The sequence below is a fragment of the Molossus molossus genome, unplaced genomic scaffold (assembly GCF_014108415.1).
Source record: "Molossus molossus isolate mMolMol1 unplaced genomic scaffold, mMolMol1.p scaffold_m16_p_5, whole genome shotgun sequence".
Taxonomy (NCBI): domain Eukaryota; kingdom Metazoa; phylum Chordata; class Mammalia; order Chiroptera; family Molossidae; genus Molossus; species Molossus molossus.
This window is the reverse complement of record NW_023425388.1, coordinates 93139760-93283938: the sequence shown is the minus strand read 5'-3', so window position 1 is coordinate 93283938 and position 144179 is coordinate 93139760. Positions and strand designations below refer to the sequence as shown.

The following is a 144179-nucleotide window of genomic DNA, read 5'->3' as shown; positions in this document are numbered from 1 at the left end:
CACACACACACACACACACAACTGCACACACACACACACACAGATTGACCATTTCTTTTTTGTGTTAGTTGATTTGACTAAGATTTAAGTGGATTCCAGTGGATCTGGGACCTTAGTAAGGTGTGTGTGTGTGTGTGTGTGTGTGTGTGTGTGAGAGAGAGAGAGAGAGATTGTGTATTTCATTTTGCAGGTGTTAAGGACTGAATTAGGGGGAAAAAGATCTCTTTAGTGCAGCACACTTTTGAACTTTAAGATGGAGGAAGAAAGGAAGGGTAATTCTTTTGTGTGTGTGTGTGTTTAGAACTTTGGTTATCTGAGCAATATTCTTATTTTCCTATATTATTTACTTTTTAATTTTATTTTTTTATGAATTAATTTTTGTTACAGATGTTTCTCCTTTTTCTCCCACTGATTCCCCCCTCCTCCTCCCTCCCTGTCCTTTCCCCAGTTTGTTGTCCATGTACACTGTTCATGCATACATGCCTATAAGTTCTGTGGTTTATCTCTCCCCCACCACCCCCTCTTCTGGGGATTTCAGTCTGTACCCCACTTCCACGTATCTGGGACTACCCCATTCCTCAGATTGTTATGTTCATTATATTCCACAAATAAGTGAGATCATATGAAACTTGGCTTTCTATGTTTGGCTTGTTTCACTTAGGATGATACTTTCCAGGTCCTTCCAAGTAGTCTCAAAGGATAAGAGGTCTTTCTTTCTTACAGCTGCATAGTATTCCATTGTGTATATGTACCACTGATTTTTTATCCATTCGTCTACTGATGGACACTTGGGCTGTTTCCAGATCTTAGCTATTGTAAATAGGGCTGCTACAAACATGGGGGTACATATATTCTTTCTGATTGGTGTTTCAGGCTTCTTAGGGTATATTCCTAGAAGTGGGATCACTGGGTCAAATGGAAGTTCACATTTTAATTTTTTGAGGTAACACCATATTGTTTGCCATAGTGGCTGCACCAATCTGCATTCCCACCAGCAGTGTACTAGAGTCCCCTTTTCTCCACACCCTCGCCAACACTTGTTGTGTGGTGATTTGTTGATGGCGGCCATTCTGACAGGTGTGAGGTCATACCTCATTGTTGTTTTAATATGCATTTCTCTGATGATTAGTGATGATGAGCATTTCTTCATATGTTTCTTAGCCATTTGTATTACTTGTTTGGAGAGGTGTCTATTCAGTTCCTCTGCCCATTTTTAAATTGGATTCTTTGTCTTCCTTTTGTGGAGTTGTATGAGCACTCTATATGTATTGGAAACTAACCCCTTGTCTGATATATCATTGGCAATTATGCTCTCCCATAGAGTGGGTAGCCTTTCTGTTTTGATGATTGTATCTTTCGCTGTGCAGAAGCTTTTGAGTTGAATGTAGTCCCATGTGTTCATTTTCTCCTTTGTTTCTATTGCCGTAGATGATGTATCAGTGAAAATTCTGCTCCGTATGATGTCTGAAATTTTGTTGCCTACAGTTTCTTCTATGATTTTTATGGATTCATGAGTCACATTTAAGTCTTTTATCCATTTTGAGTTTATTTTCATGTAGGGTGTAAGTTGATGGTCTAGTTTCATTTTTCTGCAAGTAGCTGTCCAATTTTCCCAGCACCATTTATTAAAGAGGCTGTCCTTACTCCACTGTATGCTCTTGCCACCTTTGTCAAATATTAATTGAGCATATTGCCTTGGGTCCATTTCTGGTTTCTCTGTTCTGTTCCACTGGTCTATATGCCTGTTCTTGTGCCAGTACCAGGCTGTTTTGATTACAGTGGCTTTGTAGTATAACCTGAAATCTGGTATTGTGATTCCTCCAACTTTGTTCTTCCTTTTCAAGATTTCTGTGGCTATTCGAGGCCTTTTTTTGGTTCCTTATGAACTGTTGAAATAATTGTTCTAATTCTGTGAAGTATGCCGTTGGTATTTTGATGGGGATTGCGTTGAATCTATAGATTGCTTTGAGTAATATGGACATTTTAATGATGTTAATTCTCCCAATCCATGAACAGGGTATGTGCTTCCACTTTTTTATATCTTCCCGTATTTCTTTTTTCAATGACCTGTAGTTTTCTTCGAATAGGTCCTTTATTTATTTGGTTAAGTTTATTCTTAGGTATCTTAATTTTTGTGCCACAGTGGTAAATGGGATTGTTTTCTTAGTTTCTCTTTCTGTGAGATCATCATTGGTGTATAAGAATGCGATCAATTTCTTGACGTTAATTTTGTATCCTGCTACTTTGCCAAATTCATTTATTACGTCTAGTAAACTTTTGATGGAGTCTTTGGGATTTTCTATGTATAGTATCAGGTCATCTGCAAATAATGACAATTTCACTTCCTCCTTTTTAATTTGAATCCCTTTTAGTTTTTCTTCTTGTCTGATTGCTGGGGCTAAGACTTCCAGTACTATGTTAAATAAGAGTGGCGAAAGTGAGCATCCTTGCCTTGTTCCTGTTCTTAAGGGAAATGCTTTTAGTTTTTGCCCATTGAGTATGATGTTGGCTGTAGGTCTTTCATATATGGCCTTTATTATGTCTAGATATGATCCCTCTCTTCCCACACTGCTGAGCGTTTTTATCAGAAATGGATGCTGGATTTTGTCGAAGGCTTTTTCGGCATCTATTGATAAAATCATGTGGTTTTTATTTTTCATTTTATTTATGTGGTGTATCACATTTATTGATTTGTGAATATTGTACCAGCCTTGCATCCCTGGGATGAATCCCACTTGGTCATGGTGGATCATTTTTTTGGTGTATTGCTGGATCTGATTTGCTAGTATTTTGTTCAGGATTTTGGCATCTATGTTCATCAGGGATATTGGCCTGTAGTGTTCTTTCTTTGTTGTGTCTTTTTCTGGTTTTGGAATTAGAATTATGCTGGTTTCATAAAACGAGTTTGGAAGTCTGAAGAAGGGTAATTCTTTAATAGGAAGAAGGAGGAGTAATTCAAAGCTCAGATCTTTAAAACTGTGAAGAAGAATTACCTGAGATCCTGGTTACAAAGGCGGTTCCAAAGATTCTTAGTCTCTATATCCAGTGTGGATCCCAAGAATCTGAGCATTCAGCAAGATTTTTAGTTTTCTGTGGTTTTTTTTTTTTGGTTAATTCTTACTGGAGGATATTTTTCAATCTTCTTAATACAGAGTGGAAGGGGGTGAGGGAAGCACTGGTGTAAGAGAGATACATTGATTGCTGCCTCCTGCATGACCCTAACTTGGGCCAGATTTCAAACCTGCAACCCAGGTACATGCCCTGATTGGGAATTGAACTCAAGACCCTTTGGTCCGTGGGCCAACTCTATAATTGCTGAGCCTAACTGGCTAGGGCAAGGTTCTCAATTTTCTTTCTTTTTTTAAAAAAAATTTAATTATTTTTAGAGAGAGAGAAAGGGAGAAAGAAACAGAAACATCCATGTGAGAGAGAAACATTGACTGGCTGCCTCTTGCATGCCCCCTACCGGAAATTGAGCCTGAAACCTAGGCATGTACCCTGACCAGGAGTTGAACCAGGACCTCTCAGTCCCAATCCACTGAGCCACACCAGCAGGGCAGTTCTCAGTTGTTGTTTTTTTTATCCTCACCCAAGGACATTTTTTTATTTTTTGTTCAGATAGACCTGGAGGGAGAGAGAGGAAGAGAGAGAGAGAAACATTGACGTAAAAGGGACACATCGAGTGGCTTCCACCCGCACAACCCACCAGGGACAGGGACAAATTGCAACTGCGGTACATGCCCTTAGCGAGAACCAATCCCAGGTCTCTCTGGACCACAGGCCTACGCTCTAACCGCTGAGCCAAACTAGTTCTCAGTTTTCTAATGAAGGTGGAGCTTAGAACTTTTCTAGAGACCACAGAAAGCCCCTAGCTAGCTAGTTAAGTCTTTTGTGGGACACAGTTTCAGCAACTAAAAATGAAATTTCACCACCATTTCACTAGTGGAATCTTGTTCAGAATCTAGAAAACTACTTTCTACTACATGAAAAGTGCCTAATGCAAAATTGAACAGAAGTAAAAATCACATCAACATTGATGAAAGAATTGTAAACATTCAGGAAGGAAAAAACTATTAAAATCTATTCTCAATCCGCATATTATTTAACTTTTGCTAGGGCAAAGAATAAATGCTGTTCATCCCGTAGGAAGCTGCAATTTCGAGTAGAGAGCCCTAGGTTTGGAATCAGAAAAGGCCAAATGAGAGTCCTGATTCTACTAATCAATTACTTAATGCTGAACAAGTTTTATCTATTCTGCTTTCTTCTGATTAGAGTTCAAAGATTAAGGAGATAAAGTGATATGAAGCAAATACTCTTGAAAAACACTAAAAAACTACCAAACATAAATTATCATTATTATTGTTATTATTCTCTGTGGTAGGTCTGGAATGAGTTAGTGTGAGCTTGAAATAGAACCTCGTGTTCTGCATCATGCACTGCCTGTTTCTGAGTCTGAAGAGAATCAAGTTGTTAATGGCCTCCTGTTTCTGGCTGTCTCTGTCAATTCTGTCCTGGGTGAGCAGTAACTCCCAACAACCTTATTCACAGCTACAGAAATGCCACCCTGCTGGTTACTCATCAGTCTCTTCCCTTGCTCTAAGCTTCCATCCCTATGCAGTGCAACACTTCTACACTATTAAAATCATAACTGCAATTATTTCAGCATTAATTTATTCTATCAAAATATTCAGAAGTGCCCTGGCCAGTTTGGTTCAGTGGTTAGAGCATCAGCCCACGGACCAGAGAGTCTTGGGTTTGGTTCCTGCTAAGGGCACGTACCTCCAGGAAAAGAACTAAGCGAAATGGAGATAAGCAACCTAACAGATGCTGAGTTCAAAATACTGCTTATAAGGATGCTCAATGAACTTAATGAGGGCCTCAAGAGCATAAAAAATCACCAGTCAGAAATGAAGGGGGCACTAACTAAAATAAAGAATAATTTACACAGATTCAATAGCAGAGGAGGTAAAGCCAAGAAGCAAACCATTGATTTGGAATATAAGGTAGTAAAAAACACCCAATCAGAACAACAAAAAGAGAAAAGAATCCCAAAAAATGAGGATAGTGTAAGGAGCCTCTGGGACAACTTCAAGCATATCAACATTCACATCTTGGGGGTGCCAGAAGGAGAAGAGAAAGAACAAGAAATCGAAAACCTATTTGAAACAATAATGGCAGAAACTTCCCTAACTTGGAGAAGGAAACAGACATACAAGTCCAGGAAGCACAGAGAGTCCCAAATAAGATGAACCCCAAGAGGCCCACACCAAGACACATCATCATCAAAATGCAAAAGGTTCAAGACAAAGAGAGAATCTTAAAAGCAGCTAGAGAAAAACAGTTAGTTACCTACAAGGGAGTTCCCATTAGACTGTCAGCTGATTTCTCAAAAGAAACTTTGCAGGCCAGAAGGGAGTGGCAAGAAATATTCAGAGTGATGAAAAGCAAGAACCTACAACCAAGATTACTCTATCTTGCAAAGCTGTCACTTAGAATCGATGGCCATATAAAGAGTTTCCCAAACAAGAAAAAGTTAAAGGAGTTCATCACCACCAAACCGTTAGTATATGACATGATGAAGGGTCTTTCTGAAGAAAAAGATAAAATATATGAACAAACAAAATGACAATGAATACATATCTATTGACAATGGAATCTACAAACAAAATGAACAGGCAGAACAGAAACATTCTCATAGATACAGAGAACATTTTGTTAGTTGCCAGATGGGAGGGGAGTTGGGGGAACGGATGAAAAAGGTGAAGAGATTAAGAAGTACAAATTGATTGTTAGACTGACAAACCTCAAAGGGAAGGGGGTTGGGAGGTGGGAAGAAATAAACCATAGAACTTACATGCATAACCAATGGATACAGACAACAGTGTGGGACAAGGCGGGAGGGAGGCGGGAGTGGGGAGAAGGGGATCAATGGGGGGGAAAATGAGGAACATCTGCAGTACATTCAACAATAAAGTTTAAAAAAATAAAAATAATAATGTGAAATACTCAAAGAACACAAGTTTATTTATTTACATTTCTTCCATACCTATCCTAAATAGGATAGGTCCATTTTACTATGTCCTAGTAACTTAAATATAGCTATAGTTGATTTATCTTTATTCCTAAATTTAATAAAAAGAAATATACCTGAATTATAATCAGAAAGGAAACTGAGCCTGGCTGGAAGGGCTCAATTGGTTAAGCATCATCCTATGAACTGAAGGTTGCCAGTTTGATTCCCAGTCAGGACACATACCTGGCTAGTGGGTTCAGTCCCCGGTAGGGGCACATACGGAAGGCAACCTATTATTGTTTCTTTCTCACATCAATGTTTTTCTCTCCCTTCCTCTCCCCCTAAAATCAATAAAAAATAAATTAAAAAAAAGACTTTTCAACAAAGAAAGGAAACTGAAAACTAATGTTTTGCTAAAAATAGGAAAGTAAAAAAGACATAAAAACCATAAAAAAGGCCCGGCCCAGGTGATTCCATGGATTGAGCATCATCCCATGGACTGAGAGGTCTCAGTTTGATTCCCAATCAGGGCACATGCCTGGGTTTCAGGCTCTATCCCTGGTAGGGGGCACACAGGAGGTAGCCGATTGATATTTCTCTCTTACATCTCTCTAAAAAATCAATAGAAACATCTATTTTTTAAAAAAAACATAAAAAAGAACCAGTCAAAAATGAAGGATACACAAACTAAAATAAATAATAATTTACAGGGAATAAATTACAGGGAATTCAACAGTAAACTTGAATAAGGTGAGAATCAAATCAGCAATTTGGATATGAGGAGACAAAACAAAACAAAAACACCCAATTATAACAGCAAAAAGAAAAAAGAATCCAAAAAAAATGAGGATAGTGTAAAGGGCCCCTAGGATAAGTTCAATTGTACCAACATTTGCATCACGGGGATACTGGCAGGAGAAGAGAGAGAGCAAGAAATTAAAACCCAATTTGAAAAAATAATGACAGAAAACTTCCCTAACTTGGTGAAGGAAACAGACATACAAGTCCAAGAAGCACAAAGAATCCCAAACAAGGGAGCCAAGAGAGCATGCCCGCTGCATCAAGACTCTCAAGAGAATCAAGAGCCAAGAGCAACAAGAGGGCAACTTTCTTTGTTCAGAGGATTGAATGTCTCAAATCTTCCTGCACTTGCAGTGGCCATGCCCATTCTGGTCAATGACCTGTTCCCAGTTATGACTGACAGCAAGCACTTTGTCTAGTCCTCCCCCACCACTCCCCAACTTTACTGGGCATGCATCTATCTCCCTTCTGTCCCTTTCTCCCTTGATCTGCAGGGAATAGACTGGTGGCTCCCTGGGGAATGTACAGCTATAGCTTCTTGGTGAAGCTGCCTAAATATTTGGCATTCCCTTTGTTTCTTTCTTGTTATTAATAAATTGTTAATCACACAGCATCAAAACTAATATATTATAGCCCTGGCCGGTTTGGCTCAGCGGTTGGAGCGTCGGCCTGCGGTCCTGAGAGACCCGGGTTCGGTTCTCACTAAGGGCATGTACCTCGATTGCGGTTTGTCCCCGGCCCTGGTTGGTTGTGCGGGTGGCAGCCACTCGATGTGTTCCTTTCACATCGATATTTCTCTCTCTCTTTCTGTTCCTCTCTCTCCCTCCCACTCTACCTGAACAAAAAAGTGGAAAAATGTCCTCGGGTGAGGATAAAAAAAAAAACAAAAAACTAATATATTATATGTCAACTTTAACTGAAAATAAAAATGATTTTTTTAAATGTATAAAAAACAAACTAGTCCTTATTTTTCCATGATTAAGGAATATCTTACTGGCAATGAAATTTATAGAATATTAACTTTTTTGAAAAATCTATGCATAATGATAAATCTCAATAATCTGTTTGTAGTTAGACATTATAAATCATCTATGCACTATGTAAAAATGCTTTAAATTATCTACTTCTAAAGACTATGTTTTTACACATTTCTTTTTTGTAATAGATTTTTATAGATTTATTTTCTTTAGAGAGAGAGAAAGGGAGAAGGAGAGACATAGAAACAACAATAAGAGAACATTCATCGGCTGCCTCCTGCATGCCCCCCACTAGGGGGTGAGCCCGAAACCTGGGCATGTGACTTGACTGGGAATCAACCCAGTGACCTCTTGGTGCACAGAATGATGTTCAATCCACTGAGCATACCGGCAGGGCTAAAGACAGTACAGTATTTTTTTTTTTGTATGTGCCCCTAGAGGGAACCAAATCCGGGACTCTCTGGTCTGCAGGCCGACGCTCAACCGCTGAGCCAAACTGGCCAGGGCAACAGTATTTTGATTACATTCTAAAATAGATCTAAATAAATATACTTGGTCATATTAAAATTCAGCTATTGATTTCAGCTCACCTGTTGTGAAATCACTCCTTTTCATACACTCTTCCTGCCCATCTCCCTCTGTTCCACAATCTGTATATGGATGAAAAAAGGATAGCATTTTTGAGTAGGAAATATCTTTGCAGTGAAGTAGAAAGTGCAGTATGTCTCTCAGCTCAAAAGGAACAGTTCTTAATTTCTAAGGAACTCTAGAAATATTTTTAATAGCTGATAAAACAGCATTTCTTAACACTTGCACTCAACTCAAACATATGAAAAGAGGTAGTAAGTAATTGGAGCCCACACCTACCTCATCACCCTATATAATTTTGGCTCAAACACTCTCAGGCTAACCAAACATAGAAACATCTACTCTTTGAAGCTGCCCAACACTATAGCAAGCACCTGAGAATCACTCTAATGTTGAGGAACACAGCATATGGGTTCTGACTACCATACAGAACTTGTTTTCCAGAGAACCTGCCCGTCATGGTTGTCCCTTCATCCACAAACTCGGGTTCTAATTACATAATCCTTTAAAGAGGGAATAAAAGGTCAATTTTTTTAATCTTCACCTGAGGATGTGCTGATTGATTTTAAAAGAGAAGAGAGAGAGAGAAACATCGATGTGAGAGAGAACGTCAATAGGTTGCCTTCTGTGTGTGCTGCCACCTATGTATGTGCTTTGACTAGGAATCAAACCCCAAATCTTTCAGTATATGGGACTCCAAGCAACTGAGCCACACTGGCCAGGGCTAAAAGGTAAATTTTATCTCACATTTTCATTTATGCTGGTTTCAAAATATAAACCTGAATTCAGAGATGATTTTTGTATTAAGCTTGATTTTCTTTTCTATTATATATTTCTATTAATCTAAAAGTTTAAGTACTCTATATTCTACTGGCCATACTTATGCAAAAGTAACTAATTATAAGTAGGTGCATGCATTAAAAATTTTCTGCCCTTTTCCCCATTCTCATAGCATGTCATAAGCAAAACATCTGGAGGCTTAGGTTGGATAATCGACTTCTTATGTTTGCATTTTCCACTGAAAAAAGGCTGAAATAGAGTTATATATGTACACTATTAAACCTGAGCCAAAACTTTAAGTGTATTTTTTCTCAAAATCTTCCCAGTGATAGTAGTTATAGTAGTTATCTTTAGTTTTTAAAGACAAATAAAACCACTTGTGTTTATTTAAACAGTTTTAACAGCAATTGCCCAAATTTCAGAAAGTGTGTAAACATAAAGTTTATTATTTTTTAAATTTTTAATTAATTTATCTTTGTTACAGATGTTTCTCCTTTTTTTCCCCATTTACACCCTCATTCCGATCCCCCACGCCCCTGCCCCCCCCTGTCCCTAGTATTGTTGTCTATGTCCATGGTTACGCATATATGCATGTAAGTTCTGTGGTTTATTTTTTTTCCTCCCCCCATACCCCCTCTTCTGAGGGTTGTCAGTTTGTACCCTACTTCAATGTCATTGGGTCTATTTTTAAACATAAATTTTAATAGCTTATGAAATATAAAAATCTACTCAATTTGTTTCTATTAAATAAATGTATGCTGGAATTTGATGTTCCTTAGCCCCAAAACATAGTAAAATGTGAAATAAACCCTATTTTTCATATAATGAGTATTGACTTTAACTTACTGATTCAAAATATTCTGTACAGTCTATTAAAATAACTACAAAATAAGAAAAAATACTGCAGACATGCATGTTACGTGTCCAAGTATTTTTCCATAGTGTTTGTGGAAGCCTGAGCTACAAAATTAGTCTCTCTTATTTGCCCATATAACCCACAATACTTCAGTTCTTGTCCTTCACCTCACTTCATTCAAAGAATTTACATTCTTACTTTTAAAACTCTAGTTAGAGCAAAGACAATTCCTTTTATTTTCATGAATGAAAAACATAATCAGTAAACATTAGTTGCTGAAATGCTGTTACTAAATAACATTCAAGTGTAAATGAAAAGACAGTGGGAGTTTTCTTCATCCCTACAATATATTTTATTCTGAGTTCCAATCTTTTAAGAACAGTTTTGGGTGTTACATCCTGAAAAACGACTTCTTTCAACTTTTCCCTCTCAACATAACTCTTGATAAAGACGAATTGAAAGAAGCAGTTGCATTTTAAGAGGACGAGAAGAAAAGATGCCGGTTAAATAAAGGTTTGCGCATATTCCATAGAGAATGATATATTGTCATTATTTATTAAGGAAACTATGTTAGAAGAAAACAATAGAAAGAGGCGGGGAACAAACAAACAAGCAAAACATTTGCACCTATTCTTAAATATTTCTGAATGGATAGTTGTACCTAGAAAGATGTGAATTTGGTTTTATTTGGTTCTTTGTTCCTCCTTCTCCTCCTTCTCTCTCTCCGTCCTCCCCCTTCTTTTGATTTTAGTATCAATTTTAGTATACACAACTGTGATTAGATAGTGCAGCTTTGGGCGTTACAGCGACTTGATTGCTGAGGTGCTCAAATGAGATCTGCAGCCAGACGTCTGTCCTCCCGCCGCAGAGAAGGCCCGCAAGACAGCCGCCCCCTGGCGTTAGCTCTGGGCTTGGCCTCATTCAAGAGGACGGTGGCTTGGCGTGCGGAGCATGCGCAATCACAGGAGCCTGGCGGGTTCCTGAGTCCGCTGCTCCGTGTGCTTGGCATCAGCGACAGGGTTCACGCAGAACTCACGTGACTGGCTGTACAATGACCGCGGTGTTTATATGCTACTTCTCAGCTTGAGGTAACTACTTGCCACACAATGGGTTTCTTTGTTGAGTCTTCATAGCAAACTGTATCTTGCACTTTGTCAGTTTAACTCAGCTGAATTGGACCTCGTGATACCCGCGCAATTGGAGTGCCACGTTTGCCCGATTTACATGCGCAGATCGCGTGTTGACACTGGTCTTAAGAGATCTTTAAACTGTCAAGAAGCATTCCAATTGACAAACAAACAAACAAAGCCTTATTCAGGAATACGATTTACAGTATGGGTTTAGCTCTTTTCCGAGTATTTGGGGAAAGAATAAAACATAGCATTTCTTAGTGACATGGCAGGAAATGAGATTTGGATACATTTCTTCCCCTGAAAAACTGCCATAGAACTTTTAAGAATTTGTTTTTGTTTTCCTTTTTTAAAATATATTTTATTTTTATTTCTTTCTTCTTTAAATGATCTGCAGTTAAACTATGGTGAATCTTAAGTTGGAATTTTTTTCCTTAGAGTTCACAAATTCCAAAAAAACTCCTCAATCAGCATCTTCAAATATAACCCCTGCTCCATTCCCCCTCACCCCATCTCTTCCCCTCTCCTCTCCTATAATTCCAATTAGATATATGTTAGCCTTTCTATTCTGGCCTTCAGGTCTCTTTCATGTTTTTTTATTTTGGGGGGTCTCTGGATTTCAATTACAGACAATTTGATGTACACCATCCACTCAGTTTTAAATTTCTATTAATTTTTATATTTCTGGAAGTGTTGGTTTTTCACATATCTATTTATTCCTTACTCGTGATTTTATGCCTTTTTATATTTTGAAATATTTTAAACAAACATTTTTATTTTTTCTGTCCGACAATTCCTGTATCCAAAGACTTTTGAGCCTTTGTGTTGTTTTTGCTTGTTCTTATTCATGATGCCTTATCTCGCTGTGTGTTGATTGGTGTTCTTTTCCTCTACTTTGCACTCTCATTTTCATTTGAATTTTTATCAGTGGAAATTCTTTGAGGCTGGAGATGAAGTAATTTCTTCATGGGAGAATTGGCTCTGTGGACATTATCAATGCTATATTAATTTATACTAAATTATTGACTTAAGGTTTGTGCTTCATAATAAGGGGATGAGTATTTAGGATACAAACTTAAATGGAAGCCAGATTGTGGTTATGAATTTTCAAGAGAAATCCTTTTCTACCTCCAATTACAATCAAGGTTCAATGTTCAAATTTCAAGACGAGCAATTTCCTTTGTTTGTTTCTTTTTTTTTCCCTTCAGTTTCAGATTGGTGTTGGGTGTTTTTCTATTTTGTTCTTAAACCAAGAATATAATGCTTTAGGGACCAGTTTTATTTAGAAGGGGTCACCTGATATAATGCCTAACTTGAGCAGGGTATGAGCTTTGTCTCCCATCCTTGAAACCTTAAAAAAATAATGCTTGAGATCATCTAAGCTCAGCAGTGCCATTAAGGTAAGAAGCCAACCTCAGTGCTTTCCTTACCTCTCAGAGTTCCTGCCTTTAACTAACTTTAGTCCTAAGTAGTATTCACCTTTTTTTTGTATATTTGTATGCATTTAAGATTGTTCAAATATTTTTGCTTAGCAGTTTTAGTTGTTCTCAGCAACAGAATCAGTTCGGGTACTTGGTTCACCAGGTTGCCAGTAATGGAAGTAAAATTGCTTTAAATCTGCTTTTTCTTCTGCATTTGTTACAATTATCTCAAGCCTTTACTTTATTTTATTATAATTTAGTGTTCCCCTTGCTCTCTCTGATATTACAATTTCTTTGTTAGATCTACAATTATGGGTCAGCTCTCAGATTGTTTTCTTATCTCTGAAATTTTCTTATAACATTTTAATTCTAATCCTCTTGGTTTTTAGCTTGTTTATTGGATTATTTATTTTACTAGTATATTATTACATAGCATAAAACACTCATGGGAACTCTGCCTCTGTAGTTTGAGTTACACTTACTTGCAAACTTTTTAATGTTATGAACGATAATATCTCTCTACCTTTTTCCTGGTTTCCTTCCTTCTATTCTTTCTTCCTTCTGCTTCTTTTTTACACTACTATAGTTTCATAATTATCACGTGCTTTATTTTTACCTGGATCACATTTATCATCAGGTGTTACTACCCAGTTCAGCAGTATTGATTCACTTGCCACCTGATCTGTAGCCAGCAGGTCTTTCCTTCAAATGTGTGAGCAAACAGGGATGGCAGAGGTGGTGATTGAGCATGCTGGTGGGCACAAGTGCGGCAGGAGGAGTTACCCTTGCTGGAGATCTGGCATCTGAATTCTTTTCTATATTCTGTCATAAGTAGATTCCTGGATTGGCTGTCATTCCTACGTTGCACAGTTCCATTAAAGACAGTAGGCCTATTGCCCCGCCTTATCGCAGATGAATTCTCAAGTTAGGGTTGCATTATTGTGGGTCTCACCTTCATTTTTCTCAGGGCTACCTACTTAACTCCTCAGTCCACATATTTTCAAATTAGATTATATTAGTGAGAATTTTCAGGATATTCCAATATTTTCCAATAATTCTTCTGGAAGGTAAAGGCAGTGCAGTTAAGGAGATATAATACAATGGAACAGTATTTTCTTTGTTCTGATTTGACCTCATTTCTTTTTTTTAAAATATGTTTTCATTGATTTTTGTAGAGGGTGAGGAAGAGAGAGAGAGAGATAGAAAGCATTGATGTGAGATAAAAACATTGATAAGCTGCCTCCTGCAACCCCAAACCCACACTGGGGATTGAGCCTGAAACTCAGGCATGTGCCCTGATCAGGAATCGAACCGGGACCTCTCAGTCCATGGGATGAGGCTCAGTCCACTGAGCCACACTGGCCGGGCTTAACCTCATTTCTTTATGGTATTGGTTTATTACCCTTTATTTATTTTGTTGCTACTGGTAAAGTTTGCCCTCCCCCTGGGAACTTTTGTAGGTTTTATATTATTTATTTGATCATTGACTTAGTTATTGAGGAATCTTACTTCATGTCACCATCCTTAGCCAAGTAAATCTTACTTTAAAGATACCATTCTGTACCCTGACCAGGTAGCTCAATTGATTAGAGCATTGTTCAACATGCCAAAGTTTTGGGTTCAATCTCTGGTCAGGGCACATATAAGAATCAACCAATGAATGCATAAATAAATGGAACAACAAATTGATGTTTCTCTCTCTCTAACAACAACAAAAAAATCAATAAAAAATTACTATCCTGCAATAAAAATTATTCTTTTTATGAATAACTTTATTTTAGGTAATTAGGTTTCAATAATATATATCTTTGAAGGATAATATGCATATAACAAGATTAGTTACTCTGTATAAATTATGGCTACCCATAGGAAAAAACACAAATCGAATGAAATATGAGATAATTATTTTTGTTGGAGGGAATATAATTCTGGGTGCCAGACATATGTGATAGCCCACTGGGAGAGTTCCTGGTATCTAGAGGCAGTGAGTGAACAGATCTTGGTTGTCTGGAGGACAACTACAAGTACCACAGGAATAAAGTGCTACCAAAAATAAATTTGACTACTTTTTTTTTATTAATAACAAGCTTAGCACTTATTTTTTTTTTAAAGTAGCCACAAAAATCTTCATGTCAAGAAAATCTTTAATGTGAGCTAAAGTTCATGCTTTATTCATAATCAGCTGCTACTACTAGCCTGAGGTTTTGCACTGCTATTTGCTGCCCTCTGCCGGCTAACTTAAAACTCACAGAAAATATTGGAATTCTGGAAAAAAATAAATATACACCCTGTATTCTACTAAAATTTATGAAAGACCTAACCTAGTCAGGAATTGGGAGGGCGTTCTGAGGAACTCTCACACTCTATATCAGTTGCAAAAGCCCTATAGGGGGAACTCTACATTTACAATGAGCTCTATGATTGAAACAGCCCCTCCCCTAACTCCCCCTTCCAGTCTATAAAAGGGGCTCCTTTTTTCTTCTTGGCCCTTTTTCATGCACGTGGCTTGCCATATCTGCATGGACTATATTGCGTTTGCAATTCTTTTCTTTTCTGTAAAAAGTTATTTTTAATCACAGAATACCTACTCACAGAATACATCTATATTGGAAAATTACAGTATAGATGTATATTAGTGAACTTGAAACAAGAATGCTCATCAAATCTCAAAGTGTTTTCATTTGTGTTGCATATATCCCATATGACTGTGAATATGTTGTCAGATGATTGAGAAATGGAGACCTCTTTTGAGGAGGTTAACATTAAAAGGAAATAAATATATCTTTGAGGTAGAAGTTATATGTTGGTTTGGTTGTGATTTTTAAATAATAGTGTAGTTGAACATATGGGTCAATATGTGAAACATTACTTGATACTTTTCCCCCTTCATTTTCTTTATTAGTTGAGCCTCCCTCATTTGAGGAAATTTCTCTGAAATAAATGCTAAATATTGGCCTTCAATTTCAGAAGTCTTGATGCAAATATATAACATAGAAGAAATTTTAAAATATATTTGTCTACCATGTTTTGACTTATTCAGTTTCTCCAGCAAGTAAGTTGCAAAATATCTGGGTGGATAACAGAAAACCCAGAATGTATTGAGAGAACTCTGAAAATGGATTCTGAGTTTTCTTTTCTTCTGGGACCCTGATCTAACAGTTCCCACAAAATTTTTTATTCCAGAAAAGTGTAGTAGCAGTATTTTAAATATAGTTGCATAAGATGCAGAGCTGAAATAAGACTGATGCAGCCCCACGGAGCATCCTATGGCCTTTGCTGACATGGAAATGCTCCCAAAAGATAGCAAACACGATGCAGAAGTTAGAGGAAAGAAAGGAGGGAGGGAAGGAAGGGAAGGGAAGGGAAAGGGACTGAAAAAGAGAGAACCAGATGCCCTGCAGGGGCCCTTAGGAGTTCAAGAAGACACACAGCCAATCACATCTTGATGTTGATTGTCAGCAAGGAAAGAGAACACACGAGTGCGTGTAAAAATGATTTACAGCTCAAAGATTACAACACAGCATTGAGACAGAGCAAACAAGAGAAGCAGATGTATTTTCAAGAAACGGTGTTGAGAGCAGATTCTGAATTTGAAACAACGTGAAATACTTAGAAATCCCTGAAACAAGAGCTTATTAGAAATTATTAAGCTTTATCCTTTAGACAGTATAGGGTCTTAAGACAGATATTTCATCCAGATATATGAAAAACAAAGTTATATTTTTCACACCAGCATTTGTGGTTAGTAAAAAATAAAAATAAGAAACAGTGAAAGATTTAAGACAACTTTCTGAAGAAAAATCACCAGAGCTAGAACTTGGCATTTGTCCGTCTTAACTAGCATCTTATTCTCTGTTCATGCTTGGTGTTCGGAATTTCTTCTGTTTTATCTGTAGCTCTTCTTTTAGTGTGGATAACGTTCCCCAACTTAAAAAAAATAGCAGCAGGAGGACAGATATTGTATTAGTTTCATCATTTGTCTCCAATACCTAGTACGGCTTCTGACTTATGTTACATGCTCAATAAATATTCATTAAAATGAAATAAATGTTTTAGCCCAGCCAGTATGGCTCAGTGGTTGAGCATCGACCCATGCACCAACAGGTCGCTAGTGCAATTCCTGGTCAGGGCACATGCCCAGGTTGTGGGACAAATCCCCAGTGGAGGGCATGCAGGAGGCAGCCAATCGATGTTCTCTCTCATCGATGTTTCTCCTCCTCCTTTTCTCTCTCTCTCTCTCAAATCAATAAAGGAAAAAATAATAATGAAATAAGATAAAATAAAATAATTTTTTTTAAAGACTAGATGACTAAAGCTCAGATGAGAAACCTGTATTTTGTGAGAAATGTAGAATTATGACAAGATACTGCTTTGACAGTTCCTTCTCATTAATGCACTGTGAATAATTTCTGTGTATATACTTAATTAGTTGCAGTTCTAGGACCCAACTTGGAAATTATAAGAGACTCACCACTTGTCAACACAAAGGACTGGCAAATATTATTGGTTTCTTAGAATTGTATTTTAAATATTATAATTTACTCTTTTCTCTTTTGGATGTCCCTCCCATCTTCAGTTCCTTTAGCTTAGCATCACTGAGACGAGTCAGAGATGTATTCATTAAACCAAAGAAAGGACAAGTTCACTAAGGTACTAACTTAGTGTTTCAAACAACCGTTGTTGTTTGCTGCCCCTTGCTGGTAAGATAATAAAATTGCTAAGTCACTTTTTTAAAGTATAGTTCTTGGCACTGAAATCCTGTTTTATAGGAAATAGTTTCTCGACCACAAAAGGTATATAAGTTACACAAGTGTGTTGTCTCAAATACTGAGAATAGCATATGGGTAGAGTCACTTTGTTGAAGGCAGTTGTTTTCTGGCTTTCAATTTGGATAAGTGAGAGGTTAAGTAGAAAAAAATAAAATAAACAACTCCATATGTATAAGATGCTCTCCCTTGCTTGAAAACTTGAAAGTTATCATTGGCAACAAATACTGTCAGTTGAGTTTCTAGAAGTGACAAGCTTATTTCCTTAATTTTGGAGAAAATATCTGCCAAACGCCCACACCTGAATGACCATGGTTTGTCTACCAGTCACTCTTCCAAGGAAACATTGTATTTCATGGAAAGCAGCCACTCCTGCATGTTGCAGTGAAACTAGAACCCAAGTGCTTTTCTCGACAATCATCCCAATACTTCATAATTCAGCAAAAGTGCTCCTCGTGTACATCACACGAAACACCACAAAGGAACAGGCCTGAACTGCGGGGAGAATGCTTTGTCAGGTGCTTTAGAACAAAGCACAGAATTCTGAGAGCTCCCAGAGCTGTGGGGGTTGGGCCTCTGAATGCAGAGCCTGCAGCTCCACCCTGGTCTCTGTTAATGGTTAATGAGCCCAGGGATTCCAGGTATTAGACTAATGTTCTTCTACCTCTAGTGCCAGGCTGGCTGGCCATGGAGGATTTTAATTTGGACATGAAATGGCCATGGTTTTACCAAGGAGGTGTTCCAGAGCCATAGGTTAACAACCTAATGTGTGCTTCCCACTGCTATATCTTCAGTAAACAACCTAGATCCTGGGGCTATGTTGAGATAAACAGCACAAGGCAGCGTACAGAAAGGATCTAATTATTGGTAAACAAGCAGACAAGGTGACGGATAAGCAAATAATGCTGAAAATCTAATCTAAAAGGCAAGGCAAAGTTGAAAATGGAAAGTGAACAGTGAAGTCAGAAGTTAGGTTGGGGGAGAACAGGCAGAAGGAGGAAGCAATTGAAGAATCAATGTACATAAAAGCTGCAGAAATAAAAGCCTCCAACAGCATAATCTGGCAATCCCCTGTAAGTGGCACCTGGCTTGTGACAGGGGACTTGGATACGGCTCTTTAAAGGAACTATACAGCCCTGGCCGGTTTGGCTCAGCAGTTAGAGCGTCGGCCTGCGGTCCGGAGAGACCAGGGTTCGGTTCCCGCTAAGGGCACGTACTTCGGTTGCAGTTTGTCCCCGGCCCTGGTTGGTCATGCGGGTGGCAGCCACTCGATGTGTCCCTTCACGTCGATGTTTCTCTCTCTCTCTCCCTTCTTCTCTCTCCCTCCCACTCTATCTGTACAAAAAATGGAAAAGTATCCTCGGGTGAGGATAAAAAATAAATAAAATAAAAAAATAATAAAGGAACTATACATAGCAATGAAGACAGCTAGGCAGGAAAAAAGTTATCTGAAGCCAAAGGAAACAGGATCAGAAAAAGGAAACAGGCTGACAGGTGGTCATTTCAAGCAAAGACTTAGAAAATCCTGTCTTGTTTCAGTTAGGCATAGTGTCCTGCCCTGCTCAAGAGACAGACATGTCACTGTCTCTCCTCTTCCCTTTACAGTCAACTGCTGGGAAGAATAACTGTCTCCTGATTCACTGCAGCCGGTGCACTCAACTTCATCCCCCACATTCCATTTCCCAATGGAAAATTCCTTATTTTAATCCTCACTTTGCTACTTAATTTTCCCCAAGCCTCTTCTCAAAAGTCTCCTGCTCAGAGAGACCTTTCTAATCCCCCTAGTACAGCAGTGCTTATTATTACATTGTCACTGTCCCTGATGTTATCCTCTTTTTAAACTTTTTTAATGTTTTTATTGACATTTTAGAGAAAGAGGGAGAGAGGAATAGAAACATCAGCATGAGAGAGAAATATCAGTTGGCTGCCTTCTGCACACCCCTCACTAGGGATCAAGCCTACAACCCGGGCATGTGCCCTGACCAGGGATCAAACTGAGACCTCTCAGTCCATGGGACGACGTTCAATCCACTGAGCCACACCGGCCATGCCGTTATTTATTATGTTATTTATGAAATTTAATAAATTTTACTAAATTTATTAAATTAATTAATAAGATTAAAAATGGTATCCTCTTTTTAATTTTATCATAGAAAATTTCAGTATAGGAAAGTAGGCTGAATAGCTTCTGCAGTTATTAAACTCATGTGCAACATTGTTTTATCTAGATCCATACCCATTATGTATATCTCTGTAAGATAAGGACTTACTTGGTTAAACAACCATTGTCACAACTCAAAACAAGATAGTAATTCTTGGTATATATGTACAATGGAATATTATTCATCCATAAAAAAAAGAAATCTTATCATTTGCAACAACATGGATGAACCTTGAGGCATTATGCTAAGTGAAATAAGTCAGATAGAGAAAGCATATACTGTATTATCTAGAATAAAAACAAGCAAAATAAATCAGAAAAAAGGGGTTAAACTTGTGGTTACCAGAGGCAGGAGATAAAGGAAGGGGAAATTGGAGAAAGGTGGTCAAAAGATACAAATTTCCAAATATAACATAAGTTAGTACTAGGGATGCAATGTGCAATATAATGACGATACCTAACACTGCTGTGTAATATATAGGAAAGTTATTAAGAGAATGAATCCTAAGAGTTCTCATCACAAGGAGAAATTTTTTCTTTTCTTATTTTTAATTGTATCTATGAGATGAACATTAGCTGAACCACTTGTGACTAAAACGCAAACTCTTCTAGAGTGCTTGCCTTTCAAAGCGCTTCAAGGTTCAGACTGGAGGCATTAGTGATGTCATCCCCCTGCTTCTGTTCCAGCTTTCCACACTTGTGTCAGTTCAAATTCTTATATAAACCTGTTTATTCCAATAACCGTTGCTGTGGCTCTTTTGTTTGAATCTGGGCTGATAAAGAGTTCCTTTAAGTTGGCTCCTGAGTCATTTTGATCTAATAGTGTGCAGTCCTGGACAAGATCGGGCGCATTTGGGGTGGTATGGCCGTAGACTGTGCAGTCTTTGATAACTTACTTTCTGGTATATAAGAAGGTAATCTAAGGTTATTTTGTACTATTACTGCTCAAGATCTGGAATCCACCATTTCTTCAGGGACATTCTTTTTGTTTTATTTTGTTTTGCTTGTCACTTGGAATACTTCCTCTCTGAGATCATAATTTATTAATAATAGCTCCTATCACTGTCAGACATTAAATCGTATATTTGTTTGCTCATTGTCTGCCTCCTCCATTGGAATATAGGTCCAGTGTGAGCAACAACTTTGCTTTGTTTCCTACTGTAGCCCTAGTACACTTTCAGCTACTAACATTCTTTATTTTCTAATTCTTATCTAGGAATTTCTTAAGTTTCTGTTTAATTACTAATATGTTGGGCCCCTTTAATGCAGTATTAACTCCTTCACCAGAAATATTCTCTTTTTTAAAATTTATCTTTAGTGTTGAATGTGTTACAGATGTTCCTCATTTTTTCCCTATTGATCCCCCTCCTCCCCACCCCACCCCACTCCTGCCTTTCCCAACACTGTTGTCTGTGTCCATTGGTTATGCATATATACATATAAGTTCTTTGGTTTATCTCTTCCCACCTCCCACCCCCGCTTCCCTTTGAGGTTTGTCAGTCTAACAACCAATTTGTACTTCTTAATCCTTTCACCAATTCCCCCAAACCCCCTCCCATCTGGCAACCAACAAAATGTTCTCTGTATCTATGAGAATTCTCTGTTCTGCCTTTTCATTTTGTTTGTAGATTCAATTGTCGATAGATATGTATTCATTGCCATTTTATTTGTTCATATTTTTTATCTTTTTCTTCAAAAAGACCCTTCAACATTTCATATAATAATGGTTTGGTGGTGATGAACTTCTTGAGCTTTTCCTAGTCTAGAAAACTCTTTATATGGCCATTGATTCTAAGTGACAGCTTTGCAGGATAGAGTAATCTTGGTTGTAGGTTCTTGCTTTTCATCACTCTGAATATTTCTTGCCACTCCCTTCTGGCCTGCAAAGTTTCTTTTGAGAAATCAGCTGACAGCCTAATGGGAACTCCCTTGTAGGTAACTAGCTGCCTTTCTCTTGCTGCTTTTAAGATTCTCTCTTTGTCTTGAACCTTTTGCATTTTGATGATGATGTGTCTTGGTGTGGGCCTCTTGGGGTTCATCTTATTTGGGACTCTCTGTGCTTCCTGGACTTGTATGTCTGTTTCCTTCTCCAAGTTAGGGAATTTTTCAGCCATTATTGTTTCAAATAGGTTTTCGATTTCTTGTTCTCTCAATTCTCCTTCTGGCACCCCCAAGATGTGAATGTTGATATGCTTGAAGTTGTCCCAGAGGCTCCTTACACTATCCTCATTTTTTTGGATTCTTTTCTCTTTTTGCTGTTCTGATTGGGTGTTTTTTGCTTCCTTAGATTCCAAATCCATGGTTTGCTTCTTGGCTTTACCTACTCTCCTATTGAATCTGTGTAAATTATTCTTTATTTCAGTTAGTGCCTCCTTCATTTCTGACTGTGCATCCTTCATTTCTGACTGGTCCTTTTTTATGCTCTTGAGGCCCTCACTTAGTTCATTGAGGTTCTCACTAAGTTCATTGAGCATCTTTATAAGGAGTATTTTGAATTCTGCATCTGTTAGGTTGCTTATCTCCATTTCACTTAGTTCTTTTTCTGGAGTTTTGTTCTGTTCTTTCATTTGGGACCTGTTTCTTTGTCTCCTCATTTTGGATGCCTCCTGTGTTTGTTTCTACATATTACTTAACGAGAGGTATGGGGCTAGCTGAGACCAGATGCTGCTTGTTGGAAAGAATTTAGGAAAACCTGAAGCAGGATCCAAGACAGGCCAATCCTATGGTAATGCAACTGGCAATAGCTTGAGTGGGCCTGAAAGTTCAGTGGGGCAGGGCCTCAGGGAATCATTAGGGCGGGGCAATCAGTGTGAGCCAGGTTGCTGGAGTCCCAGATATGGTGGCTGTCTGATGCCCCAGGGAAGGGCTCACCAAAGAAACAAAGGCCTCTGACAGCATGTCTGTCCAGGAGAAAACTGCCTCTTTAGCCTTCACTCCAATGCCAAACAGCTCAGTTCTTCCCCATGTGTCTCTGCTGCCTCTCAAGCTGCCTCCCCCACACTGGAGCCTGGAGGGTGCGAGTCCAAGTAAGTCTGTGTGTGGGCCCTTTAAGAGGAGCTTCCTGGGGCTCCCTCAGCCTCAGCCTCCCTCAGCCTCAGTTCTCGCTGGTTTTTACAGCCAGAAGTTATGGGAACTTCTCTTCCTGGCACTGGAACCCTGAGCTGGACACCTGGTATGGGACAGGGATCCCTCAGTCCTCAGGAAGGACCTTCCCAGCCAAGGTATTTTCCTGATTTTTATCCGCCACATGTGGGTGTAGGACCAGCCCATCCGCCTCCGCCCCTCCTACCAGTCTCGATGTGGCTGCTGCTTTAATTCTGTAGTTGTAGGACTTCCATTCAGCTTGATTTCAGGCAGTTTTGAATGATGGTTGTTCTGTGGTTTAGTTGTAACTTTGATGTGGTTGTGGGAGGACGCGATACCGCGTTTACCTACGCTGCCATCTTGACCTGAAGTCCAGAAATATTCTTACTTGTTTGTAAAATATGTAACACAGATCTTTGATATCTTTTGTTTTTTAAAGTTATATGCAATGAAGAAAATGTTAACAAAGTAAATTAAGTTTAAACTTTTTATGTTAAAATTCCTATGCAAGGTGACACTTCCTGGGTTCTTGTTTTTGTCTTTATTATACTGAAATTAAATTAAACATTTGTAATTTTTAAAAAAAGGTGCTTAGAAAAGTGCCTGTGGTGTGCCAGGCATTTTTCTTCCAGGGACAAGACTTGGAATACATATACTAAGAATCTTCTAGATTGGGGCAAAAGTAAGTGTAGCTTTCAACAAAAATTTGCTGCAACTCAGCTGTTATGAAACACCTAGTAGCTTTGTGGTTTCTGTTGACACAAAAGTAAATACCGAACTCAGAAAAGTACCACCACAGTAGTCTACACAATATGAGTGCACCGGTGCCAAACACTTAATGCCAACCACAGAGTGCAAAAGTCAGTATGCAGATTAATACATGATAGAAATTGAAATGTAAATAATCGTAATAACACCACTACAGAGCACATGTTTTTCATAAAATGTCTCTAATTTTCTTATTGGTGGGCTGAGTACCTATAATTGGAGAAAGACTTCAGACTAAAGAAATACAATCTTTTACTATAAACTTTGGTGATTTGAAAGGCCTTCAAGGGGTGGGGGTGCAACAGGGGTAAAGGAGGGGGAATTGGGGAATATCTGTAATACTGTCAAATATAAAAATATATATTTTTTCAAAAAACTTCAGTGATCTGAGTTGATTGAGATAGAGGAATAACTAGAAATATTTTTGTGTTTTAACAAATCCTAATTATCACCGTTAAACTGAAAGAGTATGTGCAGTGAGGTCCTTTATTCAAATTTTACTAAATCAATATGTTTTAATATAAAAAGAAAGATATTGAAATTGTATTTGTAAAAAGTGTTACCAAAATACATCAGGTTTTAAAAATAATTCTTATCTTTATACTTTAAATTTGCATTCTTCAGTCTTCTTTATAAACTTGTTTGTACAAGCTACAAAGATATACTTAATTATTGGTGCTTGAATACTTCAACTTTAGTGTTTTGTAAAGTAGGAACACACTGAAGATGGAAAATGTTAACTCTAAATGAATCAGAAACCACTCACAGATTTCTTAAAGCCAAAAAATGTAAACAGGAACAAACTAATCAGCACTGTCAAACCAATATCCCACTTGTGATTTACTGTGGCTAAATGAGTCTGTTTGGTAAACTATGAATGGGATAATAGTGAGCATTTGTATTCTTTTTATATACTATAAACACAAAATATGTCACATCAAGCCAAGGAAAGCTATAATAAAAAGAATCTGTTGATTTATAATTAAATATATATATTTGATAGCCCTATGTTCATTTTACTGCAAGCCTTGATGGGGTGAAGAATGGGAAAAGCAGAGCATGCTGGGTAACAGTAGTACAACTCCCACTGCAGCCTATGGAAAATATCAGATTGCAGGTCTTCTGAGCTGAGCTTTCCACTTAAATAAGTAACACACACACACACGCACAGATACTCATTTCTTCCTGTAAGTCTGGTCCTTCTGAAAGCAGACACTGAAATGGAGTTAAAAATGCAGAGGTACAGTGGAGGTAACACTTGTGCAAGAGCGGAGGGAGGAAAAGCAGGCAGAGAAAGCTTACTGTGCAAGTTGACACTTGTGAAAGGGAAGCGAAAGGAGGAAAACCTGGGCAGCAAGAGCCTCCGACTCTGGCGCAGCCCTGAAAAAGTCTCAAGCAGGCCAGTGGGAGCACTGATGCAAAGACTGTTCACACAGGAGTTCAGATTGGGAATTCGCCATGCTCTGGTGTCCATGCTGTGCTTGGTGTCTCCAGGGAGCTGCTTAGAGAGAGCTCGGCCTTGATGTGAACACAGAAGCAGATCCTAAAGGCACTGCAGTCAGAGGCTATTGGCTCACTGCATTCCTCATGGCAGCTCTTCTCTGGAGGGCAGAGCTGTGTTATACCTTCATGGCTGCCACATTTCCTGTTCAAGTTATAGTGATCCATAAAGCCTTCTTTCTCTTTAGTGATAAGGTAGATTATTTTTAAATGTCAAGTATAGCCAGGTTGGTGTGGCTCAGTGGCTGAACATCGACCCATGCACCAAGAGGTCGCCGGTTCAATTCCTGGTCAGGGCACATACCTAGGTTGTGGGCCCAATCCCCAGTGGAGGTCATGCAGGAGCCGGCCAATCATTGTTCTCTGTCATCAATGTTTCTATCTCTCTTCCCCTCTCCCTTCCTCTATCTCTAAAAATCAATAAAGAAAAAAATTAAAATGCCAAATATAATATGTACTATGTCATATGGACTACTGGGTCTTTCAGCTATTGTGACAATAAGATGTCTACAAGGGAAAAAATACACTAAAAGGTGTCAGAGAGATGCACCAAGACATCTTGAATTGAACAAGAATTAAAATGACATTGGGCTTCTCAACAGCAACAGCAGAAGCAAAAGGATAAGAGAGTACTCATTTGAAAGTGCTGAAGGGATTGTGAATTGGAATTTTATTTTATTTTATTTTATTTTATTTTTTTTATCCTCACCCGAGGACATTTTTCCTTTTTTTTTTTTTTGTTGTTGTTCAGGTAGAGTGGGAGGGAGAGAGAGGAACAGAGAGAGAGAGAGAAACATCGACGTGAAGGGACACATCGAGTGGCTGCCACCCGCACGACCAAATTGGGCCAGGGACAAACTGCAACCGAGGTACGTGCCCTTAGCGGGAACCAAACCCGGGTCTCTCTGGACCGCAGGCCGACGCTCTAACCGCTGAGCCAAACCAGCCAGGGCTGGAATTTTATATCTAGGTGATCTTTTATTTATTTATTTTGCTTTTTTTTAATTGATTTTAGAGAGAGAGGAAGGAAGAGGGAGAGAGAGAGAGAAACATCTATGAGAAAGAACATTGATTGGCTGCCTCCTGCATGCCCCCTACTGGGCATGTGTCCTGCCGGGAATTGAGGCAGCAATCTCTTGGTGCATGGGTCAATGCTCAGCCACTGAACCACACTGGCTGGGCTCTTGGTGATCTTTTAAATGTGAGAGTAAGGTGGAGAGGTTCTCAAGCATACAAGGTCTTAGAAGTTTTATTATACATAGTCTTTATCAAAAACACTTTTGGAAGAAGCAGTCCAGAAAGATGAGAAATGAGCAATTAATAACATTTACTGTTTCTGATGATAATCATTACCACCCCCCAAAAAATGAGAGAGGAAACAAGAAAAAAGAGGGGGGAAAGGGAAAGGATATATCAGTAAAGATTCTGTTTGGAGGAGGTTACACTGGTAGGAGTTGTGAGAAGGCTAAGATATTGATCTTCTTTGAAAAGACCTTAACAATATTGTTTTAGACTACATTTTCCAAGAATCAGACATTGAGCCAAGGATTTGAGTGCAAGTATTTTATATTGTTGGTGACGCTAAACAATACCAATAGAGAAATGCAGAAGAGAAACAGGGAAGGGAGAGAACCAACACAGAATATGTGAAGGAGTAGGTTATCACTTAGGCAATGAGGGTAAATGCCACTGGGACACTCTGTGAGACTAGAATATGCCTCAAATGTGTCACATTCAAGGAGCAAGAAAACCAGGGTGTTTACCCACCCACTTCTATCCTCATTGGTTAAGGACTGTTAACATTCAAAGTAGCAAGTTCAATCAATGTATATGGTATGATCAGTGGTTCCTGGTCATCTGAATATTCTTATGTCTCCTTTGCTGTAAAGGGATCTGGTGCAACCAACTTGCACAAATTTCTTGATTGATCTTGAGTGACAGTACTGTTTTAGGGTGCAACATCAGGTCTGCTACTGCCAGACCTTATATACACAGCAGCATTAATTGGATTGGCTTTGGTAGGATAAGCAATGCCATGACTAGATTTTTAATGGGTCCATTATGAGCACTAGCATGGCCAAGGACAGAAGCTAACTAACCTCTCTCAGTGAGTTATTTTGTACACTTTGTTGTTTAGTTCCTCTTCATTTTATGCTAATTTCAAACATGCATCCACATGTCTCTTCCTCAGTCTTTCTTGATTCTGTTCTTTCAGCCTTGTACCTCCTAGGTTCCTGGTCCACCAGTCAAGCCACATGGCACTTCTCAAGATGTTATGTATATAGTCTTTTAGACTACTTTTCTGTCCACACAAAGTTGGTGACCTAGCGTGCTGCTTCAAGCTCTGGCTCTGAGAGAATTTCCCTTCATTCTCGATTTTCAGGGCCATACCTAAGTAAGTCCATAGATAATGTAGCATCTGTTTATTTTTAGCTCACTCCAACATATTTAGTCAATTCATCTGTAGAACAAGGCATAAAAGAATGCCTTTAAAAATCCCATGTATGCCCTGGCCAGTTTGGCTCAGCGGTTGGAGCGTCGGCCTGCAGTCCGGAGAGACCCAGGTTCGGTTCCCGCTAAGGGCACGTACTTCGGTTGCAGTTTGTCCCCGGCCCTGGTTGGTCGTGCGGGTGGCAGCCACTCGATGTGTCCCTTCACATCGATGTTTCTCTCTCTCCCTCCTTCCTCTCTCTCCCTCCCACTCTATCTGTACAAAAAAAAAAAAAAAAAGGAAAAATATCCTCGGGTCAGGATAAAAAAAAAAAAATCCCATGTATTTGGAGATTTGAAATAGCATACTACTAAATAACCTGTGCTTAAACAGAAAAAAATGAGGGAAACTTGTGAAACACTTAGAACTAAAAGTCAGTGTACTATATCAAGTCTAAGGAACATTACTAAAACAATGTTTAATGGAAACATTGTAGTTTTTAATATATTTATTAGAAAATGAGAACAATTAAAAACAAATGAGTTGGAAGATCAAGCCAAGAAGATAAGGGACAACAGTGTAAAGCTGGTGAGGAAAAAGGAAGAAAATAATAAAGATAGATGCAGAGTCAATAAAACAGAATGACAATAAATAAAGCAGCCCAGCTTGAGGAGGCAGCCAATCGATATTCTCTCTCATCGATGTTTCTATTTCTTTCTCCCTCTCCCTTCCTCTCTCTAAAATCAATAAAAAAAAAAATATTTTTTAAAATAACGCAAAAGGGAGAGAACAAAACCAAGAGCTTGTTCTTTCGAAAGACAAATTAAATAGACAAATAAATATGCATATAACATGTGACTCAGAAACCCCAGTGCTGGTAATATTCCCAGAGATAACCTTGGGTAGGTCCATAAAGGAACAGATACAAGATAAGTACCTCGGTTGCAGTTTGTCCCTGGCCCAATTTGGTCGTGCGGGTGGCAGCCACTCGATGTGTCCCTTCACGTCGATGTTTCTCTCTCTCTCTCTGTTCCTCTCTCTCCCTCCCACTCTACCTGAACAACAGCAAAATCGTTTCTGATGGCAAGGCAATATTAATATTTGCTGTTACCTTTGTGGGAACACAGTTCAAGCACCCAAGCTGGTCATATTTTGTCATTCTTCCTTTCACTAGAGCCTAGGGTTCTTCAACCAGCAGAGGAATGAGAGAATGAAAGATTGCATGAAAAAGGTTAACATTTGACCTTTAACATTTCACATTCCATTGGCCGGAAAGAACTCCATCACCTGGGAAAGGAGGCAGGGAAACGTATTCTAGCTTTGAGCAGTTTTGGTGAGCAGCTAGCCATTCTGTATCACATCATCTTTTGTTTTTTTGTCATATCTGGGCAGTTTCACATTGTGCCTTCAAGTATTTTGCTCTACCCAAATCTTACGTATGTTATTTTTCATTTAGTGTTTTACACTCATTAGTTTTTTATACTTCAAAATATTTATTTAAAAAACTATCAAGCCCAGCCAGTGTAGCTCAGTGGTTAAGCATCAGCCTGTGTATCAGGAGCTTGCAGGTTTGATTCCAGGTCAGGGCACATGCCCAGGATGTGGGCCAAATCCCCAGTGGGGGCCATGCAGGAGGTGGCCAATCGATGTTCTCTTATCGATGTTTCTATCTCTCTCTCCCTCTCCCTTCCTCTTTCTCTAAAATCAATAAAGAAAAAAAATTAAAAAAAAAAACACTATCAAAACTATAATTGGAAAATCAATGTGAAATATCCATGAATAGAACTTAAATATAAATAAATAAATGTACTAAAAACAATATTATAAATTCTAAGGTGATTTCAATGCTTGCAGAAGCTTCTAAACTGAGGCTGGCTCTGTCGAAAAGGGAGATTAGCAAGGGATAGAAAGAGGCAAAGTGTGTTTTTTATCAATGTCAAGACAGTAATCTTTTCTATTTTATAATTGTGAATTCTACTTGTTCTTGATTGTAATATTGTCAAACTTATTTTGTTTTTTTAGCATTTGATTAATATATTACTTTCAAACTTAGTACAATTTTGTTGGAGATACAGTTCTTTTCAATCATAGTTACTTTTAAACCAATATTTTTTTAATAAAAATCTTTTATATATGATACTGCCACATATATTTGGGCTTACTCTTTCCATTTCATGTTTTGTCTTTTGCTCTACTTTCTTGTTTTATTCCTTTCTTGATTTGTTTAATCAAATTTTTTTTCTAAATTTATTTTTCATTAAAGGAATTAGAAGTGATATAGCCAGTTCCTGTTCTTTCATTTATATACAAATTTATATTTTTAATAATATCTACATTTAATTATAGGAACATCTAAACATTTTAATTTTAGCAATACCTAGGATTAATCTAGCACAGTTTTAGGTTTTAGTTTCTTTGGTTTTGGCCCCTCCCTTCATCCCAATCTCTAAATGTTATCATCAGGAATTTTAGGACCACATTTTTAATTGTGTTTAAGCATCATACATCAACAATATTGAGACTTAACTGTATATCTGTATGCTATTATTTCTTTTGTAGCACATGTTCTGTTTTCTTGTATTCATTTGAAATTTTTTATGTATTCTCACATAATTATTTTAGAGAGGTTCTATGGGTGATAACTCTTGTAGCTTTTGCAGGTCATAATATTTATTTATTTTGATCTCACATTTAAATTTCAGTTTGGATAAATATATAGTGTACTTGCATTTTGGAAGGTATTTCTGGAGTATTTTTCAATACCATCAAGCAATTCTCCAATTTCCAGTAGACACTGATGGGGTGTCCTGTACAGTTAATTCAATTTTGACTGTCTACTTCAGTGGTTCTCAACCTTCCTAATGCCACGACCCTTTAATATAGTTCCTCATGTTGTGGTGACCCCCAACCATAAAATTATTTTTGCTGTTACTTCATAACTGTAATTTTGCTACTGTTATGAATCACCATCGGAAATATGTGTTTTCCAATGGTCTTAGGTGACCCCTGTGAAAGGGTCATTCGACCCCCAAAGGGGTCGCAACCCACAGGTTGAGAACTGCTGGTCTACCTGGAGATGACAATAGATCCTACTGGTTAAGGGCACAGTCCCACAGTACTGACCTCACAGCTGGCACCAATTACAAGTCCAGGTTGTTACTTGTGCTTCTGTGCAAGTGACTATAAATTGGAGGTTCCCAAGACCCTATCCTCTGTTCTGTTAATTTGCTCTAGTGGCTCAAGGAACTCAGAGGAACATTTACTTACATTTATCGTTTTGCTTTTTTTCTATGAAGAATACTGCTGAAGAGCCAGATGAAGAGCTATATACGTGAGGTCTGGAAGGTCCCAGGGGCAGGAGCTTCTGTCCCCAAGGAACTGGGGTGTGTCACCTTCCTGGCATGTGTATGCCTTCATAAATCTGGATGATCATCAGGTCTCCTTGTTAAAGAGTTTTCATAGAGCTTAATCTGTAGCACCCTCATTCCCCTTCCCAGGGGTTCGTGGGTGGGGCTGAACGTTTCTTCTACTTTTTAATCACCATCTTTCCAGTGATCAGCCCCATCATAAGGCTATCAAGGAGCCCCACCCTAAGTTGCCTCATTAGCAATTTTCAAAAGGGCTTGTCATGAATAACAAAAGACACTCCTGTTACTTGGGAAATTGCAAGGGTTTTAGGAGCTTTGTGCTATGAAACATGGATAAAGACCAAACATATTTCTTATTATACCACAGAATTGACTTCTAATAGCCATTCAGCATTAAAACACTACCCAGTTCCTGGAGGCATTTCTGACTTTGGGATACAGTTCAAGGGAATGTCATGTGTGTGGTGCCCCCTAGAGTTTGCAGTGCATCAGTTACTGTATGGATAGCATTTCTTCCTTTTGGGAAGCTTTGAGCAATTTTTCTGAGTCCTAAGAGTTCTGAAATTTCACAAATAATGGCCTAAGGCAAAGATGTTTATTGTCTAAATATTTTGAGCTATTGACCTGAAGCAAATAGACAGCCAGATATTTCTGGAGCAAAATGGGTTTATATATTTGTAAACAAAGAATTGCAATTCAAGGCATCCTGTGTAATGCTGAACTACATGCGCAAGTCCCTCTTTTATAGAGAAGAGGAAGTTGAGAGAGCTATAGGCTGGGTGGGGGCGGGGAGTCTATGTAGAGTGTGAGAGCTTCCCCTTCCGGCCTCCCAACTTTACTTTAAGTGAGGTTTCTGTTTATTCATTTTTGCAGATCACTCTTATAAATCACATTTGTGGTTTTAAGCATTAGGAAAAATATTCTTCAGTTATATGTTTGATTACTTTTCCCCTTTGTTTTCTCTTTTTCTGTGTTCCTGGAACTTTTGATAGACAACATATATGCTGAAATACTTCTCTATGTCTCTTTATTCCCTCAGAGTAAACGATCTCTGTCTTTTGCTCTATGATTGTGAAGTGTTCTATAACTTTATCTTCTAAATCAATCATTTAGTATTGACTTCCATTTATTAAATTTTACTATTTTTAATTTGTGGGAATTGTTTTTTGTTTTTTTTTATCCTCACCTGAGGACACCCTTCCATTCCTTGTTTAGATAGAGTGGGAGGGAGAGAGAGAGAAACATCGACACGAAAGGGACACACTGAGTGGCTGCCACCCGCACGAACAACCAGGGCCGGGACAAACCCCTACCAAGGCACGCACCCCCAGCGGGAACCGAACCTGGGTCTCTCCGGACCGCAGGCTGAAGCTCCAACCGCTGAGCCAAACCGGCCAGGGCTAATTTGTGGAAATTGTTTTTCTCTGATTGCAACCATTTTGTTGCAGCCTGTACTTGTTTTATGGTTACAGTATTCTCTTGTATGATATACCTTCAAAAGATAGTTAATTTAATTCATTTTTAAAATGTTCTCTTTTGGCTCCTCAGATTGGTCATCTTAGTCAATCTTTGGTTTTGTCAAATACTTGGTAAACTTTTTGATTAATACACTAGTTGATGACTTAAGGTGAGATTATGGGTTAAATGTTGTCCTCCAAAGAGATGTGTTGAAGTCCTAACCCCAGTACCTATGAATGTGACTTTATTTGGAAATAGAATCTTTGCAGATGGAATCAAGTCCAATATGACTGGTGTTCGTATAAGAGCGAAACTTGGATATGGGCACATGGGGAGAGTGCCAGACGGGACAGTGGGGGCAGAGATGGAAATGCTGCCGCTGCAGTTCCAAGATTGCCTGCAAGCTGAAGAGGGGGACTGCTTCTCCCCTACAGGTTTCAGGATTTGGGCTTGGCAGACAAGCTGGATTTCAAATGTGTAGCTTCCAGAACTGTGAGAGAATACATTTCTGTTGTTTTGTGAGACTCTATTATAGCAGCCCTAGGAAACTGATACAGGTGGATTTCCTGGGTTCTGTTTGTGGCTGTGTGGGTCTGTTTTCTCACTCTCTTCTCCCTTGAGTGGAGCTATATAAGTGAGGCAATACCTGCAAGCACATGTGGTGAAGGACTAGAGCATTCTCCCTTAGCTGCCAGAAGAAGGAAGACTTTTACTTGGGTGATTAGTCAGAGTTCTGCAGAGAAAGAGAACCAGTAGGATGGAGATATCTATGTGTGTATATATCTATACACATATATATACACACACATTTTACTAATATATATTACATATATAAATGTGAAGAGATTTATTATAAGGAATTGGCTTACACAGTTATGGTGGCTGACAAGTGCCAAGAACTGCAGTCAGCAAACTGGAGACCCAAGACAGCCAATGTTCTAGTTCCAATCTAAATATTGGCAGGCTTGAGACCCAGGGCAAACTGCTGTCCCAGCTCAAGGCAGTCAGGCGCGAGGACATTTTTTCTCACTTCAGGAGTTGTTAGTCTTTTTGTGTTATTCAGGCCTTCAACTGATTGGATGGGAGAGCAATTTGTTTCATTCCATCTACTAACTCAAAAGTTAATCTCCTCAAAAAAAATAAACAAAAAACAAAACAAAACAAAACCTCACAGTCACATCCAGAATAATATTGACTAAATATCTGGGTATTCTGTGGCCCAGTTAAGTTGACGTATAAAACTGACCATCACAAATCCCCTTTTGTCAACTTGACACCCATATACATCTCATTAACCCATGCTTAATTTTAAATAAAGACAAAATTAAGGTCATAATTCCACCTAATATGATACAACTATCCTGTGTACAACAGAAATGTACTAACCCTGTCCCTAGAAGAGGAGATAAAGTCCTTGAGTGAGGTTTATTCCTCTCCTTGATATCCTGTCACTTATTATGATGTAAAATTAACAGTATTTAAATACTATAATATAAAGCCAGTCTTCTTATGTTACATGATAAAGGAATAGAATAAGAATGAAGACAAAAATAGAAATAACAATATATAGATATATAAACATACAAATGTATTCATAACAAAATAAAGTGGAAACGACTCAAGACAGTTACTGTCTTCGTGTCTGTAATTGGTCATGTGCTCATGGCTGGTATTTATAAGTACCTCCTCCTACAACTCTGTGCTCTCTTAGCCTTCAGCAAGCACCTCAGTTGATCATGGTTCCCTATTTGGTGTGGTGACCCAAACTTCATTTCCAAAGGGTCTGGGCCTGCCTGGATCAAGTTGTAGTTTCCCATTGACTTTAAACACAGGGTATGGTGATATTAAGCAATACCCCAAAGGATCTCTATATTCCACACACACTTTTCTTACGTCCACTGTAAAGTAAGTAGTCACTTTTTACTTGGTAGTCAGAATTAATCACCCCAGCCAACAGAGTAACTCCCTTCTTTTTCTCTTGATTTGGAAGCATTGGGAGTCCAAAGTGGTTGGGTAGTAGCCTTAACTTCCAGGTCAATGGAAAATTCATGGTTGTATCTCATAGTGGAAGCATTTCTTCTTTTTGGACTAAGACCGGCCCACAGAATATAAAGTTGGGGAAAAAGAAGCAAAAATCTTGCTAGTGGGTCACTAGGGAAAACAGTTAGTGGTACCACTGCTATTTTTACCACTTAATTCTTATACTGGTTATGTATATTGGACGCTGATTCAGACTATATACCACCTTCTGGAGAACCTAGCCCCAGCCTTGCAAGGACCTGGCTAGCCTTATTATTATTTACATTGATGATTCTTCAGAGACAACACTCCTGTTCTTCATATCTGTTCACTTGGAGCTTGCTACTGTTCTGGATTTGCTCTACATGAGAAAGTGGTTTTATTCAGGATGTGGTTTTCTTCAAAGCATCTGGGCCTCAGTTTTTCTCAGTCTCTCACTTCTTGATCAATCTAATACAATATACTTTCCATAATCCACACAATTAGTTGTCCAATGCAATTAATCTTTCCAATATCCAAAAGTTGTTTAAGATATCTTATCTATTCATGAAAACATTTCCTTTTTTTTCTAATCTTCACCCGAGGACATTTTTCCATTTTTGTTTAGGTAGAGTGAGAAGGAGAGAGAGTTAAAGAGAGAGAGAGAAACATCAATGTGAAAGGGACACATCAAGTGGCTGCCTCCCACACCCGGGGCCGGGGACAAACCGCAACCAAGGTACAAACCCTTAGCGGGATCCAAACCCGGGTCTCTCTGGACCGCAGGCCAATGCTCCAACCGCTGAGGCAAATCAGCCAGGGCGAAACATTTCTTATTTTATAATGCCATTATAAATGGCTTCTAATTTTAAGAAATTTGAGGCATGAAGGGAAGTAAATACACATGTTTGGCCTGTCCTATCTATTCACTCTGGCTTTGAGGTGCAAGTGTAACATATTGTGACCAGAAGTAAAGGATTTCTGGCTAAAAAAGATAAACATAGTTAATTAGCATGTTTTTATCTCCCTTCTCCCATAACGCTTTACTAAAATAAAAATACATCAACTGCCCTGGCTGGTGTAACTCAGTTGGTTGGAGAATCCAAGAACCACTAGGCACTTAAATAATGTTTCCCAGGGAAGAGAGAAACTGAAGCAAGGAATCAGAAGTGGAGGGGCCTAATGGCAACAGACACAATGCAGAGCAAAAGAAAGCTTTCTAAAAATGATAATTAATAGTCACAGAGAAAAGAAAATACTGCACTCATAAACCTAAAATGGGATGCTACGAAAAGGAAATGTTCAGAAAATAATGAAGAGGTCTTAGAAATCAAAAGCAGGATAGACTAAACGGAGAAGAGTAGTCTGTCAGAGAAATAATGTAAATATAATACAAAGTAATATGTATTCCATTTATTTCCCCGGAGAACTTCCTTCCCAGCCTCTTCTTGATCCAATCTAAACTTGTTATTCTTTAGGTCCAAAAACAGTGGTCACCCTGGAATGTCTTTGCTGCTTTTCTGGCAGTATATTATAAATACAATATAAAAATAATATTAAACTACCTTATAAACAGAGGAACAAGATTTTTAAAAGCTCCAGATGTCTTAATAAAACTACTAGTTACTGAAAGATAATGAAGCAATGTCTTCAAACTATCAAAGAAAATTATTTACAACCTCCTTAGCCAAAGTTTTAATGAATTGTGAAGGAATAATGAATTTATTTTTCAGTCAAACAAGATACCAAGAAAATAAAACCTTCCATATATTCTTTCTTAGGAAGCTTTTGGAGGATGTGTTTAAGCCAAGGAATGGATTAAGCAAAGTATAGATCATGGAATACAGGAAAGGAAAGATCTGGGCAGAAAAGCTGCAAAGCAAAGGGACATCTGAGGATGACCACAGTTTTGGACCTAGAGAAAAACCAGTTCAGATTTAAGCAGGATGAAAGAAGGCTGAGAAAAAAGGTCTCTGGGAAAATTATATTGATAGTTTGACATATTTAAGCATTTGAAAGTTATCTGCCATATACAGATACATAGATATTTGCCATACCTCTTGGTGCATTTGAAAAAAAAAACAAGCAAGTTAAAATTGATAAAGTAATTAAAAAGGATAAAACTTACAGAAAAAAAATTATGAGAAAGGAAATAATCAAGGTACACTATTTAGTTCAGTGGTGAACAATCATTTATCTGGTCATGAAAATGAAAACTTTTTCTATTTATTTTTACTACATAAAAGTTCTATGGTGAGAAAAAGTGAAATAATGGTAGCGGAAAAGAACAAACTCTTCATTTTTAAGCATCATATCTAATATTGATGTCAAAAGTGTATAAGCAAATTATTTAGAAACAAAAGTAGAAGCAAACAGGTTAAAGGGTTTAAAGTAGGTGAAGGAAAAACTAAAGAATAGGAAAGGGTGAGAGGGTGAGGCAGAGATTACTGATTATAAATAAACCATTTAGCATTATCTGACTGAAAACTAGTGCAACATATTATTTTTACAAAAATACATTTAAAAATACAGGAGCAGATAAAATTTCAAAATATGCTGAATATAATTTGAAAACATATGTTTAAATATTTCCTTCTTAAATGTAATATATTGATTCTCTCTATATACTTAAGTCAATCCGATATGTATACTATTAACATTGTTGTCTATACCAGTTAACAATCATAAATCAGTGTGGCAGACACAGTAAAAGACAACTTAGTGAGTTTAAGATTAATTGCAGTTAATTGCAGTGGCAAACAATTTTATTGTAAAAGCTGTTTTTGTAGAAATGAGAATTTGGAGTCATGTGCATGGATAACTTGGTTAAGATACTAGATGCAGCTTTCTGGCAATATTTGCAGCTTGAATTACAAAAATCTCCATTTTTGGGGGAATGTCCAAAAATGTGGATTAATAACTACATGGATTATAGACATGAATTTGCTACTTAAAACTGTTATGCTGTCGCTGTGGCTGGGTGGCTCAGGTTGTTGGAGCATTGTTCCATGCACTAAAACGTTTCAGGTTCTTGATCAATATTTCTCTCTCTCTCTCTTTCTCTTCTTTTCTAAAATCAATTTAAAAAATACCCTCAGATGAGGATTAAAAAAAAAAAAATGTGATCCCTTAGTGAATTAATACTATTCTATTCTCTTTTAGCCTAGGTGCAGCACTGAAATTAGAAGAGGGGAAGAGATGAAAAAGCATTTGTGGGGAAAAAAGGAAATCAGTCAGGAAAGAAAGATGGATATGGAGAAAGACTGCAACTTGATTGCTCTATTACTAATACACTGAGTAGTAAAGAAATTATTGTTGTGTCAGTAAGCCAGAAGATGCCAGGCCATGTCCCAGGAGAAAAAGAGTATTCAGAAGACTGTAAGTTCCAAAATAGCAATCTTCATGAAGAGCAAAGCAGTTTTAGATAACAAATAACTACCAGATGTGGAGTTCCAATTCTGATCTAATGCTGGTTTTCTGAAAAAAGGAAATTAAAGTATCATATAGAATTTATAAGTTATAAAGAACTACTTGATATTTATGATATTCATTGTATTCCCATTAACTGACAGATTTCGAAACGTGTCTACAGGGTTTTAGCAGTGATTAAATTTGTGTCTGTTATAAGCATTATTAAAGCACAGGAGAGGAATGTGTACAATTACTGTGAGCAACTAAAATAATTAGGCAGTTTATAGAAGAAAAGTACAAGGGCCCTAGCAGGTTTGGCTCAGCAATAGGGCATCGGCCCATGTACCAATGAGTCTTGGGTTCAATTGCGGCTAAGGGCAGGTACCTGGTTGTGGTTTGTCCCTGGCCCTGGGTGGGGTTCAGCGGGAGGCAGCCAGTCCATGTGTCCCTCTCAAGTTGATGTTTCTCTCTCTCTCCCTTTCTCTCTCTCCCACTCTATCTGAAGATAAACAAAAAAATATCCTCAGGTGAGGATTAAAAGAAAAAAAAAAAAAAGAAAGAGAAGTATAAGGATATTAAAGTAATAGCTTTGCAGTTGACTCCCCATTACATACTTAGTACTGAATAACTTGGGAAAGATGACAGCTTTGTAAATGTGAAACTACATTTTATAAAAGTAAAAGTAAATTTTAAAGAATTAAAAAAGATGCATTTAGAGATATTTGTTCAGCAATTAAAATTCTTTAATATTCTCATTAATAAGGTAGATGAATTCTGTGATATTGCTGTTTTTTACAATTTGAAAATAACTATTGCACAAGCAGGTTTCAATAAAAGGCTACTTCATATTTATGTATGTGACAAAGATAACATGCTTCTTGTAAATTAGTTAATGTATAGGGGTGCATTTAAAAAAAAGGCTAATAGCCTGGCTGGTGTGGATCAGAGGTTTGAGCATTGTCCCATGCACCAAGAGGTCACTAGTTCCATTCCCAGTCAGGGAACAAGCCTGGGTTTCAGGCTCGATCCCCACTAGGGGGAGCATAGGAGGCAGCTGATTGATTCTCTCATCAATGTTTCTCTCTCCCTCTCCCTTTGTTTGTCAAAAATCAATTTAAACAAAAAAATTTTTAAAAAAGGCTAATATTCTCCTCTGCCCCGGTCAGTATCACCACTGTCAGTAATCTTATTTATTTAAAGATTTTTTTCACTGATTTTTACAGAGAGAGAGAGAGAGAGAGGGTGGGGGGAACAAACATCGATATGAGAGCAAAACATTGATTAGCTGCCTCCTGCACGCCCCTGAGATCAAGCCAGCAACCCAGGTATGTGTCCTGATCGGGAATCCAACAGGCAACTCAACCCTTCAGTGCACAGGACGACATCCAGCCAACTGAGCCTCACCAGCCAGGGCAGTATATCTTAACATACAGTGTGTGTTGATTACTTCATACAAATGTAGTGTAATTATATAGCATTCTTTTTTCTCAAAAGTGAGAAAATCGTTTTTTGGTGGGGTTTTTTGTTTGTTGTTTTTATCCTCACCATAGCCCCAGGATATGTTTTTATTTTTAGATTTTTAGAGGGAGAGAGTGAGTGAACAATGTGAGAGAGATACAATCTATTGCCTCTCTTATGCTCCCCAAATGGGGATAGAACCTGCAATCTAGGTATGTGCCCTGACTGGGAATTGAGAATGCAGCCTTTTGGTACACAGGATAATGCTCCAACCAAATGAGCCACCTGGCCAGGGTACACTATGTAATATTTAAAACAAATCTTTTCTGACTCATAGGCTTCATAATATGGATGTGTCATAATTTTGGATAATTCTCCTTTAGCTGGACATTCATAACATTTAATATTACAGTATTACAATAATCTTCCTTTTACATATATATTTACATATTGGCGATTTTATTCTATAGAATATATTCATAAAAGTTGAATTTGCTAGCCCTGGCCAGTTTGGCTCAGTGGTTGGAACGTTGGCCTGCGGACCAGAGAGTCCTGGGTTCAGTTCCTGCTAGGGGCACGTACCAAAAAAAAAAAAAAAAAAGTTGAATTTGCTAGATTAAGAATGATGCATAAAATTATTGCTATTGAATAAGTACTACATGAGCATGCTAAGAAAAAATTCAGAGGAAAAAGGCACATAAAAACAAGTTTTCCATTACATTGTTTTATATTTCCTTCTATGCTTAAACAAACAGAAAAGTTCGGAGAGTCTGTCAGTTAAATGTATTAACAGCTCAGAAGGCTGGATTATGATAATCATTAGTTAATGTATGATTAGGTACTAGACAATATTCAGTAAAACTCGATTTACCATGTGTATTGAATTAAAAATATGTGGTTCTTGTTTTACAGGCATTTAATAGATCAATTCCATTGCTTAATAGACTTTAATCTGGAAATTAGTATTTTATAGATTACATAGACTACAGATTTTCAAAAAATATGTAGATAGTTTAATCTGCAAATTTTCAATTTTAATGTTTTTTTTTTTTTGTTTTTTTTTACAAAATAAGACTGAGAAGCAAGATGAAACCAGTGATAACTATTTGGCTGATAACTAGTCTCATGGGAATGTTTAAGGAGTTGCTTAGAAAAAAAACAATGTGTACCCCTCCCTACATATTATCATAATGAATCATCATTAGAATTAAAGGGATTATTTATTTTCTCTGATGTGTCCCCACTGGCTATAGTAGTATGATAGGGTTTCAATAAATACTAGTTGATTGCATATTATTGAAATTTAACCAAGAACTCCAAGACATGGGCTTTTAAATTATCTGATTCCAACATTTAAATGAGAGCTAAGAAGCATTCACTCTAAATATGCATATAAAAAAATTAAAATCATGTAACATTGGAGAAAAGTCATGCCATACATATCAATTGTATCTTGTCATAAGTTAGTTCTATTCCATTTTTCAGTTTTTAGATTTTACAGGGCTAGGTTAACTTGTCTGATTCTGGGAGCATCTTTGCACCATGACATACCATATTGCAGGTGTATAATACAAGTCAATTTACACAGAAAAAAAAAGGAACTGTTATGAAACCTAAAGGCACATACATTCAGTTGGTTTACATTTAATAAAGATTATCATGAGATTCTTTAGGAAAAATGAAGACAGGTTTCTGATGGTTTGGAGATATTAAACTGCAAGCAGAAGTATTGGCTGATAATACTTAAGGCCCTTTCTACAATTTTGATTCCAGGAAAAATACGTTAATTACTTTATAAATTTCTTAACTTTTTTCAAATGGAAGTATATAGAATTATACAAATACAAGTGAATAGTCCTTAAAACTATGTAACACTACTAAAAGGCAATTTTCAACTCTGATTTGTTTGTTTCTGCATCCAGTATCAAATAAGGACATAACAAATCTTTCAAATACTCAATACAACATGAGATGCAAATTAAGTCCATCTTTGATAATTGGTGCTTCTAAAAATAGAAAATTAAAATGTTTCCATTTAAATGCATTGATTAAGCTTATTTAAATATTACCCATATATTTGGAGAAAAGGACTATATCTATGATGTGATTCTGACTTGACAGAATACATGCTATTATATTAGGCATAAGGACAAATAATTCTACAGATATGTAACAGAAAAATAAAACTCAATTAGTAAAATTCTGTTGATCTTTTGGAATTATGTTATTCACTTACAAAACAAAATGTGTTTTCAAAACTTCTGAAACAAAATTCTCTTTGAAATTTATTTCTAAAAGACAAAACTTTAAAAGGGACATTTGTACTAATACATGCATAAGCAAAAATAAAATAAGCACGGGAATACAAAAATGAACATAGTAAAATTTTAATGAATACAGTATTCTGGATACAAGTGGAATACCACTAGGTAAGACCTCAGAAGTCTATGATAGTATGGATTCAGATAAACCAAAGTTTAAGATAGCCACTTTACTCTTCACATTTTAATCAGTGCTGAACAGATACTAAAGCAATTTATTTTAGGCTAAGATTTTCAATGAAATTAGAGAACACATCTTCTATTTAATAGAGGTGATATGTACTCATTTAAAAGCAGTTGGGGCAAGTCAAACCACGGAGAGCCCTTACAAAGACTAAGCACCAAAGGAATTTTCTGTGGCTTTCATTATGGGCCACCTTAAATTTATTTTGTTTAAATGTATTTTCCATTAACATTCACATACAAATTCTTTCAGGCAAAAGTTTTAACATGGAACTTTCTGCTTAGAGATCTTGCCAGCTGTTACTTACAATAGGTTTTAAGTAATAAATACTTCAGAACAATCCCAAACCAATGCTTAATTGGTTACAATTCCTAGATGCAGAACTTTTTCTTCAAAGTTTTCTGGTCCCTGAAGATTCAGTAGGGCCAAATGCATTAACTGGAAGTAGCATTTGTTTAAAAAAGAAAGTCTAACCCCAAAATGATAATGACTAAAATAAGTATTTAGGCTCTCATACACAATCATTCTCAATTTTCACCCTGTAAGAAATCATTACAATGTTCTTCAATGTTGCTATATGCCCCAAAGAATCAAAAGAAACCAACAAGGAATTTAACATTCAACTAGCTAGGAACTATTTACTGTAAGCATAAAGTGAAATACTGGAAGACACACTACTATACTTCAAGAAAACACTATTAACAGGTAAGCATGGTGTTGAAGGCAGTTTATAAATGAAACATTACAAATCTTATGTTTATGTATACAACTTATAAAATAGAAAACGCTATTTTCCCAAATAGGATAGCATCACACTAACACTATATAGTTAAGACTGAAAGCTTCTGTACACATGTCCACTACACCTCCACAGCAGTATATGCCCCTTAGATATTCTCATTTGTTATCTAACATATACCATGGTTTCACAGATTTGTATGTCTGAGTAGGCTAAAACAATCATTCTGCTTTATCTATTCAACTATGAGACAAAGTTAACCAGATTCAGGGAACGAAAAGTTTTATAGTCAAATAAACACATCAAACCTCCACAAGATGAAAAACGCTTCTTAGGAAGATATAATCCTAGCTGGATGGATTATGCTCCCACATATTGTATATGTGGGAATACTTTGGAGTCTGGTGAAATACATTAAGATATATGAGACCTAAATGATGATCAAATCTGTAATAAATACTAGAAACTCAAATGTGAATTATTGGTGTTTTTCCAGTGGAACGTCATCCAGTTTATGGCTTAGGACTACTCAAAGTTGTTCTGCCACTAAAGGTTTGCTGTCAGTACAAATTAATATCCAAATAGGGAGCAGTCTGAATCAAATGGAATTTTGAATATTAGAATGATTGCATATCTAACCTTATTTTTGTCTTCTGAAAATAGTGCTGTAAGACAGTTATTTTCCCAGCTTCTTAGACTTTCTACCATCATAGATAATTGAAATTAAACATGGTTGCCTGCAAATTCTTTACCAGAGGAAGTAAAAGCAAAGTACACTTTGGTTATGTTTTGCTGCTGGTCTCCTCATGTATGTGCTTTATTGATGAGAGCACTACTCTAGGCATTTATTGTGCTACTTTAATATAACTGAACATGAGGAAATTCGTAGTTGAAATTTTGATAAGTGATTTTTTTTTGATGGCAGGCTTCTTTAAAATTATCCTCCCAACCCCCAAACCAACATCAAATATATCATCAGATGGACACTTTGACAACCTGAACTAGGATATTAAGTCTGTAAAAGAAACTTAGGCATTGAAAGCTATTCCTGAAAAATATAAAATCTAACCTTGTTCTTATTCACTTTGGCTTTTCTTTTTTAAATGAAGATCTGTAGTAAAATAACATTAAAAGATAACTCCCGTTGTAACATAGGGCATAATTTGTCAGTGCTCTGTAACAGAAATATATTTTATAAGTATTTTCATTTAAATGCTTTCAAAGAATTTAAAATTATTTTTAAAGCTCTACTCCAAGTTTTCAGCTGTTTAATTTTTTAAAAATATAATCTGGGTCTCTGATAACCTTAAAGGATAGTGAGGTTCAGACAGAGGTCATTTCCTGAACATGGTTGACCTCTAACAGTACTGATTATTTCCTCACCCATTCATACAGGATATTGCCAGATCTCCACTGCAAAAATCTTGCCAGTATTTTTAGACAACTGTTTACCATCCATTTAAAAACTTTGTACTATCAGAGGCAAAGCACATAAAAGTGAAAGTAATCTTGTTTCTAGTCTACTTATCCTAACTATACTCTTATAAAACCATATGGAAAATTAAATGTATAGAAAGTAATTTCTTATTTTCTGATCTGTCAGCCAAAAAAAAATCACTAATTTTCTATAAAAACAGAAAACTCAGTAATAAAGTGTCTACCTGTTTAAATTAAAATGACAATCCTGAAGTATTTTAATATGAAGACATTTAAAAAAAAGCTTACAGACAAGATGATGCTTGAAATGAAAGCTATGGTTCAAAAATGTGTGTTTACGGTAAGAGACTAAAACTGTGTCACTGCAAAATTCCCTATGGCTTTTGGCACTGACATTAAAAGATTTTAGTCTTTTGGTCACTTGAAGCTGCTACTAAATATAACAAGAAGCTTTTATAAAGGGGGAAAAAGAAAGTGAGGAACTGAAGGACAGTTAACTACATCATATACAAGTAAAGCATAGTTTGAAATAAACAGTCATTTTCTGTTAGGGATCTGAATATACAAGAACAATTTACCACCATCACTTCCATTTTGAGGAGGATCCTCTAATCAGAAAGAATTCCTTTAAGTTACCGAGTGGTGTTGCCTGGCAGCAGCTTCAATTTCCTAGTCTAGTCTTCAATCCAAGTAATTAAGTACTCTCACAAGGAATAATCATACATGGCAATAAGGTAAAAAGCAGGGCAGTTCTTCCATGCACAAACATTTCAGGAGAAAAACCTTCAATTTTAAAGATAACCATCAGGTTTAAGGTATTCTAGCACACTCTAAACCCTAAGTTTTGTTTTACACCATTGGTAACTAAAATTAACAGTAAGTTTTACAGTGAGGTTTATGTTTTTGTTTTTGCCTGCAACTATATACACATTGAAAAACTATTCTGCATCACATGATTTTAAATGAAATAAATATAAAAATGAACCATACAATCAATACATAACTCTAACACTCCACATTATTTATCTTGATCACAATGGTGGTAACCTCCTGGTCAACAATCTTGTGAGTTGAGGAGCTGATTCTCATTCTCATACCCATCAGGCAGATATGCTCTCCTCAGCTGGTCTGACTTAGGTATGGAGCCTCCATTCTTCACATGGCGAGACAGGAAAGCACGGACAGCTGGGTGATCAGCCTTCTCAAGTGGGATGTTGGCTTCCAGGCACATTTTCACAAAGTCCTGGATAACACTGACTTTCTCTGTTTGTGCAGTACTGTTGCACTGAAGGGATGCAGTTAGGGGCCTTTGCTTCTTTCTCACATTCTGCTCTTCAAATTCTGCCTTCCTCTTGGTATGAGTCTTTGACTTGAGGTGGTCACTAATGGCAGACTTGCGAACATGATTCAGAACCACATTGCAAGAAGTGCAGAAGAGTTTTCCTCCATCTTCATGCAGCTCACCTCCAAACTCAGTGACTCGATCCAGGGGAGTCACGTACAAAGCAGTCTTAGACCGGTTTCGAGCAGGTGGTGCTGTCACTACAAATCTTTCCATCGTGACTTTAAATAAAGTTCTTTCAAGACAAGAGACAAGACAAGTTGTTATAACAACAGTTCCTTCAGGAGGTAATTAACAATAAAACTACAAATATTTTTAAAATTAAAGATTTCAGAAAATTTAAATTAGTAGACTGTGTATCCATTACTAGTAACAACTACATCCATTCCTTGAATTTGATGAAATTCAAATACATTAGAACTATGAAAAAAAGAAATGCACTTATCTTAGATGTCACTATCTTTTAGAAAAACCTAATCACAGTTTAAGGTATTATATTAATTTCATCCCATTTAGATATGCATTCAAGTTTAAAAGAGCTTCTTTTCCTTCACACTTCTGGGGCAACTAATTTTAGGAACACAACCAAAATTTGTTCAAACCGGTGGATAGCTAAACTGGCATAATTCTATATGAAAATAAATACAATTTCCACAACTGCTCAGAGAAAAAAAGTAAAAACCACGAAAGTAGACCAAACACAATTAACCTCAAAAACAGTATTATTAAATTTTAAAGCCAAAAACAGAACTCAAAGTCAGTCATTTTTTTTTTTATCCTCACCCGAGGATATTTTTTCCATTTTTTGTTCAGATAGAGTGGGAGGGAGAGAGAGGAAGAGAGAGAGAAACATTGATGTGAAAGGGACACATCGAGTGGCTGCCACCTGCACGACCCAACCAGGGCCGGGGACAAACTGCAACCGAGGTACGTGCCCTTAGCGGAAACCGAACCTGGGTCTCTCTGGACCGCAGGCTAACCGCTGAGCCAAACCGGCCAGGGCAAAGTAAGTCATTTTTTAATGCATATATAAAACTCTACTAAGTTTTCCAAAAGGTGGTGATCAAGATATAGTGTTTTTTCTAATACTTTTTTCCTTTTTTTCATTAAAGACTAATATTTACACTTGTTAATATTTATTTCATTAACAAGTAAGTTAGAACAAATCTAAACTTATTAACATAGTGCCTAGTATATGATAGATGTTCAAGCACAATTTGTTGATGGAATAAATGATTACCTTCACTATTTTTCCAAATATTTAACTCAGAAGCAGCGTAATAATTTCTAAATTTATCCTAATAACTTGTATGATCATTGCCAAAACCATGGGCAATGAAAACTTGAGATATTGAACAAATGTTGAGGCGACCATTTGTTCCATGGGGTCATGTCTTTGGGTTAAGCTTACATTAACCTAGAGATAAGAAATTACTGTGAACTTGATAAAATTCAAGATGGAATTCCATTCTGTATAAATATGATAGAGACAAATTCTTTGTGTGCTCTGAAGAATTATGCTTTGTAAGTGTAATCAGAAACAATGGTGCTAATCCATACTAGTGAGTTCATGGCTGAGAAATATGAAGTCTCTCTCAAAAGAACTTTAAATTGTCAATGTATTAGACACCTATGGACATAAACCGAGAGAACGACTTACTATTTCACTGAAGTTCTGGAAGGTATAATAAAATTTAGGTTTTAATAAGCTTAATTCATTTTTTTTCTATTAAAAAGTGTTTAATATATGGCTTTCATGTACCAAATATTGTGCTTGACCATAGGTTTACAATGGCAAATAAGGCAGATATGAGTCCTGCCTAATAAACAACAAATTAACATTATATGTCTGTACTTTGAGTTAATGATTTTATATTCCTATAGCAAATCAGTCCCAATTATTAATGGCTCTAAACTAGTTATAAACATTACATAATTGTGCCCAGTAATGCCTAAATCTTTTTAAGTGAAAAGTTTTCTGTCTTTAAATAGTTGAATTTCAATCTTTAAAAAACATGTTCTTTATTCTCTGAGGCAAAAAATGCTCAACTGCTCGTGATAATGTTCAAGTCCTATACATTCCTATGTCCTGTAACCTTCAAAAGTCTGTCTGTGTTACTGCAGAGGCAAATTATCTACCCAACAGAGGATGCTGCGTTTACAGACCCCAAGAACAAAAGTGTTTTCAAAACAAGATAAAGATATTTTAAACGCGGAAGTTAAAAACACCAGGAATTAGCCAACAAAAGAGAAGCAGCAAATCACTTACTAGAGCAAAATAAAAGTAATCAGTTTTCAAGTTTAAGTGTTTACCGGATTAATTTCCAGTTTTTTCCGTCTTGATCCTTAGCAGTAGAGGGTCCCCAGCGCAAAACCAGACATGCATAAAATCCGGGCACTCCCGTTTGTTCACACCGGAGACGCTTTCAAATCAGTTTTTCAACAAGTGGTGGTGGGAAAGTAGTTTCTGGGCTTGCATCCTGTTTTCCCTGCGGTGCTGGGAAGTCATGCCTTTACTGTAAGACACGAAAACAAATGGAAAGAAAAAAGGGGGTAGGGAGAAAAAGGATGAAAATGTGAACAAGAACATCAACAACTGCCACCATGCAGTGTCTTTAAAACCGCTCCCTTTAGGAAACTCGACACCACAAATCCAGATCCCAACGTTTACCCCAACACTCCTGAACCCACTCCCATTACAGTTGTCCGCCCCGTTTTTGCACCTCCTCGCGCGCCCCAGGCCCGTGGGTTTCCGAGACCGAGGGAAAGGCGGGGCGCGGGACGTTCTCGCAGCCTGGACTTCCTGCTCCCGCGCCAACCCTAGCAAGGCGACGCCCCACCACCCCGGCCCCACTAGCAGGGCAAGGCCGAGTCCCAGCTGCCGGCCGTGGGCCCGGCAACTCTACAGCCGAGTTGGCGGCAGTCTCAGGGGTGGAGGCGGTAGGCGCCTGACGGGGCGGCCGCTGTCAGGCTTCCCGTCTCCTCCCTCTTCCTCCCGCCAACAACGACGCCCCGGCTCCGCCCCCGGCTCCCGCTTCTGGAAGGAAGGCCCCGGGCCCAAAGCCTGCACCAACGGCCGGGCCCACCCTCGGCCTCCCTAGCTTCTCGTTACCGTAGGATCCGGGCGGCCCCTAGAGGAAGTGGACGAGACCCGGCCGTAAAGGAAAGGAGGAGGAAGAGAAAAAGGAGCAAGGGGGTGAGGGAGGAGCAGGACTCGTCGTCGCTGCGCCGCCGCCGTTGCCCGGTCGAGCCCCGCGGCGGCCGCCGTGTCCCCCACCGCGCCCCGTCCTCCTGCACCGCCTTGGCAAAGCTCGTAGGCGGTTCCCAGCAACCGCCGAGCAGCAGTGACCAATTGACAGCGGGTTTATCGAACAGACGGCTGACTTGACCAATGGTAGTGGGAAGGCGGGAATGTTCATGATTGGCGGTTAGGTTTCTCCAATGAAAGCTGGGGGCGTGGGTGGGCGGAGCCGGAAGTAGAGCCAGACGAGAGGCCCCTGTCGGCCTGGGGCAGGGAGAAGGGGGAGGGAACTAGAGGAGGAGGAGGTTAGCCGAGGCTGCTACGGCGGCGGCGGCGCAGGGGCTGGTACGCGCTGGGCTGCGAGAGCCTCATGGCGGAAGAAGAGAGCGACCAAGAGGCCGAACGCCTCGGAGAAGAGCTCGTGGCCATTGTGGAGTCCCCGCCGGGCCCTGTGGGGCTTAGAGTTGCGGGCGGCCGCAACGACGGCACTGGCGGCAGCAGCTGCGGTGGCGGCGTCGTCGGGATCAGCAGTCGGGATTACTGCCGACGCTTCTGTCAGGTGAGGCGCCTGTCGGCCGCTCGGACTTGTCACCCGGGTTGTGGGCCTCCCTGCGTCTCCTGGCCTTCTCGTCCTCGAATCAGGGCTGTGTCCAGAGCTCACTCCACCAGCCCAACAAGGAGAGTGAGGGTGAAGCTCCCCCTCCACCTATCCGGCTTGGGGTGGGGGGCGGGGGAGCGGAACGGGGATGACCCGTGGGTTTAGGGTTGCTGAGAAAGTGGGAGTTTGTCGCGGGTAGCGGGGCTGGAAAGGAGGGTCAGCTGGCAGGAAAGCTCTGTGGTACTGACATGCCTCCCCTTCCCCAAACAGACCCCTTTCTGCCCGAGGGTCCCGCCTTCTTGTTTGCTACCCCGTTCCTTCTCACTTCATTTGGAATCTCGAGCAACATTTCCTGCCTTCCTTTCTACGCTCCTTGTCCCCCATGGTCTCCCTTTTTTCGGAGATCAGAGGCATGCCTTGTCTCTACCTCTCCCTCTCCTGTCATCTTCACCCCTCCCCCTCTCCTAGGGTCTCCTGTCATCCCCTCACGAGACCCCACTGGGTCAAATCTGTTGATTTAGGCGCTGACAGCGGTGATTAAATTACTTTTTGGGGAGGTGGGGTTGAGATAATGTAATTGTCATCTTTCATTTCTTACATCTTTTCCTCGACCGAACAGTGACAGCAAATTATTTACTTGGTCCACTGTCACTACGATTTGAGGTAGTTGAAAGCATTTGACCATAATCAAATATAGCACCAAAGTATTTGTCTAGGGGTAAGAGTTGTGTAATCTGCATTCACATCTACATATACTTATAAACATGTTGCTTCATTCACAACAATCTTGTTTTGCAACCTGTTTTGGAAAAAAGTTTTACTCTCAAAAATTTGTGTATTATCTTGGATGTATAGAGTTCAAATCTTGGTTCCACCACTTCCTAGTTGTTACCTTGGGCAACTTATTTAACCTCTCTGTCCCTTAGTTTTTTCTTCTGTCAAATAGGGCTAGGAATTAAATGAGTGAATATGTGAAGGGTTTGGATCCTTTACATATTAATGAAAGCTAGCTATTTCATTCTGTTAACAAGTAGGAAATAAAGTTAACAGGAAGGAAGCATCATATTTGATGAAATTTGATTTTTACGCCCTCCCAAAAATTGAAAGGAAAAGGATGGAGTTGAAATTTTTAGGTAAATTTTTAATACTTTAAACTGTCTTTTGATTTTTTTTTTCATTCCTTGCTACCATAAATAAATTGGCTTGAAGGTGGAAATTGTCTTGGTATAAAAGGCATGTATTTTTTCTTTCCTTTGTTTTTTTTTTATCCTCACCAAAGGATATTTTTCCATTTTTTGTGAGATAGAATGGGAGGGAGAGAGAGGGGGAGAGAGAGAAACATTGATGTGAAAGGGACACATCAGGTGGCCACCTCCTGCATGACCCAACCGGGGCCGGGGACAAACTGCAACCCGAGGTACATGCCCTTAGCAGGAACCGAACCCAGGTTTCTTTGGACCTCAGGCGGACGCTCTAACCGCTGAACCAAACAGGCCAGGGCGGCATGTATTTTTTCTTTGGTATTGCTCTCTATTTAGTGACTATTGAAAATACATTTTTGTTTATTTATATATTTATTTTGGTATTGTCAGTCACTGGATTTAGAGGTTCGGTGTCTTTACAGTACTTCTAACCATGTTTTACATCTATAAACCATATTATTGGTAGAAAGTATCTACAGGAATTTTAAACTTCTGAACATTAGGTAATACTTGATTTTTAATATATGTATTCGTAGGCTGAAAGTCATTTTGTTTTTTTTAACTTGTGTTTTACCTTTGATATCATTAATGACCAAGTTGGTTTTAACTTTAATTTACTTGATCAAATAACCCTTAAGTCTTGAAATTGCATTGAAATTTTATTTGAGGGTCAGAATATTTTGGGAGAGCCTTTAACTACTCTTATTCTGTTCCTTGAAGTCAGTTTTAAGAACAGATGAATAAATTTAGCTTATGAAAGATAGTGTCTGAACTGTGACAGTAAATTATTTTAAGAACAAATGAAGTTGACTATTTTCAAAAACTCCACTACCATCTAAATATACAAGGAAATAAAACTAAACAGGAAGAACTGAACAAACTTGCTTTTATACTGCAAAATTATGTATTAAGTTATATTGACATACTTTTATGCTACCAACTTCTACCTGAAACCTCATTACATATTTTTTAAAATAATTTTTCTTTATTGATTTTGGAGAGGAAGGGAGAGGGAGAGAGAGATAGAAACATCGATGAGAGAGAACATCTATTGGCCGTTTCCTGCATGCCTCCTGCTGGGGATTTGGCCCACAACGTGGGCATGTGCCCTGACCAGGAATCGAACTGGCGACCTCTTGGTGCATGGGACCATGCTCAACCACTGAGCTATACTGGCTGGGCTCATTACATATTTTAAAATATTCTAGATTAGCAATAGATCTGTTCTTAGGGCTCCTGTCCTGGTTTCACCCTACAGGTGAGCTTTGTGAAATTCTTTTTTGTATTAAAACTTTTAAGATAGAATAAAAGATGACCTGTATTGAGTTGAGTTTTATGAATTGATGAATAAATTCTAACAGTATAGTAGTTCTGTTATAGTTGCCAGTAAGGGAAGAAGTGGTTATGTAATTTAATTCCCAAAGATTTTTCTTTTTTTTTTCTCTTTAACATGTGGTTTCCTAATATTTACTAAGGGTAAGATAATATTAAATAACTTGCACTGATTAGTAAATGACTTAATTGTGAGTAATCCATAAAATGAATAATACGCTCTTGGGTGGGTGACAGTTAATGAAATATATGACTTATACACACAGTCTTGTGCACTGAAAAGAAAGGCTCCAATTTATCTTTCTCTTTTTAGAGAGAAATCTGAATAAAAATTTCTTGGCAGTTAGTTGTGTGGGTGAAGGGAGAAAGGAGGGTTCTTGAAGAGAGGTTCTGTGTCTTTTGCTACAAGGAAAAATAGAATGAGACAATAGATAATATAAATGATAAATTTTGCATCCATTAAATGCATTTGAGGATATGCTTCTCTATTTGAGAAACTACCAGTAATTATAAAATCTCAATCTAAGGGAATAGTCCGGTAGTCTTAAGCTGATTTTTGTGATGATGAATCCTGGAGATTTTAAGTGCTGATTTCCAAATAGGTACATGGTGTAATGTCCACTAACTGCCCCTGTCACATCCTTCCTTGACTCCTATTAGTGGACTTTCAACATTTGCTGAAATAGAATTGGCTCTTAACTGATATTTAATTTATTTTGAGTATGAAAGGGAAATTAATTGTTATTGCAGTCCTACTAACTTTTAAGGCTTTGAGAAAGGTCCTGTTATACAAGTTTCATAGCTGAAAATGAGGCCTGAACAAATTTACTTGTCTTCATCTCTGGTAGGTGGACCAGCTGGGATTTGAACCCAGACTTCCATTTCCACTGAGAGGAAGATTAAAATTACAAACACATTTTCAAATGATTATAAAATGAATTGTTTATGGCAAGTTGTGAAAAGGAAAAAATAGTTACTGGATGTACTCAGGGAATCATGGATGACAAAATTGAAAAGTACTCTTACATTAGGCCACAGTATTAAAAAATATTTCAAGAAACAGTCTGATTATTATTTTCCTGACTTATTGGTTGCTTTGAACATTTCCTTCATTCCTGAAGATTGTAATAATTCAACTTATTATTTTGCTAGATATATTGAAATGTTTTGATCATAAATTGTAAACTAGGCAAGTTAAGGTACTTTTTAGTTCAGTGCTAGAATAACTGCAGTGAATGATAAGTATTTCTAGAAACACTGTGATATGTTGATTAAAAGACTTTACAATTGTTTCTCACTAAAATGGGGTTAATAGTCATCCCATGAGGATGTCATGAGTATAACATGAGAGAATGACCATGAAGTGTACTATACCTAGTACTATACCTAGCAGGGAGATAGGCTTAAATAGATAGAGGCTATTAATATTTCTCATGTGAATTCCTTTGAAGGTTTAAGAGGGACATTAGAGCTAATCTAATCTGCAGGTCACTTATAGTTTGTTATCCCATAACTTAGAAATGCCACAATTCTAAAATTCTGTTATTTAACTAGAAAAGCTAAATGCTCCTGATAAAGCACTAAATGATATGCAATAGCAACTACATTTTCTCAGAGATTGTTTCCTGCATGGGACATTTGCGTTATCTGGAGATATTTTTGATTGTCCTAATTGGGGTAAGTTGGTACTTGCTTCTAATGGGTAGAGGGTAGAGGGATGCTTGAACATCTAGTCAAACCTTGGTTCTTGTATGTGTCCCATCTAGAACAGTAGGTTTTTGACCAAGTTCACAGAAAAAATGTTTCAGTTGTCAAACAAAACTTTGGCTCTTGATAGACAATGCTTTCATGTTGATACCTTTATGATCAGTAATATTTCTCTGGTGACAAAAGAGAGAATATGCAAATACAAGTCAGTTTATCACTAAACCTCGTTATGTTAAACTTCAGGAAATTGTGCTTTGAATATTTTCATGTTTTTTTGTTTTTGTTGCTGCTTATTATTATTAAATACATGCAGTAAGTAGTAAGTCACCATGGATCCCAAGATTAGTGATAGCAGCAAAATGAAAAGGAAAGTTGTGAAAACAATAATAGAGCTTAAAAAAGAAATAATTGCAAAGTATGATAGAAGTGTTCATGTGTCTGATCTGGCCACCAGGTAATGCATGGCAAAATAGATGATTTTTAAAACATAAAAGGCCATCGAGAGTGCTGATGTTGCTAAGGTGTGAAAGTGCTCATGAAACAATGATCACAGGCACTTGAGAGAGGTTAATATGGAATCATTTGGGGTCTGGAGTGGATTAATTCAATTTACATTATTTCTAATGGGAAAAATGATTCAGTTTTCAAACAAACTGCTTATTGAACAGCCTTCTGGAGTGAATTAAGTTCATTTTAAACAATTCCTGCTATTTGGAACTACGTTAAAATTTACTTTGAATTTTTATAAATGTTTTGTGAATACTTAGTTTAAAAAGTCACATAAAATTTAACATATTAGGAATTGCATTTTGCTGTTAATAGAGGCCTGCTTTAAATAGCTTAAACATGACTTTTTCTCATGTGAAAAGTCTTGAATTGATAGTATAGGGGTGTTATGGTGGCTTTATCATCATTGTACCATAATTTGCTCTTTCTTTCTTATCAGTCATACTTGTCTTCTTATCTCAAGTTTGTCGTGATCCAAAATAGTTGCTGGAGTTCCAGCCATCACATCTGAGTTTTAAGTAGCCGATCAGGGTTTTTTGGGGGCTAAGCCAAAAACATCTTGACCTAAACCTTACTCAGTAACTATTCTCATCCGAAAAGAATATTAGAGAATTAAAAAAATATATATCTTTCCCCCTGATATAAACATGTCAATGATTCTGTTGGAAGGAAGGAAGAAAACAATGGATATTGTAGAGGCAACCAGTGTTTTTTTTTCTATACAGCTTATAATAAAAAATATAACACTGTTCCCTTCCCACATATTCCCCAGAGGCTATTAATTGCAGCTGTTTAGCTCTTAGGATATTCACCTCTATGGTTATAAATAATTTTTTTCCTAGTTGTAGATATGATCAGTTAGCTTAGTTGATGGAGGAGGTGGGGACTGCCTTACTATTTTTCAGTATGTACTCTTTGATTTTAACCCCTGTGTTTTCTGAATCCCCTTTCCTTCCCTTCAACCCTTTCTTTCTCTGCTCCATTATGAGTTCAGCCTCTCCAGAGAATGTTTCCATTGATTTAATAGGGAAGGGGATCTGAGGAAGATGTTCAACAGATCTTTCTGTTTTTAACTCCACTTTTAGAGGTCTGGTGTTTTAGATTCCTGAGATTTTTCTAATGTTCAGCACAAATCAGCTTGTTCCTGAACTCCTTCCCTCCTTTCTAAATAATAGCTACCTAAATGTTATATGTCATCTTTCCTTTTTCATTGTTTTCTTCCTTATGGGTTAGGTCTTTTAAAACAAAAATATTTTTTTACTGTTACTTTAGTAGAGTTTTTGAGTAGGAGCAGAAGTAAATGTGTATTCAATCTGCCACAATTAACTAGAGGTCTCAAATTAGTGTTTTAGCTCAATAAATAATAGTACAATGAAAAATTGAAATTAATAGTGATTTATTTACTTTTGAAAAAAAGAGTATCCTGCTTCCTGATTTACTCTGTAATGAATAGTTTGAGCTAGATATAATTTCATTGCCTGAATTTATGTGTTCCTTTTGGTGAAATTATTTTTATTACTAAATTACAAATTAAAATTTTATTTTCGTAAATTGTTTTCTGAATTTGACACATTTAATGTATTTCCAGTGTTCATAAAAGGTAAATTCCATGGAAAGACATTAACTTACTTGTTATAATTAGTAAAAAAAAAAACAAAATGAAACCTTAGATCTTGATGGCTATATTTGGGGAGAGCTAAATGCTTTCTTCTTGTTTAGTGATTTTTTTTAAGGTTGTCTTTTAGAACTGAATTGCATTAATTATTTATATTGATATTATTTGTAACAGCAAATTATTGAAATAACCTCAATGACCAAAGTTAGGGGAGTTGTTACATTTAATAGAATCCTGTATTCTCCAACTAACAATCATGTTTGTAAACAATATTTATTCATAGGAGAATCTATTTGTGGTATAACTACTGAAAAGACACCAAAAACAGGTAATTTCACTTCTGTAAATAAAGTAGTCTGAAAAGATATATACCAAACTGTTAACAGGAGATAACTTCTTAGTGATATATTTATAGCTAAATTTTTATTTGTCTTTGTACATATTTTTTTATATTTTCTTGATTAAACCTATGACCTTTAAAATCATAGGGAAAATAAAGTACAATAAAAAATACATTTTTTTTTTCTCTCCCTACCTCAGAGATTGCTTATTTTCTGTTAATAAATGTGAGATTGTTTTGAGTATGTTGAAAATTTAACTATACTGTTTCTTAAAAAAATATGAAATGCTTTTTGGTTAAGTGAACTTATGAAGGTCATTTTTAGGTTAACCAGTGAGAAACTTAAATAACTTCTTTATAAACGATCTTGCATTAGATATATGTCCATTATTGTTTTCTAATTACCACCCATGCACTGGCTAAAAAAAAAAAACTGTCTCAATTTTAATTTTGTAGATACAATAGGAGGCAAAAATATTTTTAAATGAAGTTCACTGATTTAAATTTTTTAGTGATACTATCCTTTTGCAGTTCTGCCAACAGAAGTCAGGCACCAGTTGTACTATTATTGCTGGCATTATATCTTTTTGATTTTCTGCCAAAATAATGCTAAAACTTAACAATTTCAGATAAAAGCAAAAATTTAAATACAATTTTAGAAAGCTTTAATAAATATGTATCTCATGAGGTATTTGAAAAAATAAAATATGATCAATAAAATATGGTCAATTGATATTCCATTTTAAATTATATTAATATGTAATGGTAAACATATTAGATCACTTAAAATCTAAGGTAATTTATTTAACTAAACATTAATTTTAGTTATGTTATAAATCAATTATAGTAGGCCCTGGCTGGTTTGACTCAGCAGTTAGAGTGTCGGCCCGCGGACAGAGAGACCTGGGTTCGGTTCCCGCTAAAGTCACGTACTTCAGTCGCAGTTTGTCTCTGGCCCCAGTTGGGGTTTTGTGTGGGTGGCAACCAGTCAATGTGTCTCTCTCACATCAGTGTTTCTCTCTTCCTCCCTTCCTCCTTCTCTCCCTCCCGCTCTATCTGAAGATAAATGCAAAAGTGTCCTCGGGTGAGGCTTAAAAAAAAAAAAAATCAATTATAGTAGTACCTAGTTTAAATTGGAGAGTATTTTTAAATTTTGTAATTTCTAGTAAATCTAAGATAACCTTCAGTTTTCATGTAATATATATTGCATTGATTTCTTGGCTCCCTATTTCTTTGACAGGGCAGTTCATCATTTCACCAGTACGCTCTGTTTAAGTATGGATCTGCTCTCTAGGATGGACCCAGTGAGTGTCATCTGGTTACAGCCATGGTGCAACACTGGTGGGAAAACTAAATATGAGAGGAGGTCGATTTGTACAATGTGTTTCATAGCATCCTAAAGTCCATTACATTAACACTCTGTACCAGACACTCAGTACTCTCAACTCCAGAGCAGCAGTGAATATGAAAATTGCTGTAAGACTCTCATCTAACAGGAGAAAAAGGTGTCCTTGCTGTTAGGGTTGAAGCTTTTTTGTTATACAGTATAAGGCATTGGGCATATAGTTGTTAACAAACAAGCATCATCCCTGATTTTGTATACAGTTATAACTTTGATAAGTTCTATAAAGAAAAGGTATACAGTATAGTAGTCCCCCTAACCCATGGGAGATACATTCCAAGACCAGAGTAGTTGCCTGAAATCATGAATGGTATCAAACTATATATATTGTGTTTTTTTCTTTATGTATATATTACCTCTGATAAAGTCTAAGTTATAAATTAGGCACAGTAAGAGATTCACAACAATAACTAATAATGAAATAGAACAATTATAACAGGATACTATAATAAAAGTTATGTGGTTTATCAAAATATTCTTTTAAAAAATATATATATTTATTGATTTTAGAGAGAGAAGAAGGGAGAGGGAGAGAGAGAGAGACATTGATGAGAGAGAACATCAATTGCCCCCCCCCCCGGATCGGGCCCACAACCTAGCCATGTGCCCCAACTGGGAACCAAACCAGCGACCTCTCGGTGCGTGAGTGGACACTCAACCACTGAGCCACACCAGCTGGGCTCAAAATATTCTTATTGTACTGTACTCAACTTTCTTGTGATGATGTGAGATGATACAATGCCTGTGTGATGAGATGAAGTGAGGTAGATAACACTGCACAAAGGGATGGTCCACATACTGGTGGGAGGCGTGGGACTGCTCAGGTTTTCATCATGATACTTTGAATGGTGTGCAATTTAAAAGTTATGAATTGTTTATTTCTGGAATTTTCCATTTAATATTTTTGGACCATAGTTGACTGTGGGTAACTGAAATTCCAGAAAGTTGTGACTGTGGATAAGGGTGGGTGGGCACTACTATAATATACAATGGGGGCTAATAAAAGACTTGCTTACTTTTGGATTCGTGGTCAAGTTGAACTCTGCTAATATTCTTTAATTTAGTTTGAACATGTTGAATTCGAGGTAACTTTCCTTATCCAAGGAGAGATATTAAAGCTGGATTTGCAGAATCCAGAGCTCAGAAGTGAGGCTGGTCATCAAAGCTGTGTGGATGGTATTTGAAGTCATGTTTGTGAATAAGCTTACATAGAGAGATAGTATAGAGTGGGAGAAGAAGACCAGAAGTGAAGCGTCAGGAACTTGACAGTTAAATGGCCCTGTAGGAAAAGTTGAGTCTTCAAATGAAATCTGAAAAGAATTAGTTAAAAGGTTGGAGAAAACCAAGGAACTGTGGTATTAAAGAAGACCTGGGAAGGGAATGTGTTAGGATATAGTGGTAACTGACATCAAAAGCCACTGAGATCAAACCATTGAATTCATGGAGGTCTTTGGTGACTTCAAGCAGGGTTGTTTTGATGTAGTGACAGGAGCAGGAATAAGACTAGAGTAGTTTAAAGATTGGGAAGCAAAGAAATAGAGACATAAAAAGATAACTTATAAAGGAGAAGGAAAGATATGGGTGGGAGCTAGAGAGGTTGTGGATTGAAGGTGAACATTTAAAACAAAATTGGTGAGAATTTGATATGGTTAAAATCTGATGAGACTGATTGATTCATTTGAAAGGAAGAGATAAATCTGCAAAAGAAAGAAGTGATAATGTATATTATTCCCAAAAAGGGAAGAAGAACATGATTTAAAGGACAGATGGAGGGGTTGCTTTATATAGGAGTTTTGAGGTAAGAGGAAAGTTCATCTTTTGAGAGTACCTGGAGGTGATTAGAGATTTAAGGTGAATGGAGGTCTAAAATAATAGCTTTGTTGATAGGTGGATTGAATTGATCTACAAAACCATTTGAGTGTGCTGATTATGAACGTAGGATGACCACTAGTCTGTTCTTTTGTTTAGCAGTGTTGATCTGTGTTGGAGAAGGCATGGAGAACATGATGAGTTACAGTCATTAAGGGTTGGGCAATATACTGTAATTGATCAGTTAATTAATTTGAGAAAGAAGGGGACAGGCTCATTTTCTGGCTCCATTAGTGGTAAAACATAGTACAGTACAGAGAAATAAAAGGACAAAAGATAGACAAAGAAAAGAAGTGGTTCTATAAGTGGGTATCAATAGATAGGTGTAGAGCATTGCTCTGTGTACTGTGAGAAAATGTGTGTATATATATGGACATATATAATCTCCCAATAAATCATGTATAAAGTTTATTAATATATATCTCATAACTGGAGTTTACTAAAATTAACTAGTATGTTTTGGTTACCCCAGATGTTCTAAATACTCATTAATTGCTGTTGCCAGTGATTCATTGTGTGTGTTGTTTTTAATATGTGAAGATTATTTTATTGGAATGCTCTGTAGTTGTATATAACTCATATATGACTGTTTTCCACATATCAGATATGTGATAAGTCCTTTACCTGTTTTATCTCATTTAATCCATTACCTTACAGGAAATGTGCCATTGTTCTCATTTTACAGATCAGGAAACTAAGAGGAGAGAGATTAAATGGCTTAAGGAAGTAAACATAACTAGTATGTGATAGATTGGAGTCTGGCCAGTGTGACTGTCAAGAGCCTATGTACTTAGCTTTTTCAATATACATACATATTATTTTGTATCTAGGAGTATACATTTGGTATCTATTACAACATCTGTGCATATCTATTCGACATACACTAAAGCAGTTATTGACTGAGTAGAAGTGATTTAAAAAGACTCAAGGCAGCAGAAACTAAAGGTGTTGATGAATGTAAAAGAGAGAAAGAAGTCAAACTTAAGCTATCAGAAGTTCTCTATAAAAAGTGACTCTGAACCCTTTTTATTTTTGCAAACTCACTGAATGGGATATACTTCTCTCAGAAGCCATGCTCACTATAATGGTTATTCTTAAAATACAAGAGTTATGATCATTACAAACCAGTAGAAATTGTTTTATTTTATTTATCTTGTGTTCTTGAAGAAGGGTGTTGCCTGTGTTTTAAAAGGTTATCTTAAGTGATTGAATTTTAAAGTTTCAGTTTCTCCATAGTATTTAGATTTTAACCTTGAATATCTAGAAATCTTACTAATCAAGAGTGCAATGGATGTACATTTTTAGACTTTATTATCTATTCTTTCACTATACTTTGAGAATCTTGTCAGTGATCTCTCAGGTTATGGAATTCATTAGTAAAGTCTAACATTTAAATTCCATGCTCATGAGAGTGTGGTAAAATGGGTATCTCATTTTTAGCTGGTGGGAGTAAAAATCGCCACAACTTTTCTGGCTCGTAATCCATAAAATATATTAGAAATGTTAAAAACAATTTGTTCCTTTTGATTTAGTAATTTTCCTTATACATTAATTTCTGAGGAAATATAAGCTTGGACATCAAGCTATATACATCATGGCATTAATTATAATTAAGGAAAGAAATGAACTGAAAATAAAAAAAGCAACCAGAACATCTAAAATAGCTTAAAACGTGCCCGACTGGTGTGGCTCAGTGGATTGAGCATCATCCCATGGACTTAGGGGTCCTGGTTCAATTCCTGGACAGGGCACATGCCCAGGTTTGGGGGCTCGATTCCCCAGTAGGGGGTGTGCAGGAGGCAGCTGAATGATGTTTCTCACATCGATGTTCCTATCTCTCTCTCCCTTCCTCTTTCTCTAAAAAAATGAGTAAACATATTTTAAAATGTTCTTTAAAGTAGTTTAAAATTTCTGAACCCTTATGAAATAGAATATTACTCAGCTTTAATAATGATGTTTTCAATGACTATATAATGACCTAGGAAAATATAATATGAAAAATTAGGTGGGAAAATTTGTTTGTAGCAGGATTACACAGTTTAAATTTAGGCTGGTCCATTTCCACTGTACTCACATGTGGGTTTTAGAGAAGGAGACTACTGTAAAGAAAAATCAAATGAGCTTCTTCTCTGGAAACAGGATTTCTTGATAATCCTTAGGAGCCTTTGGCATACTTCCGGAAATCTGTGAACTCTCTGAAATTATTTGCAAGAAGTTATATTTGCATTTCCTTTGTGAGCAGGTCTCAGGTTTTTTTTGTTTTTAACAGATTTTCTTAAGAATTTTAAAACTTGCTGGACAAACACAACCCAACAACAATCTAAACACACCAACAGATTATGGACCTGTGCCATAAACCAATGTGGCACAAGTAGCATTGCCTATTTTTGCAAATAAAGCTTTATTGGCATATGCCCAGTCATTTCTGTATTTTCTATGGTTGCTTTCATGATACAGTTAGGGCTAAGTAGTTGGGATGGAGAATGTATGGCCCATAAGCTGCTTTCTGGCCCTTTAAGAAAAAGTTTGTCAGCCCTTGTCCTAGATTCTCATTCTTTACAGCAACCCTGTGAGATAGGTACTATTTTTATCTTCATTTTATGAATGATGCATCTGAGACTCAGAGAGGTTAAACAACTAACACCAAGTCACACAGCTAGAAAAGGGAAATATATCAAGATGACAATAGTGGTTTTATGTGGGCAATAAAATGAGAGATGATTTTTTTCATGTATTATTCATATTTCCCATAGTGAATATACATAATTTATAAACTAAGAGGGGAGAAAGTTGTAAAAAAAATTAGGTAGAACTGAATTGTGAGAATCTTAAAACTGATTCATGCTTTCTTACTATTTTGATTTCCTACCATCTTATCTGTTTTTATAAATTTAGAATGGATATGAAATTTTTGCTTCCCTTGTTGGCACTTAATGCTCATTATGTAGTGTCTTCTTAACCCTTAATTTTATGAAAAAAGAAATTATTCTATTTATAGTTTCTTTAAAACTTTCTATATTAACTGAAACCATTTTGTCCTTTAATTCTTGAGATTCTTTGTCCTCTTTTATATTTTGAAGTTAACTTCAATCACTATTAAATGCTCTTAATAGGTGCTTATAAAATGCTGTATATGTGTCTGTTTGACACTACGTAATTCATTTTTTAAAATATCAGTCAAGTGAATTATCCTTAATTATTTTAGGCATAGATCTAGATAAAGTATGATAAAAATATTGTATAAATATTCCCAAAAGAAAAATTTAGGAATATACCCTAAGAAGCCTGAAATACCAATCAGAAAGAATATATGTACCCCCATGTTCATAGCAGCACTATTTACAAAAGTAAGAACTGGAAACAGCCCAAGTGTCCATCAGTAGACAAATGGATAAAAAAGCAGTGGTACATATACACAATGGAATACTATGCAGCTGTAAGAAAGAAAGAGCTCTTATCCTTTGAGACGACAAGGAGGGACCTGGAAAGTATTATCCTAAGCGAAACAAGCCAAACAGAAAAAGACAAATAGCACATGATCTCACGTATTTGTGGACTATAATGAACATAACAGTCTGAGGAATAGGGTAGTAGGGTATAGACTAACAAGCATCAGAAGAGGGAGTTGTGGGGGGAGGGAAGAGATAAACCACAGATCTTATATGCATGTATGTGTAACCAGTGGACACAGACAGCAAAGCCGGGGACGGGGGTCAGGGGGGATGGGGAGGAAGGTGTCAATGGGGAAAAAAAGGAGAAACATCTGTAACAAAAATAAAATATTTAAAGATAAGAAAAAAAAAGTATTTGTGGGTATTAAGATTTAAAAAATGGACTGGTCCAGATCTTGGCATAGAAGTTTTAATTTTGCAGGAGATCTGGAGGTTTAAGGGCAAAGCAGTGACATCAGTAATGTAAAAAAAAATTTGTAAGATAGAATACAGGAGGTAAAGAATGAAAGCCTAGACAGAGAAAGGAAATGATTGGAATATTTCAGAAAAATGAGTAATTGTGGGCCTGGCTGGGTAGAGGCAACGAAAGTGGAGATATAGGAACAGTTTCAAGACATACAGAAATGAAGTAATTAACTTCTGGTTGAATGCAGACAAGGTACGAAAATTTTTATGAAGTTGCATTGGGTTTCTAGTGTAAATGTCTGGGAATGTGGTGGTAGTATTAACAGTAAATGGTAGAAGGGGAACAATTAAGTGATCTAAATGAACAGTGAAGTTTTGACGAGTTAATGCATTCTAAAAAAAAGAACAAATTGCTAATCATTAGCCACAATGGGCATTTGTATTTATTTATTTTTTTCTTTTATCCTTACCAGAGGACATTTTTTGCATTTATCTTTAGATAGAGCAGGAGGGAGAGAGGAGGGAAGAGAAAGAGAGACATCCATGTGAAAGAGACACTTCGACTGGTTGCCATCCACACAACCCCAACCAGGGCCGGGGACAAACTGCAACCAAGGTACATGCCCTTAGTGGGAACCGAATCCGGGACTCTCCAGTCTGTGGGCTGACGCTCTAACTGCTGAGCCATATCGGCCAGGTCTATTTATTTTTTTTATTGATTTTTAGAGAGAGGGAAATGGGGAGAGAGAGAGAGAGAGAGAGAGAAATATCGATGAAAGAGAACATTGATTGGTCGTCTCCAGCATGCCCCTCAACTGGGGATTTGGTTTACAACCTGGACATGTGCCGTGACCGGGAATCAAACCAGCAACCTCTTGGTGCATGGCTCAACCACTAAGGCACACCAGCAGGGCATGGGCATTTTTATTAATCTTCAGGATACTCATCCCCATTTAATAACATTGCGCTTTTAGGTAACTGATGACAAAGTTTATCAAAATGTAGAACTCATAATTTCTCTTTTTAGAAATACTTCAGTACTTAGAGTATAAGGCTTTTTAATAGAGGCTGCTTCTTTTTTTGAGAGTTACTTTACCTAGATAGTTTTTAAATTTAAAATGTCCTTTCAGGTTTTAATTTGAGGGCAGGGGACCAAATATCAATGGAAAGTAATAGTCTATCTAATTTGATCAAATGAATTGTCTGCCATTATCAAATTCACAAAGAGAAATTAAAGTCCAGAGTCCAAAGAGGTTAAGCTCCTAAATTACTCCCTTTCCATAATATTGCTTAATCAAAGCCAATGGGTTCTCATATGCCTCTATGGGTAGAATTGGGGATTTTCCAGGAGCTGTAGCTTGAGTTGTTTTCCTCTGATTGGGAGTGGTTTCTTTTGCACCTCTAAAGCAGAATGATTTAACCCCTAGTCTCTTTTGTAGCTTACTTTTTTTTAAGAATTAGGAAGGTCAGTAGGATAAACATTTATTACTCTATCCAGCCCAGTACCCATTACATTTAGAAACACTAGTAATTCCTTGAACTTAGTACATAGTACAGTTAACTCACAATACTATTGCCAGTAGGATTTAGTGATTTCAGAGGAAAGATGGGTGCACAGAAAATGGTACCAAGTAAATTTTGGTTTCAACCTCATGAGGGTGCCAGTCATTTGTGCCAACCGCTGAACTCTATAAATTGTACTTAAGTTTTACTGGGAAAATTCATCAAGTGGTTAATTGTGCCACTGTATGTTTACCATATATTTTTTTTGTGGGTTGGGGGCACTTAATCCAAACATACCCACTTCCTTGAAAGTTGTATCTGAATTTCTGTCTTCAAAAGTGTGCAAATTTTCATGGCTGGCACCCTCAGGTACCAGGTCTTACTTCATGTTTACTCCTTTAGATTTCTTTCATGTTAAAATGTTTTAATTTCCATTTATTCTGTGTTGTCCTGTTACTCCTGTGTTGTAGTAAATGTGGATTCTGTTTAGTGGCCCAGCTTCTATACCGCCTCTTGCAGAGTGTGTCACTTACTTCTAGTGTATAAAGCTCAAAGAGCAATCTCCATAGCCTCAATGTTCTGCCCTTGTCTCTGGATTTCTCTGTCCCCCAACCTTTTTAGTTCTGTACTATCTTGGTTATTGCCACTCCTCCTGAAATTTTTAGGCTTATTGAGGTAAAATCATAAAAGCATTCCAGTTGTGTACCATATTTGTGTAATTCAGGTAATCATAAGCTAGTACATGAAATAAAGCTGCTTTTAATGTTTCTGATGTCTACCCTCATAGGAGCCCATTGAAGACAATATCTTTTCCACTACTATTGCTAGACCTTTTTTCTTTTAAACTCTGCTTTTAACTGTTCTAGGCCTTGCATGATTTGTTCTACTTCTTTGGCAGTTTAAATACTCCTTTTTGTCAAATTTCTTTGAGGAACAATAGGATATACTATTTCAGATAACCATAACTAGTTTTTGTTTTTGTTTACATTTTATTCTATTCTTTTTTTTTTTATTTTTTTATCCTCACCCAAGGACATTTTTGCATTTTTTGTTCAGACAGAGCAGGAGGGAGAGAGAGAGAGACAAACATCGATGTGAAGGGACACATCGAGTGGTTGCCACCCTCACGAACAACCAGGGCCGGGGACAAACTGCAACCGAGGTACGTGCCCTTAGCGGAAACCGAACCCGGGTCTCTCTGTACTGCAGGCCGACGCTCTAACCGCTGAGCCAAACCGGCCAGGGCCATTTTAGTCTATTCTTAAGTTGGTCTCTCCTGTCTTCCTTTTCCTTTATCTTAGCTTTTGGGTCCAGGTTTTAATATTCTTCACTTAATCACCTATAAGATCTCCCATCATGTCAGAGGTGAAAGGACATTTTGAGATCATCAAAAAGCATTTATTAGCAAACAAATTTTGCCCACTCTCATCTCCTTTACTAAAGAAAATCTTACCCGGTCAACATCATGCCTAGGATTGACCTCCTATTTTGTTTTTCCTCATTGTGGCATTTCCTTTTTACTTTTGAGTTCCTGGAGCACTTTGCTTTGTGGTACTATGCCATGCTGTACATTGCCCTCTGTAATAACCAGAGACAGTCCCTGACTTAACAATGGTTTCACTTACGATTCTTTTATGACAGTGAAAGAGCAATATACATTCAATAGAAACTGTATTTCACATGTTTAATTTTTTTCTTTAACATTTTTTTTTCCTTTATTGATTTTAGAGAGAGAGGGAGAGAGAGATGGAAACATCAATGAGAGAGAACATCAATTGGCTGCCTCCTGCATGCCTCCCACTGGGGATTTGGCCCACAACCTGGGCATGTGCCTTGACCGGGAATTGAACCAGCAGCCTTTTGGTGCATGGGTTGATGCTCAACAACTGAGCCACACCAGACTGGCCAAATGTTTAATTTTGATCTTTCCTGCCCTGGCCGGTTTGGCTCAGCCGTTAGAGTGTTGGCCTGCGGTTGAGAGAGACCCGGGTTCGGTTCCCACTAAGGGCACATACCTCAGTTGCAGTTTGTCCCCGGTCCTGGTTGGGTCGTGCGGGTAGCAGCCACTCGACGTGTCCCTTTCACATTGATGTTTCTCTCTCTCTCCCTCCCTCCCACTCTCTCTGAACAAAAAATGGAAAACTGTCCTCGGGTGAGGATTAAAAAAAAAAAATTGATTTTTCCCTGGGCTAGTGATATGTGATGCTGGGCAGTGACAGTGAGCCACAACTCACTGCGATCATGTGATCATGAGGTGAACAACTGATACCCTACAGCCTACTGTGTTGCCAGGGCTTTTGGATATTGTGTACTTTCAGTATAGTACTCAGTAAAGTACATGAGATATTCAATACTTTATTATAAAATAGGCATTTTGATAGATCATTTGCCCAGTTGTGGGTTAATGTAAGTGTTTTGAGCACATTTAAGGTAGGCGAGGGTAGGCTATGATGATGTTCAGTAAGTAAGATGTAGTAAATGCATTTTTAACTTACAGTATTCAATTTATGATGGATTTAACTGGATGTAACTCTAGTGTAAGTCAAAGAGCATCTGTAGTAATTTGAAATGCATCTGAAATGCTTCAGGTATTTTAAGGTAATCTTCCAGCTTACTTTTATTGTTCAAATCTCTACAGACTTTATATTACCTTATATAGCAGTCTCAGTTTTCAAGGTGTGGTTTTCACTCGCTCTTACTATGGACTTTCTATTTCTTTAAAAGAGCATCTTGCCATAGTTGGATTTCCATTTTGGTTCACTATGAGATTTCCATCCTACAGTTACCTTCTATTCTTATGTTAGGTAGCTTTAGAACCAGTCACCCTTCCTTTCTAAGGAGTAACAACCAGAATACTCCTTCCTTCCTCCCAGTTTCATCTTCAAGAATACATAGTTCTGGTATACATATTTCTTTTTCAAATCTGTCTAGTCTAGGTTCTTAGAGTGAACTTATTTTTAAGGAAGTCCCTCTCTTCTATCTTATTCAAATAACCTTACTTTTAAAAATTTTCTCACTGTTATTTTAATTGTAAGTGTATCACCTTTTTTAAAACAAGTTTAGTTCTTGAGGCTGAGCAAATCTAAAAGGTACCTAAAGTTAGCGTTTGAGGCATAGACCTTTTAAAGTTCCCTTTTGGTCCAATTTCATTGCGTTTTTCTTCTGCATAAGAAACTGATTTATGCCCTATATAATTATATGCCCTTCCTTATCTATCCATTTGATAAAACTCACTGGCCATCTTTGTTGAATTCAGATAAAATCTTGACATCTACAGTTTTGATTAGATGTATGTCCTTTTCAGTCTCAGAAACTACTTGAGACCATATTATGAAAGTGACTCCAGAAGCCTTTGGAAAGTCACATGAATCTAAGAGCTACTCTTTGAGATCAAAATTATAAGAGAGAGGGACAAAAAGTTAAACCACAGAATTTTTATGCATATTATATGCATATATCATAGACAACATATGCAATGGACATAGACAACAATGCCGGGCACGGGGCGGGGGATGGGAGGCGGGTGTCGGGGGGGGAAAAGGGAGAAATATCTGTAACAAAAATAAATTAATAAATAATTTAAAAATCAGTAAAGGAAAAAAAAAGAGAGGGACAGAATTGGGTCAGTTAATCTAGGACTAATACTAACAATTTAAGGTCTAGACATTTACACACTAGTGTTACAAGAACCATGTGGAATTTAACGGACTTTTCATTTTAGTCCTCTGGCTTATTGTCATTGCTGAGAAACCAGACAGAAGGAACAAAAAACAATTTCTACCTATCAGTGTCTTAAAAACCTATATAATCAAAATACATTTAAAAAATTAATAATGTAATCAATGCCTCAGCCATATCTGCAATACCATCTGTGACCTAGCCATCCTAAATTGAAGTCAGAGGCAGCGTTCTGCTTGGTTCACCCTAGTTAAGACATTATTGTGCACACACATCTGTGGATACTACTAGCTGCAAGCACACAAAGAGAGGTTCACCCCACATTTTCATTTGATGTTCTTATACATTTCCTTATACTTGTATTTTGGACTTCCCTTGTCCATTTGTCAATTTTAATGTTTATGAGGAAAGTGTTTGATATATTACTCTCAGTGAGTTGGGAATCAAATGAAAAATTTGGGATCACATTTTCACTAAAGCCTTTAAAAAATGAGCTTATTATTTATACTTTCTTTGGAACTACTTAAGAGGAAAGTTGGGACTTTCAGCAGATACTTAGGAAGTCCATGGGAGTCCTGGCCTGTCTCACACTGCCAAATGGATGCAGAGAGCTCAAGAAGGACATTAGAGCCTTCTGGGAGTGATAGTCCTGCTATGGTTGGTAGCTTTGATAGAAAATCATGGAGATTCCTTTTAATAATAAGATTATGTGGAATATTAAGATTTGGAGATGTTTAGTTACTCCATTTTCCGTTTTATTAAAGACCTTAATATTAACTCAAGGAGTAGTGATCTGAATAAACAATAAGCTTTATTGAGCCCTCAAAAGAACTGGGTTTTAGGTTGCTTGCTACTAAAAATTAGCCCTTTGCAGATTTCATACAACCTTAACTTGCTAGAATCTACTTCTAATTCATTTTGTTGATTTTTTAAAATATGACTTTAATTTTAGATTTTATTTACATGATTATCCTGATAGAAAAAAGTCAATTGATAAGTTACTTTTTCTTTTTTGAACAGAACTTTTCTTTATCATCTTGATTCTCAATGGAAAACTATGGGGAAAATAAATAATTCTCAGATATCTGTTCAGCCATGAAGTATTTTATTTGTATTGCTGTATCTAGGATATGCCTTATTTGTCAATGAGTATTGAACTAAATAGTTGAAATGCAGCAGTAGCTTTTGGATAGATTTTATTTGGGAGTGGCTAGTCTGCTTGCCAAAAGTGAGTAAAATTTGTTGTAATTAATCATACCTGCAGACAAATAAACAGTTCAGACTGATGTGATGAAATAGTCACCAAAGTAAGCTTAACCTCACCATTTTCTTAAAACAAAGTATATAGTAATAATAGCTCTTGTTTGTTATATACCAGGAATTACCATAGGTTTTAATATACATCTTATTTACTACTTCATTAGCTCCATGATTAAAGTGATATTAAGTTCATTTTATAGGAAACTTAGACTGAGAAGTATAACAACTTTGCTAATATTACACAACTATTAAATGACAAAGCCAGGGCTGTTTGATTCCAGAAACTATACTGTTTCCACAGTGCTGCCAAACTACCTGCTTTATTTTTCCATCTGACTGTTAAAAGATACCCATAGGCAAGGGTAAATCGTGGTGTGTAGTCAGGAAACAAAGTAGGGAAAGTATGTGCATAATTGTGCTCATATTATAAAATAGCCTCCAGAAAATAAATGAGGACATTGAAATTTGAGGTAAAGGGTTGGAACAACAACAAAAAAGTTATTTTTAAATAACTTTTAAAAATTGAGCTAATACTTAATAGGAAACAGTGCAGTTATCAAGAACAGGAAAATAATGTTGGCATGATATTCACTAAATTACAGACCTTATTAGAAATTTACCAGTTTTCTACTAATGCTTTTTCCTGTTCCAGGTTGTTATTTCTGATCTAACATTGTATTTAGCTGTTATTTCTCCTTAGTCTCTTCTAATCTGTAACAGTTCTTCAGTTTTTCCTTGTCTTTGTGATCTTGCCATGTTTGAGGAGTACTGATCAATTTTCTTGTAGAATATCATTTAGTTTGAATTTGTCCTATGATCTCTTATTATTGGAATGAGCTTATGTATTTTTGGCAAAAGTACCACAAAAATGCTGTTGTGTGTGTCTTAGTGTATCCTATCAAGAGTTTTATTGTAATATGTTTTATTGCATACTGGTCATATTTACCTTGATGGCTTGGTTAAGTTTGTGTCTATGGGGTATCTCTATTTCTAGAGTTATTTTCTCTTTGTAGTTGATAAGTATCTTGGGGGAGATACTTTATGACTACAAATTCTCGCATCTCTTCAAACTTTTACCCACTAATTTTGTCTGCAATATTCATTACTGTGTATTTGCCTAATGGTGATTCTCTCTTTTTCTTTCCTTCTGTGTTTATTTATTGGGATTCTACAGTGAGGAAGAACTGTCTCATCTCTATCATTTATATACTTATTTATTTGTATTAGTATGGACTCATGAGTAATTTATCTGGTTCCATGGATTAAAGCCCAGTATTATCATCACTTTGTTGCTCAAATTGTTTTAGCTTTAGCCATTAGGACACCTTTCTGGTTGGCTTCTGTGTTTTTATATCCCATCTTTTTTTTTTTTTTCTTGTTAGCATTTCATTGCTTTCTGGCACCATAAAATGTTCTAGTCTCATCTTGTATTTTCCCTACTCCAGCCCTGCTAGAGGAGGGCTTTGAGAACCCAAGCTCCTTGTACTTGAGTAGCCCAAGTTTCCTTCTTTCTTTTTTTTTTTTTTTGAGAATAGTGTTCAGAACCAAGATGTGAGCCCTAAGTGTGCATATTACTACTGGCATATCATTGCTCCTGGGTCCTTTAGGTGGATAGAACTAGCAAATATTTATATATATAGTAGCTGTATTACAAATGAATAACATAATCATACAGAAATGGGTGGGAAAAAACTAAATGTTTATTACAGTGTTTATTTTAAGTGTTCAGGAAATTAGCAAATTTACTCACTGCATAGATTGCATTAATGTTTATTTAGTAGATTAATACAGGCATGTATAGTAGCCATTTTTTGAATCTCTTATAATGGAAGGTAATAGTAATGTGTCTTCTGGTTTGTTAATCAGATTTAGAAAGTAGATGGATTCACTATATAAACAAGCAATGAAATTAACAGTGAACATCTTGACTGACACTTGGGAACTGTGAGGTGTCTGAAACATTAAAACTTTATGAGAATGGAAGACTTCAGGAAGGAAAATGACAGGGTTGTGAATGGCCAACTAATAGAAATAAAGTCATGCTTGATAATTGTGTTAATGATCTAGTCTATTTTTAGCTGGATTTAAAAATCAAGAGGATTGTTTACTCAGTGACGATTTTGTGTTTAGTAATCTTATTATGTTAGAAAAAAAGAAGAGCTCAGTTAAGAAACAGATAACCATATTTTAATCATTTTTATGATATTTTAGGGGGTTCTTAAACTGCTACATTTGTATTATTTTTATACATTTATATATTAATTAGCTCCAGTTGCCATAAGAAAGTATTACACATTTGGTGACTTGAATAACATAAGTTTATTTTCTCACAGTTCTGATGGCTGGAAGTTTGAGATCAGGATGCCAGTTGGATTCTAGTGAAGACTCTCTTCCTAGTTTATAGATAGCCAGCCGCCTTCTTAGTGGACCTCGCCATGGCTTTTCCTCAGTGAGAGATCCCTCTTCCTCTTCTTATAAGGCCCACAGTCCTATCTGACTAGGACCCCTCCTTCCTTGTGACATCATTTAACCTTAATTACCTCCTAAAAGCCCTGTCTCCAAATGTAGTTACATTAGGGGTTAAGACTTCAGCACAAAATAGGGGGACACATTTCAGCCCATACTAATTTGAATGATGTATTTTAGTGTTTCTAATAATGAATGTAATTTTAACTTAATAGGTTTACATTATGTCCGTGTCTTGATATTTTTGACAGAGAATGAATTCGTGTTCGTTCTCACAATGATTTGCCTTGGTAAATTATATGACAGTGTATAGTATATGCCATTGTCCCTTACAGACCAGGATACATGCTTCTGTAAATGGGAGTGCTGAGAAAGTGCTGTAGGATCATTGGAATCTTCCGGCATCTTTCTTTGGCAATAGCTCTGCTCTTCTCTTCAACTCCCCTTATGTCATGGCATACCTTTGGCTTTGGCTTTAACTTCTTTTAGCAGTTTTCATATAGTTCGTGTAATTTATAGTAAATTGCATTGCAGTAATGTTTGTTATGCCCTTCAAAATGAAAAAGTAAAGTTTCTACTAATCCCTAATGGACTGCTGATCTTGATCGTTTGTTTCTTAGACTATTTTCTTGGAGAATTTAGAACTGTAGTAGCAGATGATTTTAAAGGTCCAGGTAAATACTATTTCTTTGTTTGTAGCAACTTTAGCATTATTCTGACCATTACGTTAAAACTGTTACTTATTAGAATACAAAAGAAAAATGGAAGATGTGTTGCTTGCTGTGCTATGGTCAGCTCAACTAGAGCACATTCAGATTTTGATGTTGTGATATCAGCTCTCATTAGCTGAGTGCTTATGATAGCACTTATAGCACAGGAGAAAAAAATTCAAAGTAAAATGGCAATGTAATGTATATAGGATTACATATTTTAAGGAAAATATGTAAAAGAAAAATGGTGTTATAGTGTTATGCTAATAGCAGTATCTGGTGTGACATTAAACAGTGTACGAAGATATGTACATTTCAGCCAATTTTGTTTATGTCTCTTCAAGGGTATTGTGGCAAACATATTGGAGGTGTTGCCCACAAGACCTTTTATTGTGTTATATTTGGGCTTAGCTAGATCAGGCAGGGTGTTAGTAGCTGAATGTTGGTGAATGAGGGAAACTATAATGAGAACAGAAACTGAAAAAGTAGAAAGCTTCTCTTCTAGGGAGATAAATCCAGCCCATAAATAGAAAGTGAATAAGGTTATAAGTAGATATGGATTAGGGCAAACTATTTGGGACTGAAAATAGGAAAAATGTGAGACTGTCAGATGCCTATATTTTATGTGATACAAAAATGGTGTTGTGGTGGCCAAAAAGAGGTAGTAAAGCTGGTCAAACTCTCTAATGAAGAAAAAATTTGAAGCCAGGGAACCACTGTTTATCTAATATTCTTTTTTGGCCTATGGTGGTTTAGAAAAGTCGGCCCTACTTGAGGTCATCATAGTTAGTAGTAGTTTTTTCTTTCCAGCTAGTAAGGGCTACAAGATCTGGAAGGAATAGAAAGAAGTTCACAGAGATAATACCCTGTAGGTTTCTTCCCCGCCCCCCCCCCCTTTTTTTTTTAAATCCATGCACTGTCCTATAAACATTGGAGACATGTTAGCTACCTGGAATCACAATTTAGAATTGTCAAAGGACTGTGAAGGGTCTGAGACTTTATCTAAGCCTGCCACAGTTTCATGGATGCTGGCAGAAGACATGAAACTCCTGGATGAGAGAGAAAGGACTTTATTCCTCTTGGTATAGTAAGCAGTATGAGCTTCATGTTTACAATTGTTCTCCTTGCCCTTCAGTCTCACAAGGGTTTTGTGTGTGGCTTAGGTGGATCCTACTCTCAAAGTAGGTTTTCATCACAGCTAAGGAACCCCAAGCTTAGAGAACCCCTATTTTTTTATAGTGGTCTAAAAGCATATCTGCCTGACCTTTGCTCTAGAGCAGTGGTTCTCAACCTTCCTAATGCCGTGACCCTTTAATACAGTTCCTCATGTTGTGGTGACCCCCAACCATAAAAATATTTTTGTTGTTACTTCATAACTGTAATTTTGCTACTGTTATGAATTGCCATCGGAAATATGTGTTTTCCGATAGTCTTAGGCGACCCCTGTGAAAGGGTCGTTCGACTCCCAAAGGGGTCGCGACCCACAAGTTGAGAACCACTATTCTGGAGGGAGATGACATCATGATTATACTGGACAGTAAACAGGCTCACTGGTCTGGAGGGAGACATCATCTCTATTTTTCAAGGTTGTGTCCTATAAATATATTTGAAGACAAATGCTGTCAGACCCTCTTTTTGAAAAACTATAGAAATATAAGACACCAATGGAAAATTGTCATGTCTCCCAACAGGAAGTAATTAGTATGAAAAGTCCTTGAGCTCTGAGTGTTCTTGTCTTTTATACTTTGCACTAGTTTTCCCAGCTTTTAAATCAGAGTTGGAAAACTTTCTGTAAAGGTATTAAATATTTTAGGCTTTGTGAGCCAGATAATTTTTATCACAACTATTCAACTTTGCTGTTATATCAGGAAAGCAGCCATAGGTAATACATAAATGAATGAACCTGAATGTGTTTCAGTAAAACTTTATGGACACTGAAATTTGAATTGCATTTGATTTTGACACATCACAAAATGTATTTTTTTAACCATTAAAAATATAAAATCCACCCGGCTAGTGTTGCTCAGTGGTTGAGCGTTGGCCCATGCACCAAGAGGTTGCCAGTTCAATACCTGGTCAGGGCACATGCCCAGGTTGTGGGCCCGGTCCCCTGTGGGGGGCATGCAGGAAGCGGCCAGGTGATGTTCTCTCATTGATCTCTCTCTCTCTTTTCCTCTCCCTTCCTTTCTCTGTAAAATTAATAAAGAAAAATTATTTTAAAAATAAAAATAGAACATTCATTCTTAGCTTGTGGGTTGTACAAAAAACAGGTTGCAGGCCAAATTTGGCTTGCAGACAATAGTTTGCCAATCTGTTTTAAATGATACATTTAAAATATATAATACATTGTTTTTGCCCTGGCCAGTTTTGCTCAACAATTGGAGCGTCGTCTCATGGTCCAGGGAGTCCCGGGTTCGGTTCCTGCTAAGGGCACGTACCTCAGTTGCAGTTTGTCCCCGGCCCCGGTTGGGGTCGTGTGGATGGCAGCCACTCGATGTGTCTCTCTTATGTCCTTCTCAACTGGAGATGTTGAGAACATTTTCTATAATAATGTTCTTTTTGGATTATTTCCCTACTAGGTGGTTGAAGATTATGCTGGAAGATGGCAGGTCCCTTTGCCACAGCTTCAAGTTCTTCAGACTGCACTTTCCTGTTTTACATCAGCCAGTGCATCATTCCCAGATGAATGTGAGCACGTACAATATGTTTTGAGTAGCCTTGCCTTGTAAGTACTCTTTACTACTTATAAAAATATTATTTATCATGATATACTTGAAAATTGGATTTTGATTATTTGCTTTATGGAAACCACCTTTCCTAAAGTCTTCCCTCAAAAAGAAATTCCCATTTCTTCATTTAAGTATTTATGTTTAATTTTGAACATTTAACCACAATTCTACTTTAGTTTCAGAGTTAAGTGGAATTGTTATATAGATTCTTAGTCACTACCAGCACTTTCCTTTTTTTCCCCCTTTCCTTTTTAATTCCCCAAATTGCCTTGGCAAGCTGTAGTGGTAACTCCCAGAATACAGCAATTAAGGCCATCATAATTAGAATAGGGACCTTAAATCAGCCAGAAAGAGGTTAAGAAACTCCTGGCTTTAATTTTTTAAAATATGTTTTTATTGCCCGGCCAGTGTGGCTCAGTGGTTCAGCATCGACCCATGCACCAAGAGGTTGCCAGTTTGATTCCCGGTCAGGGCACATGCCCAGGTTGTGGGCCCGATCCCCAGTGGGGGGCATGCAGGAGGCAGCCAGTCGATGTTCTCTTTCTTCGATATTTCTCTCTCTCTCTCCCTCTCCCTTCCTCTCTCTCTCTCATATCAATAAAGAAAAAAAATTATTAAAAAATATGTTTTTATTGATTTTTCAGAGAGAGAGGAAGGGAGAGAAAGATAGAAACAGTGATGTGAGAGAGATACATTGATCAGCTGCCTCCTGCATGCTTCCTACTGGGGATCGAGCCTACAACCTGAGCATGTGCCCTGATTGGGAATCGAACCAGAACCTTTCTGTCCATTGGATGATGCTCAATCCACTGAGCCACACCGGCAGGTCAGGAAACTCCTGATTTTTAAAAATACTAGTAGAGAGGCCTTTGAGTTAAAGATCACAGATTGAGGACTTTTGTTTATCCTTTTTACACTCCTAGATCCTACTAAAATTATAGTGAAGTAAAAGAGAGAAATACAGTGAAATAAAAAAAGAGAAGAGCCATGAGTGAATGAAAGATTTCAACAATTTTCAGAGGGACAGAAAATAGATAGATGAGTGGTCATTGAAATATGGCAGAGAAAGTCATTTATCAACATTACAAAACAATGGAAAATATGAAAATACTTATCCTATGTCTCATAGAATAAGTATTATTTTGTGAAATGTACTGTTTTATACATTTATTTTTATGTATAGTCATGTGCCACCTAATGATGTTTTGTTCAGTGATAGACTTGCATGTATGATGGTCATGCAATAAGATTATAATGGAGTTGAAAATTTTCTGTTGCCTAGTGTCTTAGCCCAAAGGTTGCAAAAATCGCCAAGGCTGTAGTTGAGATAGCAAGCAGCTTTAACCAGGATGTGGATGAGAATGAGGAACTCCTAGAGGTGGTTCCTGAAGAATTGACTAATAAGGAGTAGTTGGAACTAGAAAAGGAATGTGTGTCTGGAGAAGGGGAAAGAGAAAAAGAAATTGCAGAACAAGAAGAAAATTCGCAGTGCAGAATTTAGCAGAAACTTTTGAAGACCTCATCAGGCCTCTTAAAAAGTTTGAAAACCTGGCCCTGGCTGGTTTGGCTCAGCGGTTAGAGTGTCAGCCTGCAGTCCAGAGAGACTCGGGTTCAGTTCCCACTAAGGGCATGTACCTCGGTTGCAGTTTGTCCCCGGTTGGTCGTGCGGGTGGCAGCCACTCGATGTGTCCCTTTCACGTCGATGTTTCTATCTCTCTCTCTCCCTCCCACTCTATCTGAACAAAAAATGGAAAAATGTCCTCAGGTGAGGATAAAAAAAAAAGTTTGAAAACCTGAATTCCAACACCAAAAGGTTTTCATAATAGAAAGGGATGTTCATGGTGCATATATCTGCTTACAAGCAAATATATAAAGAAAAAAAGAAACAAACCATCGTGGACATATTTCTGAACAGAGTGAGACTTCAAGAAGAGACTTGGGCAGGTCCTTCAGGAGGCCTTCCAAAAAAAGGCAGTTATCACAGGAGAATACAACTCCATGCTTGTTACTACCACTGAAGACCGTCCAGGGGGACAAGATGTGGAGGTAGAAGACAGTGGTATTGATCTGACTCTGTATAGGCCTAAGCTAAGGTGTATGTTTGTGCCTTAATTTTTAACAAAAAAGAATAAATACTAGAAATGTAAAAATAGAAAATAAAACATAGAATAAGAATATAACAAAAATATATTTTTTACAACACGTTTGTGTTTTAAGCAAAGTGTTATTACAAGAGTTAAAAAGTTAAAATTAAAAAGTATATAGCCTGGCTGGTGTGGCTCAGTGATTGAGCTTTGACCCATGGACTGAGAGGTCGCCGGTTTGATTCCCAGTCAGGGCACATGCCCAGGTTGTGGGATCAATCCCCAGTGTGGGGCATGCAGGAGGTGGCCAATTTATGTTCTCTGTCATCAAAGTTTCTATCTCCCTTTCCCTTCCTCTCTTAACATCAATAAAGAAAAAAATTAAATAAAAAAAAGTTTATATAGTAAAAATATTATAGTAAACTAAGGTTAATTTATTATTAAAATAAAGAAAAACATTTTATAAATATAGAATAGCCTACGTATACAGTGTTTATATCTACAATAATGTACACTAATATCCTATGCTTTCACATTCAGTCACCATTCACTCACTCACAGCGACTTCCAGTCCTACAAGTTCCATTTAAAGTAAGTACCCTATACAGGAGTTCCATTTTTTTTATCCTTTTCACTGTACCTTTTCTGTTTTTAGATATGTTTAGATACAAAAATATTTACAGTTGCCTGTAGTATTCACTATGGTACTCAGCTGTATAGGCTGATGTACAGGCTTGTAGCCTAGGAGCAATAGGCTATACCTTATAGCCGAGGTGTGCAGTACACTGTATCACCTAAGTTTGTGTAAGTACACTCTGTGATGTTCAATTCACACAATGTCAAAATCGCCTGCCGATGCATTTATCAGAACATATTCCTGTTGTTAAGCAATTCATGACTTATTTATAAAGCATTTTTAAATCTGTGGGTAGTAATTACAACAAATTATCCTCTGCCTTATAAGATAGAAGGAAGTCATCTGTCCTTTCCCCCTAGCCCCAGAATCCTAGAGAGGTGTAGAATTTGAGTATGCAAGGTATGAAAAAGAGAGTAGGGAATGAGATACTTTGGGACGATGCAGATAAAGGTGGTAATTGCAGTTTTTCCATCACCAGGCCAGTCATCAGCTTTAGGGCCAAGGGTGGGGTGGGAATATGGTATTGCTACTTTTTTTTTCTTTTTACATTCTGTCAGTTCTGTCTCTTTGAAACAGTTAGTCACTTAATTATCCTAAAAACAACTTTCACCAGTCACGAAACTCTAGACATGCTTAGAGGACTCCCAATTAATTTGCTTCGGGCCTTATTCTTAAACATTAATGGGTATTCAGGAATCATCAGACACATGAGGAGTGCTTTCATCATGAAAAAAATATAATGACAACAAGCAAACAAAAATTCTGGAATAAATAATGTAGTATTGAAAACAAAAAAATTAAAAGAGAAATATAAAATCTATAATTAGTATTTTCATAGAGAGTTGAGAAGATATGTATAATGTTAAAACATCTACATAGTATGCTATGTGAAAGGAATAATGAGATTCCAGAGTTTGTGGAAATTAAGAAAATATGATGGTTAAAATTTAAAGTTCTGCAGGAAGGTTGGAAGATAAAATTGACGAAACAATTCAGAATGTAAATAAAAACTAAAGAGAAGGAATGTGTCCAAAAAAAATGTGGTGGCTCACTGTAGGAGTTTTGTTTTTTAACTAGTTGGAGTTCCAAAGAGTTCCAGAAAAGAACTTAGGGAAAACACATTGGAGGAAATTTTCTTCCTTCCTTCCTCTCTCCCTCCCTTTTTTTTTTTTTTTTTTCTTTTTTAAGTATTCAATATTATGCCATGTCTTTAGAAGGTATCGTTTTAAAAAAACTTTTTTTCTTTATTGATTTTAGAGAGAGAAAGGGAGAGCGTGAGAGAGATGGAAACATCGATGAGAGAGAACATCAATTGACCACCTTCTGCATGCTCCCCACTGGGGATTTGGTCCACAACCTGGACATGTGTCCTGACCGGGAATTGAACCGGCGACCTCTTGGTGCATGGGTCGACGCTCAACCACTGACCCACATCTGCTGGCCATTGGAGGAAATTTTCAAAGACATAAAAAAAAAAAAGACAACCCCCCTCCCGAGGAACTGAAAGTCATAAACTTTTGGCTGAAAGAAACCAACAGGTGCTCAGCACAATGAATATGAAAGATATTCAGATAAATACATCATCTTGCAATTTATCTGAACACTTTCTAGAGAGGAGAAATTAGGTCATCAGATTGATATCAATCTTCATACAGCCAAAAGCGGATGGTAGAATATAATTAATCACTATTTCTAATTACTTGGAAATTATTTTCAATGTAGAATTTTATACTCAAACTCTCAGTGAAGTGTGAGAGTAGAAAGAACATTTCTAGGCATGTAAGGCTAGAAGATTGACTTGTCCACATACTTTTTCTTGGAAAATTCTTAGAGAATGTACCCTAGATGAGGGTGTCATGAAAAGAGCAGATGACAGTGAATCTAGAAAATAGTAGCTTTTACTTTAGGTAGTGGGAAAAGAAGACCCATTGCTGCTGAGTAAAGATCTTACAGATATGTCACCTCTAAGAGGGAATATCCAGTAAAAATTGAGATTTGAAACTAACTTTGAGAATTTGGAAGTATTTAAGGTAGTGATCAAAGCAGACAAGGGAAAGGAAATGGGAATTAGACACTCCAGGAAAATTAAGGATAATCTGAATAGGAAGGATACAGAGTCATAGAAAACTACTTAGATGTGTACTAAATGTCATTTATATAGTTTTCTTAATGTAAGTGATATTTATTGACTTAAACCTTTATAGAACAGACGGAAACTGTTAACCTTTCAATATAAGAATATTTAATGGAAGTTGTAAATTGAAAGTAAGGGGACTAGATGTCTTCCTGTAATTCTTATTTTACAAAATGGAGTATCATTAGTACATGAAGCCATAAATAAAGGTGTAAGTAAAATTATAAAGATAAATAATAGAGGAAATAATAATAATAATAACTATTGAGAGGGTGGAATTGGTTGTGTGAGGAGTTAAATTCTCTTCTCCCAGAGCAGGAAGTCAAGAGATAATATTTAAAATTGGTAAATCAAGAAGTACTAATAAAGCTTATTAACAGCTATTAAAAATATTGAAAGTTGTTGCCCTGGCCGGTTTGGCTCAGCGGTTAGAGCGTCCACCTGCGGTCCAGAGAGACCCGGGTTCGGTTCCCGCTAAAGGCATGTACCTCGGTTGCAGTTTGTCCCCGGCCCTGGTTGGTCGTGCGGGTGGCAGCCACTCGATGTGTCCCTTTCACATCGATGTTTCCCTCTCTCTCTCTCTTCCTCTCTCTCCCTCCCACTCTGTCTGTAGAAAAAATGGAAAAATGTCCTCGGATGAGGATTAAAAAAAATATATATATATTGAAAGTTGTTGATTCTGGGGTATTGGACTAGAGAGAGAGGGTGTTGAAACCTTTCTATATACATAGCATTTTAAAATTTTGCACATATGTGAATTTCATATTTACATAAAATATATTTTGTTTTATTATGTATGATAATTTAAAATACTGTATGTACTTTATGCTTCTTTAAATGTTTATTTGTATATATTTAAAATTGTACGGGGGAACTATATGAAGTGATTGATATGTTAACCAGCTTGATTGTGGTGATTATTTCACCATCTTATGTATATAAAAAATCTAGTTGTGTCTGGCCGGTGTGGTTCAGTGGTTGAGCATCGACCCATGCACTAAGAGGTCGCTGGTTTGATTCCTGGACACATGTCCAGATTTGGGCCCAATCCCCAGTGAGGGGCATGCAGGAGGCAGCCAATTGATGTTCTCTTTCATTGATGTTTCTATCTCTGTTTCCCACTCACTTCCTCTCTCTCTCAAATAAATAAAGGGGAAAAAAAATTTTTAAAAAAATCTAGTTGTGCACCTTATGTATATACAATTTCTGTTGGTCAAAGATACCCTAATAAAGCTGAAAAAAATTGTAGGAGAGAAGGAGCATTTAGTATATATCATTACTTAGATTTATAATAACAGGGCTGTTAAAAAAACTATATGATTTTTATATTTAGTTTATCAAGCCTAAATGAATATAGGAAATGTATTGGGACTGTTGGGTTGCAATTGACAAATCTTATTCAAGCTAGTTTAAGGGGGGGGAAAAAAGGCAGGGGGTAGGGGGTGGTGAGGGATTTATTAAATGACTAAACCTAAAGCATAGAAAAGTGAGGACAAGAACTAGTTTTGGGATTTTCTGAATCCAGAGAATAAAATATCATTTAGAACTGTTCTCTCCCTTTCCATCTTTTCCTTTGGGCTTCATTCTCTCAAGGCTGCTGATAATTCCGGGATCAACCTCAGTTTATTAACCATGAGAAAGAAACCCCTTCCTCCCATCTCTCTTATTCCCAAAATATTTGGAGGACTCAGGCCCAGCCAAGGTTGTATGTGCCCACTGCTTGGACTAATTACTGTGTTGAAGAGAATATGGTAAAATTTTTGTCTGTCTGATGACAAAGTCCACTCATGTTAGGGGAAATAAGGCTACTAACATTGGCAGCCCTATCAGAACCATAGAAATGTTGGAGGGATAAAGCAGTTCCCTCAAGAAGTGAGTGAGGTTGTATGAAAGAGAGCTAGGTAGACTACAAGGAATATTTTTACATGTTTATTTTTTAAAGCTACCAAAACAGTTTGTTATTATTTTTGAGGAAAATAACATAAGTATTAGAAATATGTTACTTGTAAATAAGAAGTATTATTATTATTTCAGTGCCTATGTGGATTTTCCCCCCATTTCTTCTATATAATCTTTGTTATCTTTAGTGTTGTAATGTGAAAATGCTTTTAAGGCTTACAAAAAATACTTTTAGCCCTGGCTGGTTTGGCTCAGCAGTTGGAGCGTCGGCCTGCGGTCCAGAGAGACCCGGATTTGTTTCCCGCTAAGGGCATGTACCTCGGTTGCAGTTTGTCCCCGGCCCTGGTTGGTCATGCGGGTGGCAGCCACTCGATGTGTCCCTTTCACGTCGATGTTTCTTCTCTCTCTCTCTCTTTCTCTCTCTACCTCTCTTTCCCTCCCACTCTATCTGAACAAAAAATGGAAAAATGTTCTCGAGTGAGGATTAAAAAAAAATACTTTTAAATAAATTTAAGTCATTTGTTGACTTCTGTTTCATTGCTTGCTAGCTGTTTTTACTACTGTTCATGAAAATAATAATGTATTAAGCAGAAGCAAATCTTATCTTAAGATGGACAGTGCTAGACAAAAGAAAGTAACTAATCTTATTGGTTTGTTTAAATAATTATGTTTCTTATAAAGAAAAGTTTCTGCATTATTTGAATTTACTTTAGCAGAAAAGGTAATTGTATTTTAAATACCAGAAGAAAAATGAGGAACTAGCAACATGGTGGTATTAAAAGATAAGTCTGTGATTCTGGTTTTTTTTGTTTATTTAAAAAAATTTTTCTTTATTGATTTTTAGAGAGAGAGAAAGGGAGAGGGAGAGAGAGATAGAAACATCGATGAGAGAGAACATCAATTGGCCTCCTTCTGCATGCGCTCCACTGGGGATCGGGCCCACAACCGGGGCATGTGCTCTGACCGGGAATCGAACCAGTGACCTGTTGGTCAATGGGTCAACGCTCAACCACTGAGCCACACCGGCCATGCTGTAATTCTGTTTTATTTAAATAAATATATAAGCCAGAAAATTCTTCTAACTATTATTCTATAATTATTCATTCATTCATTCTATAAATCTCTGAGCTTGGTTTTAGTGATAAAACAGAAAATAAAATACATAAGTCCTTGTTCTCAAAGACGTTACAGAACTAAAAAATATTGAAAAGTCACATTATTTTGTAACTGTAATCATGAAAGAATTCCAAGTTACGATGAAAAAGTATAACAGGGGACTTGACTTGGTCTGGGAAGTCAGGGAAAATTTGCCTGGTGAGCTAACACTTGAGCCAAACTCTGAAGGAATGATAGCAATAAATTAGATGAAGGAGCATAAGAACCTCCCAGGGATGACAAACAGAATGTTCAAAGTACCTGGACAGGATGTAGGAATATTAATAGATTTTACTATAATTCATATCTGTTTGTCGAATTTATGTTGATATATATTACGTATTTTTAATGTTTAAATCACTTGTACTAAAAATTTATAGGTGAGCTAAAGGATTAACTTAACATCTATAATACTCTGTATATAAGTATATCTATGTAGTATACAGTTGTCCCTCACCACCTCGCACTTTGACTTTCGCAGCTTCACTCTATCGTGGTTTTTTCAAATGTATTCATTAAAAAGTTGATAGAGACAGTGAAAATGACACAGCGTGCTCTCGGTTGTCTTAGTCAATTATACACCCCTGTATTACAACTACAATTAAAATTACTGTACGTATGGACTGTAGGCCTATGTATTCGAGCACCCCAGGAATCCTCCAATGCCAGGTGCAACCGCTAGAGTCTGGAATGGATTAACTGCTGTAAACAAGGGACAACTGTATAGATATAAAATATGTTATATGTTAAACATGTTATATATTCTCAGAAGTAAAATTTTCTTTATTCGCAGGTGACATGATATATAATATATATATATATATATATATATATATATATATATATATACCCTAAACACTCTACTAGAAAACTGTTAGAACTAACAAACTAATTCAGTCAAGTTGCAGGATACAGAATCAATGTATAAAACTTCTTTGCATTTCTATAAACTAATAACTGTCAGAGGAATTAAGAAAACAATCATGTTCACAATTTCATCAAAAAGAATAAAATACCTAGGAATAAGTTTCACCAAGGAAATGAAAGACCTATATACTGAAAACTGTAAGACACTGATTAAAGAAATTAAAGACACAAATAAATGGAAAGAAAAACATGTTCATAAATTTGAAGAATTAGTATTCTTAGAGTGCCATGCTACCTGAAGCAAACTACAGATTCAATACCATCTCTCAAAAAAACTAAATCCAATGGCATTTTTCACAAAATTAGAACAAACAATTTCTAAAATTTGTATGGAACCGCAGAAGATCCTGAATAGACGAGGTAATATTGAGAAAGAAGAACAAAGCTAGAAGCATCACTCTTCCTAATTTCAAGCTATATTACAAAGCTAACCAGAACAGTATGGTTTTGGCACATACATCAAACAGAGACATATATCAACAGAATAGAAGAGAACCCAGAAAAATAAACTCATGTATATTTGATCAATTAAAATACAACAGAAGAGCCAAAAATATACAGTGGAGAATGGACAGTTTCTTTAATAAATAGTATTGGAAAAATGGGACAATCACATTTAAAGCATGAAACTGAACCACTATTGTTCCATACACAAAAATCAACTCAAAATTGATTAAAGATTTGAACATAAAACTTGAAACCATAAAACTCCTGCTCCTTGACATCAGTCTTGGAGAGGATTTCTTTTTTTTTTTTTCATTTGACACCAAAGGCAACAAAAACAAAAATAAACAAGTTGGGCTACATCAAACTAAAATAATTCTGCATAGTAAAGGAAGCCATCTGGTCAAAATCAAAACCAAATAAAAAAACAATGAGATATCACCTCACATCCATTAGAATGGCTTTTATCAAAAAGATAAAGAACAAGTGTTGTCAAGGATATAAAGAAAAGGGAAATCTTAATGCCTTGTTTGTGGGTATGTAAATTGGTGCCACCACTGTGGAAAACAGTATGGAGGGTTCACAAAGAATTAAAAATTAAAAATATGGAACTGTATGATTCAACAGTTCCATTCCTGGGTATTTATTCGAAGGAAACAAAAATACTAACTCGAAAAGACATCTGCACCTCTGTGTTCATACAAGCATTATTTACAATAACCAAGACATGGAAGTTACCCATGTGTCCACTGATGGATGAATAGATAAAGAAAGTGTGACACACACACATACACACAATGGAATATTATCATTCATAAAAAGGAAGGAAATCTTAATATTTGTGATGACATGCATGGACCTTTAGAGCATTATGCTAAGTGAAATCAGACAGAGAAAGACAAATAACATGTGATCTCACTTAAATATGGAATCTAGAACAAAACAAAACACAGATACAGAGAACAGGTTGGTGGTGCCATAGTGTGGGGTTGAGGTGGGCCAAATGGTTGAAGGTGGTCAAAAAGTACAAACCTACGGTTATAGTCTGACCAGTGTGGCTCAGTGATTGAGCATCAACCCATGCACCAAGAGGTTCCCAGTGTGATTCTCAATCAGGACACATGCCCTGGTTTTGGGCCAGATCCCCAGTGGGGAGCATGCAGGAGGCGGCCGATCGATGTTTCTCTCTCTCTCCCTCTCATTTCCTCTCTCTCTCAAATCAGTGAAGGAAAAAAAATTTATTTTTAAAAACAAACTTACAGTTATAAAATAATAGTTCAGTATGATTTAATGTATAGCATGGTGACTATAGTTAATAATACTGCATTGTATATTTGAAATTTGAAAGTTGTTAGAGAGTAGATCTTATCACAAGAAGAAAATTTGTGACTGTGTGGTGATGGATGTTAACTAGCCTTGTGTCATTAATCTTGCAATGTATGAAATATTATGTTGTACACATGAATTTAATATAATGTTAAATGTCAGTTATAGCTCAATAGACAAGCAAAAATCCCACAGGATCAAGGCACCCAGACAAACTTACATCTCTTAAAATATTTAATAAAAATAAGTATGTGGCTCAGTTGATTGGAGCATCATCCCATGCACCAAAAGGTTGCAGGTTCTATTCCTAGTCAGAGCACATACCTAGGTTGTGGGTTTGGTCCTCGGCTGGACCATGTACAGGAGGCAACCAATCGATGTTTCTCTCTCACATTAATGTTTCTCTCTCTCAAATCAATAAACACATCTTAGGGTGAGGATTTAAAAAAAAAAAAAAAAGTATCTTTGTTTAAAAATAAATAAATAAATAATTTATGACACGTTGGCTGTAGCATTTTGATTATAGTTTTCTTAAGTACGATATTTTGAAGAAAATTTTCCATTTTAATTTTGGGACATGGGGAGACAAGAAATAATTTTCTGTTGGTCTTATAGGAAATGGTCATCAATAAATTTATTTTTGTTTCCTTTTTTATTTTAAGATACATAGATTATTTCAGTCAAGATCTAGTTAGGGAAATGTAAGTCATGCTAGATATTTCAGTAGAGGGAATTTAATTCATAGAACCTCTTTCTTTTTTTAATATTTTTTCTATATTGATTTTAGAGAGAAAGGAAAGGAGAGGGAGAGAGAGATAGAAACATAAATGAGAGAGAACATCAATTGGCTGCCTCCTGCATACGCCCCCACTGAAGATTTGGCCCACAACCTGGGCATGAGCCCTGACCTGGAATTGAACTGGCAAGCTTCTGGTGCATGGGTTGACGCTCAACCACTGAGCCACACCGGTCAGGCCAAAAAAAAAAAAAAATTAACTTTCAATTTGAGAAGGAAAAATAAGCATGTTTTCAGGGAAGCAAAAACTGAAATAATTCATTCCCAGAAGACCTGAACTACAAAAAAATATATCAAAAATAAGATGCCAGACAGAAAATCTACCCAAAGAAATGAAGAAAACTGGAAATAGTAAAAACTGAACCATGCTTTTAAGTTGAATATTTCTTATTTTTAATCACTGAAACATAACTGTCTAAAACTGGAGTTGGCAAACATTTTTTAAAGGGCCAGATATTTAGACTTGGGGACCACAGAGTATCTGTTGTAACTGGTCAGTTCTGTTCTTGTAGCACCAAAGCAGCCATAGACGGTATATAAATGAATGCATGTGCCCTGGCCACTTTGGCTCAGTGGTTAGAATGTCAGCCTGTGGTCCAGAGAGAGCCAGGTTCAGTTCCCGCTAAGGGCATGCACCTCGGTTGCAGTTTGTCCCCGGCCCTGGTAGGGTCATGCAGGAGGCAACCACTTGATGTGTCCCTTTCACGTCGATGTTTCTCTCTCTCTCTCCCTCTTTTTCCCTCCCACTCTATATGAACAAAAAATGGAAAAATGTCCTCGGGTGAGGATAAAAAAAAAAAAAAAATGAATGCATGTGGCTGTATTCCAGTAAATCTTACAAAAACTGGCAGCCAGTCTATAGGTCATATATATTTTTTTTGTTTATTGATTTTAGAGAGAGAGGAAGGGAGAGGGAGAGAGAGAAATACTGATGAGCAAGAACATCAATTGGCCGCCTCCTGCATGCCCCTCCAGGCCCACAACCTGGGCATGTGCCCTGACCGGGAATCAAAATGGCGACCTCTTGGTGCATGGGTCGACACTCAACCACTGAGCCACACTGGCCGGGCTATGGTAATATTTTAATGCCAAGACTGAAATAAAAATTGTGAAGTACTTTTGGGTTATAATGCATTTTAAATTAAAATTAATGAAAAAAATAGCATAAAGATTATTATATTGTACCTAAAGCAGATAATATTGTTTGAAGGTAGGCTGGGACTTATTGAAGATATATATTTTCAACCATAGGATATAAGTTGAATACAAAGGTGTAAATATAAAGATAAAGTGGATTCAAAAAATTACTCAATCCAAAAAAGCTGGAAGAAGATGTCAAACAGAACAATAAACAGGACAAATAGAAAACTATTAGGATAGTAGGTTTTAACCCAGGCATATAAAAAGTTACATGTAAATGCTCTAAACCTATTAAAAAACAGAAATTGGTTGGATAGAAAAGCAAGATGTAACTAACATATATACTCAATGCCCTTTTTTAGATACACAGATACATACTTTACTCTGATTTTTTAAATTTAATAGTCCATATATCTTGGATATCACTCCATAGTGATATAGACATAGTCTAAATTTCTTTTTATAACTCATAGTGTTCTATTTTGTAGATGAACCATAGTTTATTCAGTATGTCTTTTAATGATAGGTATTTGAATTGTTTCCATTTTTTTCATAGCACAAATAATGCTGTGATTAATTTTCCTTTGCATACATCTTTTTGGTTTTTTTTGCCAGTAGATTTTGGGGAAAGTTCCTAGAGTCTGTGTCAAGGATGAATAAATATGTAAGTTAGCTAAATAGTTGCTAAGTTCTCTATACGGCTTGTACTGTTTTGCATTCTTATCAATGAAATGAGGCCTTATTTACCTCTGACTTCACTGCAGTTTTGTACTGTCAGACTTGATTTTTTGCTACAGAGAAATGGTACCTCAATGTAGTTTTAATTTGTATTTTTCTCATTGTGAGTGAAATTGAACATCTTTTTGCATATCCTTAAAGACCATTTGTACTTCATTGACATAAGCTGCCTGTGTGTATATCTCAAGCCCATTTTCTGTAAGTTGGGATTTTTCTTATTTTTATAAGCTTTTTATGTATTAGGTATATTTTTAACCCCTTCTAGTGTTGTAAGTTGCAAATGTATATTTTTTATTTATCTTTTACTTTATATTTTTAGATATATAACAATGTAATTAAATGTTATCAGTATTCCTCTATTGCTTCTGAATTTTGAATCATAGTTAAGAGTTCTCCATTACCACATTATATGGGATTTTTTTTCCGACATTTGAAATGTTTAATTTTTTTTATATTAAAGTTTTTGATCCATTTTGAGATTTAAAAAAAATTTCTTTTCCCCTTTATTGATTTTAGAGGGAGAGGAAGGGAGAGAGAGAAACATCAATGAGAGAGAACATTGACTAGCTAACTCCTACATGCCCCCCACCGGGGATCTGGCCCACAACATGGGCATGTGCCCTGATGGGGAATTGAACCGGCAACCTCTTGGTACATGGATCGATGTTCAACCACTGAGCCACACCAGCTGGGCTGTTTTGAGATTTTTCTTATGTTTGGAAGGTGGAGTGAATCAAGTCTGTCGTTTAACATTTGGCTATTCAGTATGAAGAAGTCAACTTTTCTCCTACTGATTTGAGATACAGCTTCTGTCATATATTCATTTTTGACATATAGTTGGTTTAATTTTGGATTTTTTATATGATGTTATTAGGCTATTTGTCCATGTGCCAGTATAATTCATAGATTCAACTATAGAGGCTTTACAAAATGTTTTAATAGTGGTTAGTTCCTTTTTCATTACCCTTGCTGATTCATGTTTTTCTTAGATATTCAGCTTTGTAATCAACTTGTGTACATCCAGAAAAAAATTAAAGGCACTTTTACTTTATATAAATTTATAAATTAGTTAAGGAGAATTTAGTGCTTAACTCATTGAAATGTGTACTTTATAAGCTTTTCATCTTCCTTAGACACTGGAACACTAATACTGAAGCTTCTCATTCCAACTTAAATGCTATTTATGTCTTGTATTTCTGCTATATATTTTTTAAAGCCTAGATTAGTTATTACTATGAATTCATGCTGTCAAATTTTGTGACCTATGTATATATATATTTGTGTCCTAGACCCTTCTTGTTAATTTAAATTTCTGTTTCTTTGTGAACAGTCTATATTTTTCTCTGGTTGTTTTATACATTGCTCTGATATTTGGTATTTTATTGTTTACCCTGGTTACCTAGATGTAGATATATTTTTATTAATCCTTACTGGTATTTCTTGGGCTTCTTAGATCTGATAATTAGTATCTTTCCTTGGTTTTGAAAATTCTTGCCCAGTTGTTGTTTTTGCCTCATTCTCTCTCTCCATGTTAGACTTGTACAGTACATTCCTGTGTTTCTAACTCTTGTATGTATTTTCCACTTCTTTGTCTCTTTATATTACACTCTCTGTTTGTAAGTGGGTTTCCTGTATTTAGATAGCTAGGCATCATAATTTAGTGAAATTTTCGCTAAGTATCATAATTTAGTGAAATTTTCAAGTATGATTATATATGGAATTTTTTATAATCTAGAAAGCATACCATTTATAATGTATTTACCCTACTATAAATATTTTATGTTTATATATAAACATTTTGTTTAGGTGATTCTATTTTGAATAATTAATTTAGGTTAGTGAACTGTAGCTAACTCAGAGTTTTGATGAGGATTGATTGATATATGTTATTACATAGTAAACATTAAATATATATTGTATTATGCAAACATATCTTAAACATTCAACATTAAACACTGTTACTAACATTATAATGTAATATATTTTTTGGAAAGAAACCTTTTGATGAATTTTGTTATCTTAAAAATCTTTATAATTTAGCCCTGGCTAGTGTGGCTCAGTGGTTAGAGGATCAGCCTGTGGACAAAAGAGTCATAGGTTCGATTTCAGTCAAGAGCATGTACTTTGTTTGCAGTTCAGTCCTTGGCCCTGGTCGGGGTCATGTGGGAGGTTACCAGTCGATGGCTCACTCTCTCTCTTTCTCTCGCTCTCCTACTCTATCTGAAGATAAATGGAAAAAGATCCTAGGGTGAGGATTTAAAAATAAATCTTTGTAATTTATTTATTTTTATTTTTTTAATCCACACCCGAGGACATTTTTGCATTTATCATCAGATAGAGCGGGAGGGAGAGAGAGAGGAAGAGAGAGAGAGAAATATCGATGTGAGAGAGACACATTGAGTGCTTGCCATCCACACAACCCCATCCGAGGAAAAGCTGCAACCAAGGTATGCACCCTTAGTGGGAACCGAACCTGGACCTCTCTGGTCCGCGGGCTGATGCCCTAACCTCTGAGCCAAACTGGCCAGGGCAAAATCTTTGTAATTTAAGTTAAGAAAAATTAATGTCTTATATTTCAACAAAATTGACATATGCATAGCTGAGAAGGACCAATCTGTGAAGATACTGTGTTTCCTTAGATTGCTGAAGGGAACCTGGATGGCAATGTTAACAATAAAAATAGTTGTACTGTATTATTATTAGCAAACACATATAGCACTACCAGTTATTGTTCTAAGTGCTTTACAAGAGGTAGCTACTATTATTGTTTCTATTTTATAAAAGAAACAGGCCTAGTGACTTGCCTAGAGTCACATGTATAGTGAGTGGTAGAGCTGAGTTTCAAACCCAGTGTGGCTCTAGACTATAGGTGAGCAAATGGGCCAGATATTTTAGGCTTAGCCCATAAGGTCTCTGTTGCCACTACTCAGTTCTGTCACTGTGGTGTGAAAGCAGCCGTAGTTAATATGTAAATAGAAGGGTGTGGTCATATTCCAACAATATCTTATTTATCGATAATGATATTTGAATTTCATGTAGTGTTTACTTGTCACCAAATATTCTCCTGATTTTTAAAAACAATGTAAATATGGCTAACTTGCATTATACAGAAACGGCCTTTCTTGGGCCAGATTTGGCCTGTGGGCAGTAGTTTGCCTGCCCAGCTCTAGACTGCTATGTATATTTTTAGGTCCTACTTTGTTCTATTTTGGACTCATTTACCCTGCCCCTTATAGAATGTTCTTCCTTGAGGACTAGACAACCTGATTTCGAAACATTTAGATGATATTTTACATTACTAGTCAATAAAAAAATAACAGGCATGAACATGAAGTTTCTACTCCTACATATAATCTAGATCACCCCCCAACTAGTAATTTCACTGCTGCATAAATACATATTGACTTAGCTGAATCTTAACCTAAGACAGTCCTAGCTAGACCATGTTGTTTTGTCTTTGTTTACTCTTTACTTATTTTGCATGTGTTCTTTCTCATTAATACAATTATCATGGAGTTGGCCCTTATTATTGAGGTAGCTGATAGAGGGGCATGCAGAGATTTAGCTCTTTTGGAAAAAATGTTGGCTCCCCTTTTATGTTCACATATGCAGATATACAATTATGCATATTTTGACTCTACAAGGTCATGTTGGTCTGCATACGGATCTCTAAATTTATTGTCATAGCACATTTCATTTCTACTAATAATCTCTCCATCTCTCTCTTCTTTAATTCAGTACAATTGGTGCAAATACAACACTTCCATTTTCAGCATAATAGAGATACATGCAAAGTCGGTACAGAAGAATCAACCATTTATTTGTCCACAGAGCATAAGAAAGGGAATTTTAGGCCCAGTTTCTAGGTGAAAGTATATAAATAGGTCTTGAGGAAGCAACAGATCCGAAGACCTTAAGAGTGTGGGAGTTTTAGGGTATGAAGAGTTTGCTGTGATTGAAAAGCATGGAATTTATGGTGAAAGCTATGTGTGGAGAGCAGTTTTGGATTAGACATGAAGGTTTTATGTCATGATAAGGAATTTGAATGTCCTGCTCTAGATCAGTGGTCTCAAATACCTAAATAGAATTGGAAGGCAATTTAAGTAAAAATAGGACAAGCAGGCACTGTATTGGATAGGTGGGCAGAGACTGGCAAATTGGAAAGAAGGTTCTTCCCCTTTAGCCACTCAGCTTATTTGCCATGGAGAAATGCAAGCCCTGTGTTACAGGAGGTTCCTGTTTTTCAGGAGCTCAAAGAAATCTATATTTAATCTGAAACATCACAGTTTTTAAATATTTGTCACTGACTAAAATATTTTAAAATAATATTTTATCCAAACAGAACAAGTGTGTCAGCTGAAGGTCTTTGCTTTAGATGTACATCCATACAGCAGTTTTTAAAGTTGAAAGTACTGAGATCATTGTTTTAGAACCATAACATTGGCAGACATGGGTTTTTGGAAAGTGTGGAATAGCGAGACTGAGGATAAGAAAGCCTGTTAGAAGTTTAATGATGACATAGATGTGAATTAATGCTTTGTTAATAGGGATGGAGAAGATTCCAGAGGTTCATTCATGGGGCTTTTTTCAGACTTATAGTAAAATAAATAATTGCAAAGGGTTATTATTGAAACATAATTCTCCTTTTCATCCCTGACCTCTAATTTCTGTTTCTCCTATGTATAGGCAACTTCTTTGATCAGTCTGTTGCATATCCCTCTAGAATGGTCTGACAGTACACACTGCGGGTACATGTGCCCTCTACTCCCTCCCTTTCTTTATACAGGTGATAATGTAATGTATTTGTGCATCTTAGCAATATATCTTGGAATTTTTTCCTTATCCATATAGATGTTTAAGTATCTTCTCCCTAATATTTTCATTAAATTTCACTGTATAGGTGTATTGTAATTAATTTACCCAGTCTCTTGGGGTAGACATTTAGTATGTTATTTAGTATGTTTCCATTCTTTTGCTATTACAAACCATCTCTGGATGCATATCTTTATATATACATATCTTTGAGGGTATGTGTACATATTTGGAGGATTAAATTCCTGTAAGTAGAGTTGCTAAGTCAAATGGTATATGTGCATTTAAAATTTGATGACTGGCCCTGGCCAGTTTGGCTCAGCGGTTAGAGTGTCAGCCTGCGGTCCGGAGAGACCCGGGTTCGGTTCCCGCTAAGGGCACATACTTCGGTTGCAGTTTGTCCCCGGCCCTGGTTGGTCGTGCGGGTGGCAGCCACTCGATGTGTCCCTTCACGTCGATGTTTCTCACTCTCTCTCCCTTCCTCTCTCTCCCTCCCACTCTATCTGTACAAAAAATGGAAAAATATCCTCGGGTGAGGATAAAAAAAAATAAAAATAAATAAAATAAATAAAATAAAATTTGATGACTGCCCTGGCCAGTTTGGCTCAGCGGTTAGAGCATCCGCCTGTGGTCCGGAGAGACCCGGGTTCGGTTCCCGCTAAGGGCACGTACTTCGGTTGCAGTTTGTCCCCGGCCCTGGTTGGTCGTGCGGGTGGCAGCCACTCGATGTGTCCTTTTCACATCGATGTTTCCCTCTCTCTCTTCCTCTCTCTCCCTCCCACTCTATCTGTGCAAAAAATGGAAAAATGTCCTCGGGTGAGGATAAAAAAAAATAAAATTTGATGACTGCCCGGCTGGTGTGGCTCAGTGGTTGAGCATCAACCCATGCACCCAAAGGTCACCAGTTTGATTTCCAGTCAGGGCACATGCCCAGGTTGTGGGCCAGATTCCCAGTGGGGGGCATGCAGGAGGTAGCCAATTGATGTTCTCTCTCATTGATGTTTCTATCTCTCTCTCCCTCTCCCTTCCTCTCTCTCTAAAATCAATAAAGAAAAAAAAATTTTTTAATTTGATGACTGTTACTGTGTTGCCCTTAAAATAAGTAGTACCATTTTTCACCCTTCCAACAAAATATCAAAGCCTGTTTTTCCACATCAGAGCCATCATAGAATATATGAATATTTTCATTTTTTATAAATATTAAGGAAAATGGTATTTCATCTTTATTTATTTTTACTTATTTAATTTGAGTCAATTAGACATCTTTTTATATTTGAAAAATAATCTACCTGCATTTCTTTTCTGTGAAGTAGTCTTTCTTTTCTCCCAGTTTTCTACTGGGTTGTTGACTTTTAAAATTACTTGTATAATCTTTTTAATTAAAGAAATCGGCAAAGATTCTTTCTCAGTGTATCATTTTGCTTTAGACTGCTTTTATGGTTCTTGGTCTGTTGACATTAAAAATTTTTAACTAGTCAAATTTATAAAAATATCAGTTAATGGGGTATAGTTACTATGCCATATTTAGAAGTCTTTGTAATTATTGTGTAATGTTTAGGTCTTTATATACTTTTAAAAAATTATACAGTTTCATAATTTGCATTTAAAATGTTCAATCTTTATTAATGATTAATTTTTATTAAAGGTTAAAAGTGTTTATAAAAATACAACTTTAGGTATCCTTGTTGAGTATCTTCTACATGAATTAAAATGTAAAGATTTTGAGGAATTTGTCATTTAAGATTGCTAAGTAATATATAATAATTTCATAGTTTTCCATGTTCATGATTAGGAAATAACTCTATATTTCTTCCTCTATGAACTAATCAATTATTAAAGGCACATAAACTATTTAGTAACAGTATTTTCCAAATAATTTATTTAAAAATGAGGATTTGGGGCAGTCTGTTATGAGTGGGATAATGATAATTAAGGTAAGTCTAGAGTTTGAGGATCCATATGTCATTAATTAGATACATATTTGGTGATACTGCTACAATATAAATGTTGGCTGAGAGTTTCATGGTGACTCACTAATATATTTTAGTGTCTATTCATCCATTCCTTAAATCCTTCTGAATAAATTTGATTTTGTATTTTTTCTGGGGCCTGCTGTAATAGGAGTATATGCCCATTTTAGATCGTTTTCACTGTGTAGGCACATTTTTGCCATCTGGGGTCCTGTTGTATTTTCTGTAGTGTGAACTAGTAGTCACAAGTAATGTAATTATTCATTCTGTAGTTCTAGAATTTAAGTGTATTTGTGTTTTCCTTGAAGACACTTCTTTGAAAATTTTACTGAATACATAACATGAATCCTAAATGATCAATGTAATGTTTCAAAACCAGCTATTTTAAAACTTGATAGCTGATTATATAACTGTTATCTCTTGAGACTCATTTAAATTGGGGCAAAAAGTCAAAGAAGCAATGAAAGTTATTGTTCACTTATTCTTCCTAGGAGTTTCTTTGAGTTGCTGCTGTTCTTTGGAAGAGATGAGTTTTATGAAGAGCCTTTAAAGGATATTCTTGGATCATTCCAGGTAAAACTATTTACTGCTTCACATTTTGTCTATATCTAAAACAGGCCTTTATTCTTCCCCTAAAAATAGTATGTATATTGGTTATTTACGTATTGCTTATAAGTTTTTATATTTACTAAGGTGGCAATGCTTAGGATCCTGTTATACTGTCAGGAAAAAAATTCTTAAAATGAACTTTTAGCTATATTTGTAAGCAGTTCATAGATAAGATTCCAGTTCTACATTTGCTATACCAGAGCCTATTGCCACCACCCTTGTAGTTTCCTAAACACATTCTGGACATATACTCATTTTTTATTGCTACGGGCTTTGGTTTCAAAGCCCCATGAAGATCTCAGCCCTTACCTAGACTCAAGCTGTCTGTCTCATGCCACTTTTCCCCTTGGCTGTACCCTGATTTTTTCATCTATTTTTTCAATGGCCTCCTCTAGATAGGAGGCAGATGTTTTTTGCATTCTCTGTGAGAGAGTAGAGTAAAATATATCCAAGACCTTTCCTGTAGATAGCAAGAACATTTGATCTTTTTACCATTTACTTAGAAAGAAATACCTAATACTGTGTGGCTCACTAATGTGTCCTTGGCAGTATCTCATCAGCACTTCCAAGGAAGATGTACTTTGAGCTCCCCCTAGGGGTCAAGTGTTCAGACAATGTGTCTTACATTTATTCCTATGGTGTTAACTAGAAAGGCTGATGGTCAACCATGAGTATTGTTGTCCACCTTTAGGAAGGGGATCAGCAGAGTCACAGAAAAGTCATGCAGTGCTTTCTTGCACCTAGAATTTTTATTTTATATTTATTGAAAGCAAGTTTTAGACTTAATACTCTGGTGCATACAGGAAAATTATAAACAAACTTAATTGGCCAAGTAAGGTATATCTAAAACTTCTTCACATTTAGAATTTGAGTCTAGATTTGCTTTTCCACTCAGTCATCAATGCCTGCTTTCTATGCCTTTTTATCTTCAGTGATATCAAAAGTGTTGGTGATGTAGCATTTCTTAAAATAATAACAGAACTAAAAGCCATTGGTACTTGGTTTTTAAAAGTTTAACCTGGCTTTATGGTTCTGTTTAGCCAACTTTTTACTCCTGCCTCAGAGGTGTTGTTACCTATCTCATACCTTTGGTTCCCAAGAGTTAAAAACGTGCTCTGCTTGTCTGGAATTTTATTCTGAGCTTCCATGCTGTCTCTTTGACTGTCCATTCAAGGAGAATGAGAACTACATCATGACCATTACCAGGCTGACATGGATTTTGAGATATCATTGAATATACAACATATTCTGATTTTAGAGTTATACAAATATGAAAAAAATGTGTGTTAGAATCATTGAAATTAGGAATGTTATATTGAACATTTTTCTTTATCCTTTCTTATATTTACCAAGAAGTAAAATGCCTATTGTCATGGAGCCCACATTTTAATTAAAGCCTATATTCAAGTATTTAAAACATTAATTTTCCATTCAGTTTTTCCTTTGACTTTTATGTTCTTGTCTATTCATTGTTAAACTTTCACTCAGCAAATATTTATTGAGTCCCCATTATGTGCTAGCTACTAAGCTCTGAGACATACAGTAGTAAGCAAAACAGAAATACCTTGATATTATGGATTCTAATCCTAGTGTGGAAACAGAGACAATAAAGCAAACTTGTAAATTCAGAGTATTTTAGAATGTGACAGATGACTCAGAGAAAAATGAAGCAGGCCAGGGAGATAAGGAGTGTTGGCATAGTGAATGTTATTGGGGAGGAAATTCCAGGTTTAAATGGGTCGTCAGGGAACCCTTCATGGAAATGTATCCTGAGCATGACAATGGGAACCAATGAGGTATCTATAGAGTAGATGAGAGACAATATTTGACTTCTCTTTTAAATGTGTGAAATTGTAAGGGTAGATAGATAGATAGATATAGATAGATATTTTTTGTCTTGTGAGCAGGGTTTCCATTCAGTTATCATTATGATAATTTCCTCAAGGGAGGGTTTATGGTTTTTATACCCTTTCTACCTCCTACTCAGATTCTAAAGCCCACCACTTCTTTTTGTTGTGCATTTTTATTTTTTAAATATTTCTCTGCCATTTCTGTCATTTTGTTGCTATGGATTCCTTCTACTCTGCATTTTCTTGAGCCTTTTTAACTCCTGCTTCCTAGAAGAGACTTCACTTTTTGTTCCCATTTTAGTTTTACCTGGAGAATTGTCCTCCATTTTCTGAACTGAACTGTTGCTGCTGGTGTTTCCCAGGCCTGTGCTCTATAGACCCAGGAAGGCCAACATGGAGTCTATCATGTACATCCTCCTAAATTCTTGCATTTACTAAATTTGTGAATTCTCCAGGGTTTTGACTGACTTTTGATAATCTACTAGCAATCCCAATGTCATCTTTTGACATTTCAAAAAATGTTATACTGCTAGGTAAACTTCTGTTTCTCCAAGTAGTTTCCTTATGGTCGTATTTCATACAGAGTCCGTGAATTTCAATCTCCTAAAACCTGAGCTGTTCAAGTAGAAATTTTTTCTTCTTTTTAAAAAAATCCTCACCCAAGGATATTTTCTCATTGGTTTTTAGAGAGAGTGAAGGGAATGAGGAAGAGAGAGAGAGAAAGAGAAACATCGATGTGAGAGAGACACATTGATTGGTTGCCTCCCACACTACCCAACCAGGGCCAGGGATCTAGCTTGCAACCCGGGCATGTCCCCTTGACTGGAAATTGAACCTGTGACCCTTGGGTCCATGGGCTGACAATCTAACCACTGAGAAAAACCACCCAGGGCTTGGGTAGAAATTTTTAAGTCTTATCTACCGACTATAATTTTTCTTTTGGGTTTTTCCAAGAAGAAACTTTATTCTTAGAGCCAGATGTTCCATTTACTGGCTTCTAAAAGTTTGTTTTCTTACCCCTTGGTTGCCAATAATTTTTCTTTACCTCTACACAGAAAGATGACACATTTCTTATATGATGCACCTACCTCACTATTATTATATTTAATCTGTTAATTGGTGAATTTTTCATAGGCTTGTTATTTTATACATTAGGCCTCCAAACCCTATTAATTAAATTTTCTAGTTTCCCAAATAAGGGGGGAAAATCCTTATGAATGCTAGAAACTAGGACAAAGACCTATATCAAGGACTTGGGCAAACCAGATTGAGGGATGGGCCATACAATACTTGATTAACTGAATACAATTAAATAGGGGAATTTGAGAGAGAAAGAGAAGTGAGACTTTCCATGGCTACCTAGTAATGTCCCCCCACCCCACCAGCTTATAACAATAGGGGTTGGAGGAAATAGTAGATGGTGGAGCATTTGGTGTGTGGTCAATGTCATTCTTGTTTGTGCTTTTTTTTTTTAGTTGAAGTTTTCAGTTTATTAATCCTCTCATGAAAATCTGCACAACCCTCACAGATACAGTCACCAAAGAATTTATACTCTTGTCCAATATCCAGATCACTTTTTGCAGCACCAACATTGGCTTTTGCAGACCCTTTGACTTTTTTCATTCTGTTCCTCTGTTCCTTTTGCTGTTGTCTTGAGGTCTTCTTTTTCTCAAACAGGCAATGTCTTGCAAGTCTATGTTTAGGTTCATTTTTTCTTTGCATAATCCAAGGAATAATAAATCATGCCAAAGCCATTGGTCTTGCCACCACCAAAATGGATTCTGAATCATATACAAAGATGACATCTGGTGTGGTCTTACACATTTTGGTTAGTTTTTCACAAATTTTCTCTCTTAGGTACTGTTGCTTTCCCAGGGTGAAGGATGCCAATGACCATTTGTTTTGACTGAAGTAGTCTGTTGGTCATGAATTTCCTGATCCAGATAGTTACTGTGTTGTTCATGATGGAGGCTGATCTTCAAGCAGCCAGGGAGGAAAAGAGTTGTTGGTGCTTTTTGAAAGTGTACCAAGTGTACACCAGAGCCTACAGAACATGAATCCTGATATGACTGTTATAGCTGTCTTAAAAATGGGATGTATGGCTCTGCATGAGAGCATTTCTTCCATTGAGAGAATGAAGGTATAACCCAAACCAAATGTAGCCTGTCCCAATACCCAGAGGTAAGAAAGGACCAGTGAAGGTGTGGTTGTCTCCCATTGTAGTGTCCTCTTTATGGCCTCATAAGCTATTGATTTACAAATTGAAACTTCTCCCTTCTCTCTTGGTTTGGGCTTAGGGGACAACAGAGATGTATTTATCCATTACTTTAGTAAACAGCTCTCTGTTCTAGATATTCTAAATAAAGATGAATAAAGAGAATAATGCCACTTGCCATCAATTACATGGTGAGATAAGACAGTTAAAAAAGAATCAGTTATGAGTATTATTTACAATAGCCAAGATCTGGAAATGGCCCAAGTACACATCAGTGGAAGAGGGGATGAGAAAGCTGTGGTGCATTTACACAGTGGAATACTACATATTTGTAAAAAAAGGAAATCTTACCTTTCTGTGACAGTATGGATAGACCTGGAGATTATTATGCTAAGTGAAATAGCCAGTCATAGAAAAGATAAATACCATATAATCTTACTTATATGTGGAATCTAATGAACAAAATAAGCTGACGAACAGAATAGAAACAGAAGCATGGATCCATGGAACCAGACAGCTGTCTGAGGGGGCAGAGGGTTGAGGGAAAAGGATTGGATGAAAGAAGGTGAAGGGATTAGCCAAAGAACATATATGCATAACCCATATACACAGACAACAGTGTGTATATGGGTGAGGGGGGGGGCTAGATGGAGGCAGGCAAAGTGGGGGTAGGGTGGGAGGGTAGTTGGAGACATCTCTAATAGTGTCAACAATAAAAATAAAGAAAAAAGAAGAATTTAAAAAAATCAGTTATATTCTTGCTGTGGTTGAGTTCAGGGTATCTTCCATGAAACTGTAAAGAAGGGACAACCCCAAAGAATATGTGGAGGTAAAATATTGTATAGAGATGAAACTACTAAACTAAAAGTGTAGTAATGGCAATCAACAGCAGATTAGCTCTAGGAAAAACCAAATCAAAGAAGGAAATAATCTCTAAAAATTAATTTTTCATTCAGAGTTATGTGCAGTCCTACATTGTACAGTCTTCAATTTTCAGGATAAAGGAAAGTTCCTACAAATGCAGGACTCATGTGGAACAAACAACATTGCCAAAAAGGAAAATATATTACCAGGCTGGCAATGACTTTCTCATAATAACAAATACCAGCAATAAATAGATACTGTTTAAGGAGTTTTTCAAGAGAAAAAAAATGTTGTTTAATACATATGCCAATCCCTATAGTTTATGAGAGGGGGCAAACAAAAATAAATAGTTCAAATACTTGGAAAACAAACCAATTACATGTCTTTTATCAGGAAAACAAATAAAGAATTATGATGGCTAATTTAGAAATGATCAAAACAAAGAATTTACAGAGAGTTGTTACAGAATTAAAAAAATAGGATTGACCTGAGAAAACAAGTTAAAATCAGTAGATTATTTTTAATATGGCTAATATGAAAATTCAATTAATGTCCGAAACATTTCTGTAAGAAGAAAATACATGTTTTATTATTTTTTTCTGTTAATCCTCATCCAGGGATATTTTACCATTAGTTTTTAGAGAGTGGAAGGGAGGGAGGGAGGGGAGTTAGGGAGGAAGAAAGGAAGGAAGAGGGAGAGAAAGATACATCAATGTAAGAGAGACATATCAATTGACTACCCCCTGTACAACCGTGACTAGAATGGGGATTGAACCTGCAACCCAAGTACTATAACCCTTGACTGAGAATCGAACCCAAGACCCGATAGTCCTTGAGCCAATGCTGTAACCCTTGAGCCAAACCATCCAGGGTGGAAAACACAAGTATTAAATAAAAGTGTACACACAGTAATCTGGAACTAAAATCTCAGATTATGGTATTGATTGGATGGGGGTAGTCAGAGAAGAATCAAGTATATTATTGGTGTCTAAGCCAAAGTAACCACACAGAGTAGGGTCATTCACTAAGAGGGTGGTGATATACAGGAAGAGCCGGATATAGAATGAAGGTAAGTTCCATTTTAGGCACAGACTTTTAAATATCTTTGAACATTCAAGTACTAATGCCTAATGATAGTTAGACTCAAGGATCTATATTTGTACCTTCCTAGTTATTATTTTTTATTAAAATTTGTTTTTCTTTATTAATTTTAGAGGGAGAGGGGGAGATAGAAACATCGATGAGAGAGAACATCAATTGGCCGCTTCTGCATGCCCCCCACTAGGGATCAGGCCCATAACCTGGGCATGTACCCCAACCAGGAATCAAACTGGCAACCTCTTGGTACAGGGGTCGATGCTCAACCATTGAGCCATATCGGCCGGACTATTTTTTAAACCAAGAACACTGATTATTTTTATAAATGAAAAGAGAAAAAGATGTCACAAAGTTTATTTTCAATTTAGCAAAATAGAAAAGAATTTGTAGTAGTCCGCAAAATGCCAGTCAGTAATCTAGAAGAAGCCTTACTGCTTGCTGCAGCTCTTCAGATATTTCAGTAAGCCTGCCCTTACCTCAGAGAAGACTCTATCCCTATCCTCTGGGGACAGTGTATAAGTCAGAAAGGTCTTTTCTGTTCAGACTGGAAGTAGGCCTTTAGTTAAGCTTTCTTTCCTACTCCACCCAATGTTTTTAATCTGCTCGTCCTTCTTTAGGTGAGTAGGGAAGAAGGTTGGAGGAGGTAGGGGAGGTAACCTTCCAAGCAGGAGGCGGCCTGGGGCTATTTTATTGCAATTGCATCATAAGAGGAAAGCTTAAAATAATCAAAAGTAAAAGAACCAGCCTCAAGGGAGACTGTTCCCACCCTATTTCACCAGAGTAAGTGTAGATCTTCCTTAAGAAGTTAGAGTGTATATTTTTTGACATTATAACCAGCACACCTCCCAGATTTTATTGTTCTTAGCTAATAATAAAGACGTTTAGAACTACTGACTTGCTACTAAAATCTTCCGAGGACCATGTCTCTTTCTAGACTTCTTGGAATAAGTTGTCCAAAGACTTAATTTGCCAAAGTCCAAATCATGGTATTCCAAACACCTTTGTAGTTGTGGCTTTTAAAGAGTACAACCATAATAGCAAGACATTGTATGAGTAGCAGTTTCAAAATTGTGTTCCCATATTTTCTTTTCTAATAGAAATTCTTTCTTATTTCTGCTCAACAACATTTTGCCTGTATATGACTTTTCTCCCTTAAATTTTCCCACTATTAAACAAAACACTAATCCCTATATATTCTATCTGTGGTTTGATAGTCTCTCCAATAGTGCTTTAGATATTGTGGGCAGAAACTGTGTCTCTAATACTTAGGATAAGTCTTAGTCCTTAAGTACTAATGTTTGCCAACACATATGAAGAATAAATAAATCCACAGAACTTCTATCTGATGTCTAGACATTTCTTTCCTTTTTTTTTTTTTTTTGGTTAATCTTCACCTGATGCATCGACTGGTTGTATTGATTTTTTTTTTTAAGACAGAATAGAAAGGAGGGAGGGAGAGAGAAAGAAACAATGATATGAGAGAGACGCATCGACTGGTTGCCTCCCGCACAACCCCAGTCGGGGACAGGGAACAAATGTGCAACCCAGGTATGTGCCCTTGACTGGGAGTTGAACCCGTCACCCTTTGGTCCACAGGCCGATGCTCTAACCACTGAGCAAAACTGGCCACGGCTCTTTTTTTTTTTTTTTTAAATTCTCACCTGAAGATATGTTTTTATTTATTTGCGGGAATGGGGAGGGGGTCATGTGAAAGAGAAACATTGGTTGCCTCCTATATGTGCCAGGACCGGGGATCGAACCTACAACCTGGATATGTGCCCTGACCAGAAATCAAACCCTCCACTTTTGGGTGTATGGGATGATGCTCCAACCAATTGAACCCCATGGCCAGGGCCATTTCTTTCATTTTTTTTAAAGAGAGATATCGTCTTGTTGAACTCTGAAACACAAGAAGCAATGAGGAATATTGTCTAAAACTGTTTACCTCATAGTCCATTGTTTACCATTGTGTACAGTGAATTGGGTAGAGATTAGTAAACATATGCATAGGGTAAAACCATCAAATATTTACTTGCGGATTCTACTTTGACAGTGTGCAGTAAAAAGAGAAATGGAAGTATGCTTAATTATGAGAAACGTATAAGGGGAAAGAATTCACTCTCTATGAAAGAAATACTTGACAAATGTGCCATATATGTAGTACTGGGATTGGTGTTAAAGTAAAAGTTGCAGATTCTGAAATTATTTTGTAAATATTGTATTCCTTAGATAAATCTTGTGTTCAAATGTGTAAAACTTTGATAGTTTTCCACTGGTGTTTATCTTTTTGAAATTGTTACTCATTATTAATTCTTGGTTATCATGACCTCAGAAATATTTTCACTTTTTCTGTATTTTTAAAAAATAATTTTTTTTTTTTAATCATCCTCACCCGAGGACATTTTTCCATTCTTTGTTCAGATAGAGTGGGAGGGAGAGAGAAGGAACAGAGAGAGAGAGAAACATCGATGTGAAAGGGACACATCGAGTGGTCGCCACCCGCACAACCAACCAGGGCCGGGGACAAACTGCAGCCGAGGCACATGCCCTTAGCGGGAACCGAACCCGGGTCTCTCCGGACCGCAGGCCGATGCTCTAACCGCTGAGCCAAACTGGCCAGGGCTTAAAAAATAATTTGTTTGAGCCTGGCTAGTATGGCCCAGTGGTTGAGCATCAGCCCATCCATCAAGAGGTCACTGGTTGATTTCCAGTCAGGGCACATGCCCAGGTTCTGGGCCAAATCCCCAGTAGGGGGCATGCAGGAGGCAGGCAATTGATATTCTCTCTCATTGATGTTTCTATCTCTCTCTTCTTCTCCCTTCCTCTCTCTCTAAAATCAATAAAGAAAACAAAATTATTAAAAATCTGTTTGAGAAGGTAACATGTAAGTTCACATCAACTGTTGAGGTTTTATAATCACTTTGAAGAGACATGAGAGCCTGAGTTATTTCAAGCTTAAAATATTATATAATAAATAAACTTGAGACATTTAAGCTCAAGGGACTGAGAGCAAGCCTCCAAAAGAGGGCTGTCAGCGTCAATAAGTTCTATATTTCAGGAAAGGTTAGAGTACCCTGACGTAGAACAGCAGTCATCTAAAAGACGGCACTGCACATCAGTGTGCATTAATAGTTGTTCATTCCGTAGTAGCTGATCATAAAGATCTTATATTCTGAGTATCTTGCAGTTTTGTGTTGCCAGGAACAGGCATGTAAGTGCCTTCGAAAATCAATGATAGACTATTACTTTGAAGCCAACTCTGAAAGCACATCTGGATCAGTGAGGCATTCATTGTTCACCAAAAGCTGATTTTGTATCATGTCCTAATGCATAATAACTAGAATTATCAGCATGTTAGTGCGTGGAGTAGTTTATATTTCTCCAGATAAAATATCAGGTCATAGAAAATTTAGCTTTAAAGAACTGTAGAGGACAGTAAGTCCAGTTTAATTTTTCTTTAAAAAAATTTTCTTTATTGATTTTAGAGAGGAAGGGAGAGAGAGAAACATCGATGAGCGAGAACATCGATTAGCCGCCTCCTACATGACCCCCACTGGGGATCAGGCCCACAACCTGGGCATGTACATCAAACTGCACAGGAGGAATCAAACTGGTGACCGCTTGGTGCATGGGTCAACGCTTAACCACTGAGCAACACTGGCCAGGCCAATTTAATTTTTAAATAAATGATGAAACCGAGGATTAGAGAGATTCATTTATTTGTTCATTTATTCAGCAATATTTATTGGAGATTAAGTAACTTGCCCAATTTGTAGCATAGCCAGTACTGTGATCTGTTCTCTTGATTAACTCTGCTCTTTCTGCTGAATCAGATTTTATATTTATTTTTTGTGTAGTAATCTACTCAAATCTGTTTTTTGTTTTTATTTTTTAAATTCCTCACCCAAGGATATTTTTCCATTTATCATTAGATAGAGTGGGAGAGAGGGAGGGGGAGAGACAGAGAGAAACATCTACGAGCCACATCAACTGGTTGTCTCTTGCACTACCCGACCCGGGCCAGGGATGAATGGCAACCAGGGTTTGTGCCCTTGACTGTAATCAGACCAGCGACTCATTGGTCTGTGGGTCTGTGCTCTAACTGCTGAGCCAAACCGGCCAGGGCAATCTGCTCAAATCTTACATATACCTTAATTCTGTTTCAGGATTTGTCTTACAGGTTAGAACTATAACACTGCACTTCTCTTTTGGCTATATTATTTCATTACTTATTTAAAAATGTTAATGGAGGATGTGCTTTCATTAGCATGGCAACCACCAATTAATTCTGAAATTTGATTATGCTCTTAGTTGATGATTTTACAGTATTTATGATTGGCTTCCCCCTCTGATAAAACTCTGATTGCTAATATAAGTAACATTTATATTTATTACCTAAATTTTAAAAAATGTAATTATTTTTATTAGGCAGGTAACTGATTATATAATTTAAATAATCATTTTTTCAAACACCCCATAGGGATATGCTAAATAGTCCATTAAGTACATGATTCTAATTATTTTAATGTATCAAAGTCTAATTCATGGGTATTCATGGATTTTTATAATTTTGAGTTTGGGAATCACCTTAGAAATTAATACAATAATCCCTTATTTTACATATCAGCAAATTAAGCTCCAGTGGAGTTGAGGTTTCTTGAAGCAGAACAAGGATCTATGTCTTACTCTTAACCCAGCATTTTTTCCAGTCAGTATTCCCTAACTATTATGTGAAATAATGTGATAACCATGTGTTTACAATATGTCAAAAGAATAGGTATAAAGAAATGTTTTATTTATACTAGTAGCTTAAGTGCTTCATAGTCTAACTTTTTAAAACCTTCTAAAAAGTGCCTTACTGGGGGAGGGAGGAAGAAGAAACTTTATTGTGTGCTTATCTGAGTGATAGCAGATGAAGGCCCAGACAAGGGTGTGTAAGGCTGTAGAAGTGGCAAGGAGGAAGCAGATCAGGAGATGGTAAAGAAAACTGACATTATGTTAGGATCAACATAAGAAGGTGAGTTTTATATTTGATTCCAAACACAAATATAAATACAAGTAATAACTACAACCAGGAGTTTCCACACTTGTGGTATCTTACCCATCTAGATTTTTTTTTTTAAGTTTGAGCACATATCCCCAATATATGTATATTTGTTATTTATGTACATGTACTAATATTATATACATTGTAAAATATAAAATACTTTTTTTTTTTTAAGATTTTAAGGGACAGAATTATGTGGCCTTGGGGTGATGCCTGTTTAATCATATTACAACACAGCATAATTTAATCCTGGTGTCATTCTCATCAACATCCAGGCATTGGAAAACAAACCAAGTCTTGTCTGACTACAGTCATGCATTTTATGTTTTATTTAGCCAATTTATTTTAGTAAATATAGGTATAAAGACTTCCATCATTATAGTTTGAAAGGGAGAATTTTTCTCAGTTCTCTTTGCCTTTTTTCTTTTTTTTTCTTTCTTTTTTAAATTTAAAATACATTTTAAAAGCATAAAAATAAAATAATATTTAAGAGTATAAAAATTTTAATGACACCAGTGTGACTAAATATGCTTTAATTTTGAAATTTTTTAATACTTGGCCACATAATAATTCAAAGTCTGATTTTAAGTTTAGTTTACTTTGATACTTGATTTTAATAGCTATCATTTAGGTGAAAAAGATACCTTTGGTAGATCCACATGGAAAGGTTTTTATTCTAATTTATGATTCTCAGTTTTAAGTGCCTTGCACCAAATTTAGAGTGTTGTTGAAATTTGAGTATTACATTTCCATTGATCCTGAAGTCAATCAGTGTTAAATACTAACCATTTTTTCAATGTTTTTTAATTGATGTTTTTAGAGAGAGAGGAAGGGAGAGAGAGAAATGTCGATGTGAGAGAGAAACATTGATCAGCTGCCTCCTGGACACTGCCCCCCAGGGATCTTGCTTGCAACCCAGGCATGTGCCCTGACTAGGAATTGAACTGGGATCTCTCAGTCCATGGGGCAATGCTCAATCCACTAAGCCACACTGGCCAGGCTTGAATACTAACCATTTTCAACAAAGGAATTGAAAACTAATTAAAATGGTTTAGTTGAAAGATTTTCTTTCTTTCTTTCTTCCTTCTTTTTTTTTTGGTACGTGCCCCTAGTGGGAACCGAACCCGGGACTCTCTGGTCCACAGGCCGATGCTGCAACCGCTGAGCCAAACCGGCCAGGACCAGTTGAAAGATTTTTCAACAGAAAATTTTAATTCATGTTTTTAATGGCATATATACAAGCATTGTAGGTGGCATTGATTTTGGGGAACAACAATCATGTAATGATGCAAACACTTCTGAATATTTATTTTAAATGATTTTCTTCATAAGAACTTTCTTTTGAAAAGCAGTAAATTTTCTATTTTTGTACTACCCTCTTTATATGGGCAAACTCAGAGTGTTTATTTTTTCTAAAACATCAGGTAAATACTTCTTAGGAACTTAACTACAGAAAAGACCAGCAAATTTGCTATAATTATCTTTTTGTAAAATAAAATTGTATAACATCTTTGTATTTTACAACTTGTGAAGTGGTTTGCCATAATTTAACCAATGAAAGTAATAATAAAAGATATCATGGTCATTCTCATCTCACGTCAAAGTATTGTAAGTATAATATTGCATTTTAAAGGCTTTGTTTTTATAAAATTAACCACATTAAAGACTTTTATGTTTACCCTTTGATTTGTTATAGCAGCTTGCTTATGGATGAGTATGACTATGGCATTCTGTAATTTTAATCTGAAATCTGCATTTTGTTAAAAATAAGACAGAGATTGCATAATGCTTCGACTTACACATATTTCCGTAGAATCCTATTTTGATTTTAAAACTTATTTATTATTGAGAATATATTTTCTTTTGTACATCTTTCCTTTCCCGACTCTTTTTGGAGAAGCTTTAAACTACCTACAAAGTAAGATGTTAACAATAATAAGACAAGGCCTCTATCTGATAAACACCAGAAGAGTGAACTGGTAGAGACTTTTAATACTGCAAGAGAAGAATTTAAGTTTATTATCGATTGAGGCTTCTCAGAGAAAAGTGGGTCTGAAAAGATTGGAAAGGATTGAGATAGGTTAACAGGAAGGTTTAGATAGGTTTATAGGAAGTTGGAGGAGAAAAGAGCATAATATGAGAAGAAGCATAACAAGAAAGTGCAAGATGAGTTTGAGAGACATGGAAGAGACCCAACTAGAGAAAAGACTTCATGATATGTAAGTCCAGAGGTCATGAAGTTGGAGCATTAAGACTTTCATCCTGTGATAAGCTAGTGAAGGGTTCAGATCAAGTATGCAGAATAGCCAGCACACCAAGCTGCAGCTTCACAGACATGTTCTAGTGGCCAACTAGAGTTCAGCAGAGTGGGAACAAGTTCAGGGAAGAAAAATCTTCTAAAATAAAACAGTAAGCCCATACCACATGGATTCCAAAGGAAGAGTGAGGGAAGGAGTTGTGTTTGGTCTTTACCTTTGGCAATGACATAAGATTGAACAGAAGTTTTTGAGGGAATTGGATGGGGTGGGCAAAAGTAGGTTTACAGTTGTGAGCTCATGAAACAGTTTACTCTTGTATTATTTATGAATTGTCTTTTTCTATACAAGCAACTTTTGCCCACCCCTGTATTTAGCATAGTGCAGTGGAATCAATGACAGCAGGCAGATGACTTAGTAAAGGGTTATGTTTTACAGGTCCAAATCTTTAAGTAAACATTCTTTAAAAGCCCTACAATATGTATATATACTCTAGGATAGATGAGTTGTGAATTCTTCAGTGATTTCAGTGCTTCCTTTTTTATTTTGAAGACTTTTAGATTGAAGATCATCCAAAAAAGCCACCATACTATTTAAGATAGCAGGAGCCAAAAGATACTTACAAACTTTTTTGTTCTCTTTCATACTGTACCTTTCTAAATAGAAAAAATGAAATGTTTATTTAATCTTTATTTCCTATCCCAACCTATTTCTAATAGAAGTGGTCTCCAAAATATGGTGCACTTGACTTAAGAAGTGCACACAGCCCGGCCAGTGTGGCTCAGTGGTTGAGCATTGAGCCACACACCAAGAGGTCACCGGTTCAATTCCGGGTCAGGGCACATGCCCAGGTTGTGGGTCAAATCCCCAGTGGGGGACAAGTAGGAGGCGGCCAATTGATGTTCCCTCTTATCGATGTTTCTCTCTCTCTCTCTCTCTCTCTCTCTCAAATCAATAAAGGAAAAACAAATTTTTTTCCTAAAAAGAGTGCATACACACACAAAACAAAACTCCTATTTATAGTTTTTATTTTACAAAAATGAACTTAAGCTAATTTCCTAATTTTTAATGGAAGGATTGATGGGAATACAAATATATAATTGATAGTATGGCTATTTATGAAAGAACATACTAACTGTAGGAGGTGCAATCAAAAAGTGTGCCAAAATTGACGGTAGGGTAAGGGTTGTTAGATTTACAGATGGATCATCAGGGCTTTCCTCTAGAAATTTTGATTTAGTACTTTTCAAATGGGTCCTGTGAGTCTGTTATTTAACAAAGTTTTCAAGTGTTTCTTATTTTCAGCCAAGTTTAGGAAATTTGTGGTAGACCTATCTTACCATATCTTGACTTCAGCTCAAGTCCATTTTGAGGTCCCAAAGTGTTAGTGGCTGTATGATCAGTGCTTCACTTACCCAAACACAGCCAGAAAGGTGGGTTGTCCAAGGGCTCAGCAGCAGAGCTACAGCTCACCAGTCATTCAGGGACTAGCATCCAGCTCACCTTGTCTCTTGTGCTTTGATTGGACCAAAAGCCAGCTTGAATTTTAGGGGTACCAATATGTGTGTCTTGTGTAATTTAGGATTTTGTTTACCTTGAGGTTTGAAAACGATTGCTTTTCATCATGAAGCTGTCACCACAGATCGTTACTATGTTCCATCTGTTAAAAGAAGCATAGCTGACCAATAACTTTATATGTTATTTTTCTAATGCTATAACATGCTGACACATGGAAATGTAGAATTAACTTTATGCTGAGGCAATTGGCTGTCCTAAAATAAAATATTCAAAATGTTAAAAAATACTAGAGGAAATAATAGCTAGCATTTATTAAGTGCTTACTATATGTCAGGCACTGTACCAAGCACTTTTCAATACTGCTTATTATTTAATCCTCACAACAATCCTACGAAGGTGGTGTTTTTAGTATTCTTTTTGCAGAAGAGTTAATTGAAGGAGCACAGAGAGGTTAAGTAACTTGCCCATTGTTTATAGGATTTTGTTTGCTTGCCTGCTTGCTCATTTTAATTTGGGAATGTCCTAAATGACTTTTAGATACTTGTTTTCATGTTTTGAGTTAAGGATCCTTTGACTAAATGATTATTTATTTTGAAATTTGATTTATTCTGTTGCCTCATTCTCTTTTAAAACAAAACCTCTTGTATATTTTAACAGGGAATGTGAAGTGGCATGTAGATATCACTTTGGAACATTCAAATGAATGAAAGAACATCATTTATTATTATTATTATTATTTTTATCCTCACCTGAGGACATTTTTCCATTTTTTGTTCAGACAGAGTGGGAGGGAGAGAGGAAGAGAGAGAGAGAGAAACATCGACGTGAAAGGGACACATCGAGTGGCTGCCACCCGCATGACCCAACCAGGGCCTGGGAAAAACTGCAACCGAGGTATATGCCCTTAGTGGGAACCGAACCCGGGTATCTCTGGACCGCAGGCCAACGCTCTAACCGCTGAGCAAAACCGGCCAGGGCAAGAACATGATTTAATAAAAGCAAAGTGTTTATTGTCACTTTGAGTATGTAGCCCTGTTGATTTATCCAGTAAGTTATATTTGTGACTATACATACAGGGTGGGCAAAAGTAGATTTATAGTTGTAATACAAATAAATACAATAATTAATAATAATACAAGAATAAACTCTGCGTTTTGCATTCTTACAACTGTAAACCTATTGCCAACCCCTGTATATTTTATCCTGAAGCTTTGATTTACAACTGTTATTACTTTTCTAATGCCTGAGGGATTTTTATTTTTATTTACTTTGTTTAAGCACAAAAATTCTAGCAATCATTTGTTTTAATTTATGTGCAATTTATTCAAATTTTTAACATTGCCAGTTTTAATATCTAGTGTTTTCTTATGGCTTTAAACTCAATTTAGGCATTAAAAAAATAAATGTATTAACTTCACTAGGCCTTCCGTTAATCTTTTTAAATTACCAAATTAAATTCCCTGAAACATTTTAAAACACAACACTGAATAAAGTATATAATGAATCAGAAAGCATAATCAAACAGTGAAATCTTATAAATCTAAATCTAATAAATCAAATTTATAAATTCAGTAAACCAAGTTCTCCTGAATCTTAAATATTGCTTACAAACTTAACTTCTGTTACATAATTCATATTATAATCACAAGTCTAAGATATCAGACTCTAAAAACATTTCAATTATCTTTAAAAAAACAATATGCATAGACAAATTATCAGCTAATGCCCAACTTATCAATACATTTTAATCTTACACCTAATACAAAGTCTTCATACTGTAGGTTGGATTCTTTCCTTCAGCCTGTCATTTCTTTGTCCAAGACTACAAATGTACTTACACCACAAAGTGAGATAGAGTTTTCATCTTTCAGTCTTCTACCACTAAGACTACATTTGGGATTGGGCAGGGGCACCTATGTCTACTTGTCAACCAGAGTCTGCATTGGATCCCTCTAGCCCTTTCTTATTGTCAGGCTTTTGCTTGCCCTTGTTAGCAGAAACCTTATGAGCCCCTCCATAAATTTAAGTGAGCATTTAAATTTTACATTTTTGCAACCTGGTTCTTTTCCTAGAAATGATGCATCCTGTAAGATTTTCCCTTAGGATTTTGCAACCTGGTGCTTTTCCTAGAAATGATGCATCCCTTAAGTTTTTTCCTTAGGTTACACTTTATCCCTATTATAATGGGATTTACTAAGTCCAGTTATGTACAAACTGTGTAACCTTTGGCATTAAAGTCGATTTGTGTACTAATGGGGTTTTGACGCCCTACATAGGTTACTTAGCAACCCTTTCTCTTTTATAATTTAATAGCTGCCTCATTGGCCATCACTCACTTTATTGACAATGATAATCAAGTTTAGTTTTTAACCCCTTTAAATTCACAAAGCCAAAATGATTTTTCTCTCCTAGGAATGCCAGAATCACCTCCGCAGATATGGAAATGTGAATCTGGAACTGGTGACTCGAATCATTAGAGATGGTGGCCCATGGGAAGATCCAGTGTTGCAAGCTGTTCTTAAAGCCCAGCCAGCATCTCAGGAGATAGGTACTTCAGGAGACTCAAAATCAAAACCAACATTTGTGAGAAGCAAACATAATTTCATTTTCTAACTAGAGCAGTAATAGTGATTTTTATTTTATTTTCTAATATTGAGTAAGAGTTATGTATTTTTACATGAAGTATGTTTAATTTGTTGTACTAACCCGCCCTAAGAGTGATTTTTAAAATATGTTTTTATTGATTTTTAGAGAGAGAGAAAGGGAGGGGGAGAGAGAAACATCAATGGGAGAGACACATCGATTGGCTGCCTCCTGCACATCCCCAATGGGGATCAAGCCTGCAACACTGGCATGTGCCCCAACTGGGAATTGAACTGACGATCTCCTGGTCCATGGGTCGACGCTCAACCACTGAATCACACTGGCTGGGCAAGAGTGATTTTTGACACTAGACTTAGGTACATTTATTTCTGGTAATTTCCCATTCTAATGGGAATTCAGAGTGTTAACACATTTACTGTCAAGTTGGTACAGAGTTCATTTGCTTTTGTCACTTCAGTTATATTTTAAATATCTATTTAAGTAGGCACACCTTTTTAGAACAAAACAAAACACCCTGCTTAGGTACATGAAATCTCCCTTATACAGAAGGAGATGTGAGGGCTGTAACTCATCCAATTTTTGTCACCACTACTGTATATCTACACTTCGCCCAGTGCTTGGTGCAGATTAGGTGCTCAATATAAATATGTGTTGATTGAATGAGTGACCACATGATGACTGTGAAAGTGACTGAGTGACTAACTGAATAAGTAAATTTCAATTCCAAATACTGTAGAGCAGTATTTTCCAAACTTCATCCACTAATAGAAATGAAAATTTCTCATCCTCTTACCACCTGCATACTTCTTTGACATCTCTTCCTCTTAAATCTAACAATGCACATTGGTTCCTGTGGGCCAAAATTTTATTTTGAGGAAGGAGGCTCTGTCAACTGCTTCTAGTTAATCCTTTAAAAAATATTTGCCATATTATTCCCTGAGCCACAGAACATTTTTGATCACCAAAGCTTAGACTGTAGAGCTGAGTAATAGTGAATAAATACAAAACTGGAAAACATTTGAAAGCATGGAGAAAACCTATAGAGTGTAGTTATAAGATAGCTAAGGGGAAAAGAGAAGAACCCCCAGCTCTGGAACCATTCAGACCTTGGTCTGGTGAGAAAGACACTTCACACCACAGATTGTGCTGAACGGGTTAGGATCTTTCTATTTGTCCCAGGTTACGGGGTGGGAGTGAGTTGTAAGTAGAGTTGAGTGGAGAAGAAGCTGTGGTTCTTGGGCTTAAGAGCAAGCCAACCGCAGATCCAAGTGTGGAGGCCTACAACAGAGATGTGAGAGAAGATGAAGAGATAAGGCCAGCAGAAGCAGTGCGAAGTGGTGAGATGAGATGGGAGGTGGGACAAAACTAGGAGGAAAAGGCTGAGGTATATTATGTGACAGTGGTATAGTGGTATATACTCAAGGGTTACAAAGGAGACTGGAACCTGATGTGAGGGTCTGGGGAAGGAATAAAAGGAACGAAGAGAGAGGCAGCTGGATTGAGGAGGAAGAGTTGGATTATTGAGGAAAGGTATGAAGAGTCAAATATAGGTAACACAAGGGTGACAGACAAGGAAACTGAGGAGACTGGGGAATGAGGCCAGCGGGGACAGGAGGTAGACAAGACAGAGCTTCAAATGGAGTGAAACTGGAAAAGAAAGTTTGGCTTTTTAGGAGAGCTCTTAGGCTTCTCTGAGTAGGAGTTAGAACAAACATACTGTGGGTTGCTGTGAGGGTTGATGGCCTTGATATATGTATATATAGTTCTTCATACATAGTCCTCTCATACTTACATTGACATGCCTCACTCTGGGAAAAGCTTCTCTAGAGCCTTATTAATATGGACAACTCTTCTCTAGTTGGTGTTCATTATGGTAAAGACTAGTCTGAAGTCTTTGAATTAACTATACAAATCAGTGTCTGCTTATTTATATATTGAAAACAATTCCAAGGCAAATGTAGAAGCCCAAATAAAACATCACTCATAAGCATTTTAGAAGCTAATGTTTAAACATATATAACTAATTTAAATACTTTGAGTCCAAAATCATGAAATATGGGTTCCAGTTCTTGCTTTGTCACTTAATTTTTGTCCTTGGGCAAGTCATTTGACCTCTCTGAGACTCGGTTTTGTGATCTGTGAAACAAATACTATGACACCTGTCATAAGGTTGTTGCTAGGTCTAAATAAACTTAGTGGATAAAGATTTAGTATATTTTTTAATTTCTGTAAAAGCAAGTATATTAGTAATTACTCTTAGTGATACATGAACACATATTAATAAGCAGTCCTTTTATCTTAATCTTTTGTTGAAAAGTAATAAAATATATTTCTTTTATGACTTAACTTTTTCATTAATTCTGATTTACTTCTCTATAATTAATCAGAATTAATGTGGTTTTATTGATACATTAGGATTCAGCCTTTTCATCTTAACAGTAATGAAAATATTGAGCACTAAGAAGATCAAGTACATAATCTTAGTAGAAATTTCAGACCCCATATTATTGAAACATATTTTGACATAGAGTGAGGTTTGTTTTTTACTTTCAACAGATATTTTTGAGCACTGTTTTCTTGTGACCTTTATTTCAATTTTTCCAATCACATAATTTTATATTCTTTTCACAAATAAATTCCTACTAAAAATGCTATTTAATTAAATAACTCTAATTAGGTCCACATGTTAGTGATAAAGTTTACAACACAATCAAGAGTTTGAGAGAATCTTTTCTTGAGAGTAATACGAGTCTGTTCTCTTTTTAATATAGTGAACAAATACTTAAGTTCTGAAAATCCACTATTCTTTGAACTACGTGCCAGATACCTAATTGCTTGTGAACGCATACCTGAAGCAATGGCTCTTATTAAATCTTGTGTAAATCATCCAGAAATCAGCAAAGACTTATATTTCCATCAAGCACTCTTCACATGTCTGTTTATGTCACCTGTAGAAGATCAGCTATTCCGGGAGGTATTGTTTAAGATTTTGTTTGCTTATCATCATTTTAACCTTACAATTAAAAAAAAAATGTAGCCCATTCTTGTTAAATTCTTTTTCACAGTAATGCCAAAGGTTTTCAGATTACATTATCTGGATGTTTTCTCTTTGGCACCATTCTTTAAGCTCATGTTGAATTAGACAAACTCTGATATTAACAAAACATTCATTAATAAGCATTGTTTTATTTATTTATTTATTTAGTTAGTTAGTTTTTAAATCCTCACCTGAGAATATATTTATCGATTTGACAGAGAGAGGAAGGAAGAGAGAGAAAAACATAGATCAGTTGCCTCACATTCATGCCCTGACCAGGGATTGAACCTGATACCTAGGTATGTGCCCTGTCCGGGAATCGAACTTGTGACCTTTTGGTGTACAGGACAATGCTTCAACCAACCAAGCCACCCAGCCAAGGCAATAAGCATTATTTATGTTGAGTTTCTGGTGTGACAGAGGTCAAATAAAAACTGAGAAGCATTATGACTTTTCCTTTTAAATAAAATATTAAAAATTAAACTTTCATGTTTGTTAATTTTTTTTCAAGATGAAGAATCTTTTCCTAATATGGACTCTACTTACCTTCAAGTCATAGACATTAATGAGATTAAAATGAGTCACTGTAAACTGTTTGTGCTATATAGTAAAACTACGAAACCATGAGAATTTTTCTATTCAATTCATTGTCTTTGTAGAAGAAAATTAGAAATCTAATTTTTTCTGGATTTTTACACATTTATTGCAACTAGCTTTTCAGATATTTTGATGTGAACTGATTTTTCTTTTCCTGTTACAGCATTTATTGAAAACTGATTGTAAGAGTGGAATTGATATCATCTGTAACACTGAAAAAGAAGGCAAGACTATGTTAGCCTTACAACTCTGTGAATCTTTTCTTATTCCACAGCTCCAGAATGGGGATATGTATTATATCTGGTAAGTGTTCCTAATATAGAAATTGAAATAAGATTGGAAACTGAATAATTGGTTAGCAGAGTTTGGACTTTATATTTTCTAAAAAGTTATGTGAACATGTTAAGCAAGAAGCATTTGTAAGACCTAAAGATTAAAAAAGGAAATGATCATGTCCCAGTACTTGATACCATAAATACTTAAGGTATGTGTTATAATGAAACAATTATGTTTTAAATTAAATTTGGAGGTTGTTTTTTTTTTTTTTTTTAAACTACTTAATTTTTTAGAGCAGTTTTATGTTTTCAGTAAAATTGAGAGGGAGGCACAGACATTTTCCATATACCTCCTGTTCTCACACATATGTATCAATATCACTCACCAGAATGGTACATTTTTTACCATGGATGAACCTACACTGACTAATCATAATCACCCAAAGTTCACAGTTCACCTTATCATTCACTCCTGGTGTTATATATTCAGTGGATTTGGACACATATATAATGACATATCCAATGTTATAGTATCATATAGAGTATTTTCACTGTCCTAAAAATCCTCTGTCCTCCACCTATTCATCTTTTCCTCTGACCCCCACCTCTAGAAAGCACTGATCTTTTTCTATCTTCATAGTTTTGCCTTTTCAGAATATCAGAGTTGGAATCATACAAAGTGTAGCCTTCTCAGAATGGCTTCTTTCACTTAGTCCTATACATTTAAGTCTCCTTCATGTCTTTTCATAGCTTGATAGCTCATTAGTGCTAAATAATATTTACTTGTTTGGATGTACCACAGTTTGTTTATCCATTCACATACTGAAGGACATCTTGGTTATTTCCAAGTTTTGGCAATCATGAATAAAGCTGCTATAAATATGTGTGCAGGTTTTTATGTGGACATGTTTTCAACTCCTTTGGGTCAATACCAAGGAGCATGATTGCTGGAACTTATGGTTAAGAGTATGTTTAGTTTTGTAGGACACTACCAAACTGTCTTCCAAAATGGCTGTACCATTTCTTATTCCCACCAGCAACGTATAATAATTCCTGTTGCTCATCCTCACCAGCATTTGTTGTCAGGGTTCCAAATTTTGGCCCTGCTAATAGGTGTGTAGTGGTGTCTTGTTGTTTTAATTTGCATTTCCCTGATGACATAGGATGTGGAGCATCTTTTCATATGCTTTCTTGCCATATGTATATCTTCTTTGTTAAGGTTTTTAGCCTATTTTTTCAACCAAGATGCTTGTTTTCTTATTGCTGAGTTTTAAGAGTTCTTTGTATTTTGTGGATAATGGTCATTTATCAGATGTCTTCTTTTTTTTAAATGTTTTATTGATTTTGTAGAGAGAGATAGAAACAGTATAAGAGAAACACCAATTGGCTGACTCCTGCATGCTTTCCATTGGGGATGGAGCCCGCAACCCACGCATGTGCCCTGACTGAGAATCTAACCAGGACCCCTCAGTCCATGGGGCGACGCTCAGTCCACTGAGCCACACTGGCCAGGCTTATCAGATGTTTTTTATAAATATTTTCTCCTAGTCTGTGGCTTGTCTTTTAATTTTCTTGATACTGTCTTTTACACAGCAGAGATTTTTAATTTTATTGAAGTGTAACTTATCAGTTATTTCTTTCATGGATCATATCTTTGGTGTTATGTCTAAAAAGGCATCACCATTCCCAAAGTGATCTAGGTATTCTCCTATGTTATATTCTATAAGTTTTATAATTTTGTATTTTATGTTTAGGTCTGTGGTTCATTGTGAGTTACTTTTCATGAAAGTAATAAGGTCTGTGTCTAGATTTATTTTTTTGCATGTGGGTGTCCAGTTATTCCAGCATTATTTGTTGAAGAGACTGTCTTTGCTCCATTTTATTGCGTTTGTTCCTTTGTCAAAGATCAGTTGGCTGTATTTATGTAGGTCTATGTCTGGGCTCTCTATTCTGTTCCATTGATCTATTTTCTTTTTCTTTAACATTACAACAGTGTCCTCATTACTTTAGCTTTATAATAAGACTTTAAGTAGATCAGTCCTCTAACTTTGTTCTTCTTCAGTATTGTTTTGGTTATTGTGGATCTTTTGCTTCTCCATATAAACTTCAAAATCAGTTTGTCAATATCCATAAAATGACCTGCTGGGATTTTGATTGGGATTACATTAAATCTGTAGATCAAGTTGGGAAGAACTGACATCTTGACAATATTTTGTCTTTCTATTCTGGAAAACATCTCTTTCTTTCTTTAGTTCTTTGATTTCATTCATCTAAGTTTTGTAGTTTTCCTCCTATAAATCTTGTACACATTTGTTAAATTTATATCTATGTATTTAGTTCCTTAGGTGCCTCTGTAAATGATATTGTGTATTAGTGTTTTTAAACATTTGTAAGAATTACTTAAAAATTATTGGTAGTATATATGAAGCATCAAGTTTACCTATCATATAATTTAGAATGTGGTATGAGAGTGTTTTTAGTTCTTACCCTTAGTGTGCTTATAGGTGAAACCATGAATAATATTTATAAAAGATTCTAATAACTCTGGCCTTTCTTCCCCAACACACACACACACACACACACACACACTCACACACTTTACCACTTTGACATTTCATTAACTTTGAAGGGAAAATTAGGTTTCATTTGCTGAATATAATAAACTATGAGCTATAAACATTTTTATCAGTGCTTTTGAATTTTAAACATTTAAAACAATAGCTCAAAGGGGGATTTAAAACTAAACTCTTAATATTATTGTTTTAAAATTTTTAGACTAAGAGATAGAGTCAAATATGTAATTAGTAACAGAGCTGGGTCTAGAAACTAGTGGATTTATCTTCTAGGAGAGTATGCTTTTAGTTAGATTATATAAGTTTTTATTCAGAAGTTCACCCGGTGGGTCAGAATTTCAAACAGACAAGGGGATCAGGAGGCAGTAGTAAGACATACAATACACTTAAGTATTATCATTTCTTGATAAGTAGTTATTTCAAAATAAAATATAGTCATGTCTATTATAGTTTATCTTTTCATATGGGGATAGGAATGTTCTCTGCCCTTGGCTGTATTAAACTGTCTACATAGGATATCTTTGGTCTTTTCATTTTTATATACTCTTAAGTAAATTGGAATTATGTAAACAACAACAGAGGAAAACATTTTACTTCTTTTCTTGGCTAACCAATTTTTGTTCTTTAAGGAGGGTCCTTAAAAATATAACAGTGCCTATCTTTCCCATTCCTGGCCACAGTTAGCCTCCAAGAATAAAACTGAGTAATGCAACTCCCATTTGCCTAACTGGAAAGGACTCATTAGCCTTCTTCTTTGTCCTTCCTTCTAAGTAGGCTGAATTCTGATGGACTGCCCTCTTACTTTGTCTACCTCTCCTCTATATTTCTTAATGCTGAGATCCTTTTTTCTTTTAAAAGTTTATTTTCATTGTAACCTGAAGAGCAGGATTCTTTCCAGCCTACAGAGTCTATTGCCTATTTCATCTTGAGATTCCCTGTGAACGAGCTTACCCTTTATCTCCCCTCTTTAAGGACAGAACCTGATCCACAGTCCAGTTTTGTTCTATCTCAAGCTAGTGCATTAAGCTACTAACTGTGTTTCTCTTACCAACTAATAACTAAATAATAATATAGTAATAGCAGCTGCTAATAGTTGCTGAGTGCTTCCTATAGTCTTTGTTGTATATGTGAATTATCTCATTTATCCCAACACTTTTATGGGGTAAATAATATTATACCCACTAGTATAACTAGTATTATCAACCATTAGATAATAAAGCCAAGACTCAGACCCAGGTAGCCTGACTCACATCCTCTGTTTTTAAATATTACTTACTATAAGTGAGTCAAGTATAAAAAAAAAAATCAATGTTGTAAGAGCGATTGTAGAACTTCTTATAGCCCTCAACTACATAACTTGATAATTTTATTAGTACTTGCTACCTGGTAAATGTGTTTATGCAATAAATTGGTGCTGTGTTTGAAAAGAAAATGTATGCTACATTAAAACATTCCCTTTGGTCTTCACAAAGAGGACTGTTAGTGATTTTTAGTGTGTTTGGTTTTTTGTTCCTGTTTTCCTTCAAAACCCAGTGTACATGTAAAATCTGAGAATCCTTTAATTTTTTTTCCAATTTATTTATTTATTTATTTTCCCTTTAATTAATTTATTTGTTGCAGATGTTTCTTTTTTTTTACCCCCATTGACACCTTCCTTCTGTTCCTGCCCTGCCCAACCCCCACATTGTTGTCTGTGTTCATTAGTTATGCATATAAGTTCTTTGGTTTATCTCCTCCCACCCACCTCCTCTGAAGTTTGCCAGTCTGAACCCTACTTCTATGTCTTTGGGTCTGTTTTGTTTATTAGCTTGTTTTGTTCATTATATTTCACAAATAAGTGAGATCATGTGATACTTGTCTTTCTCTGACTGGTTTATTACCCTTAGCGTAATACTCTCCAGGTCCCTCCATGTCATCTGAAAGGATAAGAGATCTTTCTTACAGCTGCATAGTGTATATGTACCACAGCTTTTTTATCCATTCGTCTACTGATGGACACTTGGGCTGTTTCCATATCTTAGCAATTGTAAATAGTGCTATGAACATTGGGGTGCATATATTCTTTCTGGTTGGTGTTTCATGCTTCTTAGGATATATTCCTAGAAGTGGGATCACTGGGTCAAATGGCAATTCAATTTTTAAGTCTTTGAGAAAACACGATACTGTTTTTCATAGTGGCTACACCAATCTATATTCCCATCAGCAGTGTACTAGATTCCCCTTTTCTTCACACCCTTGCCAGCACTTGTTGTTTGATGATTTATTGATGGCAGCCATTCTGGCAGGTGTGAGGTGTGACACCTCATAGTCGTTTTAATTTGCATCTCTCTGATGATCAATGACATTGAGCATTTTTTCCTATGTCTCTTGGCCATTTGTATGTCCTGTTTGGAGAGGTGTCTATTTAGGTCCTCTGCCCATTCCCCCTCCCCCCTTTATTGATTTTAGAGAGAGAGGAAAAGAGAGGGAGAGAGAGATAGAAACATTGATGAGAGAGGACATCGATTGGCTGTCCCCTGCATGCCAACCCACTGGGGATTGGGCCCATAACGTGGGCATGTGCTGTGACCTGGAATTGAACTGGCAACCTCTTGGTGCATGGGTTGATGCTCAACCACTGAGCCACACTGGCCAGGCTGTCCATTGTTAAATTGGATTCCTTGTCTTCCTTTTGTTGAGTTATATGACTACTCTGTCTGTTTTGGAGATTAACCCCTTATCTGATGTATCGTTGGCAGTTATGCTGTCCCATATAGTGGGAACCCTTTCCATTTTAGTGCTTGTTTCTTTTGCTGTGCAGAAGCTTTTTAGTTTGATGTAGTCCCAGGTATTAATTTTTTCCTTTGTTTCTCTTGCCTTAGATGTATCAGTGAAAATTCTGCTGTGTGTGATGTCTAAAATTTTGTTGTCTACTTTTTCTTCTAGGACTTTCATGGATTCATGCGTCACATTTAAGTCTTATACGCATTTTGAGTTTTTTCCTGTGCATGGGTGTAAATTGGTAGTCTAGCTTCAGTTTTTTACAAGTAGCTGTCTAATTTTCCCAACACCATTTATTAAAGAGGCTCTCTTGACTCCATTGTATGCTCTTGCCACCTTTGTCAAATATTAATTGAACATGATGTCTTGGATCCATTTCTGGGTTCTCTGTTCTGTTCCATTGATCTATATGCCTGTTCTTGTGATAGTACCAGGCTATTTTGATTATGATAGCTTTGTAGTATAACCTGATATCCGGTATTGTGATCCCTGCTACTTTGTTCTTTTTCAAGATTGCTGTGGCCATTTGGGGTCTTTTTTGGTTCCATATAAACATTTGTAGTATTTGTTCTAGTTCTGTGAATTATGTCGTTGGTATTTTAATGGGGATTGCACTGACTCTATAGATTGCTTTGGGTAATATGGACATTTTAATGATTTTAATTCTTCCAATCAATGAAGAAGGTATACTGAGAATCCTTTATAAATTCAGTCAGGATGGAGCTTCATAACCATATCCTGGTATTTGGGCTTTGCCTTCCAGAAAGCTAAATTCTATATTGGTGGCCTCTCCTGGCAAATTTTTTAAGATCTTGCTATTACATTTTGTTTACCAAGTTTCCTTTTGTGTTAACAGAAACAGAGAAGATCTCTCTCTTTAGAAAAGAGAAAGAAAAAAAAAATTATACCTTGAGAATGTCTCTAAGGATTCTCAAATTATTTTTTGGAATAAGTTGGAGAATAAATATATACATTTCTATAATGTTAAACGTTCTACCATCATCTTTTATCTCATTCCATGTCTACATTTCCTGTTAATATATTTCCTCAAGAGGCTTCCTCTAAATATCTTTAACATTTAGGAATACAATTTTTTGAGATTACTAACAAATATTTATTGAACAAATCTCATTGCTTGGTATTACTAAAATTATAAGGACAAGAAAAGAATATAGGAAACTAGTAATTTATTAAACATCAATATATACCAGATATTCTACCTAGGTGTTTTCACTTACCTCAGTAGTTTTTACGTATAAGAAAGCTGTATAAAAGAGATAAAAGTAGCACAACTATTAACAAAATGAGGTTGAAATTAAACTAGTCAATCTGCAAATGATGGCATCCTATGTAGAACTAGTTTAGGTAAAATGTAGTATAGCATACCTCAAAGATACTGCAGCTTTAGTTCTAGCCACCATAATAAAGCAACTATCGCAATAAAGGACATCATAATCTTTCACTTGTGGAAGGCCTTCAGGTTACAAAAAAAAACCCACAATATTTTTGAATTGCAATGAAGCAAAATGTAAAGAAAATGAGGTATGCCTGTATTTATTGGAAAGATACTGGGGTATGACCTAAACCACAAAAAGGACCAGGGATATAGTTGGTCCTCAAAAGAGAAGTGGTACCATGGACATTGAAATAGCCAGGGTTTTTAAAAAATTTCTCTTATTTCAGACCAGAAGAAATGCCAACAGTCCCCATGCTTCATAGTTTAGAGTTGAGAACATTCTAGAGTTGAAACTGACTAGGGTCAGTTTTCTATTTCTGAATTAATATCTTAAGGAGGGTGAGGAGGGTCACATAAAAGACATGGCCACTAGGGTGCAATCTTGTGTGTTAGGGTTGTTGCCAGAAAAAGGTGGCTCACTGTAAACTGGGTAATGCCATGCCAGGTTGCATATAATGCCCTACTGATATTAGGTCTCTCTTATTCCCAAACTCATGTTTTTGCCACTACTTCTATAAAATGTATCACTGAGGAGATTTATAATGTATTAATAGTTGAGGAAATAGGACCTACAAATATAAGCAAGTAAATATATGAAAGGCATGAAATCTATAAGAGGAATAAGATCTGTTCTGAAGTAATTATCACTTTCATTTGGGATATTCATGAAGGCTTTCCTGAAGAGGCACTTGATACAGATGTTGAAATACAAACTCAGTTTAGAAATAAAGAAATACTTTCCAAGTAGAGCATTCAACACAAACAAAAGTAAGAATAAATGAAGCAAATGAACTGTGACGAGACCAACCTCGAAGAGTGCCCAGGATTCAAATCCTAATGCTTCTGATTTTAAAACCCATGGTTTTTTGTTTGTTTGTTTTTAATTAATCATTTTATTTCAGAATACTACTCTCATCCCCTATGCCTAAGACACTTTCTAAATAAATACCTCTATGATTTCACATTTTTATTATTGTTCTTACTACTCTTTCCATTGCATTGATCTTCCTTCACTGTCTATCTGAATAGTCAAAACCCATGTTTCCATTGCTTTTGACACTAAACAGCATATAGAATAAGTGCTTAATAAAAAGATCTGGAAGGTGGAAACGGATCCGTTTAGCAGCCCCGTAGAAGTACATGTGTACAGTTAAAGGGCCTAAGGTGATAGCATTGAGAAAGAATGGTATGACTGAGGAAAAATATAATCAAAATGTAAAGACTGAAAAATAAACAGGTTAGAGGGATGTTTAGTGTGACTGACTGATCTAGGAAAAGATCAATATTTTGCAGGACTAACAGGGTTAAGATGATAGAAAGCAATCTTAAATGAAATATACTCAGACATGGAAATTGGTAAAGAAATCAGAGCTAGAGATTTGGGAACAAGGTGTGGAACCTAGTGAGCTTTCAAAGGACTACATGTGCAAAAAAAAAAAGGTTGTTTTGTGGACTAGAACTTATGAACACCCACACAGGTAGTTTGAAGTAGAGGTGGAATTTTGGTTTTACTGATAGTATTTGCTTGCCATCATTTTCTGTTTTTCATTTTCTGTATTGTCTTTCTAAGTAGACTATGCACACCTTCATGATAATAGTCAAGCTGTCCTTAGATTTAATAGTTGTATGTGTTGGGCTCAGAGTACATAGTTAGTAAGTCACTTTTTGAAAAAAAAACATTTTCATCAATTATTTTAATACTTTTTAGATTATGATGCTTTATGTAACTTTAATGATATATTTAAAGAATTCTAATTTGCTAAAATGTGATATCCAGATATATCAATTATTTTTATGATTTCCTTTACCTCAAAACCCACTAGTTCATCTGATAACCTTGTTCATATAATAACCTTGGCCATATGTTAGAAAAGAATCTACCTATGAAACACTTGAAATGGTCTATAGTTTGTCCATATTGAAACTATTATATCTTAATGGAAGAGCAGATAATCTAAAACATTTCTAAATTAGTACTAAAATATATTTACACTTTTTTTTAAAAATCCTCACCCGAGGATAGTTTTCCATTTATCTTCAGGTAGAGTGGGAGGGAGGGAGAGGGAGAGGGAGAGAGAGAGAGAGAGAGAGAAACACCGATGTGAGAGAGACATACCGATTGGTTGCCACCTGCACAACCCTGACCAGGGCCAGGGACGAAAATGCAACCAAGGTACGTGCCCTTGGCTGGAATCAAACCCGTAACTCATTGGTCCATAGGCCGACACTCTAACCACTGAGCAAAACCGGCCAGGGCTATACTTATACTTTTGATCTGTAGTATTTTTGGTATCTTAATAGATTGAAAATGAAAAAATAAGAACCATTTCTTTGCATAAAGTCTACAGCATTGATTTCTAAATTTGCAAGTAGAATTTAATTAATGGCCAGAGCTTATTTTCTTAAAATACATTGGAATTAGAATTTGTTATGATCACGCAATAGATTTTTAGGTTTGTCAGCATATGATTGGAATTTATTCCTTATAACTGTAAAATTGCAATTTCAGATCTTTCCCCACCAGCTTCTATTAGTCCCATATAGGTAGCAGAAGTAGCTTGGAGGTTAACATATCTATTTACATCCACTTTGTGCACATCTCACCCAGGGCACTATAGAATCAGTGAAAAATAACTAATGTCTGTTTTTGAATAAACTATATTTTTTATATTTCTCTTTTTTTTCTCATTTACAGGGAGTTGATTTTCATATGGAGTAAACTTCAACTTAAGTCTAATCCTTCAAAACAAGTTTTTGTAGATCAATGCTACCAGCTTTTAAGAACAGCAACTAATGTGAGAGTCATATTTCCTTTCATGAAAATCATTAAAGATGAGGTAAATAGGATATATTTACCCCTTCATTTTAAAGGAAAAGTAAATGACAATTCACTGAAGAAACTTGAATATCTTATGACAGAGTTTATTTGATTGTAAATTTGAAGAGGATGATATAATTAAACAAGTTTTTCACTTTTATACAATTTTAACTAATTTGCAGATGAACTTTATATATCTATAGGCAATAGCTGCTCACTGTTATAAAAAATACAGTTCATAGTTTTTTTTCTTTTTCTTTTTTTTTTTCTTTTGCTCAGATGGAGTAGGAGGGAGAGAGCGAGGAAGAGAGAGAGAGGAACATCAACATGAAAGGGACACATCGAGTGGCTGCCACCCACACGACCGCAACCAGGGCCAGGGACAAACTGCAACTGTGGTATATGCCCTTAGCAGGAACCGAACCCGGGTCTCTCTGGACCGCCGGCCGATGCTCCAACCACTGAGCCAAACCGGCCTGGGCACAGTTCATAGTTTTAAGTCTGGTGTTTGGATGAAAAGAAAGCATGAATACAAGGCATTTTTGAAACTTAAGGACAGATTCTTAAAGCTTTATTTTACATAATAGTATAAACCCATTATCTGTTTTTAAAGAAAGTTCTGAAGCAAGTTTTTAATGGGCCACCTGCAAGTGAGTACAATTCTGCATGATTTATATAGACATGAAAATGGATCCTGCAGATCCTTTAACTTATTTCTACAAATATTAATAAGTTTAAATACAAACATGGAAAAGCTAAAGGTACACCCTACATATTAATTAACTGAATCTTTATGTGGGTTACTTTTAAATATATAAGAAGGCATTCATTAAACATTCCCTATTGTTACTTTTAAATATATAAGGGGGCACAATGCTGTATGAGTCTAGAAGGAGACATTACAGGTGGCATATTTGAAAAGGCTTCACAGAAGAAGATGCTTTAAGCTGGGATTTTGGGTTTTTTTTTATCCTCATCCGAGGACATTTTTCCATTTTTTGTTCAGATAGAGTGGGAGGGAGAGAGAGAGAAACATCAACGTGAAAGGGACACATCGAGTGGCTGCCTCCCGCACAACCCAACCAGGGCCGGGGACAAACTGCAACCGAGGTACGTGCCCTTAGTGGGAACCGAACCCGGGTCTCTCTGGACTGCAGGCTGATGGTCTAACCTCTGAGCCAATCCGGCCAGGGCTAAGCTGGGTTTTGAATGATAGAGGAGGAGAATACTAACGTTAGTATTTTACAGAGCACTTTTGCCTCATTTTTTTATTCATTTCTCAACCATCCAGTGACATTAATAGTGTAGCAGAGAAACCTGGGGAGAGTGTAGGAGACTAAACTAATCAAAAGGACTGCAGGAGGTGAGGGTGGGTTGCTGGAGATCCTAAAGGGATTTGAATGCTACACTAAAAGTTGGAATGTCAGTCCATAAATATATTGGAATATGTTAAAGAATTTTAATTAAGGAAGTGTCCTGTTCCCTTTTGTTCTTTTTTGATGATCCTGGAATTTTTAAACGTGGGCAACTGGGTATATTATAACTTCATTTGGAGAAAGAGAAGACATTCTGTTTTGAAGCAGTGAATTTTGAATTTATTATATCTGGAAAATCTAGGTGAGAATATCTCATTGTAACAGACAATTTGGAAAAGGAAATTTGAATTCAGATAAAGATTTCAAGCTGGAAATGATGGATTGATAGGAGAAAACTAAAATTAGTGGAATAGATCTGATCCCATTTGTTCTGTAAACATTTACTCAAAGGTCACTCACTATATGCCAACTTCTTTGCTAACCATAGGAGGATATAAAAAATAGGAAATTGTATTATTTAGGAATTCAAAATGATTTCTTAGAATTTAAGAATTCAAAGTCGGGGATGGGGCACACACAGATTTTTATAAAACAATATATACATGCTATTTAGAAATAAGTTATTCTCAGTGGAAAGAATAGGGAATGTTTATACCCCAGGGCAGGGACCAGAAGGAATGGTGAGAAAAACTGTCAGAGTAGAACTGATTTTCAAAAAATGAGTAAGAAATGGGTACCAATTTACCAGCTAAATAAAGTGGGAATATGATATGCAAAGTTAAGGTCTGCTTGTGGAACTGGAAAAGTTAAGCAGGGTTACACAGCATGTAAAGGACTAAGAGGACATGAGCATGGTAAGGTAGTGTTCCTCTCTGTCATCCAAAATATAGTGCATGCAACCAGTAGGATATATACATACACAATTTTAAAGACATATTACTACTGTACTTCTTTCTATTCAAACAAGCCTTTAGATCAGTGGTTCTCAAACTTCCTAATGCCAAGACCCTTTAATACAGTTCCTCATGCTGTGGTGACCCCCAACCATAAAATTATTTTTGTTGCTACTTCATAACTGTAATTTTGCTACTGTTATGAATCGCCATGGGAAATAGGTGTTTTCCGTTGGTCTTAGGCAACCCCTGTGAAAGGGTTGTTCGACCCCCAAATGGTTTGCAATCCACATGTTGAGAACCGCTGCTTTAGATCATTCCAAATCATTAGCAGTGTTATTTATAACTTGAATTAGGGTGGATAGAAAACAGATTCCCAAGTAAAATCTGATGCAGTTATCTTTGAGTCATAAGTAAAACTTTCAAAGCTCGAATAATTTTCAGGTAACTTCCAGTAGGTTCATTATTCTGATACTTTATTAGATTTAGAAAGATTGTAACTGCCCTCTTCATGTGGCCTATACTTCTCCCCTTATTTGGACAAGTAATATTACTTACGTAAAAGAAGAAATATTATTTAGTGCAGCTTTATGAAAGAGTTTCCATAAGTAATTCTTTTTCTAAAAATATTATACTTATTTTTTAACATCAAAAATTGATAAATGTGTTTACACACATATAATTTAACCTTTTCTGCCACAGAATGTGAGATTAATACCTAAAATAATAAACAGGATCTAGATTTGTAAGAAACTTTAATCTTCATTAGTTTATGAAGCATTTTGTCTTATGGTTAGTAGGGCTAGACAAACTTAAAAATTAAATAAATTGGAAGCAAACATGCTATCTTTTCCAGATTATTCTCAAATTTTAAAATATTTATTTATATATTAAAAAAGAGTTAAGCCTACCCATTAAGGAAAATTTTACACTTGCAATATTGTTTATTTAGCTTTCATTTCAGAGTTATATTTTAAAAAGATAAGCTAGATTGTATAATATTTTTAAAATGTATTTAGTAGTAATATTTTTTTCTTTTATACAGGTTGAAGAAGATGGCTTACAAATTTGTGTTGAGATATGTGGTTGTGCTCTACAACTAGACCTTCATGATGATCCCAAAACTAAGTGTCTAATTTATAAAACAATTGCACATTTTTTGCCAAATGATTTGGAGATCCTTCGGATCTGTGCACTCTCAATATTTTTTCTTGAGCGCTCTTTGGAAGCTTATCATACTGTTGAAGAGCTTTACAAACGTCCAGATGAGGAATATAATGAAGGCACCAGTAGTGTTCAAAATCGTGTTCGTTTTGAGTTACTTCCAATTTTGAAAAAGGGATTGTTTTTTGATCCTGAATTTTGGAACTTCGTAATGATTAAGAAAAACTGTGTAGCATTACTGAGCGATAAATCAGCAATCAGATTTCTAAATGAAAGTACACTGGAAAATTCTGCAGGTAATCTAAAAAAGACAGTGGAACAGAAAGGTTTAGATGAAGGTCTTGACTCTTTTACAGATCAGAGCACTGGAGAGCTTGATTCTGATGATATACCTGGAGTACAACCTAAAGGCCATGTTAATACAAAGAAAAACCTTACAGCTCTTAATGCTTCTAAAGTAGATCACAGTGTCCCAAGGCATCGGTGTATGTTATGTAACAAGGAATTTCTAGGTGGTCACATCGTAAGGCATGCCCAGGCTCATCAGAAAAAGGGCAGTTTTTCCTGTGTAATATGTGGTAGGAAATTTAGAAACAGAGGACTTATGCAGAAGCATTTAAAGAATCATGTTAAAAAAATACAAAGACAGCAAATTGCTGCAGCTCAACAGGAAGATCAGGAAATTCCTGCTTTGGAAGAAATAAGTTGTTCCAATTCTTTAATTTCATTTGAAAATGGGAATTCTGATAATAAAGATTTGGAAGTACAGACTATTGATACTTTAAGTGATGGAAACAAAGTCATCCCTGAGCATGCGGCTGAATTTACTGAAATTCCCATAAGTGTATCGGAAGACGTTATTGAAAACATTATTGAAAATGGCAGTCCTGATACATATGTAAATAATGTATTGGAGCCTTTACCTGTATGTGAGGATGACTATGAGGAGGAAGAGGACGAAGAAGGTGACTATGAAGAAGATGATTATGACTTGAATCAAGAAACTTCAGTACTTCATAAAATCAATGGAACTGTGTGCCATCCAAAAGACATATATGCTACAGATCAAGAAGGAAACTTTAAGTGCCCTGCTCTTGGCTGTGTCAGGATATTTAAAAGAATTGGATTTCTAAATAAACATGCAAGAACTGTACATCCAACTGACTTAAATGTTCGGCAAACGGTAATGAAGTGGAGCAAAGGAAAATGCAAATTTTGTCAAAGGCAGTTTGAAGATTCTCAGCATTTTATAGATCACCTTAATAGACACAGCTATCCAAATGTGTACTTTTGTTTGCATTTTAATTGCAATGAGTCGTTTAAGCTGCCATTACAACTTGCTCAGCACACAAAAAGTCACAGGATATTTCAAGCTCAGTGTAGTTTTCCAGAATGCCATGAGCTTTTCGAAGATCTTCCTCTACTATATGAACATGAAGCTCAGCACTATTTAAGTAAAACACCAGAATCATCTGCACAACCAAGTGAAGCAATTGCTTGGGATGTTCTTACAGACTCAACTCCTAGTCATCAGGAAAAAGACTCATCTAGTAATGAGAAACAAGCTATTAATCTGCCAGTTTCTACTAGCAAATCAAGGAAAGATTCTACAGAACCAAAGACATGTATAGACACTATGGAAAAGAAGACAGACAGTTTAGTTCAGAATGGAAATGAACATTCTGATGACACTGTTTCTGATATAAGCTTGACAGACCAAAAGATGCCTGACATAGAGCCAAATTCTGAAAATAATTTTAGTATTAGTGATTTAGTCAATGGACATAGTGGAATAGAACAGACACCTTTAGTTTCATCAGGTCCTGCTTTGAAAATTGATACAAATAGAATCAGGACAGAAAACGGTTCCATTTTACCCAACGTATCACAAGAACACAGTACCCTGCCAGTATCTCAGGCACCATCCAAACCAAATCCGACAAGTGAACATACTTCATATGGCTTAATTTTATCAAAGCCATATGTCAGACCATTGCCTCCCAGTTACCTTGATGAACGGTACCTTAGTATGCCAAAACGCAGAAAATTTCTGACTGATAGAATAGATGCCTGTTCCGATCAAGATAACATTTGTAAAAAATCAGTGAAAAGATTAAGATGTGGCAAATGCCTGACCACCTACTGTAATGCAGAAGCACTTGAGGCTCACCTTGCACAAAAGAAATGTCAGGCACTCTTTGGATTTGATTCAGATGATGAAAGTAAGTCTTCTATCTTCTCAGTGGACATGTCTGTAAAAATAGAAAATGCCATAACTCTTTGAGGTTAAAAAAATTAAGATTTGTATAGCACAGATAACAAAGCACTACCTATACATTATTTCCTTTCGTCCATGCAGCCATTATGAGGTGATACTAATATTCCTGTTTTATAGAGCAAACAAATTCACAAGTTAATTTGCATAGGTACAGGCCTATGAACTTGTGGAAGGCAGAACTTGTACACAGGTTTTTTATACTCTGATTAGTTTCACTGTATTTGAGGCTTTTCTTCATTCTAAGTTCATGTAAAGTTCTAGAAACAAAGTAATTATGATGGAAGTGTTTTTCATCTACATGCTAGAATGTAAATCAAGTGAAAGTAAGCCTCTTTATAAAGACAACTTAAAATAACCAGAAAATAATTGAAAAACAAAAATGAGCAAAAGAAGAACTTGCAGAAGAACGATATCAATATTCTTTGAATGTGTAAGAGTATAAACAAAAAGGAATCTGACTTAAAATTCCAGTTGGACATCTATATATTTGAATTAATAGACGTGTTCTGTTTTACAGGTGCCTGAGAAAAATGTTTCAGATCTGTCGATCAAGCAGTAGTGTGAAAAAAGCACTACAAGAAAATGCATCATCAGTTTGCTATTTCCCTGATGGCCTTAATTTTAGAGCGGTCTCGGATTACTAAAGATAAAGACGAAGCACATTGTCTAGAATGAACTCACAGAGATGTGCTGGTTCAGATTCCAAAAGGATTATTACAAAACTCCCAAAGTACCAGTTATCCGGAAAACCACATTTTTAAAAAAGTTTGTGAGATTAATAGCAGCATGTTCAGTATCGCTTATGTGAGAAACATGTTCAGGCAACTAGTCGGAAAGAGAAACCAGATATGGCCTTACAGAAGGGGAAAAGGTAACCCATTATTTAAAAAGGGGAGGGGTTGGTTTACAATAAACAACTTAAGGTATTCTACAAATGGGTTGGTTTTCTTGTCGTTCATAAGCAGATTATGACCTCCCTTCCGGTCAAACATGGTTTATGGAATCACTACTATTTGGTTTATTATAATTTAGAAATTGATTCTGAAACTAAAACTTGATTTATCACCATTCTATCCATAAAAGATTGTAACTTGCTTCTAGATGACTGAATAGACAGGTCAGAGTTCAATGCATGGCATGCCAGCATTGAAAATTAAAAATTAAAAAACAACAGTTCTTTGATAGAACCTTCCACTTTCCATTTTTGTAATACCAATGAATTATATTTAAAAGGCAGCAGTGTCAATTAAATGTAAAAGTACCATCTGTAACTTTGGGGACAGATGGGAAGAATCTAAGACCATTAAAGGCTATCTAGTTGAAGAAAACACTGAATTGCAAATTCCTCAATGTGAATAATGGTATAAGCACACTGGGATATTTCTATTTGTATATAGAGTCGTGTTAGGACATTGCTCGATGATTCATAGTATGGTCCTTTAGACATTAATGTGAGTTATCTAAGGACAGTCTTATAAAAATTACTGGCTGTAAAAAATAATGTAAGCTAAGAATCAGATCAAAATTCATTGGTTTTATTCATTTAGGAGAGCTTGTTATAAAATAAGCCATATTACTCATGCTTTCTTATTTATTAATAATGAATTTGGTCTGAATAATAATTTTATATATATATGTATATGAAAATAAATATTTACACAAAAATTTGCACAGCAAGGACACAGTAAGATATATTGATGCATTTATTTTCCTTGATGACCAGTAATTTTCTTAAGGAAGATTTTAGCAAATTTTAAGACAAATAATGTTTTTTAAAATACCCTCTTAGATGTGTTCTACTTGTACATTCTAAAGGAAGAAGGTTAAAGACCTCCTTTTACCTAATAGTGTGTTAAATCTATAGCAGGGATAAAATGAACAAAAATGCCAAGGCAAATTCTTCAGAAACTGAGCTAGTAATGTACCAGTGTCAACTAAATATTCCAATATTCCAACTGACACATTTGTGTTCAAAACAGATAATCTCATCAGACCCTACTATATCCAAATATTGTGAATATTAAGTTTTGGCATATTGAAGCTTCTTGAATGAAGTTACTAAGCAAGTGGGACATTTCTTCCAGGGCAGCATCCAGACTTCATTAAATTAGGATTTCCAAGTTACAATAGATAATGGTAGATCCGATATCTAAAAAATTTCCTAGTTTTACTAGCTTAGTTATCATGAGCATTCACTACTATGCAATTGACAGTCATAAGTCTGTTCCAATAAAATTTAGGTTTATTTTTTGTTTTTTTACGTAGCCTACGTTAGGCTGTGGAATTCACATCTAAATAGCATAAGTAAACACAAATCAGTTAGACTTTTTAAAATTCTTTAAGGTCAACCTAAAATGTTTTCCATATTTCCTGACACTAAAAATATAATACTTGAGATATTTCAGTTTAGTCTAAAATAATTATGTAATAAAAAGTCTGTTTGGAAACTTGTTCATTTGAACAATAAAGTTGTTTTTAAATATAAACTTGTTCATTTTCCAGAAGTTTAAAATTACAGCTTAACATTTTTTGACATTTTATTTTTTTGTAAGTTGAAACTACCATGTCTACAAATCATTTTCTTTCATTCTGCACGTTTTAAACATATTACATATATATATATTTTTGTCTTTGAGGTATTATTTCTACTTTTTTGTTGCTAAGGGAAAACTTTTGGACAGATCACATCGGTTTATAAGTCAAGGAATGTCTTATAAAATTCTCTTTGTCCACACTGTTCTAACCTCTATATCCTTCTCAAATAATTGCTATTGAAAGAATGTGTACATTTTATGTATGTTCTTTAAAATATAACTTACATCATTTTGCTTGTAGAGGGTACATAAACTTCCAACAGTTCTAATTTGGAATCCAGAAGAAGAGCTTTCTTCTTCCTTAGTTTATTCTCTTTCTTTTCTACTCCTTCTATTTTGAGGATGTGTTTATCTTAACATGGACCAAGTTTCAATCCTTTGTTTTTAAATAAAAAATTGCCTTCAAAACATTAAATATTAACTTTCTGCTGTGTTTCAGTAAGGTCAAGAAAATAGCAAATCTGAATTTTTGCTGCTCAGATATTATGGGGGAGGTAGAAAAGGGGATCTCCGTGGATAAGGACACTGGTACTTTGGGCTTTAGCCATATTCGTTTTTTTAAACCACCAATTATATGAGTAGATAATTTATAACATTGAACTTGTGATTCTTCTGAAATCACACTTGAAGGTTCAGCTGTACTCCCTTTGTGTTTGGTTTAAACTGTTGTATGGATGAAAAACCTAAAAGGGATGATAGTGTTTATTTTTTAATTTATTTGGTACTGTAAAACATCTTTTCAGAATGACTAAATGCTGCATATGCATTTTGGAATTGTTAATATGTGAAAGATATTACAGATTCAGCAAGAAAGGAATTTGTGCTTCCTTGTTGAACATTAAATTATTTTACTTTGCATTTTATAAGAGTACAAATTAAAACTGAGCCATTGAACTGCAATAAATCAACAGTGTCTCATTTCAAAAAATTTTTTGTATTGTACATAGATTTGTTCAATAAAACATTGTCCTTATTGGTAATGAAGTGTTCATTTTTATGTAGTACAATATTTCAAAAGGAATTAGGCTTAAGATATATATATTAAATAAATAAGAATTTTCTATTATGTCTCATAAGAGAATGAGGTATTTCAGAATATTACCATATTCAATTATTGAGTGATTAAAAAGAAATTTAACTAATGTCCACATGCAGGAATTACATGTTGATAGAATGTTGGTTACTGAAGTCATTTCAAGTAAATGGTTTCAGTATGAGATACTACCTCTGTCAACTTAGTAGGTGGAAGACAAATGTCAGAAGCAAGACAACGGATAGATTTATCTTCAATGATGAAGAGCATCTGGTGAAACAAAACAAACAAAAAAATGTGAAGTCATTTGGAATAAGATGTAAATGATGATGAAAATTACTACCTACAAAAGCATTTCAGTGGGAAAATGTATAAAAGAGATCCTTGGGCATGAGGGTTTCTACGTTTTTGGTTCACTAACAGGAAAACCTCCTACACTTGACAATAACTTGCAACTAGGGAAAATGGGCTTGATGTAGAAAAGAATCTCTTTAATGTCATGAGATAGTACTGCAAATGAAAGAATATATACTGTGTTAAATACAGTGTACATATTATGTTATGCTTTGAAAAACACTGATAAAAACACTATGAGGAAGTTACTAAAGTATAGAGCTGAATTCTCAGTCTATGATTTATGGTCCTATGATCTTAGACTATTAAATGTTTTGAGGTATTTAGAGAAAATTATTGGGGTTATCTGCACTTTTTTTTCTTTTCTGAAACTTGAATCTGAGAAACAATCAAATATTACTAGGTATGCCAGGATAAACAAAAAGATTGCTTTTCATAGCATGATATAAGATCCATAGTGATTTCAAGAACCAACTGATAACAGAAGTTTTGGCTCGATATCAAGATTTGATTTGAAATAGTACATGGAATAAAGGCTAACAGTGGGAGAGAGATGTATGCCTTATTTATGGGAGAAGAAATGGCTTTTTGTTTTATGAAATTGCTGTGTACCATCTACTTTGTGTGTTAACCCCTAATTGTTAAAAACAACAGTAGATAAGAACATTGATTTTAGAAACCAAGGTTTAGAAAGGTTAAATAACTTGATTAAAGTCACACAGCTAATAAATAGATGGAATTAAAAAATCAGATATGTCCTAAAAACATAATGCCACGCAGTTTCCATTCTGTCATGCAGTTTTCCCTATGCATATAGATCATGAGGGGATCTAATACATTCAAATGAAGAGGGGCAAGGCTTGCCTAAGGATCAGTGATTCCAGAGACAAAGAATAAAGTTGGCTACAGACATAGTTGTTTGATGCTTTATTCTCTTCTACCAGCAGTGATTCTTAACAGTGGTCCCCAGAGCAGCAGAATCAGTATCAACTCAGAACTTGTTAGAGATGCTCAATTTCGGTCAGGTGGGGACCAATCTGTCTTTTGAGAAGTCCTCCAGGTGATTCTGATACAGGCTAAGATTTGAAAATTGCAGATCTAAAGCAACAAGGTTCTTCATATTTCCCTAGAAGGTCAACTATTTCTCCTTTTCAAAAACTTAGTTTCCAGGAAATTTAAAGAAGTCCCCTGTTATCAGGTACTTAACTACTTTTGGGTGAATGGATATTTTAATAGCATGATCTAATACCCCAAACCACTCTAATCTAGAAAACTTCTCTTTCCTCAAAAAGCATTCTGTAACTGAAACTGCCAGAACATGATTTAATGGAAAAAGAGGTATGGGGATCAGTTGTATTCAAGACAGTTTTTTGCTCCTGCAGCCTTAAGCAATTAAGTGCATCTCTAAACTCAGACTTCCACATACGTTAAAAAAGGAGAACTGTTCTTACAAGGCTATAACAATTACGTCTGTGAAGGGCCTGGAGCTGAGACCTTAACTGTTGAAATTTTATTAAAGTTCTCTTCATGTTATGGCTCCTGTACTGTCTTTGGCTCCAGCCAAAAAATAGCCATGCTATTTTATTTCATGCATATTTCACTACTTCTCCCTATACCTATAATTCACCTTTCTGCCCACTCCTCATTCTTTGCTTTTAATCTTGGGCATCAACACTTTCTCCAGAAAGCCTGATCTCTCTTGAAAACTTCATATTTCTCCATTGAAACCCACTTCTCCCAGTCTTCCTCCTCTCAGTAAATGGCAATTCTACTTGCACAAATCAAAACGTTGCAGTCATCCCAGACTGGTTATCATGTCCTTCACTCAACCTCAATCCATCTCTCACATGGACTACTGTAGTAATCTAATTGAGTTCTTTGCCTCTCCCCTTGCCCTTCTTCCCTCTATTCTTCAGACCAGCAGCCAAAAATGATTCTGTTTGAAACAAGTCAGATCATGCCATTCCTCAGTTTAAAATCCTCCAATGGCACCTTGGCTGGTGTAGCTCAGTTGGTTCGGGCGTCATCCTGTGCACCCGAAAGTCCTGGGTTGGATTCCAATCAGGGCATGTGGGGGTTTCAAGCTCAATCCCCAATGGGGGGCGCGCAAAAGGCAACCAATGGATGTTAAGCTTTGACATGTTTTTCTCTCCCTTCGTCTCTCCCTAAATACAGTTTTTTTAAATCTTTTTAAAAAATAAAAAGAAACAGCAAACAGCAAGGGAACGAACCACTGTGACTAGTCTGGAGTGAGGGTGACAGTTACTGGAAATGAAGACAGGTAAAAGATAAAAGCCAAAGTCTTTAATGACAGGCAATGCTCTAGATCTGCACTATCTAATACAGTAGCCATTAGCCACATATGACTATTAAAATATTAAAATTCAAATAAAATTTAAAGTTGAGTTCTTCAGTTACACTAGCCATATTACAAGAGCACAATAACCACATGTGGCTGATGGTTATTTTATTGGACAAAACATATACAACTTTTACATCATCTCGGAAAGCACTTTTGGACAGGTGGTTGTATTCAGTGGTTTTCAACTAAAGGTGGCTTTTTTTGTCCCCCAGGAAACATTGGGCAAAGTGGAGATATTTTTGGTATCCATACTTGAGGGGAGGACTGCTGCTGATATCTAGTGAGTAGAGGCTAGGGATGCTATTAAGCTTATTACAATGCGTAGGACAGTACCCACAGTAAAAAATTATCCTGCCCAAAATATCAATAGCACCAGGGTTGAGAAACTCTGCTCTAGATCAATCTTGACTACAACTCTAATTTCACTGCTAACTAACTGCCTCCTCCTTCCACAAACTACTCCAGGTTCCTGGCCCCCTTCCTACATGCCAAGTACTCCATTCCTTCCTCAGAACTTGTACTGTTGCCTCTTCAGACACTCTTCTGTAGTTCATGCTCTTGTTTTCTTCAGGTTTTTCCTTCAGTGTCACTTAGAGAAGCCTTTCTTGAAAGCCTGTATAAAATAGTAACATCCTCTCCATCACCCTCCTTTTGATATTTTTTCCTCCATACCATTTAATGACAGTATGTTTCTTGTATGTTTCTTGTCTGTTTCCTTCCACTAGAATGCAAGCTACAAAGAACAGTGCCTGGCAAGCAGTTAGATGCTCAATACATTTTTTGAATGAATAAAAAAGTTGGGCATGCTTTTCAAGTGGTTCCACACTAACATTATGAGCACTTACTTGTCATCTCTTGCTAAACTCCCAAAGGGTTCTCAAAGGAAGGTATCGTTTTTCTGAATCTTCAGTACCTAGTACAGTAGACAATCAGTAATGCTCAATGAAAAATGAATCAGTATCTGTACAGCAAAATATCCCAAATAACATCCACGGCCAAATTAGATTAACCATGCTTTGAATGCCTGTTTTAAAGACTATATTTACAGTACATTTTATGACTGGTATTTACCTGTAATTTGTAAAAAAAACATTAAATTTGCTCACAGGATCTGCAGATATGTATACATTTCAGCCATTATGGCAATAACTAATTAAACGTTAAGCACGGCTTAAACCTAGAAGGAGACAGAGGCAAGTGTTTTAAATCCAATTCCTAATCCGGATTTCGTCCAGCAGACTGCTTCTCACGAATGTGGATTGCTGTTTTAGTAACAGTAACAGCTGACAGCTGTTGAACTCTTTCTTCCCGCCAGGCACTGTTCTTCATTCTTGCTCCCCGCCCAACCCGCCTACAAGGTAGATATCTCTACTAGATCCACTTGGAGATAAGAAGCCGAGGGACAAAAACGGCTACTGAGCTAGCCCAAGGTCACTGTTAGGAAATGGGCGGTATAAATCCCTGCACTCCGGCTTCCAGCATCCCTAACCTTCATCTGCCACGGGCGACCACCCCTCTACGACCAAGCCTGCCAGGGCCTGAATGGAAGCAACGGAGGACCCAGTTTGAGAGGAAAGTCAGCTGGAAGGCTGGCAAGCTAGCTAGCAAAGGTGATTAATTAAACAACAACAACAACAACAAAAAACAGGCCAGCTGGTGTGGCTCGGTGGTTGAGCATCCACCCATGCACCAGGAGTACTGGTTCCATTACCGGTCAGGACACTTGCCCAGGTGTGGGCCCGATTCCCAGTGGGGGGCATGCAGGAGGCGGCCAATCTCTGTTCACTCTCACCGATGTTTCTATCTCTCTCCCTCTCCCTTTCTCTCTAAAACCAATAAAGAAAAACAAAAAAACTTAAACAAAATAAAAAAAAACTTTCCATAGTATGATGTTAAAACTGTATCACCTTAACACAGTACTATGTAATTTAAGAATACGAAACTAGAGGTACACTGAGCTCAGAAGTCGCTGCGAGGACTTCGCACCGCTCCAGGCGGCAGGCGGGCCGGGAGGAGGCGCCTCCATCGGCCCGCCCCGCAGCATCATGGGAGTTGGCCGTCCGCTGGGACCAGCGCCCGCGTTCCACACACCTGCGCAGCGCTCCCAGGCGCGGTCTTGGCGGAGCGACTCCCGAGGAGTTCGGGGCTTCGCTTTCCGCATCCAGATCCCTTGTGGAAGGTCGATGTTCTCGGTGTAAACGCGGCTCTTTTTGAAGTGAGATCCGTGGGACTCGGCTCCGTTCCGGCCAGCCCGGAACGACAAGTTGGCGCACTGCGTTTCCTGATTGACCTCTTTGGCGGTCACTTCCGCCTAAGGGTTTGGAATATCCCAGGCGAACAGCCGGAAGGCACTTCCGGTGCCTGTCGCCTAGGCGCCGGCCCCGGTGGGCCTAGAGGAGCGCACCATTGGCTTCGTCCTCTACCCCCTTCCTGGGGGTCGAGATGTCGGGGCTCAGCTACGCAGAGAGAGAGGGCTGTCGTAAGCTGCTCGGCCTGCTGGAGAACGAGGAGATCATGGCCCTATGCGACACCATCACCAACCGCCTGGTGCAGCCTGAAGACCGCCAAGGTAAGGGTGGACCCTCCCCCAGGGCGGCCGACCCTCCGCCGGCCGCAGCGGCCCGCAGGGAGGCCTCAGGGAGTGGAGGGCGTGCGAGGCCTCGCCCGCAGCCCGTCCCGCGGAACCCCCGGGCATCTCGGCGCCGCCGCAGCCCAGCGGCCTTGGAACCGCGATGCAGCCCCGGGCGGTTGTGGCACTGAAAACGGCGCTGCTTTTACCCACTGAACATTGTAGACAAATACTTGTTTCGAGGATTCAGAGTACGTGAATAGTCACTTTAAAAAATTACGGGAACCGGGGTGTTGTCCATCGTGTTTCGATCAGCTGAGTGTCAGCTGCTGGTCGGCATTTTCAGGCCTGGCAGAGGACGGCAGCCTTTGGTATCAGTCTCGTCGTTAAAACGACTGTAATAGAAGCAGGTGGTTTGAAGTCATGTCTTTCTCTTTTGGATCCAGATTTTTTTCCGAGATGACTTTGTGTAGAGAATATCACTTCCAGAACCAAATAAACATTTCGGTAGAATAGATTTCAAGGGTTATTAAACATTCAGCCTGATTGTAACAAGTCTGTATAAAAATGTGGGTACCCCTGGCCGGTTTGGCTCAGCCGTTGGAGTGTTGGTCTGTGGACCAGAGAGTCCCGGGTTTGGTTCCCGCTAGGGGCACGTACCAGTAAGTAAATGAATTGTAGTAGAATCCATTAAAAAGAAAGAAAGAAAGAAAGTGAGTAGCTTAAGCGTTTATTTCATTTTGTATATCACCTGGCCAGTTTTATTTTAAACTTGCTGGATTTTACTTTAAAATGTGAAAATTCCAGCCCCCTATTACAGTAAATGACTTATCTAGAAAAGATTCTGCTTTACATTTTTATCATTTAAGAAAATCTCTCATTTGAAACTTCAAACTATGAACATTAAAAGAAGAAACTCCTAAGAATTTACACTGAAAATGCTTTTAGACCTAATGTAGTTCTTCAGTATTTATATATTTTACATAATCACCTCTAAAGTCAAGATGAGTGAATTTAAAATTCTAATAGATCAAAATATTGGATTTAATTGGAGGACATAAAAACCAATAAGAAAAATGAAGTTCCCAGTACAAAAATGTTAAATGATTTGAGGAAACTTTTCTGAAAGAGGAAAAATAATCACTAAACATATGAAAAGGTAACCTTTTTAGAAAGCAGTGAAATGAAAACCAAGACATATGACCTTTGATTTCTTTTTTCTTCTGTGTATCAGATTGGCAAAAAACTAAATGTGTAAACTTCAGGCCTTGGTGATTATGTGAAACAGCTTTTAGAATTACGACTTTCAAAAACAAGTTTGACATTATCTCCTAAAATGGAAGATTTGCTTACTCAAAGGCACTAGACCAGAGTTGATTAAATTTGAATATGCCTATGAATCAGATTCTGGTTCAGTAGTTTTGGGATGGGCCCAAAACCTCCACATTTTTATTTATTTTTATTTTTATTTTTTTATCCTCACCTGAAGACATTTTTCCATTTTTTTTTGTTTGGATAGAGTGGAAGGGAAAGAGAGGAAGAGAGAGACAAACATCGATGTGAAAGGGACACATCGAGTGGCTGCCACCCGCACAACCCAACCAGGGCCAGGGACAAACTGCAACCAAGGTACATGCCCCTAGCGGGAACCAAACCCTGGTTTCTCGGAAAGCAGGCCAACGCTCTAACCACTGAGCAAACTGGCCAGGGTGAAAAATTCCACATTTTTAACAAGCTCCTAAATGATGCTCATCTGCTTCTCCCTCTGCACTGGGAAACATGCATGAAAGTAATAGTGTTTGTAATTTGACACATATGATAAAACCCTATAAACAGAAGATACATACCTTGTGATACAGTCGTATATTTAACTGTGGTACAACTGGAATTAATTAGAACTATGTATATTCACATAGATTAATCTCAGAAACAACTTGAAGGGAAAACCTGATTACAGAAGACTACTGATGGTTTGGATTTACAGAATGTTCAAAAATAGCAAATTATATTATTTAGGAATATGTAGTTATATTGTATTACTATGAAGAAAAACAAGGGAAACCCTGGCCGAGTAGCTCAGTTGGTTAGAATGTCATTGCCATATGCCAAGGTTGTAGGTTTGATCCCTGGTCAAGGCATATATATGGGTCAACCAACGAAAGCGTAAATAAGTGGAACAACAAATTAATCTTTCTCTCTCCCTCTGTCACTTCCTCTTCCCCTCTCTCCCTCTCCCTCTCTAAAATCAATAAATTTAAATTAAAAAAAAGAAAGAAGAGCAAGGGAATGATAAACAACACTTAGGATAATAGCTACCTGTGAGATAGGTGGGAAGAGAGAGGGAATGGCATTAAGTAGGGAGGGGTAAAATTACGGCATCAAAGATATTAGTAATTTCGTGTGTCTCAACCTGCATGATGTACATGGGAGTTCATTTCATTGGTATTCTGTGTACCTCACATCGATGTCTCGTGTTAAGAATACTCTTTGGTCTGTCGTTTAATATAATATTTTTAATTAAAAAAGTACAGTAAGAATTCTGTCAATTCTTAGAAGTATGATTATTGATATCTCATGTTCTCCAAGTTTCATTGTCTATAGAGTGAGGAGATTGAACTAAAAGTTTGTGCACATCTAAAATACTCTAATTTTACCCATTTTTAGGGATAGAAAAACATCGATGCAAGAAAGACATATCAATTTAGGTCCATTGGCTTACTAGAAATAAAATTGTTTTCTCTGGCTCAAATTTTCTTTTAATACACCGTTTTGAAAAAGAAATGCTAAAATTTTGCTATATTATGAGGAGTGAAATTTTGGGTGGGGAAATTGAAAGCATAAAGATTTTTTTTTTAACCCGAAACCTGACAACCCACTTCCTGTTTTTTAAAAATGATTACTGTCTCCTGCAGAATAAAAAATGATCCAACAAAAGTATAAATATTTAATAGAATTTCTGCCTACCGTGGA

General features: G+C 36.6%; 3 protein-coding genes across 10 annotated transcripts in view; 2 read left to right on the top strand and 1 right to left on the bottom strand.

Annotated features, from left to right (window-relative positions):
• Nucleotides 1-41305: 41305 nt before the first annotated feature.
• On the bottom strand, nucleotides 41306-48241 carry CGGBP1 (CGG triplet repeat binding protein 1). Of its 3 annotated transcripts, none has more exons than XM_036243847.1 (3): nucleotides 48105-48241; nucleotides 47306-47508; nucleotides 44661-45227 (listed from the first exon to the last, which is right to left on the bottom strand). In XM_036243847.1, the coding sequence occupies exon 3, from the start codon at nucleotides 45206-45208 to the stop codon at nucleotides 44705-44707; it is 504 nt and encodes a 167-aa protein (XP_036099740.1). In that variant the 5' UTR covers nucleotides 45209-45227; nucleotides 47306-47508; nucleotides 48105-48241; the 3' UTR covers nucleotides 44661-44704. The 3 variants fall into 3 exon arrangements, with proteins under 3 accessions (XP_036099742.1, XP_036099740.1, XP_036099741.1); XM_036243848.1 differs by lacking the exon at nucleotides 48105-48241 and adding an exon at nucleotides 47716-48046; XM_036243849.1 differs by lacking the exon at nucleotides 48105-48241 and having other exon boundaries at nucleotides 41306-45227; nucleotides 47306-47414.
• A 309-nt stretch (nucleotides 48242-48550) lies between these two features.
• Nucleotides 48551-133876, top strand: ZNF654 (zinc finger protein 654). Of its 5 annotated transcripts, XM_036243841.1 has the most exons (10): nucleotides 48551-48792; nucleotides 74859-75004; nucleotides 77633-77683; nucleotides 95562-95643; nucleotides 112939-113074; nucleotides 115902-116104; nucleotides 116928-117067; nucleotides 126524-126665; nucleotides 129901-132241; nucleotides 132815-133876. In XM_036243841.1, exons 1-10 carry the CDS (start codon nucleotides 48604-48606, stop codon nucleotides 132820-132822), a joined length of 3438 nt encoding a protein of 1145 aa, XP_036099734.1. In that variant the 5' UTR covers nucleotides 48551-48603; the 3' UTR covers nucleotides 132823-133876. The 5 variants fall into 5 exon arrangements, with proteins under 5 accessions (XP_036099734.1, XP_036099732.1, XP_036099733.1 ...); XM_036243839.1 differs by lacking the exon at nucleotides 132815-133876 and having other exon boundaries at nucleotides 129901-132407; XM_036243840.1 differs by lacking the exons at nucleotides 77633-77683; nucleotides 132815-133876 and having other exon boundaries at nucleotides 129901-132407.
• A 6831-nt stretch (nucleotides 133877-140707) lies between these two features.
• The window catches only part of CUNH3orf38 (chromosome unknown C3orf38 homolog), a 9638-nt gene continuing 6166 nt past the window's right edge, over nucleotides 140708-144179 (top strand). For both annotated transcript variants that reach the window (XM_036243846.1, XM_036243845.1), the window contains exon 1: nucleotides 140708-141209. In XM_036243846.1, coding sequence (XP_036099739.1) covers nucleotides 141083-141209 — 127 coding nt within the window. In that variant the 5' untranslated portion in view covers nucleotides 140708-141082. The remainder of the gene's footprint in view (nucleotides 141210-144179) is intronic.

What these genes read in the sequence shown, in the direction of transcription:
- CGGBP1 (XM_036243847.1), bottom strand. Translation starts at nt 45,208, where the DNA reads ATGGAAAGATTTGTAGTGACAGCACCACCTGCTCGAAACCGGTCTAAG.
- ZNF654 (XM_036243839.1), top strand. Translation starts at nt 48,604, where the DNA reads ATGGCGGAAGAAGAGAGCGACCAAGAGGCCGAACGCCTCGGAGAAGAG. An exon ending in GTTTTGAGTAGCCTTGCCTT is followed by an intron (nt 75,005 to 77,632) that starts GTAAGTACTCTT and finishes TTTCACATTCAG; the next exon opens with TCACCATTCACTCACTCACA. An exon ending in AAGATCAGCTATTCCGGGAG is followed by an intron (nt 116,105 to 116,927) that starts GTATTGTTTAAG and finishes TTCCTGTTACAG; the next exon opens with CATTTATTGAAAACTGATTG.